Genomic DNA, 144,179 nt, shown 5'->3' with positions numbered 1-144,179 from the left:
TTTCATGGTTTACAGGAAGTGGGCCCTTATATTCATATATACTGTCAGAGGCATTTTCAATACTAGAGAGAAATTTTTTCAAGGAAGTAATTTTTTATTTATTTCTTTCAGGGAAGTATTTAATTTTTTCCAAGTATGTATGTATGTATATATGTATTTAATGTATTTAATGATCTGACAAGTGATTTGAACATTATACTATGTTCACCACAAGTATAGCAACCATCTGTCCCATTACATCCCTTTTACAATATTATTAACTCATTATTCCTTATGTTCTGCTTTTTATTCCCATGACTCATTCATTCCAAAAGTGGAGGCCAGCATTTCCTTACTCTTTTTATCCATTTTGCCCAAGTCTCTGGTCCCCTCTCCTCTGGCAACTATCAGTTTGTTCTCTGTATTTATAGTTCTGGTTCTGCCATTTATTTGTTTATTCATTTTTTAGATTCCATTTATGGGTGGAATTACACAATATTTGTCTTTCTCAGTCTGACTTATTTCAATTAGCATATTACCTTCTAGATCCTTCTATGTTGTCTCAAATGGCATAATGTCATCCCTTTTAATGGCTGTGTAGAATTCCACTGTGGGTAAACCACATTTTCCTTATTGATTTGTCTATCAATGGACACTTGGGTTGCTTTCATGTCTTGGCTATTATAAATAATGCTGAAATAACTCAGTACTATTTTCCACATGTAGCTGTCTAGTTTTGCCAGAACCATTCACTAAAAAGATTGCCTTTTCCCCATTGCCTCCTTTGTCATAGATGAATTGACTATATACATGTGTGTTTATTTCTGGGGTCTGTATTCTATTCTTTTGATCTATGTGTCTGTATTTGTGCCAGAACCATACTGTTTTGATTCCTATACTTTGTACTATATCTTGAAATCTAGTATTGTAATTCTAGCTTTTTTTTTTTTTTTTTTTTTTTTTTTTTGTAATTCTAGCTTTGTTCTTATTTCTCAAGACTGCTTTGGTTATTCACGATCTTCTGTGGTTCCATACAAATTTTAGTATTATTTTTCTAATTTTGTGAAAAATACTGTTGGTATGTTGACATGATTGCATAGAACCATCCTTGCATCCTGAGAATAAATCCCACCTGATCATGGTGAATGATCTTTTTAATGTATTGTTGTATGAGGTTAGCTAATATTTTGTTGAGGATGCATCTATGCTCATCAGGAATATTTGCCTATAATTTCTTTTGTTCTGGTGTCTTTATCTGGTTTAGATATCAGGGCTCATGGAATGTATATGGAAATTTTCCTTCCTCTACTATTTCTTTGGCAAATTTTGAGGAAAAGAGGTATTAGCCCTTATGTAAATGTCTGGTAGATTTTACGTGTGAATCCATCTGGTTCCTGAAGTTTTATTTATAGGTAGTATTTTTTATTACCAATTCAATTTCATTACTTGTAATCGATCTATTCAGTTTTTCTATTCTTCCTGATTCAGTTTTGGAAGATTGTGTGTTTCTAGGAATTTATCCATTTCTTCCAGGTTGTCCAGTTTGTTGGCATAAAATTTTTCATAGTATTCCCTTATAATTCTTAGCTTTTCTGTGGAGTCAGTTGTTACTTCTTATCTCTTGTTTCTGACTTTATTGGGGTCCTTTCTCTTTTTTTTTCTTGATAAGTCTGGTTAAGGATTTATCAATTTTGTTTTTATCTTTTTTTTTTTTAAGTTTTTATTTATTTATGATAGTCACAGAGAGAGAGAGAGGCAGAGACACAGGCAGAGGGAGAAGCAGGCTCCATGCACCGGGAGCCTGATGTGGGATTCGATCCCGGGTCTCCAGGATCGCGCCCTGGGCCAAAAGCAGGCGCCAAACCGCTGTGCCACCCAGGGATCCCTGTTTTTATCTTTTAAAAGAAGCAGCTCTTGATTTCATTAATTTTTTCTATTGTTTTTTAGTCTTTACATCATTTACTTCTGCTTTGATCTTTATTATTTCTCTTCTACTCACCTTAGGTTTTGTTTGTTCTCTTTCTAGTTCCTTTAGGCATAAGGTTAGATTGTTTGAGTTTTTTCCTTGAGGTAAGCTTGTATTGTTATCTATTTCCCTTGTAGAACTGCCTTTGCTGGGTCTCAGAGATTTTGGAGCATTTTGTTTTCATTTTCATTTGTCTCCATGTATTTTTAAATTTCTTGTTTGATTGTTTCATTGACCTGTTGGTTGTTTGGAATCACATTAATTAGTCTTCACTTGTTTGTGATTTTTCCAGTTTTTTTTTTTTTCCTTGGGATTTATTTCTAGTTTCATACCATTGTGGTTGGAAAAGACACATTTTTTTTTTAATCTTCTTAAAATTACTGAGGTTTGTTTTATGGCCTAATATGTAATTCAGTCTAGAGAATGTTCTATGTGTACTTGAAAATAATGTGTACTCTTTTGTTTTTGGATGGAATATTCTGCATATATCTGTTATGTATATCTGGTCCAATATGTCATTAAAAGATATTGTTTCCTTATTGATTTTCTGTCTAGATGATCTATCCATTGATGTAAGTGAAGTGCTAAAGTCCACTATTATTTTATTGCTATTAATTTCTCTCTTTATGTCCATTAAGGTGTGCTTTATGTATTTAGGTGCTCCAGTGTTGGGTTCATAGATATTTAAAATTGTTGTAGCCTCTTTTTGGATTGATCCTTTTATAGTTATGTAATGCCCTTCTTTGTCTCTAGCTACAGCCTTTGTTTTAAAGTCTATTTTGTCTGAAATAAATATTGTTACTCCAGTTTTTTTTTTCTTTTTTGCTTCTATGTGCATGGTAAATGGATTTTCATCCCTTCACTTTCAATATGCATGCATATTTAGATCTGAGGTAAGTCTCTTGTAGGTGGCATATTGATGATAGGTCTTATTTTTTTAATCCATTCTATCTCTGTGTCTTTTGATTGGAACATTTAGGCCATTTATATTTAAAGTAATTATTGCTAAGCATGTACTTACTGTCACTTTAAAATCTTATTTTCTGTGTGGTAGTTCTCCTTTGTTTTTTTCTTCTTGTTCTGTTTTTTTTTTTTTTTTTTTGGCAATTGATGAGTATCTGTAGTATTGTGTTTGGCTTTCTTTCTCTTTATTTTTTGGGTATCTATTATAGGTTTTGGGTTTGTGGTTACATGAGGTTCATATACAACATATTAAATAAATAGCAGTCCATATTAATTTAATGGTCGTTTAAATTCAAACACATTAAAAAACAGAAAAAGAAAAAATATTTTCCATCCTCTCTTTCTTTTTTACTTTCTTCTCCATAGTTCATGTAGATGTTGTCATATTTTACATCTTTTAATTCATATTTTTCTTATGTCTATTTATGACCATTGCTTTTCCACTTAAAGAAGTCCCTTTAACATTTCTTGTAAGCCTGGTTTAGTGGTGGTAAGCTTCTTTATCTTTGGTTTGTATAGGAAACTCTTTATCTGTCCTTCACATGTGAAGGATAACCTTACCAGGTAGAATATTCTTGGTTGTAGGTTTTTCCTTTCAGCACTTTGAGTATATCATTCCACTGTCTTATGGCTTACAAAGTTTTTGCTGAAAAACCAGCTGACAGCTTTATAGGTTTTTCCATTGTAGGTAATATTACCTGCTTTTAAGATTCTATCTTTAATTTTCAGCGTTTTAATTTATTATATGCTGTGGAGTGGATGTTTTGGGGTTCATCTTGTTTGTAACTCTTTGTATTTCTTGGACTTAGGTGTCTGTTTCCTTCTCTAGTTTAAGGAAGTTTTCAGCTATTACTTCCTCAAGTAAGTTTTCTACATCTTTCTTTCCTTTTGGGAAGTTCATAATGTGAATGTTTATTCACTTGATGTTGTCCAAGAATCTCTTAATCTATCCTAATTTTTAAAAATCATTTTCTCTTTTTGCTGTTCAGCCTGTGTGCTTTCCATTACTCTGTATTCTAGATCACTGATACATTCTTCTGGATCTTCTAATCTACTATTGATTCCCTCTAGTGTTTTTTTTTTTTTATTTCAATTATTGTATTCTTCAGCTCTAATTGTTTCTTTTTAATGTTTTCTATTTCTTTATTGAAGGTCTTAGTGAGTTCTTCCATTCTTTTCTCCAGTCCAGTAAGTATCTTTATGATCATTACTTTAAATTCTTAATTAGGCATATTGCTTATGTCTATTTCATTTAGTTCTTTTTCTGAGTTTTTTTTCCTTGTTCTTTCTTGTGGAACATATTCCTTTGTCTTTCCAATTCGATTTTTCTGTGTTTGTTTCTATGGATTCAGTGAAATATCTACTTCTAAAGTTGAAAGAATAATCTTGTGTATGTGTCCCCTATGCAGACTGTGTGTGCTTGGTAACTTTTGCTGGCTGGCTGGAACTGTGGCTGTTTATGCTAGTTAGTCTTTTAAACTGTGACTTTTTACAGAAAAAAATAAAGAATAGTAATAAAAAAGAGAAAAAAGATAGCAAGAGAACAAAACCAAAAGAAAAAATAAAAATAAAACAAGACACATTTTGAAAGTTAAAAAAATAATAATAAATCAAGTTTAAAAATAAGGAAAACAAAAACTCTCACAGAACTGCATCTTGTTTTCTGTGCCCCAGCGCCAGAGGGCAGCAGGCATGGACTTGTGGAGAGTGAAGAGCTCACTGAGATGACCAGCCCCACCCTTTATGGTTTTCAGAACGTTTTTCAATCTAAGCTTTCAAGATGAAGTGGGAACATAAACTGGAGTTCTTCAGTCCCTCTAACATAGAGAACTTTCCTGCAGCTCCTATACCACGTGGCAAAGTTTAGTGTTGTCCTTTTATATGTTCTTAGTTGCTCTTTTAAACTGTGACTTTTTCCCTGTGCACAAGGACAGAGGGCTCTGTTCTCAGTCCCTCAATATTATCCTTCCCCACTGGTGTTTGCAGCATTGGGAGTGGGGGTTGCCTTTGTTACTGTGTCTCCATCTGTCTTACTATTCTTTTGCCATTCTCTCTATCTTTAGTTGTTCAGTAGCTGTGTAGTCAGCCCTCAGTTCTTCGGGAGGACTTGTTCTATTCATAGGTTCCATTAATTTGGTGTGTTCTGTGGAGGAGATGAGATCAGAGCCTTCCTAGATCTTCATCTTGCACTCAAACTTGAGAGAGATCTTATTTCTAATTATAAATTGTTACTGTTTTCATACTGGCTTAAAAATCACTATTGATTTCTGTGGAATTTGAAAATAATTTGTGTTACTTGTAAATGAATTCTCATCTTGCTTTGTGCTTAATCTTGTTATATTGTCATTTAAGTTGAGGAAAATTTGATACAATGAATGCTCTCTTCCCAAGTCTTTCTCAAGTTTTCCCACACTAATATTTTCAAGAGCAAGTCTTTTTTTTTTTAATTTATTTTTTATTGGTGTTCAATTTACTAACATACAGAATAATCCCCAGTGCCCGTCACCCATTCACTCCCACCCCCCGCCCTCCTCCCCTTCCACCACCCCTAGTTCGTTTCCCAGAGTTAGCAGTCTTTACGTTCTGTCTCCCTTTCTGATATTTCCCACACATTTCTTCCCCCTTCCCTTATATTCCCTTTCACTATTATTTATATTCCCCAAATGAATGAGAACATATAATGTTTGTCCTTCTCCGACTGGCTTACTTCACTCAGCATAATACCCTCCAGTTCCATCCACGTTGAAGCAAATGGTGGGTATTTGTCATTTCTAATAGCTGAGTAATATTCCATTGTATACATAAACCACATCTTCTTTATCCATTCATCTTTCGATGGACACCGAGGCTCCTTCCACAGTTTGGCTATCGTGGCCATTGCTGCTATAAACATCGGGGTGCAGGTGTCCCGGCGTTTCATTGCATCTGTATCTTTGGGGTAAATCCCTAACAGTGCAATTGCTGGGTCGTAGGGCAGGTCTATTTTTAACTGATTGAGGAACCTCCACACAGTTTTCCAGAGTGGCTGCACCAGTTCACATTCCCACCAACAGTGTATGAGGGTTCCCTTTTCTCCACATCCTCTCCAACATTTGTTGTTTCCTGCCTTGTTAATTTTCCCCATTCTCACTGGTGTGAGGTGGTATCTCATTGTGGTTTTGATTTGTATTTCCCTGATGGCAAGTGATGCAGAGCATTTTCTCATGTGCATGTTGGCCATGTCTATGTCTTCCTCTGTGAGATTTCTCTTCATGTCTTTTGCCCATTTCATGATTGGATTGTTTGTTTCTTTGCTGTTGAGTTTAAGAAGTTCTTTATAGATCTTGGAAACTAGCCCTTTATCTGATATGTCATTTGCAAATATCTTCTCCCATTCTGTAGGTTGTCTTTGAGTTTTGTTGACTGTATCCTTTGCTGTGCAAAAGCTTCTTATCTTGATGAAGTCCCAATAGTTCATTTTTGCTTTTGTTTCTTTTGCCTTCGTGGATGTATCTTGCAAGAAGTTACTATGGCCGAGTTCAAAAAGGGTGTTGTCTGTGTTCTCCTCTAGGATTTTGATGGAATCTTGTCTCACATTTAGATCTTTCATCCATTTTGAGTTTATCTTTGTGTATGGTGCAAGAGAGTGGTCTAGTTTCATTCTTCTGCATGTGGATGTCCAATTTTCCCAGCACCATTTATTGAAGAGACTGTCTTTCTTCCAATGGACAGTCTTTCCTCCTTTATCGAATATAAGAGCAAGTCTTTTAAAGTAAATTCTGATTCAGGAACATGGTAAACTGAATATAAACTTCCTTATACATTTCGACTAATTCTAGAATGATTTGCTTTTCTTGAGACAAATGGCTGCTGTGGCCAGGGACTGCTGGTTTGATGAAATTTTAGAAGGATAAGAGAAGGAGCTACTTTTAGCTTGGCAGGGGCCTATGATCATCCTGGAAAAGGTCAGCTTTGACCTCTCATGAGTTTTTGGACTTTTATAATCTCACAAAGGCAAACATAGATTGAATTTGAAGGTTGGAACTTCCATGTCTATGTTTGGGATACTGTGAGAGGCAACAGAACAGTGTCTTCCTTCAAGTGGTTCAACCCTAATTTTAAAAGGATTTACTTAAATTGAAGCAAGTATAAACAAATTTATTTTTAAAAATCCATCATAATTAGGTTCATCCTAGTAGAATTTCTCAAATTCTCAGGTAAAAACAAATATCACAAACTTTTAAAACATGGTACTCAAAGTGTGGACATCATCCCTCAGCGGACATTTGACAATTTCTGGAGACATTTTTTATTGTTACAACTCAAGAAGAATGGATGGTGGTATTAATATCCAGTGGGCAGATGACATGGATGATGCTAAATATCCTACAATTCAAAGGACAGCTCCCACAATAAAAAATTATCCAACTCAATAAGTGAATCATGCTAAGGTTGAGAAACCCTGGGTTACACAAAAGAACAAGTTCCCATAAAGGAAAAAAAAATAGCGGCATTAGATTCTTCATTTGTAAGAGTAGAACCTACAAGAAATGGTATAAAATATATAATTTGGAAGCAAAAGAGTACAAAGGAAAAGCTATTTTTAACCTAGAATGTCACTCTTGTATTCAACTTCAGGAAAATACTAAAAAAAAATTTAAAAAAGGACATTAATATATAACAAATTGACCAAACAGAGACTTCAAGATGACTCTTCATTTGTTTTTCTATCAATCGATGACGTAGTTGAAATATAAAAAAAGAGATATTTTTTAACATAATAATTATTGAAACAGAAGTTTCATTTTTTCATAGGTATGCTGATGACTCCTGGCATTTTTAATCAAAACTCGGGAGAAGGAGGAAATAGTGATAAGGAAGAGATAGTGGCATTTCAGAGACCTCCTGAAAGGGAGGTGACAGCTTTGATTCTGTGTCTGTGCAAGTTTATTGAGATTTTTGACTTCTCAAAGATAAGCAGGCATTACTTTTGTTATTTAAAAAACTAAGAAAAATACAAAACCCGTGTAATCAGTCTAATTAGATAATTCAGGAAATATATTGATGCTTTCAGGAGCCATATGTTCTGACTTCCTTCTTGTCATCCTAGGAATTCAATTTCAGCTCAGATCATAATAAAGCAGCCGTTGTGACAGTAGTGGAGCTTACATAGTGGATCTCATCTTTCAGGAAGACTAGGTTTTAAAATCAACACTTCAAGGAAAAATTGCATATAGATAAAATTACCATTAAAGATCCCTGGGGAAAGGACCATATAGAAGAAGGTCTTATCAGTTTTTCTTGCAAAATTGCATCAAATCCCTGTGGTTCAGCTGAGTGATTGACTTTGTGTTTAGGGACCTCTGGGTGGCAAACTGATCCTAATTTAGGAGGCAGGGGAAGGATCAACTGGGGCATCAAGAGATTCTATATCCTGTCTCACGTTTACTGAAGACTGGCACTTCCTGAGCAGAGTGCTGTGCAGAATCACCGACATTCTTCCCTTTTGCTCTCTTTGACCAAGTATGCACGGTACAATCCTCAAACATTACATGCACATTTGCTTTAAGGCATTGTGTTCTTTTCAAAGTCTGAGCTCCATTAAGAAAAAAAAAAAAACCATTAAGAAAAATGTCAAGCATTAATTTGACAGTGTACTTGGCCCTGGTCTATTTTGATAAAAATGTGTTGAGCTGGCCTCTGCTAGTTGAGACCATGAATTTTTAAAGGGACATTGGGACCTTTTCTCAGAACAAGAAGTCATTTTTGGAATTCAAGACTGCAAACAAGCTGCATCATTCTTGCTAAGACATTTGGTATTAGGGATATTTATTATACTCTCAAACCTTTCATCTTGACCTCACAATTCATTTTTCTCTTGTGTAATGTAGCCTCTGACTTGAAGTGACTCAAATTAGGAGGAATTGCAGATGAATACCCATCAGAATATTTTAGGATCATGTGCACACAGTCAAGTTCATGCATGTGGTCTGCTTTTTTTTTTAATGGAGAATACATTGCAAAGTGTTTAATGAGGTGCCAGAACTGGAGACTTAATACAACCTTCTGTAATTTCACACCCATATCGCATGTATTTTGTATAGAGAAAATTAAAGTTTCCAGCTGCTGTTGCATGAGATGCAGAAGTCCCCAGTACACTTATAAATGATATTTCCCTCCACATGGAAAAGATTAGGACCACATCTGCTGCAGTTTAGTTGACAGACATGGGGTAGATGGTGTCAGGAATCACGCTGCACTGGAGTCTAGTAAGAGAACAGGAGGCCACCACCCACGGAGGGACAAGGTTCACAGGTTCTTATGGGACGCCATTTAGTTAGACTGGCTTAGTTCATTCAATAAGATGAAACACTACACATCACTCCCTGCAAACTTATTCATGATGTTTGTCTACACATAACACTCTACCCAGGAAGTATGCTAATTATAAATTTGATTAAAGTCATCAGTTGTGGTGTGTCTCCATGATAACAAAACATTATCAAAGATATAGGAGTTTTGCCACTGGTCACCGGTAGGCATGGAGACAGATTAACTCAAGGGAAAGAGACAGTTGGATTGTGTATATGTGAATTAGCAAGAGACGTCAACAGAGGGGAAGGGTGTTTTCCGAAGTCCAATTTAATACCAGCTCGAAACCCATCATACCAGTTACAAAGAGGTTGCTATTTTAAAGATGGCACACATATGACAACATTGTAGCTATCTTATTCAAGGACTATTAATGGAAACACAAGAGCAAAGGTATGAGCATGATTCTCATAAGTCATTTTGATCTAAATGGTATTTTGCACTTGCTTTTATAGAGCAGCCCTATGCAACTTTTTCAAACAGCAGTGATTCTAAGTGTTGTTAGTTTCTACCATTATTAGCTCTTGACATGGCGATTTCCTCTATGAGTTGGGGTTTTCTTTTTCAAATCCTTGGATACCCTTGAAACGTGTTTAGACTGTAGAATTTTTTATCTGGCATAAAGCTGAATTGATTGAGGTTTCCCATAATGAAAAGTCTGGTGTCATTTCAGGTTTCATCTTTTTGTTAAGGTCTTATCTTTGCTTTAATTGTAGTAACTTTGGACATTCCGTCACTCTTACAGCCTACTAGTCTGCCATTTGATGGCTCAAAGCTTCTGTGCTTCGTCTTTCTGGGATATCAAGTAGATAGCCCTGGAGTAGCCTGGACCCTCAAAGTGTCTTTCTTCTGAGTAATGATGGTTATCAGCAGTGATAAATTTACTTCAGGGTTATTAACTGGATCTCTATTTTCTCCTCTGAAATAGCTTTTGATTTTAAGTTTATAAGCAAAGATTGTGATGAGTTTTTCTGACTTTTTCTTTAAAAACCTCTAGGGTAACATTCGGCTCAAAACTCTTCTGCCTTAATTAGTTTGCTGAAACATTAATCCATGTATTCAGTGCTGGAGGACTCCACTTCCCTAATGGTTTATAGGCCTCTGAGTCATCTGCAGGACTGAGACTTAATGTAGAGTCTAGCCACTAGATTAATTTAAGGAATATAATGTGTAATGAGAAAGCACTCGATAAAATAGAAATTGTATTTTATGATTCAGAAAAGTAGCATTCTGTGTTACCTGAGCATGAGGTATATGTTGTACTTACCCATTTAGGCAGTTGCTATGAGCAGTTCTTTTATTCTTATTGTTTCTACCCCCAAATCTACTTACTCCATCTCCTTCTTGTTACCACTGCTGGTCCCAGGTATTTTACTTTTATATTATTGTGCCCTAGCTGAGGATTTTTCAAATATCTCAAGGGCAGGAGAGATATGGGAGGTTGTAGAGAACAATACAGGAGTGAATGGAAAGACAATGGAAATGAGGTCTTCTGTCTCATGGAAGTCCAGCCATCAGCCTGAACAGGTAAACTGGCCTGGCAGGGAGCCTCAGTGGTAGGACTGCATAGCCCTTCCCCTAGCCCCACTGATGTTGGCAACTGTGCTAAACATGCAGTGCCATGGTCCCAGCATGCAATGGAGAGTGCAGGCATGGAGGGTCACAGATTTATGTGTTTTCTTCTGCTCACCCTGCATCAGTTAATTCACTTGTGCTCTTGAGAGCCATGATCTTGACAGCTTTGTGGAGGTGGGAGTGGAGGGGAGTGCTGAGTATTTGCAAAGCTAATGAACAAAGTGTACTCATGATTTTCTTATTGGTAATATTTGCGTTTTCATTTTATATTGGTTTTAAAGTGATTTTTTTTGAAAGGATAAAAATCCCGTTATTCATGGACATGCTGAGTAGTTCCTCAGTAACATGTTTCTGAATGGGCAGTTTACAGATTATTCCAGGCAGCTGAGTTACAGAGCCTTTCTCTGTGACCTAGAACATCACATGGGGGAGAAGATGTTGACTGGAGTCTTGAAGAAGTTTCTCAACCTGTTCTTGCACTTTCTTTATTTTACTAAGCTACCATCCATCATTCATTTGCCACATCTCACCTCCAGAAAGCTAATGCTGGTTTTTCACTCTCCAGTACATTTTTACAATCTTTGATTCATGCTTCAGTTTCACACTGTTTACCAAGGACCCAGCACATGCAGGGGAAGGATCCCAGAACACATTCCTGTTGGGTAAATGTTTATTTTGACTTTGTGATCTCTTTGGCTGTGAGTTCTTTAAGTGTGGACTGTATTATGACATTGTCATGACAGACAACAAGTGTGACAAATGAAATAAGTATTTGGAATTGTAGTGTTCCGGAAATGCAGAGACCATGAGGGGCTGGCCCTGTGCTCCATGCATGTTTTCAGTTGCTCTCATTACAACGTGCTGATTCCTTAACCTGAAGATTCCTATCATATATTCCTTATGACCAGGGCTTTTCTGCTGATGAAAGTCAATAACCAGAGACCATTGTTTTCAGTGTCATAGATGCAGGTCTTTTAGGGAAGCGGTTTCTACTCTACACATAAAGCTTTTGTTTAAACTAAAATTCATTAAACTATCACTTGTGTAAATGGTAAGCACAAGATTTTGGCACTGTCCCTTTGTGTGTTTGATATCCAGATTTATTGTCTGATTTTGGATATACTTCAGTGAGATGAGACTGTTAATCGTAGAAGAAAATATATTTGTGAACCAGTATCACTGTGATAACAATTATTATGAAAACAGAAAGCACTACATAAGTGCCTTATACAATCATAATTGTAAGACTTAATTTGGAGTAACATTTCCTTATTTGCTCAATAAATTCCATTTAATTATGTGCTACAGCATTAAACTTTCAAGGGAAGCTATGCACAGTCTCCACCTGTTTTAAATACCGTGTGTCTCAATTACAAACCTGCTCTTGTGAAACATTAGAGTCTCACAATCCATGTTAAAGCTAATGTTTAACTGGAAAACACATCAGTTAAATTTATCTTTTATATTTTATGTAAAACCTGTGCGTGCTGGCACTTTGCATGTCATTAACGGAGACTGGAATTCTGTTCTTTTTAGAAATTTCATTTTCTTTTTCAGGACCATGAAATACCAAACTGAACTTGACCCTGAACAGGCTTTTGGTTTTAAACTGGATATGAAAACCACTAAAAAATTGTATGTGAGTCAATTTTATGGAAAAAGAAAAAAAAAACATTTAAAATTTCCAAGTCCTCTCTGAATTGCTTATATGCACATTTTGCATTTCACTGATGCAGCCCAGTCTCCACAAAGACTTGAGTGAACATAACTGTCTTTTATCAATACTGTAATTCCCTCTCTCAAGTGTTGACCCACATCATCACATTTACAACTGCATCTACTGCCAAATACAATGCAAAGTGGACAAATGGGTCACTGGCTCTCCACAGGTGTGTACATATTCCTAAGCCAGTCACAGCTCAGAAAGGAATAAAAAGTTTGGCTCAGGTTCTGGAACTAGCAGACCAAGCTATATGTTTGCAATTTAAACTATGTCTTAGTTACAATAAATGGGGAGGGGTACTTGAAAATAAGTACATGACCATGGAAAGCAGGGAGATGTTCTAGATGAGACTGCTATTTGAAGCATGACAGGGAAGGCTGTTGGCATCAGCACCTGTCTGAAGAGAGAATGGGAGCAAAGAGAAAGTCTTCTGTGACGCAAAACTAAGAATGGATCTTGTTTTGAGAAGGTCCTGTCTGCCAGTGCAGGAGTCACAAAATAATTAATTTTTATGAGTGCTGATTTATCTCAGGTTATTATATTCTGAAGTTGAAATGTAGGAGTATGATAATAAAAACCTACTTCTTCAGTTTTCATAAAAATAGAAGGAGGTTGCCTCATTTTAGGGACCTACTTTTTAATTCCAAGGCAAAAATATATAGAAATTCTGATAACAGATATAAGTACATTTTCCCACTTATTTTACTGATTACATGACCATATATTGAATATGTCTATGTGCCAGGCCTTCTGAGACTCACCAAAAATATGAGCTTGCATGAGACGGTCTTTGCCCTTGGGGGGGCCTGGATCAGTGTGAGCGAGGGACACTCACAATAATATTCCAGAAATTAACTAGAGGGTAAACACTATGATAAAAATTACTTTTATCTCTCTCTCTTTCTCTTTCTTTTTTTCTCTCTCTCTTCCTCTTTTTCCCAGTCTCTCCCCTCATTCAAATTTCTAGTAGTTTTAGAGGACACCATACATAGAAAGGTCACTGTATAGTGTAAAGACTTTGGAGTCCAACATACCTGGGCTTGTATGATCTTAGTTTCTTAATTCTGGGTAAATTATTTTATTTCTCTCAGTGCAGCTTCCACATCTGTGATAAGACTGTTGAGAGGATTTGATGAGATCATTTGGGTAAAATACCAAGGGCCTCAACTGACTTCATAAACACCCTGCCTTTCACATTCAGGCCTGAGACTTCCCTTCAGTGAGGGGTGAGAAAGATAGTCATGAGAAGGGGTAGTTCATAACTCCAGTGAGGATTCTTGAAAATGATCAGTTAAGGCACAAGTATATGTTTTATTAAATTTCCCTTTTTCTTATCTTTGTGAGACTTTGGTTAATTTAGTATTCCTGTGTATTGTTGTCTTCTTTAAAATAAGATAGTTTAAATGGATAGCTTTGGACTGCTTTTCTGCTATATTTCCTTCCTTTCTGCATACTCTGAAGCAAAAAAGGATATTAAACAGAAGAGGGAAAAGTTGATATTCCAATAGATTTAAAAATTCACACAGTGAAATAAAAATACCACTTTAGAAGAGATTAGCATTGACTACAACCACATCCATCTTCCTGTTCAAAGAACAAGGTAGATGACTTGACAAGTACAGGTGTACAAATGGGCCAATGGAGACCATATTAGAAATCAGGACTCTTCAGGAAAATCCAGGTGCAGTATTTCTTCTTACATCAGTGGATCTGTTAGGATGATAGTGGAAGGATATATTGAAATCAGCAGTTGGATTATTGCCAGTTGTCTAAAAATAAAATGAGGGCCAAGGTAAGCTTGCCAGGTTTTCTACTTTTGAATCAAATGGGCTATCAAGAATGGTCAACTTTAGTTCTCAAGGGGACAAAACTCTATGCAGAAGGTCTCTTTCCTATCTTTTGGAAAGATAAAATCACAACCAAGACAACAAAAATGAGTGAACTATCAAAGGTCTATAAGACATATCATTAAGAAGGATACTTGAGCTTGATTAACCACTTGCATGTACTGTTCTGGGGCAATACAACTTGGTATATAAATTGTTTTTATTGTCATGCGATAATATGGAATATACTAAAGAATATTTCAGTATCTAGAGCCACATTGGCACCAAAATAAAATGAAGTGAAGCAATTTTTTGGAGGACTACCATATAAACTTATAAATTTAAATGTCAAAGACAAATTCAGAGATCTTGGTTTTCTTCTTCATTGTATAAGTATTTCTGCCTTTGTTCATTCCATTACTACTTATTTCCTGTTCTATCCCAATACAGTTGTATCGCCTATAAGCACAAATAAACTCCAGAGAAATTTTATATTAAGTGTTCTTTACAGTATTTTACATAAAAATAAGTTTAGGAATAAGAAAAATATGTGTTATATTTAAAATTAAGTCATTTTGTAGAGCAAGAGAGACTTGGGTTTCTCAATCTCTCATTAAAATATTTCTCAATTCGTGATTAAAATATTAAGAGCTATAGTATTAGGAAAATTCCAGTGAAATATAGATACATCTATGCCAAGGTAGACAGAGAAATGGGTCAGGTATTTTTTAACTCATTGATTCCTATTATGAACTAGACATTGGAAGAGCAAGCAGACTATGGCAGAGATCTTGATCTTAAATAGCCACAATCTGTTGGGAAAAGCAGGTCAGTACTGATATGATAGTGATAACACAAGGCAGTATGGTGCATGCAGGAGGGACTCTCATTTTTATGGAAAGACAAGGAGGGTTTTCTGGAGGGCATATTGCTGAACTTTATCTTCTAGAATAAGGGGTTTATAGAGGTGAAGAGAAAGGCACAGTTGGCAGAGGAAGCAGAATATGAAAAGACACAGAGAAAGCACATGGGACATTTGGAGATCCATGAGTAGTCTGTTGGTCCAAAGGGAGTTGGAAGCTGGAGATTGGTAAGAGATAAGGCTTGAGTAAATAGGGTGACATCAGTATTTGACACTGATAAGTAACAGGGTCTGGATTTATGAAACATGAAACAGCTAAACAATTGGAAAAAAAAATACACGAAAGAGCAATTTTTAGACCTTGAACATTAGGTGACACACGGCAGTGTACCCAGAGAGGGGAAATAAGCAGGTGAGCCTACAATTGTTTTTGCTTCCTCTTGGGACGGTTTCCAGGCCACAGCAGAGCAGAGGGAATTTAGATAGAGTCCTACTTTTTTTGCCAAATTGAGATGATGAGTCTGGGAGTTGAGTGAGGTTAATGTGGTCATCTTGATATGTACCAAAAAAAAAAAAAAAAAAGGAAATATTTAAAACAATTCATTCATTCCAGTTAAAAACTCTCAGGACATCAGGAAGAGAGTGATAAAGGACATCTGTGAAAAATATACAGCTGCATTGTATTTAATGGTGAAAGACTTGAATTCTCTTCCTCAGTTTAGGAATAAGGCAAGTGTCTACACACTCATTTTCTCTACTGATAGTACACTGGTGGTTATAAACAGGACACTAAAGCAAGGGAAAGGAAAAAAATTCATCAAGAGTATAAAGAAAAGATTCAAGCTGCCATTATTCACAGATGACATGACTGTCTAGATAGAATATCCTACAGAACTTTGTTCATGGATCACAAGACACATTTAAGAAGTCCACACTCCCCCCAAATGATCTACAGCTTCTATGCAATCCCAGTCAAAATAGTAGTAGAATTTTGTAGAAATTAACAAGCTCATTCTGAAATTTAGATGGAAATTCAAAGGACCTCCAATAGCCAAAATATATTTGAATATGAAAAGTATAGTTGGAGGTCATGTACTCTCTAATGTGAAGGTTTATACATAGCTACTGTAATTAAAATACTATTGTGTTGGAATAGATTTTAGCAAATAAACCAGTGCAGATGTAGAGTCCAGAATAGAGCCCAGGTAGACCCACAAATACAAGGTCAATGGATTTTGGACAAAGGTGCAAGGTAATTCAATAAAAAATCATAATTTTTTCAGTAATGATGGTTGGATGATTTGATTAGTCTTATCAGTGACTTTGTGACTTTCAGTTTGGGAAAAATTTCTCAGCACACAGAAAACACAAAAAATAATAAAGAAAATTCAATAATTGAACTTTTCCAAAAATAAAATCTTTTACTCTTCAAACGACACTGTTACAAAAATAAAAAAATACATATGAGAAGCTATTTGTAAAACATAAATTTGACAAAGGATTAATATAAAAAACTCTTACAATTGATACAGACAACCAAATTTTCTAAATGGGAAAAAGTTTGAGTCAACACTTTGTCAAGGAAGATATATAGATGGCAAATAATCCCATGAAATAATGCCTAATATTATGTTATTAAAGAAATGCCAGTTAAAGCCATAATAAGAGATAACTTACATACCCCTCTGGAAATAAAATAAAAAATAAATAAAATAAAAAGAAGTGATCATATCAAGTGTTGTTGAGGATATGGAGCAACTAGAATGCTCATATTCTGTTCATACAAGTATTTTTTAAAAGATTTTATTTATTTAGTCATGAAACAGAGAGAGAGAGATAGAGAGGCAGAGACACAGACAGAGGGAGAGGCAGACTCCCCACAAGGAACCCAATGTGGGACTCCATCCTGGATCCTGGGATCATGCCCTGAGCTGAAGGCAGACACTCAACCACTGAGCCACCCAGGTGTCCCTCATACAAGTATTTTGGAAAACAATTCAATTTTGTCTTAAAAAATGAAGTATACATCTATTGTATGTGTTAGCCATTCTACTCCTAGGTATTTACTCAAGAGAAAAGAGGGCATATGTTCATTCAAAGTCTTGTACATGATTGCTCATAGTACTTTTTTTGCAAGAGCCCTAAAGTTGAAAACAAAATGTGTGTCTACCAGTGAATGGATATACAGATTAGAGTTTTTCTACTTAGTGGGTTCTTACTCAACAAGAAAGTAACAACTATTGATAGACCCAACTATATGAATACATCTCAAAATTATCATGCTTAATGAAAGAAGCCAGAAAAAATACATGCTTTATGATTTTTGTTTATATAAAATTGTAGAAACTACAAACTAATTTTTTTTGTAGTGTTACTATATTAATGGCTGCCTGGAGATGAGAGTAGAAACTCTGGGGTGATGGGCATCTGTAGTATTTTGGTTACATTGATAGCTTTGCAGGTGTACACATATGTTCATTATTACCAATTTGTATATCTCGTATATGTGTTGCTTATTATATGTTGATTATATTTCATTGAAGCTTAAAAAAAACAGGAAACATTTTACTTTTTCCATTAATGTTATGGTAGCTCATTGTAGGATTGTAGGCAGAAAATCAGTTTGTCAGACTTGCATCTGGTGTGGGTCTCTTTGGACACAAAAAGGAGAGGAATTAAAGTACACCAGCCACTAGGGGATTAGAATGTTCATTTAGGAATCCAGGCAGGAACTAATAGCTTGTAAGCTACAAGAAAAGCAGTAGAATGGAAAGATAGTGACTAGCATGCTATCCAGAGCTGGGAAAAAATCCTGATTGTCAGTTACCAAATCTGTGGCTCATGAAGTATAGTTTCCTTCTTTGGTAATGTTTCTTCACCAGTAAAAAAAAAAATGAAAAAAAAAAAAAAACAAGGCAATAATATCTGAGTACCTATAATGATATTATTGAATATTAATACCAGTTAATTCTGAGTATTAAATAAAATAACGTACATAGGTATAGGCATCCAGTGGTAATATGGATTGTGGTATATTTACTTTGAGTGTCTTACTACTCTGTCACTTTATTTAAGGCCTAGTTTTATTTTATTATATATTTAGGTAGAATTAAATGAATGTCAGTATTATTGTTTAGTGAGTATAGCGTTTCAATGTTTTAAGATGAAGAGTTCCAGAATTGGTTGCACAACAATTTCAATGGGATTAACACTACTGAACTTTATACTTAAAAATGGTTAGGATGGTAAATTTCATGTGTTATGTATTTTACTACAATTAAAAAAAATAAAGGATGCCAATATAGTACACAAAATTTCTTAATAATTGGCATAGTATCAGGGGCACTAGGGTGGCTCAGTCGGTTAAATGTCTTCCTTTGGCTCAGGTCCTGGGACTGAGCCCCTCATTGGGCTCCCTGCTCAGTGGAGAGTTTGCTTGTCCCTCTCCCTCTGCCCCTTCAGCTTATGTTCTACCTCTCTCAAATAAATAAATAAATACAATATTTTTTAAAAACCTGGCATAGTATTAGAAGTTCACATAATACTATGGAAAACCTGGTCATAGCCAAAACTGGTATGTGACTGAGTTTGTCTCCCAGTAAGGCTCATTACCTGCCAACTGTAAGCAAGATGGCTCCTACTAAACTGGCTTTTTCGCCCAAACATCCATATAGAAAACTCTTCACTGTATTCTTCTTTTTTATTAAATTAACTAGGCCAATAAATTGTTGAACTAAAGCAAGCTGTGGATACTATCCTATTTACTCTTGTAGCCAAAACTCAAGTTTAGTATTTTTTAAAGGGAAAGTTGAATCACACATGTCTTCCAGCACCAGAGAAAATAAATCCAGGAAAAGCAAGAGGAAAGCACAGATTGAACATCTGTGGGAAATTGGTGTAAAAAGTGATTGCCTAAATTGCCCACATCTCCACCTTCCCTGCTAGGCAAAGGCCACATACAGAGGGAAATGAGATTTGGTAGGGACTTAGAGTTTTACATACACTCAACCTTCTATCAGGAGGTAGATTACATTATTCACATTTTACAACTAAAGAAACTGAGATTAAAAATTTGCTCAAGACTACAGAAGTAGGAATTTGCAGAACACATATTCAACTCAGTCTTTTTTATTATAAAAAGACGTATATAAATTTTGATACATGTATAAGAAAAAAATGTACAACATGCAAGGATATACACAGAATAATCAAAGAATATAATTCTGTTGTTTATTTCATTTGTCTATAAAATTAAAATAAAATTCCAGGGGTAATATTTAACTAGGCCCTAATTCTGTCAACAGATATTGTTAAAAATGTTGGCGTGTGCTTTATTATAGCTTTATTCAAGTCTGATAAAAATTATTGAAATGTTTCATTCAATATTTATTATAGTTTCCATTTCCTAAGAACTGTGCCACTTGCTGAAAATAATAAACACATTGAATAGATTTTCCCTGTTTAAAATGTTTGTAATTCCCCATACAGTCCATATATATTTGTTTTTATTTTCATATAAAAGTGTTGTAAATTATATTTATTAAAAATATACTGTGGCAAGGGATTTAAAAAAATATGTTTTCACAAAAAGACTAAGACTGTAACTTCTATGTATTATATTCCAGGCTTTTTTATGCACGATACTTATTCATAAGCAAATCCAAACTAAATTACTATATACATTTTAGTCTCAAAGATACATTTGGAGTAAGTATCTTTACAAACTAAAGCGGTAGGATCTAAGGATCTGATTTAATGTGCTTAACTCTATTTAAAATTTAATGATTACCATAATAAAGACATCATTACAGAATGATAATCCAAACGGTAATTAACATTTCTATTTTGTTGCTTCAAGGTCAACATGGTAGCAGAGCAGCCTGTTTCTTCCTTTGCCTTGTGACATTCCATTACACTATGCTAAACACCGATTGCATAGATTGATATGGCTTTTGGCCTCTCTCTCTGAGCTGGATCTGAATCTTGGTGGTTAGAGGCAGGAAAATTAATGAGTCCACCACTCTGCCTCATTCTCTGCTTCCCTCTTTAAATGGTAATTATAGTGACACCATTCATGCTATTACGGTTAAGCATTTTCATGTAGAAAACCAGTCTTTCTTCTGAGATTAATACTTTACCTATCAAAACAGTCTAGAAATTAAATTCGAAAAACATATAAACGAAAAACACGGAAATAGTAAGCTTAAGAGCAAAATTGAGAAAAGAGAGTAAAAACAGGGCTGCTATGTAATGTAGTACAAGTTGTGCACTGAACAATTCTAGGAAATGCCATTCACATACAGCTGTGCACCCACACTTTTATGCTCCAAATTAGGTTAAGAAACTTAAGTAGGGGAGGAAAGAAACCACAGATGTAATAGGCTAAAAGTTAATCTGTGAATAAGTACTCTAGAAAAATTGCATTAAAATTATAGATGGCAAAGTCTTAGAGAAATTTTATCTAAGGTGTTGTGTACTGAGTTTGCAGAGCCAGATAGGATAGATGCTACTAAAGGTGAGATTATAAGAGCTGATGAGTAACCGAAACACATTGCATCATATGGGAAGGAGAATTCACACAAGGGCTCTTTTCCCCCCATGCTTCGGTTCCTATATTTGTAATGAAGAAGTAGCAATCTCCTTTTCAGCTGGACCTGGGCAGCTGGAAAGATTCAACAATCACTCCAAACTGTTGGAATGGACTAGATGTGTTTATTTAGAGATTAATTCTTCTACCATGACAGATGCTTCACTAAATATGGTGTAGTCTGTTTTTTAGAGCATACTTTCTGGGCTTCTAGCTTTTATTTAGGACACGGTACAAGGTGCTCTGAATTTCCACACTAGTAGTAGTAGCAAATTCATTTTAAGTTATTTTTTTCTTCTGTAATTGGAGGCAATTTCACTGAACCATAATTTAGAAGTCAGTATAAGGGAGATCTATCAAATGAAGAGAACATTTTGCAGACTCCTCTTCTCTTCTACTACATTGTTTTAAATTCTTATTTAGCCATTCTTTTAGGTTTATTTATCAAATTCCTCACTGACAATGTGAATATGTTTCCATTTGTTTTACAGAAAGTAGTTCAGCCTGTACAGGAGAAAAAAGAAGTTCTGGGGGCATTGGGAGCTATGTTGCAGTCCTAGGAAAACCAAGAGACTAGTTTCCTAGACAAGATACTGGGACATTCCAGCCCAATAGCAGTCCCAAGAGAGAACATCTGAGCTCCCATAGAAACTTATTACTCTCTGAAATGCCCGGGACCAACACACACTGATACAGGAATGACCAAGGAAAGAGGATGAAGTCATGACTTTTTTATATGTAAGACCTGGAGGTCCTGAAAGGAGGGCTGTCTCCCTGCTTTGTTCTACTGCACATCTAGGAATTTTTCTAGCATCTGGGGGGCTGCTCCAGGAATATTTCTAGAATGAATGAATAAATGATCATTTTTCCATACAGACTATCTCATTTGATTCTGATAATAGACTCCAGTGAAGTGCCAAGGAGACTGACAGATATGTTCAAGATAGTATTCCTGACATCAAGAGCTCAGAGTCTAGTAAGGATCTAAGAGCTGTCACTATATCAAAGCACATTAGCGTACGTGGGATCAGAAATGTCAATGCATCTAACTAATTCAGTGCGGACGTGAGATGGTCTGGGAAGGCCTGATTAATTCCTATGTGCCCCTGGAGTCTTGAAAGGTAAGCAAACATTCTTTAGACACTCAAATGAAGGGAGCCTTACTCAAGGAAAGGCTCTAGGTCAGTGCATGCCTGGAGATCTCATCAAAACATGGATTCTGATTCAACAGGTGAGGGGTAGGATCTGAGGTGGTTTGTTTTGTTTTGTTTTGTTTTTAAAGTAGGCTCCACAGGACACCTCAATGGCTCAGTCGGGTGAGCATCTTCCTTTGGCTCAGGTCATGATTTCAGGGTCCTGGGATGGAGTCCCACATTGGGCTCCCTGTTCAGTGCAGAGTCTGCTTCTCCCTCTCCCCACTCATGTACACACACACACACACACACACACACACACACTCTCTCTCTCTCTCTCTCTCTCTCTCAAAAAACAAAACAAATCAAAACAAAACAAAACAAAACAACAACAAAAAAAAAACTAGGCTTCACACCTAATGTGAGGATGAAACTCAAAACCTTGAGATCAAGACCTGAGCTATAGATCATGAGTCAGACACTTAACCAACTGGACCCAACCAGGTATCCTTAAGATTTTGCATTTCTCATATGTCTTAGGTGATGCTGGTGCTACTGCTGATCCAGGGATAGCCTTTTGAGTATCAAGGCTCTGGGGGAAAAAAGCCACATTTAAAGAAATATAGATAATCTCTTAGAACAAGAACACTGTCTCTAAAGTAGTGGGTTTTTGCATCAGGGGATATTCAGGATGGGAATGGGAAGGAAATACTCTCTTACTTTCATGTCAGCCTCTGTAATTTCTATTTTTGTTTATGTTTAATATACATGATGTATTAAAGCACTAATGTATGTACAAGACATATATAAATATGTATTTGTTTGAGGACAGGATCAACCGTGTACTCATGAGGTTATTGTTCAAAGAACAAAAAGATGGGTTAGACAAGAGAAGGTGAGGTGTAGACTTAACTCATTTTTTCAGCAAAGACACAGAAGCTCTGAAATGTCAAGTGATTTGTTCAGGTTTGCAAAGCAAAGGACCGAATGCAGACCTGAGTCCTGTGCTAGTGTTTCTCCCTTGCCTCTGAGCCTCAGGCGCTTAGCTTGAAGAACAGAGCCATAAAATAAGTTAGAGAACTAAGGAGAAACCTCACCTACAAATGCACTTTCCTTCTGACCTCTAATAAAACACGAGCTGAAAAGGAAAGTTGCAAGAGCCAGATTGTCTTACATAAGCATCTCATCTGAGATAAACCCTGCCTTGCTGGTGCCCTTAATCACCACCGTACCTCTTCCCTTCCCCTAGGAACCCCCGGTGACAGAGCAACTACAAGCTGTTTTGTGTCTGTACTGCAGCCATCTCAAGATCAATTAGTATTTCTCACAGAGCTGTCGGGTATAAATGAAACAGGGGATGTGGACAAAGTCAACTGCTGTGAAGCCAGAGCACATAGTTCAGTTGCCTACAAGCCTGTGGGGACACTGAAATGGCCCTCCCATCTAATGGTATCAGCCTGAGCTTTGAATATGGCCATTTGTGATTTTACTGTAGCAGCAGAATGAAACCATAACCAGGGGGTGTGGAAGGGGGAGGAGGAGGTGGACCGTCACCGTGGAAGTCCTTGTTTTGTTAGCTACCTTGCAAATGAATTGAATACCATTTTAACATTGCAAGCATTTTAGCAAGTCACCTCCTCCAGGGCTGTGGGGAAGATCTAGGAATCAGATCCTGCAGATGTCCCGGGCTTTCCTACTCAGTGTATGAAAAGTAAGTAGTACAGGCAACTTTGAGAAACAGTTAAGTCTATTCAGAATGTTCTTGGCTTTGTCCTTTGAACAACCCCTCCCCCAATCTGCACTGCAGCGGTTTGGACTCCTGCCAGGGCTGATGTGGCATTCCTAGCTTGGGGCGGGGTGAGGGGTGGGGGTGGGGGGGTGGGGGGTAGGTGTCAGAGGCTACAGAATCCCCCAGGCTCCTTATCATTTTGCATGTTGAAGTGTTCTTGAATACTTCATTGCCATGGTTGCAAACCAAATCTCAGGAACTTATTCTTGTGGGTTGATGGATTCCTTCCTTCCTTCCTTCCTTCCTTCCTTCCTTCCTTCCTTCCCTCGACTGTTCACTTATTACCTTTAGCAAGGAAGCCTTCTCAGTGCTCATCACTTTGAGAGATGTGGGAGAAAGAAAATAAACACTACCCCCACCCATCCAGAGCCACCAGTAGATGGGGGCAGCTTAATAAGCAGTCATGGTCTGATGGGGTGCATGCTGGCCTGGGGTGGAAGTAAGAATGCAGAACTGGTTTCTTGTTCCAGACCCTGTGTCTGTTGGCGGTGGGTGCTAGTACCTTGAAGGGCCTGGCCATCTCTGGACACACCAGCAAACACAATAATGGTGGGCAGGAGAGTGGCACTTACTGAGTATTGGGCTAGCTCTATTCATTATCTACCATCTATCTATCATCTATCTACCTATCATACCTTTGCATCGATATACATATATACACATAGACATATATATGTATATATAGTTATACACATAACTATAGGGATGTGTGTACCTGCACATAAATTATATATACACATATACATAAATATGTCTATATATACCTACATTTTAAAATTTTTCCTCAAAACTATCCTGAAATATTAATATTTCCAATTTATAGCAAATGAAAAAAAAATTAGAGATTGAAAAGAAAGAACCTGCCAGAATTACTCTGTGCCCACATGATTCTATCTCCAAACCCAACCTTATTTCCGAGAACCTGTCCTCATTCAGCAGATGCATCACTCAGATCCTCTTGCCTTACCATCAACATTTTAACTGAGTCCATGGAAAACAAGCATGGTTGCTGTTATTTCAAACTTTGGCTGCAGGAGCTACTCATTTTTTTCTATTTATGCTCAGATTCTTTCATATTCTCTGAATCACTGGAGGAACACACCGTTGCCCTAATTCGTTTCCCAAGGACTAATCTCTGAGTACTTCAGGAGAGGTTAGTCCTTGGGAAAGGAATCTACAAAAGGAATGTCCACCAGGTAACAGATGTTTCCGTGTTAATAACTCCCTTTTAGAGTGTTTGGGTATTAGACAACCCTCTTTCAACAGCTCAGAAATCGCATTTTAGAACTTCAAGGGGATATATCTTGTGTTATGCCCTGAAATACTCAGTAGCTGTGAATTTAATATCTTAAAAAATAATTTCATGGATAATAATAGAAACAAAGAGAAATTTCTGCCTAATCTTGGTAGACATTTTCTAGGTTTCACATATTAAATATATGCACTCTTAGGTCTGAAATTTAAGAAGCCTATTTACATGAGCGAGAAGGAAAGGGGGCATAGTGAGGCATCAATGCTCTTTCCCTTTTCCTCAGCCTAGGGAGAGTACAAGTTTTCCACATGTTGTAGAACATGAACTCACCTCAGGGCATCTTAAATTGGTTCAATCCAGCCTCTATGCTTCCCTCAGTTTGGTCAAAGTATAAATGTGGGTGAGTCGTCACCCCCCTACCAGACACCCACACTTGCTTAGTCTTGTAGTCGGCTTGGGCTGCCATAACAGATGATCACAAACTGAATGGCTTAAACAACAGAAAATATTTTCTTTTAAAATATCATTTACATTATTTCTTAGTGCGAACCTAACTCAAAAAGAACCTACATACTATATACCTTGACACCAGTTGATAAATTCGTAAAACCAAACCAAACCAAACCACATTTCTAAGAAAGGCCATTCAAATACATGACATCATTGTTTTTGCCTAGGAAGACCCCTATAAATAAAATTAAATATCTCTTCCTGTCTGTGGTCACTGTATCCATCACGTACTTCTGTTTCAACAGCTATCACGTTATTTTATGATACATATCTTCATGTGAGTTTCCCATTCTAATCTGCAAAATCTTTGAGGGTAAGGCTCTTGTAGTATTCATCATGGTGTATTTAGTGTTGCTCCAGATACCAGAGACATGACAGTGCTCTAAAAGAATTTATCTGTTAAGTAAGTAAGGAAATAAATAAATAAAAATAAATAAATAAATAAATAAATAAATAAATAAAGAGTTTATTTGTTGAGAAAAGGCCTTTTGAAGATCATGCAATCTTTGGTTCTTTTGAAGGTTATAGGGTATTTAATCTGTGTGCAGTAGGTAAAGATGTTGTTAACGTGACTTCCCAAATTGACCAGATTAGGAAATTCTTGACATTTTATCAACTCTTCAGCTTTGCCATTGCCAGTAGGTCCTAAATCCTCTTCTGAAAACAAGTGGATCATACAGGATGATGTCTTAGTTCATTTAAATTCATTCTTTCACATGCAACAATAGTATGAAGGTGCTGTAAGAAGTGGGGATATTTTAATACAAAGCTACACAAAACGGCTTTGAGAAACAGCAATTGTGGACAATTTTAAAAATTGCCATAACTCTGCAAGATGAATCCTTTTCTCTTATTCTCTTATTATTTTTTTTTAAGGAAGTTGCCTTAAAGGACACATACCAGCTGTGACAATGCAGAATGTTTTTGAAAGCAATACCCACATTGAGCAGACTCTAAGACTCAGTATGTTTTGTGAGACTCAGTGAAGTTTTCTGGCTGTTAGTTTGGGGAGAAGATACTGGAAAATTACTGTGAGCTGACAAAGGAGAAATATCAGAGTGGGTCTTTACTCAGGAAAGTACTACCAAATGGTAGAATTCATTGGATAAGGTTTAGGATGACTAGTTCTAAAAGTTGGGCTTGTTTTTTGAAAAAATAATCTGCAAGGACAATGATGTATGGGCTCATGGTTTGCATCTCAATTTTACATTTGCAGGCGCTTTCCTCATGTTAATGAGGCTTTTGCCACTGCATGGCCCCAGTGACAGTTGGATCCACAAACAGCAGTTCATCAATTGATTGCAGGTGTTTCCCCTTGGAAAATAAAAACTGCATGTACAGACCACAAGGTGAGGGAAAATCGATTTTCAACAGCCACACAATCTGGTAAATTCTGAAATACAGCTTTGGGAAACAAATTCTCTTGCTGCTGTTTTCCTATATACATATATTCCATTTATAAAATATAGGACCTATGTCCTTAATCGTAATAAGGATTCATAAATTAAAAATTAACTGCAATGTACTCAGGAAGGGACAGAACCTTTTTTCCCCTAATTGATAGAAAATAAACTCTCAAAACATTAAATGGCATTATCCAGTTATTCTTATGAAAGTCATTTGCATTTTATTATATTTGTAAGTTCCCATCGAAAGCATTTCTTAACATAAATAAAAGAACAATTTAACTAGAAACGTGCTCAATTTCAATTTAGGCAGCTACTAGGATTGTATATAGCTTTGTATCCCTCATGTTTGGGATTTCTTTTATGCTTATATTTTATTCAAACTCTCAAGTAAATGCTAGACCTAGTCATGTGTCATTGGACCCCCTTTTCCAAGTGAGATTTTCTTCTTTATAAACATCTAGACTTTTAGCAAAGAACCATGTTTTTCTCCTAATTGGCCTGTCTGCCTTTATCCTTTCTTACCACAGTTAGCTGTGGATGATTCCACTAGTCTCAACTTCTGGCAACATTTTTCACACCTTGGCCCGCCTGTCTTAGAATCTAAATCAGAATGCGATTATGCCCCCAAATATTGCAAAAGTTGAGATAATTTCTTTGAAAAATAACTACATGTGTTGGGCTGTTTGTAGATAATAGCTTGCATGTTCTATGATGCAAAAAATAGACACAAATAAATATGGATAAATGTCCAATTACATTCACATTCAAATCACTTTCACTCACCCAGAATCCTAGGGATGAGTTTCAACGTTTCCTAGTTTCAGTATATTCTATATAAGGACTATGTACATACAAACTATTCATTACAATATATTCATGTTCCCAAGTTTACTCATTACTTTTAGCTCTAGATCTAGGGCAGCATTTCTTAACCTCAGCATAACTGGAATTTGGGGCCTGATAAGTCTTTTTTGGTGGGTTGTCCTGTACATTGCAGGGCGGTGGTTCCTTACCTCTGCCAACTAGATGCCAATAGCATCTGCCCTTGGAGTCTTTCTTGCAAACATCCCCTGGGAGGCAAAATCATCCTAGTTGAGAACCACTGACCTGGAGCCTTTTTGGAGATAATATTTGATTTTCCTTTCTCTGTACATATATTGTAACAATTGACAATGGACAACGAAGAAACAGGAATTCTGGTGTTCAGTTCCACTTCTGTCAAATTTTTAGGGCCTAAACAATTTGGGAGAGAGTACTCTGAGTTAAGACAAGAGGTATCAATTGTACTTGTTTTTTCTCACTATTTCTGATTCTGGACAAGTTTCTTAAATTCTGGAGACTGGTCTCCTTATTTATTAATAGAGGTAGTGAGTGAATAGAGAGTCCTATGTTCTTTACAATGCAGCAATTCTATGCTACTACTTTACACATTTATTTTAAGGATGAATGATGGTACATTCAAGTAATATCAAAACTTTAAAGTTAAAATATCTGCAGAAATATAAGTACTACCTGTTCACGTCATTCTTCAGTCTGCTAATCCATTGCCTTCCTGTCCCCCGCTGTAAGCCCAATTTGAAACTCACTCTTTCCAGAAGCCCTTTCCTGATGAAGTTGACCCTAATTCCAAATTGTGTAAGTCTTCCTTTGGAATTTTCTTCAGAGCCAGTTTATGAGTCATTCAAGGAAATAAGTCTCATTACTTTATAATCACACCTCGTTTGGGAGCCCAAATAGAATTACATAGCCTGATCACTCACTTAATTCACTAGATTTGGCTCCAGAAGACTTTCACTGTTTCCAAAACAAAATCAGTCTTCAAAAGTTGAAGATTTGTCAACTTTGCGTGTACTGGAATGGTCCTGTTGCAGACACTGAAAACAATTACAAAAGAGAAGTTTCATAAGATCTGAGCCACAGAAATGTTTGGGTTGAAAAAGTGGAATCATTTCAGACGTGGGCTATTGTCATTTAAGTCTATTTTATGTTAGTTTAAAAAACTATCCCACAAATATTTACTCATCATATATGTTTCTACGAGCTTATTTATGCTTATGTGTCTATTTTACCATAATTATTTAGTTGCTCCTATCCTCCACTTTCTTGCCTGTTTCTGGCTGTACATGCTCTCTTGGCTTATCTACAACCTTAGTTAAATCTAACTGTTCTTAACTTGTGCTCTCTCCTGTGAATTATAATATGGCCAAAGTAAAAGATGTGTCATCTTGACTAGCCTCATTCTAAATCTCATGAGCCCCTAGTAAGTATTTAATTTTGCCTGACAATCTTACTATATTTCCCTAGTCCATGGATCCATCTTTCTACTGATCTAGTCTCTTCTTTCTTTCTTTTCTTTCTTTCTTTCTTTCTTTCTTTCTTTCTTTCTTTCTTTCTTTCTTTCTTTTCTTTCTTTCTTCTTTCTTTCAAGATTATTTATTTATTTATTCATGAGAGACACACACAGAGAGAGAGGCAGACACAGGCAGAGGGAGAAGCAGGCTCCATGCAGGGAGCCTGACGTGGGACTCCATCCCGGGTCTCCAGGATCACACCTTGGGGTGAAGGTGGCACTAAATCGCTGAGCCACCCAGGCTGCCCAAGAGACTCTTCTTTCTTGTCTTCTTTTTCTATTTAAACCTCTGCCACCTTCTCTTCTAAGCTCACTCTACCTGTCCTTGCCTACTCAATGGCAACACTTTAAGATCTTTTCCTTCTGTTAGCATCATTCTCTCTCTCTTTACTGGATTATTCCATTAACACCGAAATAGATCTTAAAAATATCAGTCCCTAGGCACTTCCTTTTTCAATTTCCTTCTCATTTCCCTGTCCTCCCCACTTCAGCAAATCTTCTTGAAATAGCACTCTATGCCGTGCCCATTTTCTCTGACATCCACTGCAGTCCAGCGCATGTCTTCACTATACCACCCAGAGAGCAGTTGACAAAGGCACAGATTGGCCTGCATGAGGCTGTATGCCTTAGAAATTCTCCAGTCTTTATGCCGGTCAGCCAACTGACAGCATTACTTCCTCCTCTTCCTCATGCTTTCTTCATCTGGCTGCCGGAGACCTGAGTCTTTGGATTTTCCACCTTTTTAATTTATTGCTCCCTCCTAGTCTCTTGTTTCTTCTTGTCTCCCTGTCCTTTTACTGTCATACTGCCCAGGGTTTGTACTTGGTCATCTCCTCTTCTATAGCTAGACTTACCCCCTTGATGATTTTGTCCAGTCTTTTGGCTTGTGATAGATTCTGTGTCCTGCTGATTCCCAAATGTATATCCCTAGCCCAGACCTCAGTTTGGAATTCTAGAATTGGATACTATGTTCTCCTTAGACTATCCCCACTCTAATGTATAACAGACATCACAAACCCAGTAAATCCAAAACTGAACTTCTGATCCGCCCTATTAAACCTCTTTCTCATGACTTCCTTATCATCTATGTTGATGGCAATATCATCGTTTTAATTATTCTGGCTGATATCCTTGACTCTTTGTTCTCACACTCTTCATTCAAGCCTCAGGGAAACTTGTTAAATTTATCTACATTGTATGTCCAGAATCTGAACCCCTTCTCACCACTCCTGCTTCCACCCTGGCTTAAACAACAGCACATTTCTTCTGGATTATTCCAACAACTGGGGACCTTGTGACTGGGCACCATAATTTTACTCTCATTCCCTTACTGTCTGTCATTGAGACAGTATTCACAGTGGTTAGGCATCTCTTAATATATCCTTGCTCTACTCAAACCGAGTTTTTGTTTTGTTTTTCTCAGTAAGTGCATTAGTCCTTGTTATGGTTTCCTAGGCTCTGTGTAATCTGGCCTCGCCTCTGTTTCATACCCACTTCATTTTCTATGTCCATCATTTACTCCTTGCAATTCAGAACACTGGCCTTTTTGCTGGTCATCAAACCTGCTCTTGGACACAGTCTCATCTGCTTACTCAGGTGGGAATCACATAGTTAACTTCCTCAGCAACTTCAGGTGTTCCTGAATGCCACCTGCTCACTGAGGGCTTCCCTCACACATGTATCTAAAACTGCACCCCAGACCCTTCCACTCCACAGCACCCCCTCCTGCCTGTTCTCCCAACTTGCTTGTCCTCTTTCTGCCCACTTTATCAAGCACTTACAATATTTAACATATCATTAAACCCAGATGGTATTATAATTCCATTACTTAGTTCTTATTGTCTGTTCTCATAGGACAATATGAAGGAAGAAAATTTTTACATTTTTTGTTTTATTCCCTGATCTATTTCAGGGGCCTAGACTTGTTCCTAACCCATAATAATAAGAGTTCAGTGAATTTTTTTTAAATAAACAACAATTAAATATCAATAAAAATTTGCCTCTTAGATATCAGTAATGTTATATCTCTCAGTGAATTCAAATTTGCTTGAGGTCAGGAATTGTACTCCCTTGCTCATAACCCTTATGGGACGATGAGAACATATTTATACATATAGAAGGGGCTCAATAAATGCTTCTCAGATGATGAACATTTACAAATATAATCTTTTCAAAACTCATCTCAGTGTGGAGTTAGTCTATAAATACACCATTTTCAGAACATTGAGTACAAATGAAATAGACATACACATGGCACAATGATCTCAGATAATGTAATGTTTCTCTGTTTCTTTTATTGACTAGCAATTATAACAATGGAAATGTCACTGTGACAATATGTACGATGGGTAGATAGAAACAATAGTGCAAAAACACTTGAAATTATAAACATTTTCCAGAGAATTATTTGACAACTTTCTCTGTGTAGACAGTGACAACCAAATTATAAACACAGGCTAGTAGTGAAAATTGGGGACTTGATGAAACAAAACTTGATTTTTCTTAGAAACATGTAGAAAAATGGGTCACGCTTGTGTCAAATTTGCATAATCCTAGAAATAAAAGAGGCAGCTGGGGCATGGAGGCTGCTTAGGAACCTTGATACTTGGTCACACCCTAGTCAGGTGCCTGGGGGAGGCATTGCTCGCTGAGATACCTGAGCAGATCAGGTACACAATTTCTTTTTTTTTTTTAAGATTTTATTTATTTATTCATGACACACACACACACACACACACACACACAGAGAGAGAGAGAGAGAGAGAGGCAGAGACACAGGCAGAGGGAGAAGCAGGCTACTTGCAGGGAGCCTGACGTGGGACTCAATCCTGGGACTCCAGGATCACGCCCTTGGCTGAAGGTGGCGCTAAACTGCTGAGCCACCAGGGCTGCCCCAGGTACACAATTTCTTAACCCCAGTGAGGATGAATAGAAACAGACATGGGAACAGTCCACTTTTGAAGATTTTTTTGCTTCTCACTAAAAAAAAAAAAATCATTAAAAAAATTACTCAGACAGTACATGAATACTCTTTTATCCTCTGTCCAATTCTTCTCCACATGCAGAGGTAACCACTTTTCATTATTGAGAGGACCCCTTGCAAATCCATTTTCCATACAGTTACACATAAATGTGTGTTCATAAGTATATATGCACATGCACAAATACACATAAACAGGTTTTATGTTTAGGTAAGTACAGCATATGGTACATATTAATTTGTGATTTATTATTTTCTCTAATGCTATCTCTCAGAGATGTGCATTTGTCATTACCTGTAAATCCATCTCTTTTCTTATTGAGGTGTAATTGACATATGACATTATATTAGTTTCAGCTGTATAACATAATGATTCAGTATTTATGCATATTGCAAAATGATCACCGCAGTAACTCTACTTAACATCCTTCACCATACGTATTGTTTATTCTTGTGATGAGAAATTTTAGGCTCTGGTTTCTAAGCAACTTTCAAATATGCAATAAGGTGTCATTAACTGTAGTTGCCATGCTGCACATTACATCCCAAGGGTTGTTTATTTTATAACTGGAAGTTTGTACCTTTTGACCCCCTTCACCCATTTTACTCACCTCCTTACCCCTTACCTCTGGTAACCACCAATCTCTTCTCTGTATCTGTGAACTTCTTTTGTATTTAGGTAACACATGTAAGTGAGAGCATATGGTATTTGTTTTCTCTATCTGATTTATTTCACATACCATAATGTCCTTGAGGTCCTTCCATATTGTTGCAAATAACTCATTCTTAATAATTGTTATATAATATTCTATAGAAGAAATATACTACAATTTATTTGATTTTTCCTATGTTGATATACAATTGTATTGCTTCCAGCTTTTTACATTTAGATACAAGGGTGATACAAAGTGAACACATGTGCATGTGAGCCAGTGCTTCTGAAAAACAGACTGTTCAGAAGCAGGATTGCTCAAAGAGAATGTGACCTTTGATGGATGGTGCTAAATTGTCTCCACAAAAGTTTCACCGATTTTTGTTCCCATCAATATTATTTGAATTTCCATTTCCCTATTTCCTCACCAATGCTAGAATTCTATTTTTTAAAAATGTTACTAACCTGATAGGTAGCAAGGGACAGCTTCTGGTTACTTTATATTCCAATTCTTTAAACTTAGATGAGTTTATAGGTTTTCTCTTTTTGTAGGCCTATTTGTCTATGCACACCTGACTTCAAGCTGTGTTTGGGGAAGAAAAGAGAGAACTTACAACAGAGAGATTGCATCAGCATTGAATAGCTTTGTCTCATTAGAATTGCTTAGGCCTTTTCGGTTTGTTTAGCAGTATATTAGCACTGATGTCTGGCCACACCCTAAATGTGCTAATTTAAGTGTTCTGGGGTGGAACCACAGAATTTTTTTTCTTCTTATTTCTCATGTAAGCTGGTGTTGAGAACTATATTTTGGAAATTCCATTTGTTCTGGTTTCTGCTCAGTTCCTCTCGTGATGGTCAATTTGTTAGGACATGGGATTATGTGGATCTACCGATAGGTTGGTGTCTTGTGGCCATTTTCAAGATATAGTTCAGAGTGCCTTACTTGGCATGATTACCTAGTCTTTGTCACAGATAGTTTACATTTACTTTTAAGCAGAAGAGAGAATGTAGGAACTTTATTTTGGAACTTCCTATCTCCCTCTCTCAATATATATATATATATATATATATATATATATATATATATATATTCAAATGAAATGTAAAAGCAAGTTCTCCAGGTCAGGTTCAGGGGTTCCAGGTTCCACTGCAGGACTATGGCTACTTAAAGCAGAATATATGACAAATGTGAGAAATTCCCTTGGCATTGGCGGCTGGGCGGTATTGGCTTTCTCTTGAGAACAACCGTTCAGTTCACTTGCTGGTCTTTGTCAGTGTTCTGATTATCTGCTACTGGGTAATGAATTATCCTGAAACTCATGTTTAAAAAGAAGCATTAATTTAAATTGCTTGCTAATGTGCATCTTTGTCAGGGTGAGCAAGGGAAAGCTCACCTGCATTCTACATGGTGTCAGCTAGGGCAGGTGGCTCCATGGGAAGGGGATGGACACCCAGGATGGCTCCTTCACAAGGCTGACAGAAGGGGTACCACTGCCAGGTGCTCTCCATGTGGGGCTTGCCTCAGGGTTCCCCTCACACATAGTGGTTGTTCTGTTCAAGAGCTGCCAATGTCTGAAAGCCTGGGCACAGAAGTCAGCACAGCATCACTTTTGTTGTATCCTATTGCTCACACAGACCCAGAGCCCAGGTTCAAAAGTAGGAAAGATTCACTCACATCTAGATCAGAAGGCATTCAGATAAACTTCGGGCCTTGTTTTTAAAATACACATATAACAAAATTCTTGTTTATAAAATCCACCATGCATTCAAATGAAATAAACTTTGGTGTGCTTTACAAAGCTTTTCATCCCAAATATGATTTTTGGGATGTAAAAATAATGCCAGATTCAGAATAAGGTACTGCCATGAACACAGCAGGCACAGAGATATTGGTATGGAAATTTATCTACACCTCCAAAAACCATCTTTACTCCCATTGATTGCTCATAGCACATTTGAGGAGGTGAAAATAAAATTCACTCTATGCATTTTTAAAAAAACATACCTTCACTACATGTGCTTAGTTATGATTTATTTCATGAGTGTTAACGATTTCAGAGCTGATGAAGTGAAATATTCCTGGTCAGGTGGTGACATCCTCTTAAAATAATGAGTGGAAGATTTTATTAGTTTACTTACACCTTAAATCTCTCTTATTTATTCAGTGTACATTAGGGAAATTTCACCAAGGGATTTTGTTGGCAAATTTATCAAACAAATGTGGACATTAAAGGGTATTGGTCTGAAAGCAGTTTATTCTACAAACCATGTATAATGGCATGCTTTTGGTCAAATTACAACGCCTCAGTTGGTTCTAATTTTTTTGACTTTTTTATTAGTTGGGCCTAATAAATATCATAAAGTACAAATATATTTGTGAGCTAATATCAAGACTCACTTCATTTTTCCCCAAGAAATTCATCTCAGGAGCTGCTATCTGCTTCTTGAATTGTTTTATTATAATAAAGCAAATGTCTTCTTCTTCTTCTTCTTCTTCTTCTTCTTCTTCTTCTTCTTCTTCTTCTTCTTCTTCTTCTTCTTCTTCTTCTTTTGTAGCATGGCTCACTTCAAAAGTATGCTGAGTAGCTGTGAAATGCAATGCTCAGAGGATGGGGGGATTGGAGATTATAAATGGCATTTTCCACAGCTTTCCATCTACTTTTGACTATTTTCTGACTACATTTTGCCTGAATTGTGAATTCAGGTAACTTGTTTTTAATAGTGTATCCACAGAATAGGTAGATCTTTTGTATAAGATAATGATGCCATAAATTCTTCTCCAATAAAACAAAATCTATTAACATTAAGGAGTCAAACCCCCACATAAAAAATTTATCACTTTGTTAATTTGACACCTTGACTTTCAGTAGAGCTAGAGCTCTTTCTCTGATTTTTGAAAAATGTCTTAGATTTCAGAAATTTTTTTTTCAAGTTTTGACTATACTGCTTCTTCTTCTTCCCTTTAATCTTTGTCATAGAACAATGCATGTAATCTTCATAAACAGGCAATTATTGAAAGTCAACTGATGGAGCAATAGAGCAATACTTTATTGTCTTAGATGATATTTGTGAATAGATATTTGCTTTTTCTTACAGTGATTGTTTTTGCTAAAATTCAGTATCCTGTTGCTATAAAGTCAGCAATAGCTGGACATGCAAAATAGCTCTGTAGCTCTCGGTACCAGAATATAACTCAGTAGCCTGTGGTGGTGGATAAACAAAGGTTCTGGAGTCAGATCCATTTCTATTTTAATCTACATTCTATTATTTATTAATTTATTGTGCCATCGAACAAGTTATGACATCCCACTTATGCTCTTCTGTAAAATGAAGCTAACAACATATTATAGTGAGGATAAAATGAGAGAGTCCTTGCAGAAGTAGCTGGCAAAACACCTGGTGCTGGATAAATAGATGTTTGTTCTCCTTCTTATTTTCCTAAAATAGCACATTTTTGTCTGGTCAGGGTTTTCCAGACAAGTAGAACCAAAAGCATGTGTGTTTATGTATACAAATTATATGTATTCATTATAAGGAATTGGCTTACCTAATTATGGAGACTGAGAAATCCAATGATGGGCTGTCTCTAAGCTGGAGACCTGGCAAAGCCTGTGGTACATAATTCAGTCCAAGTTTGAGGACAATAAATCCCAGCCCCGGGGTAGGAAGAGATGAGATGAGATGTCTAACTCAAACAGAGAGTCAGAGAAAAGGGTCAAATTCCTCCTTCCTCTGCCTTTTTTCCTATTCAGACTCTAAAAAGATTGGATGGGGCAGGCAATCTACTCAGTCTACAGATGCAAATGTTAATCTCATCCAGAAACAGCCTTAGGAACATACGGAGAAATAATGTTTAATCTGGGCACCCATGGCCTGTCAAGTTGACATAAAATTACCTACCACAATTCTTTTTTATATTGTCTCTGAAGTCCCAGGCAACTTTATTCATTCAATGTTTTTTCAGCAACAGCTTCTTTTTACCTTGTTGTGGAACTGCCTACAAATCCGTATCAGTAGCAATTCAAAAATAAGGCTACAGCTTTACAATTTGCTTAATTATAACTGGAGCGTAAAAAATCACACAGGAGGAAAGGTTATTTGCCTTGGTAAAATGTAGTATTGCCTCCCATTCAGCAGGCTGCCTTTTTGTTTTGTTGATGGGTTTTCTTCCTTCCCTCCATCCCTCCTCCCTCCCTCCCTCCCTCCCTCCCTCCCTCCCTCCCTCCCTCCCTCCTTTCCTTCCTTCCTTCCTTCCTTGCTTCCTTCCTTCCTTCCTTCCTTCCTTCCTTCCTTCCTTCCTCCCTTCCTTCTTTTTCTTTCTTTTCTTTTTCCTGTGCAGAAGCTTTTTAGTTAGATGTAGTCCCCATGTTTGGGTATTTTTAAAAACATGTCTGATTCAGTAAGAATATAAGTACAATTCGAAGAGTGTATGGTTTCTGTTTTACAGATATGAAAACCAATAGTTTCTAAAATCCAAATAGTATATAACTTCTGAATCTCGTATTTCTGGTTGTTAATTTCTTTTGCTTCCCAAGAACTTAGAAATGAGGAGAGACCACATCAATAACCAGGACAATTTAGTCCTTTCCTATAATAATTTTAATTATAATTAATTGAATTTATTTTTAATAACTATTTTTATGAATATAAAATATTCACACATTTTGTCATTTTTCTAACTTCTCCTCCCTTTTCCTCAGCAAATTGGAAGGAGACATTTCAGAGACACTCGACATTTCAAAGCTGAGTTTTGGCTGCTGCAATAAATGCGGGGGTCTGTTCCTTTTCCCCACAGTGAAGGATCCTGGCATGTTTCATAGTATAGTAACAGCCTACACTAGGTTAACATTTCACAGGGGTTTCTTTACAATAAGAGGCATATAGTAGTCTGTCAGAAGCAGCACAAGAAAAAAATGAGAAAGTACCAAGTCATAGGAACCACACCTTAACAAAGGCAAAGCAAAAAGCTTAAGAACCAAATAACATTTCTGATAGAAATTGTGGTGGTTGTCCTCACCAAAGATTTACTCCAAAGGTGAATTAACTACATCTCACGAATCAGGGTAAATGATTTCCCTAAGATTTCAGTGAAGCAACAGGAACACAGCCTTGAATAACCAGTCTGTGAGACTGACTCCTACCACATCTTCCACCATGTCTTCATTCATTCTCACTGAGCACCAACTCTGATGGTCATGGTATTGCATTATGTACTCAGGATTCAGTGATAAACAATGACTAAACAGGCCGAATGTCTGATGTTAAGGAGCTGCTAGGATAGAAGAAGATAGGAAATTAAAGTAAGCCCCCATTGAAATAAGTGTTTTAGGGATGCCTGGGTGGTTCAGTCAGTTAAGCATCTGCCTTAGCCTCATGTCATGATCCCAGATGGAGTCCCATGTCTGGCTCCCTCCTCCTCTGTCCCTCCTCCACTCATGCTTGTGCTCACTCTGTCTCTTAAATAAATAAAATCTTAAAAAAAAAAAAAAGAAAGAAAGAAGTGTTTTATAAGAGGAAATGAAACTGGAGAGGTTTGCCAGGGACAGATGGTGAAGGGCTTGTTTACCATCCCATGCCATTTAAACTTCTCCAGATGATGTAGGAGCACTAACAATACTGATGCCATCTTTGGCCTTCCATCTTGCTTAGATTCACTTGATGATGTCTCTTGGGGTCACATGTTCCAGGTTTCTTGGAGATTAATATACATACTTTAGAAATGCCTGCCAAGGCCAGGATTAGGGGGAGGTTTGTTTTGGCTTCCCACGAATCTGTTAGAGATAACATAGTCTTTCCCTTTCCTGACACACAGGTGGAGCTACAAGATCTAATTAGAGGTTGGAGGTCTTGTAGGTGCAAGAAAGCCCTGTGAGAAACATGTGAACTCTTTGTTCTCGCTACAATGCCCTTCTGCATGTCTCCTCTATAAAATCTGTGAAGGAAGATCTGGAATTTTCAGAGAACAATGGTGAAGCTGCTGTAGATCACCCTCCCCCTGATCACCACTCCCCTGGGGTCAATAAGTTGCTCTGTATAAAGCTGTGTGAACTGTATGGAATGGCCTCCTTCATTTTCTGGTCTGAAAGTGCCTGCTCAGTTTGAGGGATACTTTACTGTCCCTCCCTCCCCTTCTAACAGATGGTATGGCATCAGTATTGGGCTTTCACTCAAGAAATGAAATGAGGAGATTGGCACTTTGGAAATATCACTAGTTAGGCTGTGGTACTACTGTGTACTAGTGGTCAAGAGAGGCAGGTGTTGCATGCATTATAGTCAGCTGGGTGGTCTGAACTGGGAGGTGATGGAGGATGGGGAAAAAGGACAGATTCAAAAGATGTCATGGAGAGAGAATTTGGAAAAGTTGGTGATTGGGTAAGTGTTGCAGCTGAAAAAAGAGAAGGAAGAAAAGATTAACACCAGGCATATGAACTAAACTACTGGGTGAATAATGATACAATTGTTTTAAAGTAAGAAGAACATATTTTGAGGAAAGACCATTGTCTTTCTATTTATGGACATGGATAGGTATCTGTATTTTAGTCAGATGGATTGTCCTGTAGAAGTGGAATATAAGACTCTGATCTATAGGAAAAGCTGAGTTTGAGAGAAAGACTTAAGGTCTAAACACAATGATGAGATGAGACCAGATGACTTAACTCCAACTGCCTGGTATATAATTTCTTTCTTCTTTTTTCTTTCTTTCTTTCTTTCTTTCTTTCTTTCTTTCTTTCTTTCTTTCTTTCTTTCTTCTTTCTTTCTTTCCTTCTTTCTTTCATCTTTTTCTCTCTTTCAGTATTTCTTATTTTTCTTTTTTTAGAGAGTGCAAGCAAGTGGGCAGGGGGAGGGCCAGAGGGAGAAGGAGAGAGAGAATCTTCAGCAGGATCCACACTCAGTGCAGAGCCTGACGTGGGGCTCAATCTCATAACCCTGAGATTAAGACCTGAGTCGAAATCAAGAGTCGAACTCTTAACCAACTGAACCACCTAGACATCCTTGCCTGGTTGTATAATAATGGAGAGGAGGGAAGAGGAGAGGTCTTGAAGTTTGGGGATCTTTCTAGCTAATTCTTTTTGTTTTAGTGTTTCTCCAAAAGAGATGGGATTTCTGAAAGTACGTAAGTAGAATGAAGTGGGAATGTAAGAATGAATTTAGCCTGAAGTTAATTTAACTGACAATTATATGTGCAGTTGTGCTAATGATCAAAATCAAACAAAATAAAAGCAAGATATCTAAGTTTAAAGAAAGGCAAAAGTGTTGCCTACTAGATAGTGTGTCACAGAAAAAGGATTTCCAAATTGCCAAGTGCTGTTTTCCTCTGCTGCCTGCTGTCATTCTAACTTACCCCCTATGCATTGGAGATTTCCAGAAGGCATCCTCACTGATTTCTACATTGCTAATTGCAGAAAACACTGCATTTCTTTCTTCTCTTTAAGACATTATATCCTTCCCCTTCTTCAAATTAAAGATAAAATCTTGGTTCAAGTCAACATTTCTGACAGAATTTTAAATGCTCAAGGGGTATTAAAATGCAGTTGAGAAAAAAAGAAAGAAAAGAGATACATGTAAATTGCCTTGTCTATACTAGAATTGGAAGTATGCAATATGTTGTTGACTTTTGGGAAGCATGTTTATGCACTTGAATGATTTTTTCCCCCTGAATATTTACTGATTGATGTACATTCCAGCCAACTTAAGAGGTAAAGTTGGGAAATTAGGATCATTTACCGATTTGTGAGAATAACTAGCCAGCAGCTAGTATCCGATGACAATGATGATTTTCAGAGGTTTAACCAGGCACTTGGGCACATCAGTTCTCCCCCACAGAGTCCCTAGGATTCTATTTCTGTTCTCTCTGGAGCCTAGGATGACAATCATGATAAATTGTATCATACTGTGAGGTGGTTTGTGATGAAAACAAATTTCCACTAGGGACTGTAACACAACCTCCAAACTCATGCTCTGATAAAACACTTAGAAATGTACAGTTGTCTCCTCTATCTTCCTCCTTTCTTTCTCTTTTGTCTTTGTTGAAAATAAAAACAAAATTACAAACAGAGAATTAAAATGTGTCAGTAACAATCATCTTTTTTTTTTTTTTAGATGGAGATTAGGGTGTTGATGGTTTTTTGCTACCTGTATCTATCTCTGCTTTGATATATCCATCATATATCTCATCGAATTTTTAAAAAAATCCATTTTGAAGTGGAAAAAAAGTGGAAAATAAATGAACAGGGATTGGAAAATGATGGATAGGGCAAGTTGTGGAGTTAGGAAGGTTGCAGATTTCTATTAAAAATAGATAACGGCTTTCTCTTTGGAAGGGACAATTGTTCACGGATCTAGAGTTCTCCATTGATATAGCACTGTGGTAAGCATGTTGGTGGATTCCCTTTATCAGAAGGGCTAATTCATTTCATCACTTGAAGGCACAGTCATTTTGGGATTAAATGGGTCACTTCCCTGTTTGTGGACTAAACTTGTTATTTGGTCAAAGTGAACAAAAATTTGGTGTTCCTAAAGAAGAAATGCAGTGACCTGCCAATTCTCATGATTGAATTTCTTGCTTTCAATCATTTCAGCTGTGTGGTACTCTTGTCTTTCTTCTCCCCAGAGTCTACTCAAGACCTTGGCAGATTACTTCTGTGACATATCTTATATACCTCTAGATGTACACTCCTACAGCTCTGGAAACATCAGAAAAGCTCCAGATGTAGTTCAGGCTACTCTGTAGGTGAGTATGGGTCCCCAGGCCATTTCTCAAATTGAAGATATCCTAGTTAGGCATCTCTAAAGAGTTGTCAACAAGGTAACAGATTACTTTGTGGGCCTTGAAAAGATGCAGAATTATATTAGTCATTGCTTCCTGACTCCTGATCACTCATTCATGAATTCACTTATTCCTCCAGTAGGCATTTGCTATAAGTTTACAGTCCTACCTGTGCACTGTGAGATTTACAAAGAAATCCAGCACTTGGACTTCACTTCCCAGGAATTTCCAATCTTATTCTAGCATGTATTTCTATACAAGACTCAGGCTTGTTCTAAGAGACTGGGTGACTCCAAGTCACATACCTAGACTAGGGTCTTTCTGTATCAGATGAAGTTTAAAATGGGTCTGAATAATCAAATACAGATAAAAATGATAAATAATGAAAAAAATCTAATGGGTGAGGTGAAAATATTACATAAAAAAGATGTACATGAAGGCAAAGCCCATGTTATAGGCTGAATTATGTTCCTCACAAAATTCATGTGTTGAAGTCTGAATACCTAATACCTCACTATGCAATCATATTTGGAGACAAGATCTTTTATAAATGTAATTAAGTTAAAATGAGGTCATTAAGGTCATTAAGGATCCCAATCTAATATAACTGGTGTCCTTATTAAAAGAGGGGTGGATACTGAAACACACAAAGGGAAGATGTGAAGGCAGAGGGAGAAGACAACCATCTACAAGCCAAAGAGAGAGGTCTGAGGAGAAACTGACCCTGCCAACTCCTTCATCTGTCTTGGACTTCTAGCCTTCAGAATGGTGAGAAAATAAATTCTCTTGTTTAAGCCACCCAGTCTGTTCCTTATTACAGCAGCCCTAGCAAACTCATACAGCATGGGATTTGGAAAGTCAGCCAAAAGTAAGTATTGAGCAAATATTGTGTAGAGGCCATTATAGCAAATGTGTGGTAAACATTAATTTATGGCCTGAAGCTGCTTGAAATTCATTTCTCAGAAAAGTACATTTATGTGTGCTCACATGAGCCTACAGTCAAGTGGGAAATGGATGTTAAGATTGGTAGTTGGGAATAAATAATAAAATGTAGGAAAAGTCATAATAATTATAAAGATAATAATGACAATGGCAAGTGCTTACATTTAGTGACTTCTAAGGGCCAGGTAGGATATTATACACCATAACACCTCTCTTTATTAGAGACTTTTGTTTCTGTTTTGGTTGAGGATCTGAGGCTCAGAGAAATTAAGTCTTTTATTCACCCACGATCTCACAGACTGTATATTGACATAAATTTACCTGAGTCCTGACCTGAAGTTCTCATGGCTAAAGAGAGTGAATGTGCACTTGCCATTCCTTCGAAGGGTAGCAGATGTTTTCAGAGATCCCCCCCAGCCTGGAGAAAAGTTAAGTCTGCTCCTCAGGGCTCATTAATGGTACTGGATAGACACTGGGTTTTAATGATGACCAAGAGCTCTGAAATCCAGACTGGCCCCTCTAGGCTGTAGCTGTCCTGGGAGAGTTTTCTTGCACTGGTCTCTCCTAAGTATTTCAGATCTTTAGGAAGTTACCCAACCCTTCCTCCTCCCCAGACTGCCCCAGTCCCTTGAAGATGCTCATAATAGACCTCTCCTTTACCTAGTGCTCTAAAACATTAGGTAGGAATTGTTGCTAAGGTCTTTACAAGGTCACCACCACATATGTGCAATAGACAGGAGGACCACATATGAATTTGCATAAAAATATGCCTTGAATTTGCATTTAAATGCATTTTAATTTGCATAAAAGTCTATTATTATGCCTTTAGAATATAAATTTTATAATTGTTCTTTTTCTAAAGCTGTCATTTATTTTTTTATCCCTCCCCCTCTTTTCCAGTCCTTACCAAGATTTTTGTGTTCCGCGAGTGCCTGCTTTCATGACCCAATCACGATGTCATGGACGTGCTGGTGCTTTTACATAAAGAGCTAACAAGGAGAAATGCTGGCACCAGAAAACCCATTTGTGCACTTTTCTTCCCTTATCCTGCTAGTGTCTGCCATCCTCGGTGAATGTTAGAACCACCACTGTCAAAGAAAAAATTGCATCAGATGCAGTTAAACAAGAAAGGAAGACTTTGGTCCAGACCATTGCAACAGGAGAGAGACTGAGCTCCTTTCTGTTGACAAAAGGATCAGGAGTTGAGCTCTGTGGGAGCTAGTTTAAAAGCCCTGGAGGACATTAGCTGGGAGGTTGGATGGCTGTGATTAGGCATCTACATTTGCTAATTGGTGCTCTGACTCTCCCATAGAGACTGGGAGATAGAGGCACCATCTCTCCTTACTACATATCAAAGGGATGGCTCCCAGGTCCTTGAGAAAGACAGTCCAGGATTGTAAAACTGGCAAGAGAGAAGATTTGTATCTCAAAGGGCAGAGAAATAATTTACAGTTATGAGTTGTCTACAGTAAAGGCTCCATGAAAAGGAGATCAGGGCCCCATTGTCAGAAAGACACTTGTCTCATTGAGCTGAGGGGAATATGGACTGGGATGAAGTCAGCCAATAATTATATATGCAGCCATTAAGTCCCTTCCTCACTTCTGGACTTCCTTAGTCCTCTCATTAGCACCTCTGATATGTGTTACTTCTCAGCTTATTTTTATTAATGTGGAGGAAGAAAAAAGTCACAGCATGAAGCTTACATCTGGAGGCTCAGAACAAGTACATCTCAAAACTGTGATAAACAGGTAAACTTAACAAGAGTTCCTCACTTATCAGTTAAGAGCAATCAAGGAACTTTCTCATTTTAGGTATTTGGGAAGGATATTTGTCTTCTTTTTCTGAAGTCCTCCAGAGAAAATGTCTGGTGACCGTCATGATGATCAACCAGCACTGAACCACTATTCTGCAGAAATTAATAGGTTTGATGCTAATACATAATGTCCTTTACAAGGTTTCACTCATATTGTACAGAAGAGCAAATGGACTTGACCAAGTGAGATGACTTTTCTGGATGATATTTAGGGGATATGAAATATTTTACAGGGTAGCTCTGCCACTGCTGTCTCTATGACATTGGCCAAGTAACTCAGCTTCTCTGTGGCTGTTTTCCCTCAACTATACAACAGGGGTAATGATAACACAAAGTCAAAGGTGGATGGGGGAATTTGATGAGAAGTTAATTCACGTACAACCTGCAGAAGATCCCTGGGCATATAGGAAGTAATTGACAAGCTTTAGTAATTATGACTTGCTGACTAAATCTCTGTTCTGCCTGATTCTAAAATTCACGCTTTTTTTTTTTTTAAGTTGTGATGTCATCTAAGTTTCTATAACCTACATCATAAGTTATCTGAAATATTTGAACTAACTTTTGCTGTTAAACAAAATTCTACAGGTATAAAGGAATGTGTGATGGCCACGGACACCGCCATTTTTTTTCCTTATTCTATTCTTCAGATAGACATTATTTCTCTTAATATCAAATTCTTACAGAATCTAGATTATTCCAGTTGTCAAGGTATTAGACCAGTCTTTGAGACTACCTAATGACTGGCTTGATTGCTCTTTGTTTTATGTTGTTCATAAAAACAAGAAAAAATAAGCTTTTGTTAATTTTATTTATTTCTGCAGCCAAAATCATGACATTATATGTCCCACCTTTTTCATAATTGAATTCATAACCCTTTTGAACTACATTCTTACCCTCACCCAACTCATTGTTTCTCTTTTCTAAGTTTCCCTTAAGATTTTCCTTAAATTTAACTCATTTTCTGAATTTATAATGCAAATTCATTCCCACAGAGCATAAGGTTGACAAGATGTTTCTCCATCCTCAGTCATCTGGACATTGGAGGTATCTATTTCTAGCTGTGGAAGTTTCTAATCACAACTTGATTGTATTTCATGGATAATTTGAACAGTATATCAATTCTATTACTTCTCTCCCCCCAATATGTATCTGGTTTAGAGTGTAATCTTTCAGGAGAATAGAGTGACTAATATTTATTCTGATCTTGAGTTTGAAATATCTGAAAGAAAATAGGTTATACTTCAATTGCTGGGATAATTCTGAGGTGTTTTGTTTGTTTGTGAATATGTGATACTACTAATTCTTTTGGTGAAATGAAACACAAACTTTAAAGGGGTTATCAGAGGCTAACTGCTGTCACTCAGTGTCAGTGTTGATATTTTGGGCATTGTTCCAACAGATCATAATCTGAGAGATAATGACTCTGGTTCTGTTTTTCCCAGCTGTTCTTACTACTGGGAACAGCTGCCATTGTTACACTTGTAAACTCTATGCTTGGCAGAACTTGTGATGGGGTCTGAAAATGCATTTTTGTTTGTGGGTTTCTTTTCCTGCATGGCCAAGTTATGTTCAGATTTAAAACAAGAGCAATACAGCATGGTCTGGTTGACAATAACAACACCTAGGAGACATTGGAGGGAATCGATTGCACTTGCAGGCATAACCTTGGATTTTGCCTTTATTCCGGTTGAGTGAATCATTTGTGAAATACTTATTTGAATAATCTTTTTTCTTATGTTAAAAAAAAAAACCCTGAAGGACAAATGTAGGTGACTGGAGTCCACAGGCTATCATGTTGTGAGATGTGAGTTAACTAGGTTAGAAACTTCTGCGATTTTTGTGGATGGTGGTTCCTCATCAGAAATTCACCTTCTCCCACCAGGGTCCCTCTGTGCCCAGTATCATAGTTGGAGACAGCTGGACTTGATTAGAGGTGCATACGAAAAAGCTGTCCCCATGTGGGGCCTGTTGGCAGTACAGGGAGTGAACGAGGGACTTTGGCCTCATTAGCATGGTGTTCTACCAGCTGGCTTGAGGAAGAATTAATATTCAACATGAAATGATTTCTCTGAATGATCAAAAATAAAAGAAAAATGGATTTGAATCCAAGTGTCTTTTTTACCTGAGTAATACTGTATCCAAAGAACCTGCAAATTTCCTGCGACATAAATCATAAACTGGCACCAGACATCTCCCCAGATGTCAGATGCACAACTTCAGGATTACCATGTTGTACATAGACTGTACTTATCTGAACTATGGAGTTTTCTTTGTAATTATTATTATTATAAAAAGCTAGAGGTTTTGCCAGAGACTGTTACAGCATTTTAAGCCCTTTTTAGCTGTATTTGAAAAACACTTCAATCTTTCCTTTACCAGGGATGAGTTTCAAAAATCAGGGTCTTGAATGGAACTTCGATAAAAAGAAAAATATCTAAACTCCAATAAATGTGGACATGGTCCAGGATTCCTTCTGGGTTCCTTTCTCCTTTTGCTTTGTCTCTTAGACCTTCTGCCTCAAAAGCATACTCAAAATCCAGTTTTGGATTCTTTTCTACATGCTAATCTTTTATCTACTCCAGGGTGGAATTTTTAATATGCATAAATCCTTCATTTCGTCAAATTGCAGAGCATCTCCTATCAACTATATTATTTCTTAAAGTGGCTTTCCCTTTTGAATTTTGTTTCTACTGGTGCAGCTTCCTTTCCTCAACCACTCAAGTTGTAAATCTAGGTCATGATTGCTTGTCAGCTTCTTTCACTTGACTGTATGCGCCTTAAGTACCAGAATTGTCCTCCTTTATTCCCCATTGCCTCGCACTGTTTTTGCCACACTGTAGTTGTCGGAATAAACAGTTTTGATAAATGAAATATATATATCTCTTTAGCCTTTGCTTGCTCTGGAACTCTTCTTGTGATCAAAGAAATTGAATAGATAAAGAATTTGAATGCAAAATCAAAAGTTATAAAATATATAGTAGGGAAAGTCTCATGTTCTCATCCTCAATCTGCACAGTTTTTCCCCACCTCCTATCCCCTCCACACACACACATGGGGAGCCACGGCCACTAGTTTCTTATGCTTCCTTTCAAAGTTCCATTTTGCACAACCAAACATACGCGCATGTACATTCTCATTCTTTTTTGTGTACATACATAGATGTGAACCGCATGCCATATGTACTAGCACTGCTCCCTGTCTTCTTTACTTGAAGTATCTTGGAAATACTTCTACATTTGAATACGGTTTTTACCATTCTTCTGTGTTAAGCTGTGTCACATTTCATTATAAGGAGTTAATTGTTTGGGTGACCCCCTATTGCTGGATATTTGAGTTATTTCCAACCTTGTATTCCTATCAAGGGTGCTAAAGTGAATAGCCTGGTGTCATTTCATGAGTGCAGGTAAATTCCTAGGATGCAATGGCTGGGTTTCTGGGGGTCCAACTTCATAGTGATGACACGATGTTGCCCTCTGGAAACATGGCGCTAATATACCCCAGCAATGTAGGAAAGGGCCTGTTTCCCTGTAGCCTCATGACAGAGTGAATTATCAGAATACAACTTTTTTTCCTTAAATATCTGGAAAAAAAATCAGTATAACTTTAGTAGACCATTTCACATACGATATGTGAGGCTGACCATCTTTTCATGTGTTTAAGAATCCTTTAAGTATTCTTTTTGATGTGCTGTCTATGCATATTTTTCCAAGTGGGTTTCATGTTGGTTTGTTGTTATTGAAATGATCCAGGCTTGATTGTTGTGGTAAATTTGAATGCTGTTTCCTCTTACCCCTCACCCCTCCTGACTTTGTTTTGGGTCAACTTTCTCCATCAGGAGGTTTTGATTTTTAGGCAGTTAAATTGATCAAACTCTTCATTTATGGTTTCTGCGTTTTGAGTCTTAGTTAAAAAGACTTTTCCCATTTTAATATTAGAGAGGGATGCAGCCATGTTTTCTTCTAGTAGTTTCATGGCTTAATTTTTTCACATATAAATCTTTGGTAATTAAAAATTTATCCTGGTGTGTAGTGTGGGGTGTAGATCCAACTTTTTATTTTTTCCAAATGTCCCCCTAGTTATTCTTCTATGTTGAATAGCCTCTTTTTCCTTGTTGATTTTTATAGTTAGGAACAATCTTTATGTTATACTAAATTCATTTCTCTATTAAGTTTAAAAAATTTTATAGATCCTGAATTCTATTTGACAGTCTATTTATATACAATGCCACTTATTATGGATGCCTTATGATATATTTTAATATCTAGCAGGACCAATGATTTTCATTGGTCTATTCAATCCAATATTCCTTCACTGTGTTTATTTCTCCATATTAACTTTATAACCAACTGGTCTAGTTCTAAACAGCACAATTTTGGCATCTCATTAGGTACATGTCAAATGTGCAAATGAACTTATAGAGAATTAACATTTGTGCAACATTGAGTCCTCCTCTCAGAGGATATGATGTCTTTCCTTTTGTTCAATTTTTATTTTTTTCCAGTGATATTTTAAAGTTTTTTTTGTACAAGTCTGGCATAGGTCTTATTAAATATGTAGGTGTTTTATCATCTTAAATTTTTTTTGTAGGGCCTTTCCTTCAATTGTATCTTATAACTAGTTATTGCTTTTTATGTGTAACAGCAACTGATTTCTTTACATTGATTTTATGTTTTCTGAATTTTTTTGTTTGCAGTCATTTTTAATTAGGCTGGCATCATCATCACTGATTGTTTTACTTCTTTCTTTTGGGTTTTTAAAATTATGATTCTTTCTTTTCTATTTTATTTTTTTACCTAGCTCCTCATTTATACCATTACATGATAGCAGTTATATAGATATCCCTGTTTTGCTCCAGATTTTAGTTGGGTTAGTTTCAGTGTTTTCTGATTCAAGCATTTTGCTAGCTTTTGGGTCTATCTATTAATGTCCTTACATATCTATATCTATATCTATATCTATCTGTATTTATATCTATATTTATCACCTACATATATGTATATGAAGCATACGTGTGTGTGTGTGTGTGTATGATTTTTTTACCATCTACATAGTTCACTTCAATACTCCTGTCAGTTTGCCTCCTGGTACAAGTAGACACTCAAGATTAGACAAGCAAGAGAGTTACTGGGGAAAACACTTTAGAAGAACAAAGGGCAGGGCGCAGGAGGAGATTATCTCAGAACACAGGTCTGGCAGCTCTGAGATGAGAGAGGGAAAGAAGGGAGATTTGGTGTAAAGAGTCTCAGGAGCTGGTGGTAGAATTCTAAGAGAGGTTGATCATGATTATTGGGGGAGATTCCAGAACCAAAGTTTCCCATTTGAGGAGTCCCGTGAATCTGCAGATAGGACCTTTACCAGTGCCCTTTCTGTGCTCACTCTCACTAAAAGGAGCCTGAGGGGAGTGTGGCATAAGCGTTTCCTGTGGTGGATGATCCAGGTGAGTGCCAGCTGGGGCTGCCAGTTGGGTATGCACCCCTGGCAATCTCTCTTGAAGCAGAGCCGAGAAGCACATTTGTGTGGCTTTCAAAATATTATACTTCCAACTACTGGATCCTGTTTATCTTTTTTTGTAGAATATTTACATTTCTACTATTAGAGCATGTTGGAATTCTGAGTCAAGAGTGGAGCTCCATAGCCTTTCTTAGGCAACCCTCATGTTAATGTTTGACATAGAACTTGGTGGATGTGTTCCTATCTCACTCAGGTACACTTATATGCTTAGAGTGGCAATGTGTATAGCTAAAGATATTGAGTGCAGGAGGATTATCTATTCTGGCTTCTTTGGTAACTGAGGAGAGAAAAGAGGAAGAAAAAAGTGTAAAGATTTTTGAGCTTGGGAGTAGAAGAAACACAAAATCTTTCAAACTTGAGAAGTAGAACCTACACAAATTTTGGAGTCAGATATACCTGGATACAAAACCTGCTTCCTATCACGAATTATTTGATACTCAGAACCTAAAGAACATCTCTGAAGACACAGGTAGAAAACATTTTCCAGCGTGCTTTGTATTGGTCATGGGACTAAGATCTTTTCTCAAGAACCTGAGGGGAAATGATATGTGCTGCAACCAGGTCTGGCCACAGAAAACTTCAGTATGAGATTCTTCCTTTTTCTTAATTGGATTCAAATGATGATGAGTCAGTCGGGGATGGCAAAGCCACAAGATGTAAGGAGCTTCCCCTAAATATAAGTTAGAACACAAGCACCACTCTGTCATGAACATCCATCCAGGACTCTTCCTTTAGCAGGGAATAAGCATGTCATCTATTTTAGCTATTCAATTATTAACTCTATTATTTAGAACACTGATATATAACAAAGTGAGAATCCAATAACAATGCATAAATTATATTGAATTTATAGTAGATGCACAAAAATATTAATTCCTGCCCTCATCTGTGGCATTACCATGAGGCACTTGAAAATGTATAGTTTTAAAATAATAGAAATAAAATTTAATCTAAATCTAGCTATGTTTAAGGTGTACACAAATCATAATGAAACTCTCATTTATCTGCTATTTTGTAGCCTATTCCAACCTGCAGAACAATAGTAGTACACTATGCACTAGTACACAGAACTGCAGACCTGGAATGTTTTCCATAACTTAATTGCATGTAGAAGGATGAGTGTGGGACATTTACTCATTTATGTGTGATTTAAAAGAAACCCTAACCCAATGCTTATCATTCCTTTTACAGTACTATTGCAGAAATAATATTTTGTAGCTGATATTTTTGTGAGTTCTAAGGAAAAGCCATAACACTGTATTTTTAGCACCAGACAACATCCGTCTGGTAGCAACTTTAGCAATATTCCAAACAATGTTTTTTTTTTTTAATAACTTTTATGTGTTGGTCACCATTTAAAGTATGTAAATTTTATCTTATATGTCATTTGCAAAAGGCACATAGTAATTGCTTAACGTACTTATTAACAGGAGAAAACAAAGATTTCTTAATCTTCAATGGTAAAACTTAAACTTGATGCCATTTCTACTTGTAACTCTGTCAAGCCCTAGCCCTGACTGTAAGAGACAAGATTTATACATAACTACAAAACTGCAGAATAGCATTCTTGGAAGGGCTGCCGGAAAGCATTTTACACACATAATCCCCTTTGAGCCTAGCGCTAGCCCCTCGAAATGGGCATTTTCCACTATTCATAGATGGCATAACTGAAGTTCAGTGAAGGTAAATAAATAGAGGCAATAGGACCCAAGTAAAACGGTAAGCCTGGATTTGATTACAAGCTTGACTGTGCCTGAACCTGCATTCCCTCTGTTCCCTCCATCAGATAGTACTAATTTACCCAGGATTATCCATGTATGCTTGAGTGTATTCCTCACACAACAGAAACTTACTGTTGGAAAACCTAAACTTTTCATGATTAATTTGTAAGGAAATCTTTCTAAAAGCCAGCCTTTCTTAAGATAAATTGTTGTTTTGCATTATCGCTTGGGGTATGACACCAGCAGCACTATCATCAGAGGTATCTACTAATTGTGGGATTCTTCCTAAATTATGTTTTCTCTGATATTTATTTTCCACCTATGGCAAATGTGGGTACTAGTACCTGTCTCATTGTGTCAGTTTAATGAGATACATAAAAAAGTGCTTTGAAATCTAAAAATGGCTCCACAGATATTAACCTAGTATTTTTTTGATACCAAATATAAAGATGTCAGCACTAAAAATTCTTCAGATAGTCTGAACAGCAGCCTACATCATTTGGGCATCTACTCATCTATTCTCGAATGTCTCAAATTACCCCAGAGTATGCCTCCACTATTTGCCTTGATTGGACAGAAAGGGGTATATATTGCTGTTATGTGTGATTATGTGCTGTTGTATGCATGTGTATACAGTGTGTGTGTTATATGGCAAAAGCATCCTTATATTCTATTTTTCTTTAAATATTGGCTATTTGCAAGGTACTCTTTTGCCTTCTCTTTCAACACAATGAATACTTCTTTCTTTAAAAATAGTATCATCTATTTCTCCTCTGTGTGTTTAGGGGGTTGCATTGATCCCACATGTGACTTCCAGCTCTAAAAATCTCTGATCCCATCACTGTGGAACTGTCTCCGTATTTTTCCCGTGCTTTTGAAGTTTATGGTCACACTTCATTGAATCAAGCCACAGAAGTGATGAAGGCTGACCCAGGTTTATATGCTCTTTTCAAAGAGTTGATCATGGCTGTTTTATAAGAACAGTAAAACCTAAATTCTATATTGAAGTTAAATAATACTCTTTATTTAAAATTTAAACATTGTTTCAAAAATCTATAATCACCTGGGAACTTTAGCAATAGGTCTTTTGGGCATGCAGAAAATAATTATAGAATCCCTTTTCTTGAATACCACATGAAATATTAAAAAAAGAAGGCTTGGGGGAAATTTTTGAACACAAAAGCAATATGAATATTGTTATGGTCAAATGTTCATGTTTATGGACTTCTCCTGATGGCCAGGTGGATAAACTATTTGCTATAAATATATCACAAATCATGAGACAATAAAACAACAGCTGGTTAAGTTTTGTCTGAGATGTGTGTGCATGTGTGTGTGTGTGTGGTCACAAATGCATGTATGAACATATACATACACACATATATACACACACACATAAACAAATACATTAGAGACAAATGCATTCATCGTCTAAACAACATGAAAAATACCAATAAAGATATTATCTAGGCAGAGTTTTGTGTGCCAAGTGATGTTTTAGTCCCATTCTAACTTTCGAAGACCTCATTTGGGAACAACCTCTTCTTCTAGAAGTTCTGTTTCAGATGGAAAAGGCCTGGCTAGCTGGCTTTAGACTGTAAAGGGAAGCTCATCAGGCTCTTCACACCCATGTTCCTGCTGCTACAGCTTCTGTCACCCTAAAAACACTGCCCTGAGAGCCACTTGTGTTGGTGCCAAAGTACACTCCTGAGTTGTGGGTCGGAGGGCACATTCTGCTTATTTGTGTGCCAACATGAGAAAATCACAATATTAATGTCGCAGAGACTGAACCGAATCCAAAGTGGCCTCCTGGCAATCCAGAGAGCAAGATGGAGAGAGAAACAAATGATATGTAGGGAAGCTTTTTAAAAATAAGCTGTTTCTAATTATTACCCCTAATGAGAGGATAAGGAACTATTGTATACTGACAAAAAAAAACCAAAACCAAAACCAAAAACAAACAAACAAAAACCCTCCACACTCCCTGATTTACACAGGAATGGTTTACAATAACTCCAGAAATCACTTTGTTCAAGCAGCAAACTTAATGATTATTATTGCATCTCTAAGGACAGTGAGCCGAACCAAATTTCAACTGTGTTTCCCCTACTTTTTGCATTGTAAGCAGTAAACTACTGGTTTTGCATTAAAAATCTATTTTAAAAATGTGGATTTTAAAATCAAGTCATAGTTCTATCGAATTTTCAATAAAAGTAATTCTAATGGCATTTAAATATTAAAAATTATATTTTGTCCTGTAAATTAAAAAACAGAGGAAAAGATATATTTTTTAAAAAATATTTTACTTATTTATTCCTGAGACACAAGGAGAGAGGCAGAGACATAGGCAGAGGGAGAAGCAGGCTCCTTACAGGGAGCCAGATGGGGGACTCGATCCCAGGACGCTGGGATCATGTCCTGAGCCAAAGGCAGATGCTCAACTGTTGAGCCACCTATATATATAGGTGGAAAATATATATCTTAAGAAATAGTTAAATCCTGGAAAATATATATCTTAAGAAATAGTTAAATTGTAGCCCATGTTCAGGTATGCATGAAGATGATATTTAACATTACTGGAACCCAGACTTTTAATATGAATGGGGTATTTTCTCATTAAAAGAGCTTGAGTCCACAGTAGTGAATACTGTAAATGGTTACCAATTAGGTTCTAAATCATGAATGTTAAATATCAGGCCCTTATGAAAAGATAACTGCCTAAAGTGGATCTCTTATGTCTACTCATTGTTACTAGCCATTCATCTGAAGGATTTTTTTGCTTTCTGTTGGGTTGGGGAGAGCTTTGCTTTGTGTTTTTATTTGTTCCACACATGCATTTATTTATTTTTCTTTCTGTCTAGAAGGAAAGCTTAGTAGAGTTCAAGAGCTCTTTCCCTAACCTTTCCTGATGGTGATGTCTTCCAAATCCAAACAAAGCAGATTTGAAAGGTTTCTGTTTTCATCATTGCTCTTGCCAGCATCTAATTATAACAGGTGTACTATTTTAAAAGATCGCCATGTTTTATGCTATCCCTTGAGTGGTTTTGAGATCCTTTGAACTTGTAACATGTTTGTGAATTCTTAATTGTCAACCATTAATATATGCTGAGTATTCACAATACTAATTATCCACAAGAAGGGTAAATTATGAATAACACATATCACAGAACCTGTGGTGTTATATATTATAAACCCATCTGATTGCCTTTTTCATTTTGATTACTGGAAAATCAGTCATTTCCTGGCAGTTAATCAAATGCCACATAGATCCTCATCTTGGTTCCAGTTATCTTGCTTATTCCATTTATTTTTTGATTTATAAAAAATTATTACCATAACAATCTTTCAGATTTGATTACTGGTGAAGTTAACAAACTCATTTGCAGTCACAAACCTTTCCATTCCAAGCAGGCTGTTACCTACTGGTTGGTTAAAATGTTATTTCATTAATTAAGCATATTATAGGTTCATATAGCCTTCAATTTGTTGTCATTCAAGAAATTTTGCATATACTTCTCATTAAGCAACTGTGTGGGTTAATTGTGATATCAGAAAATTCAGAAGTCTAAACTTATCATCAACAAAAACATCAACATTCACCTCAAAAGAGTGATGTTGAATATTTGATTTTCATAATATTCAAATCAACAGGCATTCACTAAAATTATGTCTTTCCTTGGTTTTAAGGCTTCTTTTCTCTTCTACTCTTACTTTTATGACAAGCTTTAATCTCAGTCTTTTTAACTGACTTTCTATATGGCCACCTTTTATTTTAAATTTTTAAAAAATAATTATTTATTTATTTGAAGGGGGCCAGAGGGAGAGAGAGATTTAAGGAGACTCCATGGAGTGTGGAGCCCAACATGGAGATCATTCTCATGACCCTGAGATCATGACCTGAGCCAAAACCAAGAGCCAGAAGTTTAACTGGCTCTGTCATCCAGGTGCCCCTATATGACCACGTTTTAAATGTGTCTTTATGTGTGTGGTTTCACCTTCAATATTCTGGTTCCTTGATTCTGCACAGTCCTCTTGGCCACCTACTCTCATGGTGTCAATTGTATTTCTGTAGACTAGTCATAGAAACAAATATACAACTATCTCAAAATATACATCTATAAATATAAGATCTGTCCATCTATCTACATATTTACATACTAAACAACTTAAATACATGCCTTTCACGCTTCTTACCATCTCAAAAATAGGCTTCTAAAATGGATTTACTTGCCACCAGAGCAATTATCCTCTATAGGATCTTGAGTCAATGGTGCCATCATCTGTTAGCTGCTCAACAGAGAACACTTCAGCTGCCAGCAGTACCTCCAGCCGTGCCACATCTGATGGACAAAGCATTTAGGTGCTTCTTTTGTATCATAGTAGTACTTTCAGAAGGTAGAAGGTCAGAGCAACTTTTATAACTCATTTGATGACACTATGACAGGTGACTGTATAACAGGAGGCTTAGGACAGGTCATTTTCATATGGTTACTTATTGTTTTTAACCTTCCAGGCTAATTGATTTAATGTATCTGTTAGGCCAATATTTGATTCAGGACCCCTTGTGAAAATGTTGTAAATAAAGCATAAATTTAGGTGTTTGTAGTTTGGATGTAATGAAAAAAATGTCCAATATGGATGGATATTGAAGTTCTTAAAGTAGCAAATGCAAATATGTGTAGAAAGTATAAGACACAGTTACAGCAGAAAATTACCTCACTTAGATGGGATCCATGCATGTATCTCTCTTTCCCTTAATGTATCCCTTTATTATATTATGAGATACTTATGAGAAGAAACATGGGAAGGTATTTTAATATCAATAAAACATTTGCCAAAGAATGTATCTATGACTGAGTTGGATTAAGAACTAAGTTTATCTTCCAAGTTTCTTTAATAATATAAAGACAATAAACCTTCTTTAAAGGAGCTATTATTTCCAAAATGTCTCCAAAATCTATTAAGAGTCTCTTCTATTTTAATTCATCCTCCTTCATCTAGATTCCTGTAATTATCTTTGTAACTTACTTTTAGTTTCTTCTACTCCTGCTAAGCCATCTTGCTTTCCCCAAACAAAATTCTGGTGGTTTTTCTTCTTGATGTAGAATCTGTAAAGTTTGATTGCATTTCTCATATAACTAAATGAAAACTTTTTAGCATGATGTCCGACATAAAACTATGTGGCTCTTCCTGCCAAAGTGTTTAACCAACTTTCTTCTCACAAGCCAGACAATCCTTACCTCTTCTTCTTCATATAATGGGACAAAGTCTGCATATTTTTGCCTGTTTTCCCTTGCTTTTTCTTTATTTGGGCTTCCCTTACCATCTTCTTTACCTATTAAACTCCAACTCAGTCCTGTGAATCCAAATCAAAGGATACTTCTTTTTGAAGACATGTGGAGGTCCACTGTGAAGAGGTAGACACTCCCTTTGTTATGTGGCCATAGAATGTATATCCCTAATGTCACCTTCTGTCCATTCCATTGCACTTACATATTAATTTCTGAATTCCTTAGCAGATTGAGTGAAACCCTCAAAGTCAGGCCCTTATAAACATCTTGATTTATACCAGAATGTGGCATAGTATAAAGCATAAAACAGGGCAGCCCGGTGGCTCAGTGGTTTAGTGCCGCCTTCAGCCCAGGGCCTGATCCTGGAGACCCAGGATCAAGTCCCACGTCGGGCTCCCTGTGTGGAGCCTGTTTGTCCCTCTGCCTGTGTCTCTGCCTCTCTCTCTCTCTCTCTCTGCCTCTCTCTGTGTCTCTCATGAATGAATAAAATCTTTAAAAAAATAAAAATAAAGCATAAAACAGATGTCAGGAAACATCATGAACATACATAAACCAATGAATTACAGACTTTATAAATCAGTTATACTTACAAATAGGAAATTACAGGTTTGGGGCACCTGGGTGGCTTGGTAGGTTAAGTGTCTGTCTTCGGCTTGGGTCATGGTTCCAGGATCTGGGATCAAGCCCTACATAAGCTCCCTGCCCAGCGGAAAGCCTACTTCTCCCTCTCCCTCAGATGCTCTCCCTGCTTATACTCTCTCCTCCCTGTCAAATAAATAAAATCTGAAAAAAAGATAATTATAGGTTTCTGCAACTACCTGAAAGTAGAACAAGCCTATGAAATCTGTCATAAAGCCAAATGGCATAAAGTGAAGAGTATCTCCCTCCTTCTGAAAGTTTGAGTTACACCATTTTGCTTTTGTGAAAGAACTACAGTAGTACTTGCATCTACTAACCAAAAGAGATCTATAGACGATTTTTGATTTTATGAAAAAACCATTGTCATACTAATGTAAGTCTCATAAAAGTCAAGTAGCAGAACATAAACTTTTAGGAAGTTGGGGAACCCATATGTACGTCTGTAGACTGTAACTAGTAAAAGGTATATACTGTGCATCATTTAAGTATTGATGTAATCAGTATCTTTGATAATTAAAAATCTCCTTATTTGAATTGTCTGGAACTGACATGAAGGCTGAAAGACATTAAAACACTTTGAAACATAAAATAAAACTCTTCCTCTGGAAGCAAAGCATTTGTAAAATTTAAAACACTTTGAGATGGTTAATAATTAAAAATTCTAAGAGAGAAAGATGATTTTAGACTTAGTGTTAAAAAAGAGAGATTTTGGGAAAGGAACTCAGAAGCATAAACATAGAAATAGCAACAGAACTCACTGTATATTATTTTCAGGCTCATAGAAAAGCTCCCTGTTTTTGTGAAGCTCAGTTCTTTGAAATAGATTATTGAAATGGAGTTTGAAAGCAGCTTTATTTCATTAACAATATGATCTCACTTAGATCACAAATTTCCTACAGGGAACCTTTAAATATAGAGGAATACTGTTGGTGATTTGTAATGTTTGTGATTTTTGAAATGTATAAATCAAATTTATTTACAAGGCCAGATCATCTACATATTGATAAGATCCTCCAACTAAGGAATATCAGCATGAATTATTATACAGTGTGATGAAGAATTATATTATTTATTCATTACCCCTATTTAATTTTTCAGTAGGTATACTCCATGGAAATTGCTCTCCTAGAAATGGGTACTTCCATTATATTGACTCTTCACTAGAAGATATATTAGCAATCTCTTTTCCCAAAAACATATAGTGTATTAATGAAGAGATGCAAGTAAAAAGAAGATTTTTTTTGTGAACTCATGCATAGTAATTAAAATACAACAAAATTGATTTTTTCTGTATTATAATTTTTGTAAAATAGAAAAAAATGCATGAATATAAAAATATATTTTAAGATCATTCAAAATAAGATACATAGCCAGTCAGTATAAATTTAATCCAATATTATAACAAATATAACTATATAGTTATAGTTAATGTTCATACTGATGACATTTAACACTTCAGAATTCTGAAGTGACTTCAGGATTATATGGGTTTCAGTATTTATTATAATTCTGTAAGTTGTTAATTTTGTAATTATTTGGTATTCTGTGTTTACTTATATATTAATTTTTAGAAAACCAGTGTGTTCAATTCACCGGAATAAACTAAACTGATGAATTCTTGCAGTTTGCTTAGTATGTCTTGTGATTTAAAGTTTCTTTCAGAAGAATGAGAGAGAAATGATAAAAAAGTTCATTATTCTTAAAAAAGTGGAGCCAGACCTTTCAGAAAGATATTAAGAATAATGAATTCTAATCTAACTGCTGGGAATCTATATTTTAAGAGCAAATTTTATGAAGCAACTATGCTATTGATATGAAGTACAGTCTAGTGGAATTTCATTCTATAGATTCCTAATCATCCTAGTGTTTATATTTTAGCAATGGTAAACTAGAATTTTATTTCCTAGATTATATTTTTATTGGTTGAAAATTGTATTTACTTTTATTTTTATTTAATTTCTTCTGCTAATTTTTCTAAACATGTACATTTATGCTGGTATGTGAATAGAGATTGGAATTTTAATGACAGAAAACGAAAGATATTCACAAGCTGAAAATAAGAAAAGGTGACTTGTACCAATTTTATAGGATGATAAAGTTTTTTACGTATTCATTAAGACATAGAATAATTAGATGCATTGATCATGTAAAACTTTGGCTTTCTTAATATTTGCCTAATACAACTAAATAAGATCAGCAATAATATTATATTTAGGTATTTCTTAATTTTATTAATTTTGATAAAAATATATTTGTTAATGCAAATAGGAAAAGTTTGTTTTTCTAGTATTTATTTATTTATTTATTTATTTATTTATTTATTTATTTATAAGATATTTATTTATTTATTTGAGAGAGAGAGAGCCCTGCTTTACACTTGCTGGGGAAGGGGGTGTAGGGAAGGAGGGAGAGTGAGGGGGAGAGAGAACCTGGAGTTGAGAGTGCAGCATAACATAGGGCTCCATCCCAGGGACTCTGAGATCACAACCTGAGAGAAACAAAGAGTTCATGGTGCCTTAACTGACCGAACCAGCCAGCTTCCCCCTTCTAGTATTTTTTTTTTTAATGAAAAATAGTATGAAAAATAGTCTTTAACAACATAAGTTTGTTTTCCAAGAAGACATTAATTTCAGGATTTACTAGTTTATTCATTATATTTTCCATTCAAATGGAAAAAAAATCATCGGAATTACAGAATCTTAAGGAGCCAAGAAACGTTATATGTTTTAAGCTACAGAATTTTATAAAGCAACAGGGGAAGATTAGTTGAGGCAATATATTTTTGTGAGATTTCTCTAAGCAGAGAGTTAATTCATTTATAGAATCTGGCAGATAAACATTCATTCTGCCCCAACTAAAGCCATATTTATGATGGCAATTTCAAGATTCTGCATATAAGTAATTATTTAAGTGGTGATAGATATTTCAGAAAAAGCTACAGAAGTAATGATCACATGCAATAAACTTTAATCCAAAAATGTTATTTTTCCCCCCTATATAAAAGCTAGTTAAAAGGCAAATGTGTTGCTGTCATCAATATATTGGTGAGCAAACTCTGCAAAATGTCAGAATTCTTGAAGGACTGTGGAGCAATGAAAAACTCACTGAGCCACTGGGTGAAATTTCAGTAAAAGCTATATAAAAACTTGAAGGTATATATGCATTTCTTAATGTTTCAGAGATTCTCTGGTAGAAATATGTATTCTTCTGAGGTTGAAAACCCATTAGAAAGCTTTAAAAGTAGCAAGTGTAAGAAAGTTTTGTTAGGATATATAACTTCCACAAATGGTTAAGGATGAAGGAGACAGAAATTCCTTCATTTACAGTTAAGATAAATTTATATCTCTAAATGCCAATTAGCAGGCCCCCATTGACTCCTGGTGATTCATTCTTTAATGAAATCATAAATGTTTCTGTAGAACGATCCTGCACATCTCCCCAGAGGGCAGCAAAAGTATCCTGAGATGGATCTTGGACGCCTGCCATGTCCCACCTGCAGCAGTAGGGGTTCTGATTTCCTTGAGCAGCAGTGTCCAGGTGGAGGCACGAACACACAGGGCATCTGGCTTACACATCATGTAGTATGTACATCTGGAGCAATGTCAAAGCCATAATTAACACAAAGGCATATTCTTTCACTATATTGTGGAGCACCAAAATCCCGAAGGTAGGACACATCACCATTTTCTTCTGAAACTTATCTCTTGAATGCCCAAAATAATGCTGAGTTAAGGAAGAACTGTTAAAATTGTTTTCCCTCCTGACCTATAGAAATACAATAAAAAAGTATTTAAATTTAGATAGGATTTTTATATTATTCTAGCTTAAATAAAAATTCAGAGGACATTTTAAAGTTTTAAGAAAGTATTGCTAAAAGCAAGCTCAAGAAAACTAACTTTAGGTTTTAAAAACAAATTCAGTGAGACAGAAAAAATTAAGCAAATGAAACAAATTTCAGGGCAAAAAAAAAATCAAAGATATGTCCATTGTAACAAAAGCTACTAAACTAAAGAGAATTTTTCAAATCTGATTTTTCTTAATAATAATATTTTCATTATACAAATGCATAACAGTTATATTGCCTTTATTTTTAATGATGCTCTAAAATTGTAGCTAAGGGCTCTAATAATACAAATAGCTTATTTTTTCTGGCATTTTGCTATGATGATAAATCCAAAATATCTCATCCAAAAAAAAGTACTCCAGTTTCATGAATAACACACTGGTTTGTTTTATTTTCATTGTTGAATTTAAAAAGCATGAATCAGACATTATCTTTATGTATTAAGGATCTTGATATCAGTTATCAGTTCTTTTTTGGTTTAGAGTATTTAAAATAAAATAGCAATAATATTTCTCAATAGAAAAAAATTTTCAGATAAATTTTAGTAGGTGCTACAGGGAATAAAAGAAATTAGAAGGAAATGACTCAAATTATTTTCAGAGGAAATGTAGTGGAAATATATTCCTTTCATATGTTGAGTTTCTCAACCCTTTGGAAAATTAATGAAATATTTAATGTTCTTGCAGAGTTATTTGAAAATTTAAAAATTACTTTTCACATAAAAATGTTTCCAATTGAATAAAATATTAAATGTAGTATAAGAAAAAAATAAACACAGGTAATATTAAGCCAAAGAAAAGAAAACACTATTTTGATTTCAAAATAAAGTGAGGCTTATATATTTACGTATTTATTTATTTTTAAATCTTATTTTTTTTTTATTCATTAGAGACACACACACACAGAGGCAGAGACAGGCAGAGGGAGAAGCAGGCTCCATGCAGGGAGCCTGATGTGAGACTTAGTCCTGGAACTCTGGGATCACGCCCTGAGCCAAAGGCAGACGCTCAACTGCTGACCCACCCAGGCATTCCTAAAATGAGGCACATTTAGCTCATGGACTCTCATGACCCTACTAAAATCAACAACAACAACAAAAATAATGAAAAAATAAAAAGCAATTTTGGTCCTTTGTCTAAATAGTGGGGAAAACGTCAAAGAAGAGAAACATCGGCAAATGTTTTCTGAATTATTTACATAAGAAAACAAATTTTCAGAGAAACAAAAGATTTCCCCAAATTATTCTCCATTCTCTTAAAGAACTTTCTAAGAATTCCTCTTTAAAAAGTGAGAGAGAAGAGAGAAAAAGCAAATTGCAATAAATACAAGGGTTAGGTATGGGATTATTCAATAAGAAAATGAAATGACAGGTAAGCTGGTAGATCTCAGGAAAGAAACAAAAAAATATAGAAACAAAAAACATGAGAAACAACAACACAAAACCCCCCAGAATACACAAGCGCTATAGCAATTGCAGATGTGGTGGACAGGCTGTAGAAGAGGAGATTAGGAAATGGGATGGTAGACACAGAAGCCAACACCAGAGAACTAACAAATCAATTGTCCAACAGATCAATTGTGTATGTTACAAGGCAAATGAAAAACATTCAAAGCTGAAAAAGAAAAAAAATAAAACAAAAAACCCAAAGTGTAAGAAGAACTGAATCTGCAGTTGGAAACGACCCTACAAATCCCAGGAAAAACTGACCATACTCAGCTCTAAAATACAACCTGAGAAAAAGAATGAATTCAATGACTAGAAAAAGGAATCTACAACTATTTAGGGAGGAAATGTCACTAAACAGGGGAAACTATCAAGCTGTCCTTGGAATTCTCTACAGCAACATTCAAGGCCAGACCATAGGAAGGTTTGTCTAAAAAAGTTCTAGGGGAAGCCATGACCCCCAAACCTTATACTGAATCTTTGAATAATAAAGTCAAAATATAGATAGCTTCAAGATCCTTAAATCCGTAGGAGTGTATTACTCAGAAGATTAAAAGAAGTCAATGTATGCCAAATTTCAACTGACCCAGAGGTATATCAAGATAAAATCATAAACAAATGGAAAGGAACCATGTGGCACAGCTAATAGTGATCTTGGGATCCATCTAGATACAAAGTTGACTTTTATCCTCTAAGTTATAATTAATAAACTTAGTGTGTCTATTATTAGACTTGATATTGTAACACTATACTATGAGGAGCAAATATCAGGGAATGAGGTGAAGGTAATAATGTTAATTACTTAATTAAGTAATTAAATCCAATATTTAAGGGATACTTTCTAAATTTGAATTTCATATATATATAATAAGAAGAACTCTTTAAACTTATAAAAGTATGTTATATTCTTTTTTGTTGGATTTAATTTAGGAGCTATAATATCTCCTGGTGAAGGTGTTTATTTCTTCACCCTCTGTTCTAATTTCCATTTTATCCATTAATAAAAATTGACATTTTAATTCAATCACTTGAATTCATAAAATGTTATCTGTGGTATGATTGTTATTTCTGTGAAGTTTTTGTCAATGTTTATTTATTGATATGTCTATCTCTCTACCCTTCTCTCTATCATAAAGAGATATTTGAAATCATGTTAATCAAATATTAATAATGATTAACCATAGAATACTAGGCAATTTTTTAAAAAAAATGTCTGTATTATTTGATAGTTTTTAGATGCTATTGTTACAAAGCAGGTAATTATTCTTTATAAATAAATTGATTACTTTCTAACTAAAAAAATTTAAAATTAACACATACACACACACGTTTATTTTCCTGACATGTGTGCGTCTGTGTGTATTTCTGTGCATGTGTTTGTTATGGAAAGGAAAGTCAGTGTGTGATCCTGAAAGTTCTTCCTATTACTTGTGAATAGCTTTTTATGGCTCTTTAAGATATTTTTGTTTAGATACCTACCTATTCTTATCTTATTTCATTTAATTTTATGCATACACAATACATATTTACACAGGTATGAAAATACATAATTATTTTAGATATATTTATTATACATCATATTAAATATAAAATAAATATATAAATGTATTCAATATAAATGTACTTTGTTAAATTTAAAATAGATATAAAATTAAAATAAAAAACAGCAATAAAACTAAATGAAATAAATAAAATAATGATGGATCAGTAAGTAAATTAATAAAGCAACATAAGTTTTTAAAAGATTTTTAATTTATTTATTCATGGAAGACAGAGAGAGAGAGAGGCAGAGACATAGGCAGAGGGAGAAGCAGGCTCCATGCAAGGAGCCAGATGTGGAACTTATCCAGTGCCGCAGGATCAAGCGCTGAGCTGAAGGCAGATGCTCAACTAGGTGTCCTTAAAGCAACAGAAGTTTACCAAGAATCAGCTGATGAGGAAAAGGGAATAGCTTTATTATATAGACTTCTAGAAGTAGAGAACACACAAAGAAATTAAGATTCTGAGGGATCTCATGAGCTTCTTATTTCCAATTAATTCTTACTCAACCTGTCCCTCTTGATCCCTGAAATTGTTCTGAGAAAGAATTCATAGAATCCTAAGAATCTACACTAAGGCTCTCCAGTTAGAAATAAGCAGTCTGAGGGGCCAGTGGACCGTGGGCGGAGGAGGTAAGGAAAGCCTTGTGGTGTAAAAGCATCCATATATCACTCTGAGATTTGATCATAGGCAGCAAGGGGCTTTTCCTTCCTCCAGAGCACTGGTTCAGCTGGGTAAACAAACATTTTCCAATCCAGATGGTTGTAGCTGGGATCTACAACCATCTGCGATAAGGAGATCTCCCTCAGGAGATTTTAGGTCCTCTTAGAAGATTCCCCAGTATGCAGGACAGGATTCAGCCCACTGAGCCTGCTGTCCTGTCACACCAGCTCCTCGGGGATAGAAGAGATCAAACAACTCCTGACCTCCAATTGTAGTCAGGAGAGGAAACGACCACCTATCATATAGAAATATCTGGATAGAGCTGTTGTCATTAAATATAAGTAAAATAAGGAGACATAGGATAAAGATGATGCACAGTTCTACAGCAGAAACAAAAGAATTGGACAGAAAGGAAAATTGCTTATAAAACCTAGTCTGAAAGAAAACACAGCCCGAGAAAGAGAAGTTTGCACTTTTGTGCTGTGCATTATATAACATGAATTAAATAAAAGTAAAAATGCAGGGACATAAAGATGAAAAGACAAGAAGGAAAGACAAAGAGACAAATATAGAGGCAATAAATACAAAACCTAAGCTGTGGTATTCAACAGCTAATGCAAGAATTTGAAAAAGAATTTCAATCTGAAACACAACAAAAACAATTGAACTGTGGATTAACAACAGAACAAGTTAGAAGTCAGCAGAAATGACAGAATATAATGAAAAGACAGAACTGGGTATGACCATTGAAAGGACACACTAGGTATCGAGAAAATGCACATGCAAGAGATCAACATACAGACACATTCGTCGCAAGGTAGCGGGCTGCTGGAACAAGCAAGAATTCTCAGCAGCAGGAGAATAGAAGACAGCAGCCTGTCCTAGACGTCTCTAGAACTAGCAGACAAGACAACAGAGAAAGCCTGTATTATTCCAAGTGAAAGAGCAAAAGGAAGTGTGACTCCAAAATCTCATATACAGGCAAGCTGTTGTTCAAGCATCAAGTAAAAAGACATTTTCAAAAATAGTATTATTTACATGCCAATTAAATAAGCAACCCCACAATGAAATACAGCCACTCCATCAAGGACTCAAAATAAAGAAGTATGAAAAGAGCAGATGTGGTTAAATGAATGGGTTTGAGAATTAAACTCATCTAAATGAAGAAACTAAATTATACATCTGAGCAGGATGTAAATGCAATAAAATATGACAAGGAAAAAAATAATCCCAGCCATAAAAATAGGTCACTGGGGATGGAGGAGGTGGAAGGAAATAATAGAGAGCTACCAAACTTCTCTTTTTCAGAGCATGGAGTCAATCTCCTAGGGCTGAAAGTAGAACCGTGTGGGTTACAGAATACCACGAGGACTCCACCCTCAATGTCGATATCCTCATCTCTTCTTTCAATCTTAAAGAGGTTTTTAAAGAAATAATACATTCTGGAATGAAGAAACATTTACATGAAATGTCAGCATCCCTTCAGTATCAATTGAGTGTATTTCTTTTCTTAAATGCAATTAGGATTGAATTGAATGTTTTTTACGCGGTTTCGTGCAATTGTATTGTTATAAAATTATTTTTCTGGAACACTCAGTCTCTTCATTCATTCTCGGCTGATGGCCTGACCCACTCCACCGTGCCTATTTCTAGGGGCCTGGATGCCAGGTTGCCACTCAGGCTCTTGCTGGGTGGCAAGGTTTCAGTTTTTTTCTTTGTCTCCCTTTTTCTTAGCCTGACATTTTTAAAGAGGATGTTTTATTTTAATAAATCAACGTATTCTTTTTGAAAATCTATTAAAAAACAACCGAGTAGATGGATGAAGAAAATAAATACACAGATAATGGAGAAATGTGGTACTGCAAATACTTAATGAAAAAGATGGCTAGTGTGTGAGAGGTTTAAACTCACCCATAACAGGGATCCCTGGGTGGCACAGCGGTTTGGTGCCTGCCTTTGGCCCAGGGCGCGATCCTGGAGACCCGGGATCGAATCCCACATCAGGCTCCCGGTGCATGGAGCTTGCTTCTCCCTCTGCCTATGTCTCTGCCTCTCTCTCTCTCTCTCTCTCTGTGTGTGTGTGTGACTATCATAAATAAATAAAAAATTAAAAAAAAACTCACCCATAACAAAACAAACAAATAAAAATGTAAAAGGTTGAGGGAGTAAAGAGAACAAACTGTAGGCTGATGGACAGAAGTGGGTGGGGGATGGGCTAGGTGGAGGATGGGGATTTAGGAGGGCATTTGTTGTGATGAGCATTGGCTGTTATATGGACGTGATGAATGGCTGAATTCTACTTCTGAAACTAGTATTACATTGCTGTTAACTAAATGAAATTTAAATAAAAACTTGAAACAGAAAAGATAGAAGAAAAACACAATAGTAATAACCCCCCTCCCCAAGACAAAGTCACGTGGGTACTGGGAATGTAAACTATGTGAATTTTTAAGAATAGTCTGGAGATTTGAATCCCAAAAAATAGGATCAGTTTATGGCTTTTATCTATGGGATTCACTTCAGGAAGCAATATACAGAAATAACATGAAATGTAGACAAATAGTTGATGCTTATAAAGATTCATCCTTGCATTACTTATAATACAAAAAGTAGACGTAACCTATTATCTACCAAAGGAAGGATTTTAGATAAATATTATGCATTGATAATATTCTACCCTACCGAACTACTGTTTTGAAGAATTTTTGATTAGTTGAAAAATACTTGCAACAGATTAAATGTGTTTTCAAAATTGTTCAGTATAGTGGCAGAAAAATGCTTTTAATGTATGTGCTAAAATATATGTGTGGGTGTGCACCTATAATTTAGTATGCCAATATTTTGCGGTGGTTTATTCTGGATTGTTGGATTATGAAGAGTGATTTTTATTTTTTTATAATTATATATTGCTTTATGTATTATTTTGTTTTCCAAACTTTTTACCATAACTTTATTATTTATCAACGATAAAAAGTACAGCTGGAAAATATCTGATATATTTTAATATTTTTCATAGCATGTGGATGTTTATGCCATTTATTTTGAGCTGGAAAATTATGTGTAGTGAGGCAAAATGTCCTGTTTATTGGAATATTCTTTCACTTACATTTATTTTCATGGTCCATTGTGTACACAATGTAAGACCATACCTTTTTGGGGCTTGTTCATCTTCCTTGGCTGTGCCCAGTGATAACTCTTATAATGACAATTTAAATTTTCTTGCTCAATATGGTAACAGTTGAATTCTATAAGTAAAATATAGATGGATTTTAAAAATTAAGATGTTATTTAATGAGTTAAGTGATTTCAAAACAAAACTAATCTCAGTTAATAAAGTAGCAGTCCAGCATATATAACTACTACACTCAAAGTCAAAAGGTACCACTTGATTTTTCATTTATGTGAAACTGCAAAATTTCCCACTACTTTCATTTATAAAGTGGTTATTACTGTTCTTTTCACCTATCTACCTTGCAGGGATACTGTGAGGATTAATGTGATCATTCCTACAAAGAACTTGAGTTCCTTGGGGACTGGAGACATAGAATGTTATTATTATCCTGTCATTCATACATTAGCTTGCTCACTCTTTCAGGACCTCAAGGTAGAATCAAACAGAAACAAATTCTGATCCACAGTGAAAAATATTTAATGAGATTTTTAAAAACTTTTTTTCCCGTGTTTAATACCCGAGGTTCCTGGTACTAGATATATTAAATTCATTTCAAAGACCATTTTGCATACCATTTTGATGTCTTTTACATACAAACCTGGAAATTGCTTTAGGTTACTTTTTAAAGTGAAATCAGATGTGTATTATTTTCGTTTGTTTGAAATGAAGTCCACTGATTTGGTTGCATTAATGTATCTTCAAATTTAGAAAATTAAGATATGATGTTATGCTATTAAAAAGAAAGGTCCATATAGATGCCTATAGCTCAATCAAATTATGAGTTCACTTTTTTGTTTTCTGGCACAGTCATTACTTCTTTACTGAATTCCTTTTAATTTTATATGTTCAAATACTCTTACCAGCTGTTGAATAACCTGTCAGCTCTAAGAACTGAAATATGTCTTTCTTGTAAAGCCAAAAAAGTATTAAAACCTCTATTAGACATCATTTAGTAAAGCCAAACTATAATTTTTTCCAAGTGTTTATTACTACTCTACAGTTTCTAAGACTGTGTGTGTCTAAACTGTGGTACTATAGGCTGCTCATCAAAGTGCAAATACTCTCCCAAATTGTATTTCAGTTACCAGCTTGTCGGAAATTTTATTTAATTTTCTGTGATTGGTTATTTAATGTGTAACAGAAAATATAAAGTTTATTGAAACATTTTAGAAGAGATTTTGAGGATTTTTTTTACCTCTTGTAATCTTCTTAGGAGAGAGTTTCATATCGCACTAAAAGTATTATCAAAGTGGAATGAGGTTTTTTTTAAATTGCCTTAAATTTCAGACTTTCTGAATAACAATACACAGACTGCAATCTTTGCAAAAACTCAGCAAATTTCAATATTGGTATTTCTCAAGAGAATTTTTTTTAGTATATGTGATGTTGAAGTGAGCACTCTCAAGATAATTTTTGTCAAACAAAGTTTCACATATTATTTCAGATATTTTCTCCAGCTATTCTAGAGTAACAACTACAAAATATTTAAAACTTTTCTCAAACTGTTACATTTTGCTTTTTAAAATGTTATGTTAATGAGTGAAATCTTCATAGAAATTGAATAAAACTTTACTGTTTTCCAAAGACTTGATTTGGATTTTGAATTTCAGGAGATATTTTGTAACCAGTACAGTCATACATTATACATTATACATACTAGTTATGTAAACTAGTACAACCATAAATAAATACAGCAATAATTAAACTATGCTAATAATATTTTTAAGTCACTTCCAATAGTTCATGTCTTGATTTATACTGTTGAATATAGTGTTAACATTCTGATAGCATTTTATTATCTTTATTTTACTTACATGGTTTTTCTAGTTATTTTAAATACTTTTGGTTTTGAAAAACTTCAAGCCTCAAGAAGTATAGAAAAAATAGTAAAATTAACACATAATTCTTTTTTTTTTCAAAGATTTTATTTACTTATTCATGCGAGACAGAGAGAGAGAGAGAGAGAGAGAGAGGCAGAGATACAGGCAGAGGGAGAAGCAGGCTCCATGCAGGGATCCTGACGTGGGACTCGATCCAGGGTCTCCAGGATCAGGCCCTGGGCTGAAGGTGGTGCTAAACTGCTGAGCCACCCGGGCTGCCCCTAACACATAATTCTTAAACAGGTCATATTTTGTTAAACTTTTGCTACTTTTTTTCCCTCCCTCTCTGTCTTTTATAGACACACACAGACATTTTTCAACTGGTGCATCTCCTAAGACTTACTGACTCCTAAATGGCTAGAATATCATTATACCTAAGACTACCAACATTCATTTGAAGAGTCACATAATATGCAGTCTATATTCAAATGGCCCAAATTATCTCAAAAATACCTCTGGAAACTTTTTCCTCGCTGCACATTCAGTAAAGGTTTACATATTACAGTTGATTGCTTTGTCTCTTTATTCACTTTGGATTAAGAGTAGTCTGCTCACATTTTTCTCTTTTTCCTTACCCTGTGTTTTTTGAAAGTCTTAGTCAAGTTACTATAATCTGACCAGGTAAAATATCCTTCATAATGGGTTTCTTTCCTCATCACAGAAACATATTAAACCTTAATGGTAAAAAAAAAAAGTATAGGTGATATAGTTGTAGCATCATCCTAATGATGATATATATCAGTAATGCAAGTTTGATCATTTGGTTAAGTGGGTGGCCATGGATCTATCTCAAGACTGCAATTTCCCTTTTATTCCTTGTAGTCAGTGAGTTATGCATGAGGTGATAATTTGAGACCAGGCAAATATTCTTGGTTGCACAACTAATTTTCACCCAATGGCTTTAGCATCAGTGGATGATCCTTGTCTGGGTTTGCAACACAAAATAGTAATATTCTAATTGTATTTTTTCATATATTTATTAGCTGGCATTTTGTTTTCTCTCTTTTTGGAATGAATATTACTATATACTCATGGATTTGTTTTTAGTTTAATGTGATATAACTCAATATAATCAATACTATTTTATACTCAATTTGTCCCAATTTTAAGAGTTGAGAGCCTACAAATTAGCTTGCTTTGTTTTTGTCATGATTTGGGAGGAATAATTTTAATATTCCAAATGCTTTATTTTTATACAATTTATTTGTAATATTTACCATTTTTTCACATCGATTATTACCATTGGTTGAACTATGTGATTAACATACCTGATTGCAATTTTAAAAATATATATATTTTCATACATTTCATTTTTAATGTTACAACCTATGAACATAATTTTCAATCAACATTTCCATCAAGAGCAGTGAACTCATCTTTTGAATTATCAAGATTTCTATTCCAGAAAAAGAATTGTTTTGTTTTCAGCAGTGTAAAATTATTTTTGAGATTTTTTTGTTTTTTTGCCCAATATCAGATATTTGGCTTGTGATGTGTTTTTTAGGCAATTACATACATGCATACATACATTTATTTATTTATTTATTTATTTATTTATTTATTTATTTATATTTAAATTCAGTTAATTAACATATAGTGTATTATTGGTTTCCAAGGTAGAGTTCAGGGATTTATCAGTTGCATATAACACCCAGTGCTCATTGCATCATGTGCCCTCCGTAATGCCCATCATCCAATTCCCTCATACGCCCATCCCCCTGCTCCAGCAACCCTCAGTTTGGTTCCTATAGTTAAGAGTCTCTTATGATTTATGTCCCTCTCTGATTTCATCTAATTTTATTTTTCCCTCACTTCCCCCATGATCCTGTTTTGTTTCTTAAATTCTACATGAGTGAAATCATATGATAATTGTCCTTCTCTGATTGACTTATTTTACTCAGCATAATACCTTCTAGTTCCATCCACACCATTGCAAATGGTAAGATTTCATCTTTTTGATGGCTGAGTAATATTCCATTATATATATGGAATATATATATATATTTTGATGGCTGAGTAATATTCCATTATATATATATATGGTGTATATATATATATATATATATATATATATATATATATACCACATCTTCTTTATCCATTTATTTGTCAATGGACATATGAGCTCTTTCCATAGTTTGGCTATTGTGTACATTGCTGCTATAAACATTGGTGTGCAGGTGCCCCTTTGAATCACTGCGTTTGTATCCTTTGGGTAAATACCTAGTAGTGCAATTGCTAGGTAGTAGAGTAGTTTGTCTTTTTTGGAATTCATATGAATGTAACCATACACAAATACTTCTTTCAACACATTTCTTTTACTTTATATTAATAGGAATACCACTAGTTTATTTTTCTTTTATTGCCAAGTAGTATTCCAATGGAGGTAGAGACCTAAAATTGTTTATCCATGAATTATATTAATGTACATTTAAATTATCTCCTGTATTTGGCCACTATGAATAAGAATGCTTTTGATATTTATCTACCAATCATGGTGTAGATATACATTTTCATTTCTTTGGGGAAAATTACTAGATCTGGAATTACTGGATTGTATGTTAAGTGGGTGCTTAATTTTATAAGAAAAAGTTTTCTAGAGCACTTGTATAGTTTTACAGTCTTATGGGCAACGTAGGAGAGTTACAGCATTATTATCAGTACTTATAATTTTAGGCATTCAAATGGATATGGAAAGGTATCTCGCTGTGGTTTTTACTTGGCATTTGTACAATGACTAATAATCAGCATTTTTATGTTTTTATTAGCCGTTTACATAATCTTTTATATAATGTCCATTCAAATCTTTGGATTACATTTAATTGAGTTGTTTGCATTCTTATTACTGAGATATAGGGGTTTATTTTAATATATTTTGGATACCAATGCTTTGTTAAGAATGCAAATTGCAAAATTTTTCTAGTCTGTAGCTAGCCTTTTCATAAAGTGTTGAATGCTGTCTTTTGAAGGGCAGAAGTTTTTAATTTTGATGATGTCTAAGTGATCAATTTTTCTTTATGTTTTCTGCTTTTAATGCTCTATATGAAAAATCTTGGCCTTCATCAAGTTTGCAATGATTTTTTTCTAATTTTTTTTTGGAGGTTACATCATTTATGTCTAAGTCTATAATCTACTTCAAGTTAATTTTTCCATGTGATGTGAAACTAGGGCTGAGGTTTATTTTATTTAATGGATGAGATCAGTAAGCACTGGAATTATTGTCTTTGCTCTTCTGATGTGGAACCGTGACCTTAGGATGGTGATGTGATGAGGGTGATAGAGCTCCAATGTTCATGACCATCTGTACCTGGGATAGTGGGTGATACAGAGGAGATGCTGAACTGTTGGCCACAATCTTCTGGAATATAATCTCTGCAGGTCAGAGTCAGAGGGATGAAAAATGCTGATAGTCTACCTATCCCCAGGGAAATACTATGACTCTTCGCTGGAGCTTCAGAGAAAGCAAGGCATGTTTTTGGCCCTCACTGCACATAATAGAGCTTTAATCATGCTCAGCTTGGGGTTGCTAAGGAAGTAGACCCTGTCTCAAGTTCCAGAGAAGCTAGCTGTTCTTATTGAGATTTGATAAATTTGCCTGAATAATTTAAGAAATTTGTTTAAAAATTGGCCTTAGGACAATTTCCAGAAACGGAAATTAATTTTAAAAATCATTTTAACAATAATTAATAAAAGTTATGGTTGTTCACTGAGAAAGGGTTTCCACAGAACTCTTTCTCCTACAATTCCAGAGTTGTCCCTGCTGTATTTATTTTTTAAATTATTATTACTGATTTGGAGGCTTGTTGCTGCCTGAGTTGCAAATATTTTCCAATGAATGATTTATCTTTTACATCTTTTTTATGGTCCTCATTTTATTAAAAAAATTAAAATTGAGTTTTAATATACTTGACAAAATAGCATTTAAAAGATTATTCCTTACCTCAAAATCCTAAGCACGCCTTTTCTATTTATATACTTAATCCACATGGATTTCACAGTTATATTGTGTCAGAGATGAATTGAATTGTGTCTTTTTCTATAAGCATAAACAATTGCTCCATCAATATTCATTATATAATCTATCATTTTCCCTATAAATTTGCAACTGATGCTCTGTCATAAATCAAGTTTCTACATATATTTGACTAATTTCTAGGCTCTTTTATTCCATTCCATTCCATTATTTGTCTACCCCCAGTGCCACTTCCAAATCATCCAAACTGCTTTCATTTTCTAGTAAGTCTTGATGTTCAAAAGGATAAATCCCATCAAATTATTGTTTTTCTCTTACTCTTCTGTTTTGTTAGCTGTCAGGCTTGTATTTTAAAGAATCAGTATTTTATTTTATCAAATCTTATGCTGTTTTCTATTTCATTCACTATTTCACTTTTCAATTTTCATTCATTTCTGTCTTCATTTCTATTACTTTCCTAGTTTTCCCTTCTCTTCAGGTTAATTTTTAAAATATTTTTCTGACTTTATAATTTAGATGCATACCTTCATTAAGTCTGAGGCTTTCTTCTTTTTAAAACTAAGTTCTGAATCTCTCCTTAAGAACTATTTCAACTGCATTGTAAATTTTCTATGTGTTGTATCTCCACTATCTGTCCATTTTAAATACTTGTAAGTGTCCATTTTAATGTCCTCTTGACTCATGAGTGTCATTGATGCTTTTATTTTTTTACTTTCTAGTTTCCAAGTCTATACCACAGTTATGACCATATTTTCAGAAATGTTCCATGTGAGAGTCAACACAAGTGTTGACTAGTTCATAATCATTCATTCAGTGATTTCTGTCTCTTGATTGGACCTGACTAGTAAAATCGTGCTCTTCTAATTCATACTATTTTTTATTGGTCTATTTCTAATATTTTAGAGAGGTAAACTATAATTTTCTATTCTGATGGCAGATTTTATACCATATTCATAATTCTTTAATTCTTGCTAAATATGTTTTGAGGCAGTAATGCTAGATATGTGTACATTCAAATAATTTATATTTTTCTGATTAATGGATTTTTGAAAAGATCTTATTCATTTATTTGAGAAAGAGAGAGAGAGAGAAAGCACAAGCAGAGGGAGGAGCAGATTATGGGGCAGAGAGGGGAAGGGAGAAGAGGAGGGGGAAAATCTCCTGCAGACTCCAGCTGAGCACAGAGCCTGATGTAGGTCTCCATCCCAGGACCCTGAGATCATGACCTGAGCCAAAATCAAGAGTCAAATGTTTAACCAACTGAGCCACCCAGATGCCCCTGATTAATGGATTTTAAACCATCATGTAGATCCACCTTATCTTTACTATAATTTTACTCCAAAGTCTTAACTCATTGAGTATTAACACTGCTGCATCAGCTAATTGTTGATTACTATTAATAGATTTTTTTTTTTTTTACTCTTTTTCTTCAAACTTTTTCATGCTTTAATACTTTTTAGAGGATTTTGTTTGTTCTGTCTGGTCTAATTATCTTTTTTTCCCCTTCATTAGTTTGGAATGTTTACTAATAATCTCTAACTAGTGGTTCCCCTACCTATAATGATGTGTATGCATAATTTAATGTAATATGAAATAAATGAATAACTCTACCCTGTTTCAATATAATAAAAGGATCTTTGTTCTGATTTCAATGATTTTACTCCGATTATAAACTACTGTTGAATATTTTGTTTTATACTACTCTTTTTTAAAGATTGTATTTATTGATTCATGAAAGACACACAGAGAGAGGCAGAGACACAGGCAGAGGGAGAAGCAGGCTCCATGCAGGGAACCCGATGTGGGACTCGATCTCGGGACTCCAGGATCACGCCCTGAACCCAAAGCAGAGCTCAACGAGGTGTCCCTGTTTTTTTTTTTTTTTTTCCTAAAGATTTTATTTATTCATGAGAGACAGAGAGAGAGAGACAGAGACAGAGACACAGGCAGAGGGAGAAGCAGGCTCCACGCAGGGAGCCCGGTGTGGGACTCGATCCTGGGACTCCAGGATCACGCCCTGGGCCAAAGGTAGGCTCTAAACCACTGAGCCACCCAGGGATCCCTAAGTCTCTGTTTTACACTACAATGGTGTTGTATGTGCAAAATAGAAAATGTAAAAAAAAAAAAAAAAAAAAGAAAATGTTATTATTTTATATACAATTACTTTTTATTTATATTATTTGCATGTTTATAAATATCATCCACATAAATTCTTCTAGTTGTTTGTCTTTAAATTTATATTTAATCTTATAGTCACTGGGGACCACAGGGAATTTAAAAATAATTGACAAAATCAGATATTGTTCTTGAAGATGTACAGCATTGAGGTCACTCTGGGCATAAAAAGAGACCAAACTTTTAGTTACAAGATAAATACATGCTGGGAATGTACCATCCAGAGCATGACTATAGTTAACAGTACAGTATTGTATATTTGAAAGTTGTTAAGAATGTAGATCTGAAAAGTTGTCATCACCAGAATAAAAAACAAAACAAAACAAAATAAAACACCTAACTCTCTGTGGTGATATTCAAGTTAAAGCCCCTGTAATGATTATTTCACAATATACACACACATCAAACAATATGCTCTACACTGTAATCGAATACAGTGTTATACACGAATTACATCTCAATGAAAAAAAAAAAAAGGAGAGAGACCTGAGCACAGAAAAACCAATTTTCAGGATTGCTGGAGACTGGGGTAAAGAAATAGTAAGACTCTAAACTAATGGTGTGATAATAGGTTTAGATAGGCAGGGATGAAAGTGAGAGGTATATGGCAGTTAAAATGGTCCTTCAAAAGTGTGTCTGTGTAAGGGGTCATATTAGGTAGGCAGGGAAAAGAAAAGAAAGAATTGAGGATGATTTCCAAATTCCCGATGTACTTACCTGTATAGGAATTGGCATAGAGATTTTTCTTGAACCTTATAAACACTAGTTTGCTTCTGTGCCTGTGTTAGGGATGCCTCTGACATGTGCAATAGGGAGCTGGGAATGCAGTTTGGAGGGCAACGTGGGCTGGCATGGCAGATTGGGAATCTTTCCTAGCGAAGTGGACAAGACCACACCTGTGCAGTATGAAGCCTGGAAGGACTGACTCACTTGTGTGTGCAGGGCTCTACATCCTTCCTTCTGAAGAAGTGTAAGGACCTCAGAGAAGCCTGCCGTCGAGTAGGCATTTCTATTTTGACATTAAGGATGGTGTTACTATAGTCATTCTACTTTAAAGTTTTGAAATTTAAAGAAATATAGCTTTGGGGACATACATTTCTGTTAAAGTCTGCTTTTTTCTTATGCTCTCTTTTTTTGGTTTTGACCCTTAGTATATTACACATTGTAAAATGCAAGATTCTCTGTATATTTTATAGCACTTTTATAAAGAAATGGCCTCCTACATCAGTGAGCAAAATGTTTCTAAAGATTTAAAAAAAATAAATATAAAATGATAGTGATTTTAGACTCATTTAAGTTTCCAAGTGCTGTAAAGAAAACTGTAAAATTCAAAATGAAGAAATCAGATATTCAGATCTTCTGACTGTAGTAATTTCTCACCTTTCACTTACTCAGAAAGCTTCCTGTAATTTTAAGTTTTTGCCAAGTACATGTCTTTCAACTACAAACTTTCACACCTACAATATAATCCAGATGGAGGATTTATGCTTCTTGAATACTGAAGCAGATCTATACCATGTTACACAGTAAAGGCATTCAAGACAGCATTTAGTTTGATGTGAAGCTGAAAAGTTTAACAAAATCACTCCCTTACCCCCACCCTACTTTGGTTCTGAAACAAGACTGGCCAGGACCTGGGCTGATTTATTTGTTCTTTGTGGGAATTTTTAGAATCCTGTGCTTCCCAATACAGTTTGAAGGATATTTTCTCTAATATGTACCCTTTCATTAATGAAGACACTTAATGTGTACCAGTTACAAAAGTAAAATGATTTATAAAGTAGGCATATTCTAGAGTATAAACATGAATTGTTGCTTTCACAAGTGATACGTCTTTCTATAATTAAGAACAAAACTTGAATGTGCCCTTTTTTGTTCTCTTGCTCTGATAGCTTCACATCTAGGTAGATTTTTCAGCATTATAATTTATAAATCGAAACCATGGTTGCAAGTTACATTGTTTTTTTACGAAACTGATTCTGTATTAAGAAGGATACATTATTGTTAACCTTTCATTCTTAGTTTTTTTGTTTGTTTGTTTGTACAAACTTTTTTGTTGAAAGCACATTGTTTAGTTTTCTAATATATTTGGAAATGGATTGGAAAGATGAAATGAAGTTTAATCCAGGGCATTAAAAGAATCAGTCAGGGAGATGGATATGAGTCAATCTGAACAATGAGTTGGTTATGGTGGAATTAAAATGGTAATTTATGAAGACTACATTTGTGTGTAGGGTAGGTGAGTTGGATTGTATAATTTCAGGCTATTGCTTCCAAAAGATTACTTCACACCTCGGCAAGGCATTCTTACTTCATATGGAAGTTCTGGCCCTAGAAGGAACCCATAGGCCTGGCTCTCGGAAAGACTATACTCAAATCCCTAAAGACAAAGATGTGTGTTGAAACAGAATTAGTTATAGGTAGGTAATATGAAAAAATATATAAATAGAACACAATGATTTATTTCAGAAAAAGCAAAAGGACAAAGAAGTGGAAATGATGATAGAAAAAAAATTAAGAGCTATTATGGATAGCTCCAGTATAGTTAATTTCACTATCATAGAAATTCTAGAATTAGAAAAATAATAATGTAACAGAAAAGCCATATTAGATAAATAAATAAATAAATAAATAAATAAATAAATAAATAAATAGACGCCTGTGTGGCTCAGTGATTGAGCATCTGCCTTTGGCTCAGGGTGTGATCCTGGGATATGGGATCGAGTCCCACATTGGGCTCCCTGCATGGAGCCTGCTTCTCCCTCTGCCTATGTCTCTGCTTCTCTCTCTGTGTGTCTATCGTGAATAAATAAATAAAATTTAAAAAAAAGATAAATAAATAAAATGTTACTGAGCTTAATAAAGACTGGTATAAAAAAGGTTCAAAGAACAATTCAGGGACACCTGGGTGGCTCTGCAGTTAAGCATCTGCCTTCAGCCCTGGGCATGATCCTGGAGTCCCGGGATCAGGTCCCACATCAGACTCCCAGTATGGAGCTTGCTTCTCTCTCTGCCTGTGTCTCAACCTCTCTCTCTCTCTTTCTCTGTGTGTCTCTCATGAATAAGTACATAAAATCTTTTATATTTTTTATTTTTTTAAAAAGATTTTATTTATTTATTTATTTATTTATTTATTTATTTATTTGAGACACAGAGAGAGAGAGGCAGAGACACAGGCAGAAGGAGAAGCAGGCTCCATGTAGGGGCCTGTTGTGGGACTCGATCCCAGGTCTCCAGGACCACGCCCTGGGCCAAAGGCAGCACTAAATGGCTGAGCCACCCGGGCTGCCCATAAATAAAATCTTTTAAAAAAAGAAATATAGTTATAAAGAGATAGATAAATAGACAGATATTGAGTATCACAAAGAAAAGATTTTCTTTAAAAATTTAAAATACTCCTTGGTACCACTGTGAGTTTACTGTAGCATGCCCTGGGTGCACTGCTTGAGAACTATGACCTTATATGATTGTAGGCCAACCAGGATTTAATATCAAGGTTGTGAGTATATTATATAAAAAAATATAGCCAATGCTGTTTTACCACTTGTGGACAAGTTATATAATAACACATATGTGTGGGGCAAACAGGTGGCTCAGTTAAGCAGCCAACTCTTGATTTTGCCTCAGGTTGTGATCTCAGGTCCTAGGATTTAAGCCCCACAATGGCTCAGTGCTCAGGAGGGAGTCTGAGGATTCTCTCTCTCCTGTTGCCCCTTCCCACTGTGTGCTCTCTCTCTCTGAAATAAATAAATAAATAAATAAATAAATAAATAAATAAATAAATAAATCTTTAAAAAAAAGCCTATGTGTCATCTGATGCAGACACATTGCAACTATGCAATGACCCCTAATCTCCATTCACTCACTTTTATGATATCCTCAAGGTCTGTGTGTAAAAAATATACTGGGATGACCAGAGCATCTTCAATAATGAATATCTTCTTATGAATGTGTATGAGACAAAATATAAATAAATAAATAAATAAATAAATAAATAAATAAATATCAGAATGGAATCAATCCCCAAAGCCTAACAAGTTAAACATAAAAATCACCCTTTTAATAAGTCACATGGGTGAGGTAACTCTCAAACATCATTTTGTTACATGATAATTAAGTAAGCCTGCGGAAGTGTTTGGAATATTTGGAAGTTAATAGACACATGTGAATCCCAAATTTGCTTCCTTACAGAGGGAGGTGAGGATGTGTGTGGGGGGTAAATTCACACTAAAGCAGAGGTAAGTGAACTATGGCTACGGTTCCCTATAGGTGAACTATAAACTAGGAGTCAAATACAACCCACTGTCCACTTTGTAAATAAAGTTTTATTGGAACCTGGCTCTGCCCATCCATTTCATATTTTCTATCACTTTTTGGGGCTGCAATAGCAGACTTGAGTAGTTGCAACAGAACTAAATGGTTTGCAAAGCCCCAAATAATTACTGTATCGATCTTTACAGAAAAAAATTTTTCCCAACTCTGCACTAATCTATGAGCCTTTCAAAGCATCTGCATTAATGATGGCACTGGTGGGTGATACTAACATGAGTATGTCTCATACTCAGATAAAGGTATGTCCAATTTTCTGTAAAGTCACTTCAAACAAGATATGAAAACCCACAGTGAATATATTAGTGAGAGATAATTACACCTAAAGTTCTGCAGTACATCCCTATTTCCAGGACACATCTCTGAGCTCTGTCTCCTCCCATGAAGCTGGGAATGGACATGATTGCATTTCAGCTTCAGTCACAGCATAAACAGAGCAAACTTCTGTTTCTAGTTCCTCATTGCCACTGTACAGACTGTCTAGAATTTCAGGTGGAGTAGATATATATAAAGATTGTACCCCAGAAAAGGTGAAGCTAATTTCAGAAGATGTCAACAGGTTGATAGTTGATAGTAATTTTGGAGACTTGCTGTGATTGATATGAGTGCTTTTTTTTAAAAAAAAATTAAATTCAATTTGTTAACATGAAGTACATCATTAGTTTCAGATGTAGTTTTCAATAATCAACTGCGTAGAACAACCAGTGCTCATCCCATCATGTGCCCTTCTTAATGCCCATCACCCAGTTATTTCATTCCCCTCCTCCCCTCCAGCAACCCTCAGTTTGTTTCCCAGAGTAAAGAATCTCTCATGGTTTGTCTTCCTCTCTCATTTTTCTCTATTCAGTTCCCCTCCTTCCCTTATGGTCCTTTGCACTATTTCTTATATTCCTCATATGAATGAAACCATGATAATTGTCTTTCTCTGATTGTCTTATTTCACTCAGCATAACACCCTCCAGTTTCATCCACATCAATGTAAATGGTAGGAATTCATCTTTTCTCATGGCTGAGTAATATTCAATTGTGTATATAGACCATACCTTCTTTGATATGAGTGCTTTTAATATTAAAGTTCCCAATACCTAAAAGCTGTCCCTTGGGTGTCAGAGTAGTCAAATTGTGAAAAATATTCTTTAGAAAAGAATATTTTTATTCTTTTAAAAATATTCCCATTTAGAAAAATATTTAGAAAAATATTCCCATTGTGGCAGATGCAGGATGAATAGCTCCTTTCTGACCTAAGATTCTTATTATGGTTTCCAGTAGCAACTTCAATATAGTGAAAGAGTTCTGCTGAAGCCTTTGGGAGAACACCTTATCGGTTGAAATCCATATTTAGAACTCATATGAAGTGGGCATGAGTCTTAATACTCTAGGTCAGATCAACAAGAAACATCACTTAGTTTTTTCCTAACTCAAGTTAATTTCCAATTCATAGACCTATCCACTGACCTCTCTAGTATAGCATCTTACAAAGGCTTTTGAGGTGAAGGTTTCACCTTTTTGAAGAAACCTTTATTCCTCAGGGTTTTATATATATACATATACATAAACCAAACCATCACTTGTGGAAGAAACCTTATGGTTTCTAGTGACCTTCCTAAGACTGCACAGATAAAATGTCCTTTCTTACAAATAAAATGTCCTCTACTCTTTCCATTTGTTTCTTCATGCCCAATAGTTTTCTCCTGCTTACAGGCAATATTCTAAGAATCAGTAGAAATTCAGCACTTAAAAACAAACATTTCAATTAGTGTTTAATGGATATAGAATTTCAGTTGGGGAAGAAGTCTATAAACATGGCAGTGATGTGTTACGTAACAATGTGTATGTATGTAATACGATGGAGCTATTTACTTAAAAATGGTTAAAATGGTAAATTTTATGTTATGTACATTTTACTGCATTCAAAAAATGTACTCTTCAAAATAAAAGATTACATGTTTTTGCAGTAAGTTATTAAATGTATTTAAGGTACATAAAGTTCCTATCAGATAAGCTTTTACAGATTACTAAAAAGAGGGAAACTATTACAAGAGAGAATTGATATTCAAATTAGGTGAAGTTTTAAAAAAAATATAGGGTACTCTTTCTCATTGACATAGATGGAAAAAGCCGAAACAAATACTCAGCAATCCAAATCTGCTGGTATATGAAGCAAATAATCCTTCATAACAAATTAAGTTTGCTCCACAGCTTCAAGGATGGATTAGTATCAGAAAGTCAATGTATTCCACTGTGTTTATAAATTAAAGGATAAAAACATTTGATCAGGGCAATAGGTTCCATAGAATCTGTCACATAGTTATGATTCTAAAATAATCAAAACAAATCTTAACTAGGAATTGAAGGAACATTTCTTAAACTCATAACCAGTACCCACCCAGAACCTACAGGCAACAGGACTCTTCAAGTAGGAACATTGGAGTATTCTGATTAAAATTGGGATTAAGGCAAGGATTCCTGGTACTACCATTCCTCTTCAGTATTGTCCTCCAGATCTCAGCCGGAGCAAAAGAAACAATAAAGGGAGTAAATTTTGTTAGACTTGAAAAGAAAATGAAAAAAGTCCATATTCACAGATGACATAATTTTGACTTACAAAGTCTAATGAAATATTCAGGATGGATAATAAAGTTAACATAATAAATACATTGATCAAATTTGCTAGATATATGATGTATATAAAAGATTAACTTACTACCAAATCTCAAAAATGAAATTGATAAAATATAAATTTACATAAGGATGTTATTTTTAAGAAATCAACAAAATATGAAACCTAGGACCCACTTGATTTAGCGAGGTTGTGCAAAGTCACAAAGTAAAGAAAATTATAGTATTTCATTGGCGTTAAGAAAGACCTAATCTTAATTTTGTAAAGATGTCAGTTATCTTGAATTTAGGATGTAACCAATACAATTCCAATAGAAACTTGCTAGGTTTTTTTTAATGCAGAGAAAAATGGTAAGAATATCTTTCTCTCAAATACTCATTTTGTGTCTGTATTGCAGCTTAGAGAAACCTTTACAACCTACCCAAGGAGATACATAGACGAGTATTCTTAGAAGATATTTACAAATAAATAAATACATACATACATACATAAATATATAAATAAATAAATGAAACAGTGAAATACATAAATAAATAAATGAAACAGTGAACAGCTTCATGAAAATGAGCGTAAGAAAAGATATATTAGTACAAAGTTGTTTATGGCAATGACAGCAAACTGACTCAAACTACACACATGAATATGAATGAATCTTAGTAATAATATTTAGCAAGAGGGAGTTTGTAGACCTGTTATGTGATACCATGTATATATAATTTAAAGGCATAACATAATACTTCTGAAATTGCATATACAAGCATAAGTTGTAAAATTTAAAGATGTGCTTGGGAGTAATAATCACCAAAGTTAAGCGAAGAGAGGGTAGAGAATGGGATCAGACCAGGGGGGAGATTTCATGTTAATGACTGGAAATGCTCTATTTCATTAGCGAGTGCTGAGTACCAGTATATTTACTGGGTCACTATTTGTATGTTCAGTGAAGTAAAAATGAGCATATGACATAAATAAAATTAACTGAACAAACAAAAAGCAGGGTAGATGATTTCAAGGGATACAACCAGGAGGAGGACAGAGTGGATAAGCTTTCTGAGCCTACTTCTGTCAGCAAGACATTTAGACTCCTGGCTCCCATTTGACTGGAAAGGGCCTCAGGGGTTAGGTGGGGTGGGGAACTCCAGCAGATACCAATACAGAAAGGACAACAAGGGCAGGGAGATGAAGTGTCTCCAGGGGAGAGAGACAGACAGACATGGAAAATGTTGCTGTAAGATAGACGAGTGTCTCTTTCTTGGAGCAATAGGGGTAGATACTTCAAATGACATTTAAATCTACTTACGGAGTAGATATTAAGGCTGGTAATACACAGCTTTGTTCTCAAGGATAGTTCCTTGAGAAATAGGTATGAAAAAATGACAAAAAAATAGATTTCAGAAATCAGAAAACCGAATAGAGAACTCATAGAGAGAAGGTCAGTTTCCCAAGGTCGGAATCAGGCAAGAGGAGGAATACTTGAGCCCAGGATTTCTGAACATGGAATCATATTCTGCATCACTGCATTATATCAGCCTCTCTGTGAGAAATATGCCCCGCATAAGGCATTTCTTCATACTCTGCTTTAGTTGTTAGATTATTGTTTTATGTTTGCAAACTTCCTGTATCAATTAAAAAAATACGTTTCTTAATAACAGGTATCCTCAAGGAGCAAAAGCAATACTGAACTATGTAGTAGATTTTCAACATACACCTACTAGAGTGGATGAATATTCCCTAATACTGGTAATTTGTAATTTCATTTATTACTGAAGAAGCTAAAACATTATCCTGGTTATTTTAAGATAATTTGTCACTGGGAGAGAGTATCTAAGTTCTAGAAACTTTTTTTCAACTTTGAGAGATTAAAATCTTGGACCTTTAATCTTTTATTTGGAAGTCTGTCATTTTTGACAAGATGAAGAGCCTTACACCTTGATGAAGAGATACTTTTTCTTTTGTGACAGGACTGTGAAGGATACATGACATTTATTATCAGCTGGTGAAAGAAAAGGTCTGAGAAACAGCAGACAAAGTTCAGTGATAAATCTAAATATCTTTTCACCACATTTGGGGATTGTTTTTCTTTAGTTATTTTTGTTAGCCCTGCAGCTAGCAAAGCAAAATTATTTCTAACGCCATTAAAATGTTCTTCACACTTCAAGTGCAAATGCTTATTTGTTCTTAGTCTTTCTCTGAACAGAACAATTGTCTGAAAATAATGTCTGGCATGTCTTTTCAGAGAAAGGTTAACAGAATAGACTCAAAGTACAGACACAGAATTCTACTCACTGCATTCTTCACTTTGGAAAACAGTTGTAAGTAGTTGAATTACTTATGAAGAGTGGATAGCAACGACAGCCTCCATTTAAAGCATCTCATTTCTTGAAATTTGTTTAATCAGTTGTGGCACTACCAAGTTATGGTCTTCTTTTCCTTAAGGCACCAAAGAGAAGTATAATCCTCTAGAACAAACTATCAGACTTTTTTATTCTTCGATAATTGTCGTGCTCCTTGGTGAAGGCTACAAATATTTACTGTTGTTGTTGTTTTTTTCCTTTATAACACCTAAAAACTGTATTCACATTGTGCTACACTTGAAAATTTTAGGAAGTCTAGTTTAATTGTATTAGAGAATTATTGCATAATAAAGAGCCTTTCCAGTCTACGTGATGCCTAAAGATGCATTTAGAGACGTTCAATATTTATCATTTTGTTATCAATAGTCAGGGTCTGGGTGGACAAGATTATGAAGATGGAGAAGCTATAGCTTATAAATATTATTTTAAATGAATTTGAAATGATGCAACATGATATATACTTCCTAGAGCATTGCAACTAATTACTAGAAGTTTACATAACATGAGCAAATAAGTATGTCAAAAAGTCTTAGTTTTTAATGCTTTGTGAACCTTCCCTTAATTGAACAGTAATGATCAAAAACACTTTTAAATAGACCTAGACATATGTTTGGTACTTTCTTCTCATTTAAAAGTATCCCCATAGTGTGAAATATAAATTATGTCATTGGATATTCTGATGCCTTCAAAGCAAAATCCTTTATATATCTTGAAGAAGCCATCAATACTGGTCATTTTAACTTTTAAAATATATGAGTATTATATATAAATATGTGATATATAATATAAAATTATATTAAATATATTAAAATATATATTAGATGTAATTTACACTAGAGAAACACATTTCTGTAATTTATATATTCATTCCAAATTTACACATTTATTAAACATAAATATTTTTAAAAATATAAATATAAAATACATTAATATATACCATTATATAAAAATAGATATATATTAAATCAAATATATAATAGATATACAATATATAACACTGTATAACATATAGACATATAAATAATATATGCTAATAAATATTTATGTCTGAAATTTTTCATTTTTTAAAACATTTTATTTTTGTTTCACAACAAAAACTTGCCAGTTCTATGTTTGCCAGTTGTGCTTCTCATTTGAAATTGCTTTCAATTTATCAATCTTTTGAAGAATTTAGTCCTAATTTCTCATAATTTGTGCAGAAAATTGTTTCCAAACCCAAATATTTTCATTTTCTCTCTTCTATTCCTCATTGTCTTACTTCATGTCAAAGGCAGCCAATTGGGAGTAGAGGAAACATGAAAAATTAAATCATGTAATATGGTACAGAGAGGGGCACCTGGGTAGCTCAGTGGTTGAGTGTCTGCCTTTGGCTCAGGTCCTGATCCCGGGGTCCTGGGATGAAGTTCTGCATCAGGTTTCCCTCAGGGAGCCTGCTTCTCCTTCTGCCTATGTCTCTGCCTGTCTCTGTGTTTCTCTCATAAATAAATAAATAAATAAATAAAATCTTTAAAAAAAATGGTACAGAGAGAAAATGTTGTGGTTTGAGACCCATAGTTAAGATACTCTTATAAGGGTAAAATAGCTAATATGCATGCATTTCTGTGCCCTTTGCTATAATTGGATCACATATATTTCTCTAATTTGTAAAAACCCTAGGACAGTGGTCTTTTCTTACCCATGGAGCGGGGTACATTCCAAGCCCCCCAGTGGATGCTTGAAACTTAGCTCTAAACCCTATATATACTATGTTGCTCCTATACATACATATGCATGATAAAGTTTAATTCATGATTTAAGCACAGCAAGAGGTTAAAACAGTAACTAATAAAAAGATAGAGCAATTATAACAATATATCATATTAAAAAGTCATACGAATGTGGTCTCTCTGCCTTTCTGTCTTGTTACCTTATTTTGCTGTCCTCTCCCCTCTTCCTCTGATGATGTGAGATGATACAATGTCTACGTGATGAGAAGAAGTGACGGGAATGACATAGGCATCGTGCTGTAGCATTAGGCTACTATTGACCTTCTGATCACAGATGAGCCAGAGGATCACCTGCTTTCAGACCACTGAAACCAGAGAAAGCAATCCGTGGGTAAGGGGGGATTACTATAAATAAAATTGAATCTTATAAGGATTGACTACTTCTAATAGCATATAAAGTAGCATATTACCTAAGAAAACCAAAAGTCTGCCGCCTGCTTTTCAAAATTACTCATATTGGACATCTGGTGGCTCAGTGGTTGAGCGTCTGCCTTCAGCCAGGGCATGAATAAAGACACTGAGAAATATTTTGATTCTTGTATTTGTGTCTTCAGAAACAAAGGATTCATGCTGCCAGTTTTTATATCAAGTTACTTGAATTGAATTGCTGTCATGTTAATGATTTTATAAATATATTTCTGTTTGAATGTTGGTATGCTATGAAAGTCATTACAAAATGGTATAGGGATCCTCAAGCAAAATATCACAAATGAAAATAATCTAAGTTAGGAACTATTCTTGACATTCACTATACTGTGTCTGGCTGTACAAATACCAGACTTTGAATGAATGCCACTGATTGGATAGAATGGATTGAGGATGAATTATTCCAGAACTCAGATTTATTCATGGGAAAAGCAAATTTTTATGGAGTTAGAGGTGCAGTTGGTATATTTACCTACGTGAAGAAGAGAACAAGGATATTTTTCTTTTCTGTCATGCCTGACACATATCCAGGAACAGAATGGAAATGAAAATTGGAAACCTGGGTGCTCCATGGCCCCGTTGGGTTGTTTGTTTTGGTGATATACTTGAATTGTGTGACCAACCATACTGCAGTTTTATACTGTCTCCTGGGAGCACAGCTTAAATTTGAGGTACATGATGATTTCCCAGTCCCTTGATTTGACTGTGGTGATTTTTTTCAGAATATGTATTTTGAGATTGTTTGCCAGGGATGGATTTTTTTCTATTTTCTTTTCTTCTTTTTCTTTTCTTGAAATCTGAACCTTTCATGTGTTCTGCTACTAGGCAATGAAAAAATACATGCCATTCACTTCTTCCTCCTTATAGTGCATCTTCCATAAAAAGTCAAGTATGCTTTGATCCTAAAAACAAGGGTACTTGTTTTGTTACCAGAAGCGGATCTAGAGCTGGTTAGAGCCTAAGGAATAGTCGCAAATGAGGAAAATTGCCTATTTTCAAGATCAGCTGCATATATATTTGAACAAATGTTTCTGTGTGTGTTTTGCATAACTTGATTCGTATTTTTCATCATTAGTGTTTTCCCACTTATGACCTTTTTATTAGAGGCATTACCTGATTATTTTGTGCTTTCACTAAGACTAATCAATCTTTTATTTTATCTTGAATTGCATAATATGACAGCTACCAAGTTTTAATATCTGATACAAACAACTCCATGTACAGTCACAGGGACATGAGGACTTTGCAAGGTTCTGTTTGGCTAAGATGCTTCATAATCCATTGGTCGGGCCACTAGGGGATGAAGTATTTTCAGCTATGGGTTATAATGACCATCACTGAAGGGAAGCAACATTGCACACATTTTATATATTATATGAAAATGTCATTTGACAAAGCCTAATGCAATGAATTCTTTCAAAAACTGCCTAGAAAGATGATTTTGATAATTAAAAAAAAAACCCTGAACATAAGTGCATCAGTATATGAATTACACTTGTATGACTTGCAACAATGGGTCGTTCTAGACATTGATACGATCTAGACAAAATCCATTGATTGTGAGAGTGATCACTGAGATTTACTAAAGTCCCAGCAAAGGTTCAAACTCAGTAAGGGGAAATAAAGTAAAATACACATTATTTGATTTTGCTTTGCCTCCAAACCAATGACGTTTTAAAGCTCCAAGTAAGGAGGGTTTTCTGCTGGTAACTAACTCGCTAAAAATGGACATATTTTTTAAATTAAGGTATGATCATCACATACATAATTTTGTTAAAATTATTTATTAATTCAGACCAGCCTTTCTTACTTCCCTTTAGAAGAAACCTGTTAATCACAGGGTGAAGCATTTAATACCTAAAAAAATAATAAACCAAAAATGAGCATTTTACATGCTTCCATAGTATTTGTTAATGTGTGTGAATGTGTGTGTGTGTGTGTGTATGTGTGTGTATAGGGATGAACCAATGAGGAAGGATGGAATTTAGGAATAACTATATTTCTGCCATGATAGCTAAATAGAAGACAATGTATAAATGGAAGAGAAGTGTCAAGAAGCTGACCTTTGAAAAAAAATGCTATTCACAAGGAACTCCATTTGAGCATATCTACCTCAATCAGAGAAGGCAAGTGCAGTATAACTGAGCAATTGCTTTGTGTGGGAGATTGGGTTCCCTTTTGCAAGAAACTTTCAATGGGATCATTTATTTACATTAAAACACACAAGTAATAAGAAGGTGAATGCATATACAATATGATGTTAAAACATGTGGAATAAATGGTTAGTTTGCTAAGAGTTGAGGAGTAGGAGGGATCAGTATGCTGGATATTTTCAAATTTCAGGAAACTTGCATCATATTGCCACAATCTCTACTGGTTTTATGAAGTTATGAGTATCAATGTATAATCTCTTCATTTACTTTTCAATAATCTGTGTCATTTAAAATAGGTTCTGTCTTACAAGAACAAACCTGACACAGTAAGATTGAAGATAAGTAATGCATCTGTAGAACTCAGGTTAAAGTGGATGACATAAAATAGTTGATGTGGCCCCAGAAATGAACCTGCAAAGAAATGCATGTCATTGATTCCAGTTATTACACTTTGGTGTAGCATGGGTTAAACAGAGCTCTATGAGAGTCTGCTCTTGCATGGTGACAAGGAGAAAGGTCAATAGCATCAGCTGGGCTCTCATCCTCCTATTATATTTTAAAAGGAACTCTACTTTTAACAACACAAAATTAATAAAACTATACCAAGAAAATATTCCAAACCCTTCCACCATCTACCTTGGCTTTATAAATGTGGCATATGTCATCCTGCAGATTAGTCTGTGACTATGAGGTGAAGTGTACACTCTGTGAGGTATGAAGGGGATTTCTGCACTTCACATTTAAAAACAAATTTCACAAAAAAATGAGATGGAATCTTTCCAAGGTGACAAATTGTGAGATCCTTTTTTACCAAGTAGGAGCCATTTTCTTTTACTTCTGAGATTTTCCTGAAGTGCTTACACATCATTTTGTGGTTTGGGACAAATAATGTGCCAAATGTTTGAGAAATTCTGCTGTCACACACCCTTTATAGCTATTAATTCCTCTTTTCAAAGTTGGAGGTCTTGGGAACAGTCATATCTTTACAAATTCCTATCCTTATTCCTCTGGGTCAGTTTGAGCTCTGACCAGCACCATTTCCTTCAGTATTTCTACTGGGATTTAAGACATCATTAAAATAAATGTTTGTATGTGTGGATATGTGGATATGCCACAAACCTTCACAGAATGTCGAATCCTGTAAAGTATACAGAATTCAAGTTCCATCTTAAATGCAAACTGGTTTCCCAAAGAGTTAGGCTTTGGATTAGTTTGTGTTTTGTCACTGAGAGCCTCACAGTTCATGTGTAAAATACAAATATGTAGGGATGCTTTATCCACTAAGAAAAAAAATCTTACTATTTCATTATGTCAGATATCTAAAATCTTTCTTCTAATGTGAATGTTTTCATATTTACAGATATTTTAGGATTGTTGTTTTAACACTGCTCTGGTTCATAATAAGTAGCATGCTTGTAGGTCAGTTATATATGTCCACATACATATTAAACTCCACATTAGAGTTCTGGAAGTGTTTCCCTTTGAAATTTCTTTAAGCATTTGCATTACCATACTTTCCTTTTTTTTTTTTTTTTAAGATTTATTTATTTGGCAGAGGAAGAACACAAGCAGGGGGAGTGGCAGAGAGAGATGGAGAAACAGACTCACTGCTGAACAGGGAGCCCGATGTGGGACTCCATCCCAGGACTCCAGGGTCATGACCTGAGCCAAAGGCACACACTTAACTGACTGAGCCACCCAGGTGCCCCAACCATACTTTATTTTCTTAAAAAACAAGACAAAACAGCTATCAATGGGGCTTAGGGTTGTCACTGATATTAATTAAAAGTTTTTGAAAACTAAGGAGTTTTAGATATCTCTTAGTTCCTAAATCTAAACATTTTAAAGCCTCTATTTAAAACAAGCTGGGAAGCCCCGGTGGCTCAGCAGTTTAGCGCCGCCTTCAGCCCAGGGCCTGATCCTGGAGACCCGGGATCGAGTCCCACGTGATGGAGCCTGCTTCTCCCTCTGCTTGTGTTTCTGCCTCAATCTCTCTCTCTCTGTGTCTCAAATAAATAAATAAATAAATAAATAAATAAATAAATCTTTAAAACAAAGTTAATTTCGTTCAAAATTTTTTTCAACAATACAATAAAACAATAAAATGTTTGTCATTCTCTGCTTATAATTCTACCCCCAAAGTATTGATTTTTAGGATGAGTTAAATACCTCACTAAATCCTAAATACGGTATAGATCTGATCAAAGACAGTAGAAGTAAAGCCAATGATCTCTGTCTATAACCAACGGGCTCTGATATTGGATCCCTGAACAAATCTATGCCATGCTATTCCATGTATTTCTGCCCATGATTCCATGTGAATCCAATCTCCAGGTGCTTGCTGAAGGTAAAAATTGAATTTATTTATTTTAATGTAACATTTCTATCATGTTTTATGCCTGTAATTATACATAATTTTAATATCTTGTTTTTTAATTGTCAAGAAAATTTTAATCATGGAAATAGCATGGTTATTTATAAACAAAAGTTTCACAAGTCAAAGCATTAAGGCATCATATTAATATTGAAATTGAATGCTAGAGTTCTATGGAGATACAAAGTTAAGGGGCAAGTGTAATGTAAATTAGCAAGATAAGAATCAGAATCTTGCACTCTTCTTTGAGCAAATAAGAGTCATTGGTAGGTTGATAGGAGAAGGGGTGATGTAGGTATTAGATACCAATTTAAAAAACTACTAACTACATGGAGAGCACATCAGAGCCAACGTCCCCCTGTTGGCATTGGGCAGCTGACACTGTATCTCATTTCCAGCCTCCCCCACTGAGACAGATGAGGTAGTAAAGGGCAAACAGTTTAAATAGTGGTAGTTCTGAGAACTTATGGGAGAAAAATATCATTATAAACTTACCAGATTAGGGACCCCTGGATGGCTTAGTTTTTTGAGCATCAGACTCTTGATTTCTGCTCAGGTCATGGTCTCAGGATCATGAGATCGAAAGCATCTCATGATCAGCATCAGGATCTGTGCTGAGCATGGAGTCTGCTGAGCATCAGGATCTGTGCTCAGCATGGGGTCTGCTTAAAATTCTCTTTCCCTGTGCCCTTCCCATCCCTCTAATCCCCTGCTCGTATGCTCTGTCTCTCAAAAAATTAATTAAACTGGTAGATTAATTTCATGTGTATTTGCTGATATGAAGGTTCATGTTAATTAGCCCTGGAACTCCATTTAGACAATACCTGTTTGAGTTCAAGCACAAGCTCCTTCATAGAGCAAGCCATGACATATCACCAGGACACTTCTGGGGCCATTAGTAACAATAACCCTTTTAAAGGAGTTACAAAGCATCCATGATGGTCCCATTATTTAGAGTTCTTGAGAAAATCTTGCTGGAGAAGGTTTTGAAGGACACAGGTGCTGTAAGCGACCTTATTCATAAGGTCACTCTAATTAGGTGACTCTGAGGGAAAACGATGTTTGAATGTTTACAAGTGTTCACAAAACAGTAAAAAAAAAATTGCTCAGGGAAACATTAAACTGTCTCTTCAGCTTATGTTTCAAAAAAAAAAACAGATGTGAGAACGGAATACATAACATAAACAAGTGCTTATGAGCGTGATGCCGTAAATAAATATGATTGTTAAAGATGAAAACAAAACATGTATTGCTATAGAAGAAGGGGGGACTCTAGTTATCACCATGATATTGTCTACTTTGAGTTATTCTTATAAGTCTACATTATTTAAAAACAATTGTTGAAAAGATTTGAGTTTTTTTTTAATTTTTAAATATTTTATTTATTTTTTTGATAGAGCACAAGAAAGAGGAGCAGCAGACAGAGAGAGAAGCAGAAATAAGAAGCCAGATGCAGGGCTTGATCCCAGGGTCCTGGGATCATGACCTGAGCCAAAGGCAGACACACCAACTGAGCCACCCAGGTGCCCCAAAGGGATTTGAGTTTAAACATAAGTGTTGACCTCTAAAAGTCATTAACAAAATGATCTAATTTTCCATGTGAAAATTCTCAAAATAGCTCTGAGGTGCCTGGATTGAATTCACCTTTAAATAAATCACAAATAGCTGAAGCATTCAGAGACAACAGTGAAGGATACAGTGTTTTTCTAGCCTGAACCTTGAAAAAGAGATTCACAATCCTTCTTAGTGAGCCTAGGTGATTTGCCATATCCTCTCAACAATTTCTGAAGTCAGAAAGGGAGAGCATTTTATTTGGGGGAGTGTTTGGTAAAACCTGAAAAAGTTCAAAACCCTTGAATGAAATCAATGGCCATTGTCATTTAGTTAATAAGCATTTATTGTCCACTTCTTATGTGAGATATTTTGCAAGATCTAAAGATACGAAAGATGAGATACAACTCCCCAAAGGATGTACGTTATTGGAAAACACCTGAAAACAGAAATTACATTTAATAGTGGTTTGGAGGGTATGGCATTAACACTTATTATGCTAGCTGGTGGCTTTAGGTCACACCGTTCTCTAGATGCCCTGTAAATACTCCATTTCAACCCTCTTAACTGCTATGAAGCATATGCAGAGAACTTCATAACACTTAAGTTAGGTTCAAGGGCAAGATGTATCTGCACGGTCTCCTTGATTTAAATACAGTCAAGGAGCCCTGCATTAGAAAATGAAACTCAGGTCAGAGTTGAGATGGAGAGTCAGACTTATTGAATATTTTATTGCTGGGATCCAAAAGATAACCAACTGGAGAAAAAATTCATAGGATTCATGAGGTACAGAAAGATTTACCATATGGGATTATGTCTGGTATTATAAGCCAGACCCCAAAGTAGGTCTGAATATAGGAAGAAGTAATGTTTCTAGCAAGATCCTGTCCTGCTCTATCCCCAGCACACATGTGCACATGAGCACCTGCCCACTTGACATGTCTCTACACCCTGGGAAGCAGCAGGGTGTGGTAATAGGAAAGAATTGGGTTGTCACAGAACCACTCCTTGCACAAGGGAGGCATCTGGGAAAAACTTCATCAAAACATGCACAATGTGATTCTCAGGTGGAGGTGGAGAAGAGCACCATTGGGGCATGGTCCAGATCCTATTGGCAGCAGCCAGGACAACTTTTTACACCGTAATACAGAAGCACAATTCTTGTTCACTACTGCACCTCCAAGTCTCAGTGAACTCCTTAATTCAGTGTAAGCAGATGCTTAATACATCATTGTAGAATAAGTGGATAGATTCCCAGAGTTTGTTATAGGGTACATACCTCTGAAAGATGGCCTTAATAAAAAATATTCTTTTCCCCTTAGAATAGGTTTTGATTTCTTTCCTTTTTCTTACTTTAACAGTTCAACAATTCTATACATTTCTCCATGGTCATCACAGTAAGTATACTCTTAACCCCTTCACCTAGCTCACCCATCCCTCACCCCCACCTCTCCTCTGGCAACCACATTTGTTCTCTGTATTTAAGAATCTGGTTTTTTGTTTGTCTCTTTTTTCTTCGTGTATTCACTTGTTTTGTTTCTCATATTTGATTTCTTTGAGATTTTTGTTATAATTACACCTCAATGTTGAGTATTGCTTTCCTTCTATTAAATATAAGTCTTTTTTAGATCCATTAGCCTGGGGATTTAAAAAAAATATTTCATTAAAATCTGAAAATATGAATGATTTTCTATTAAAAATACAGAGAAAAAGTGTGCAAATATATATGATGTACATGATATACATTTATAAATTTCAATTTTTTATTGATTTCTACTATGATCTATTTGATTCTCATTCTTCTTCTTACTTTGGGCTTAATTTAATCCTTTTTTCATACCTTAAGGAGGAAGTTGAGGTCATTTGAGACATTTCATTTTTTCCCAATTTTGTTTTTTAGTATTGATAGATCCAGTATTGCTTTTTGATGACCTACAATAGGGTGGTTTTCCTGGTTTATCTGGGGAAGCTTAATCTAACCCTCTTTTAAGAGCTTCTTATGAGCTCTTAAAAGAAAAAGGAAGATGCAGAATAGGCCACCTCCAAGAAAACGTGAGATATACCTGACATACCGTTTCCTGGTTGGAAGATGGCTGGAGGGGCCAGGAACCAAGAAGTGGGAGCAGCTTCTAGAAGACAGAAAAGACAAGGAAACAGCTTCTGCTTAAAAACAACTAGAAGGAAAGCAGTTCTTCCAACAGCTGGATTTTAACCCAGAGGGGAGTATGTTGAATCTATAATGCACAAAGCTATGAGATAACAAACCAGTGAGTTCAGGAAGTCACTAAGTCTGTGGTAATTTGTTACAACAGCAATAGGAAGCTAACCAAAGCTAATCGAGTTTACTGATCTTTTCCTTTGTCATGTTTAATCTGCCATCACTCTCATCCATGGCATGTTTCCTCCCAGACATTGTCATTTCTAGCTCAGAAATTCAGTTTGGGTCTTTTTATATCTCCATGAGAGTATTAAAATGTTTATTCTTTCCTCTATCTTCTTGACCACATGAGATACAGTGGTAAAAGCTGTTTAATATTCTTGTCTACTAATTCTGTTATTTCTGTTTTTCCTGGATCTGTTTCAATGGGCTGACTCTTATCCTCATTACAGGTGATTTTTCCCTACCTTTTTATATACCTTGTAATTTTTGACTGCATGCTGAACAAGGGGAGCATAGTGTGGTTCTGCATGTATTTTTATGTTCCTAGTACTCTAGGGCTTGGTGCTAGATAGGGTTACATCACCTGGGGACGGCTTGGTTCTTTTATATCTTCCTTTAAGACTTTGTGACATAGAACCAGATCTTCTTTCCTTCTCCTGGGGTTAGACTCTTCTCAGGACACTCATCGATGGCTTCTAATGTTTATTACTCTGACTGTTGGGTATAGACACAATCCCTTGCTCTATTTGAGCTCCAGGAACACCTTCTCTGTCTTGTCCTGATCTCAGGTTGTTTCTTGACACACATGCACTGATCTATCAACAGTGGTCAAGTGTATTCTTTTGGGGGACCCTGTACAGAGCCCTGGAGCTTCTGCCCTGAGCAGCTTTTTCATCTGTCATGCTGTCCTGAGAATTCTATCTGCCTTGGCTCCACTGGACTCCAGGTATTGGCCCCTTGAATCCTGGCTCTGACCGCGCTCCTTTCCCTGCACTGTGTGCTAGAAACTTCCAACAAGTAGCAAGGGGGACCAGTCTCCCGCCTCACCTTGTCTACTTTCCCATTTCTTAGTTCTTAGAAATCACTGTCCTTCCTTGACTGGCATCAAAAGTCTTAAGGGATGTTTGTTTCATGTGTTTTGTTTTAATATTTAGTTGTTGCAAGTGGGAGGATAAATCTGTTCTGTTACTATATCCTGATCGGAAATAGCAATCTCCCTTGATATTCTGGTATGCATCTTTTCAAGCCTTTTACTACATATTTATTCTTATATGTCTTTGTTTTTCAGATTGCTCTTGACACATAAAATATAAAAAGCACATTGTCTTCTTTTTAAAAGTTCTTTATATATTCTACTTTTTGGAGAAGACAGTCTTTATTCATAAGACTGAATATTCACCACTATTTTTACATCTCTGATTATTCCATAGGATAAATTGTGACTGAGTTAATACTTTCAATGCGTTGGTACAAATGATCAAATTAGCCCCACCAACAAATATACATCTCTCCTTTTCTATGCCATTGTGAAAATCATTTTAAGAAAATCTACTGAGACAAAAAACTTTAGTTTTTCTTAGTCAATCTTTTCTTAATATGAGAATTTAAAAGCACCAAGTTCAATGGTACTGAGATACAACAGCAATGATCACAGCATATCTGTCCATTCAGACTTTAAGGAATTCCAAAATTGTTTATTAGACGTAGAAATGAAAAGATAGATATAATTAAAATACTACTAAAAATAAAGAGGAGTAAGAGTGCGCTTAACACAATGAACACCAAGAAATGTATGGAATTGTTGAATCATTATAATGTATACCTGAAACTAATATAATACTATGCTCAGTATACTTTAATAAAGAATAAAAAAAATTTGAAAAAACATTTTTTTAAAAGATTTTATATTTATTAATGAGAGGCACAGAGAGAGAGAGAGAGAGAGAGAGAGAGGCAGAGACACAAGCAGAGGGAGAAGCAGGCTCCGTGCAGGGAGCCCAATGCGGAACTCAATCCCGGGACTCCAGGATCATGCCCTGGGCCAAAGGCAGGCGCTAAACCTCTGAGCCACCCAGGGATCCCCTAAATTTTTGAAAAATTAAAGAAAAAATCTTTCCAATTATCTTGGTAATATATTTTTTCTGATCATATTTTTATCCATTATTCTAATTTTCAACATTTAAATTAATTTCAATTTCAATTTGAATTTTTAAAAATTTACTGAAATGAAATTTAAGAATATGTTCATGTGTAGTTCTTTGTGAATTGTCCATTTGTGTCCTCACTTGTTTCTGGTAGCTGTCTCATCCTTTTCTTAATGGTTTGTCAAATCTCTTTTTTATTTTAAGCATAATACCCAAATAATATTTGTTCAAATGATGTACCAAATTTGATTTTAATTTTTGAATTTTAAGCAACTATTTCTTTTTAAAAATATTGTTTGCTCTTTCAACTTTTTCTTTATGTTAAGGCCTTTGCTTAGAATACCATTTCACATTTTCCATCAGATAAATAGAATTTTTATTTTTATTTACTGTAATTTTACACTTATTGCTATAATTCAGTGACATTTTATTTCTTGACACATAGTGTAGGGTAATCATCTAATTTTATTTTTTTCTGTGTGGTTAATAAACTGTTCCCCTACATTTTAATATAATCAATTATACTTATGTGTATCTAATTTGAGTAACTAGGCATGCCTAGTTATAATTTACCAGAATTGCATATAATATCAATATCAAAGAGTACATTTTAATTAGGCAAAATAAAAGTAGTCTCTAGCACATGTAGATAAAAGCATTCAGACTTTTCCTCAATTCATGTGGATGAATTGTTATATTTATATATTACACGGACACATCACATAAGATCGATGCCATGCATGCAAGGATTTTGTATTGCTGTGTATAACTGGAAACAGTATGCCACAGTCTCCTTCCTTCCTTCCTTCCTTCCTTCCTTCCTTCCTTCCTTCCTTCCTTCCTTCCTTCCTTCCTCCCTCCCTCCCTCCCTCCCTTTCTTTCTTCTTTCTTTCTTCTTTCTTTCTTTCTTTCTTTCTTTCTTTCTTTCTTTCTTTCTTTCTTTCTTTCTTCTTTTTCTTTCTTTCTCGTTCTTTCTTGTTCTTTCTTTCTTTCTTCTTCTTTTTTTTTGTCAGTGTTTTCTTTACAGTCTCTTGAGATTAGTGCTTTTGCTATGTCTTGGACATAGCGGGCAACAAGAGATAAGTTTAGCGTGCAAGGTGAGAGTCTAAGATTCAATTGGCTAAAAGCAGGCCTGGAGATCAGTGGGCTTAGATGCGATCTAGCAAGATGCTTTAGATACTGTTATTACTCATTGTTTCAAGGAAAATTCCCTGAACAGATTTAATGATGTAGAAAAGCAAAATACTCATTTATAAACTTCATCTTCATTATTAATAAAATAGAAACTTTGACTCAAACAAGGTTGTTTTTACTTAAATAATTTCTACCTTGTATCAAAAGTAGACCTAGCTTGGGGTTAAAAACAGTATTGCAATGTAGTTGGCTTATGTTCCCATGTATGTTATTTTATGCATTAAAAAATAATATTCTGAAATGAGGTTCATAGAATTCACCAGGGAGCCAAAGAAATCTATGGCAAAATAATGATAATAAAGCTTAAATACAGATTATTTAAAAACTTCTCCATGGTATATTCTACTGATTAAATAAGTGAAAGATATGAATATTGTCCTCCATCTTTTTTTTTTTTTTTCTAATTCCTGCTCCCCACCCCTTTCCTTGATCCTTGCCTCCTCCTGGCTAATAATACAGGAATGAAGAGATCGGAGCGACACACTAACATTTCATGGGACTATCAGGTGTCAGTGATTGATTCACTCCTAGCCCTCTCTATAGTGTGTTTTTGGTATTTGTTTTTAAATTTCCTAATTTGTGTCAAATTCTTTGGAATTTCTGTATGGCTGCATATATGATTTTGCGTGCATGTGTTTGGTTTTTGACTGCCTGCTTGAAGATAGAGGTTGGACTATGTATTTTTCCCATTCCAAAAGCATTTCAAATATGACAATATGTAGCAAAATCACTGCAATGAATTGCGTAGTTACAACCTTTTATTTTTTTTTATTTTTTTTTATTTTTTTTTTTAAAGATTTTTTATTTATTTATTCATGAGAGGCACAGAGAGAGAGAGGCAGAGACATAGGCAGAGAGAGAAGCAGGCTCCATGCAGGGTGCCCGATGCGGGACTTGATCCCGGGCCTCCAGGATCACGCCCTGGGCTGAAGGCAGGCACTAAACCACTGAGCCATCCAGGGACAACCTTTTAAACACATATACTGTGTGTGACTGTTTCTTACCGTGGTAACAGAATATGACTCTTCAAGTAGACTATTCTTTTATCATCCTTTTACTTTCTTGTGAAATTTTCACTTTCTATTTTTAAATATTTCAATGGTTTAATTATTCACTTATTTTCTTCAACAAATATTTCTTGATTGCCTACTCTAAGCCAGATAGTCTATTAGGTGCTGGAAGTAAAATGACAACTAAGACACAGATCTTGACTTGGGAAGCATAATGTCTTGCCTGGGAGACAAACAAGGTAGATAAAGGATTATAGCACAGTGCTGCTTATGTTATGATATCAACTGGTACAGGGCTAATTGTTGGCTACTTGATATGGGTAATTTGTTCTTTCTCATGGGGTTATGAAAGCTTACTTAAAGAGATGACATCTAAGTTGATTTTTCAATGATGAGACAGTTGAATAGACACAGGTGGGGGGATGGACAAGTCATCCCAAATTGAGAAAGTGAGTCTGCATAAAGACAGACAGCTGACAGAACACAGTTCTCCATGGGTGGAGAAAAAGCAACCAATACCTGACTGAAAGGATGAGGAAGAGGAGTGATTATATTAGTTTCTTCAGCAGAGGACAACGCATGACACGCTTGAGAACCATTTAAGGAGCTCACTCTTTATTCTGATGGCAATGAATTTAAGAGTTGCTCAGCTCAAGAGGCCAATGTTGGTTTAAGTGAGCCAGGAAGTGAGTTGTGACACTAAAGGGGTAAGCCTGGCTAGTGGAGTGGCAGCGTAGATGGAGGGAGGCAGAGATCTTGGCAGTGCTAGGAGGGCTTGGCAGCTGGAAAACCTGTGAGTTCCTGTAAAAGAGCACAAGCAGGGGGAATGGCAGAGAGAGAGGGAGAGGGAGAAGTAGGCTCCTTGCTGAGCAGAGAGCCTGATGTGGGGCTCGATCCCAGGAACCTGAGATCATGAGCTGAGCCAAAGGCAGATGCTTAACTGACTGAGCCACCCAGGCACTCCAAATAAAAATTAAAAAAAAAAATAATGAACCAAGCATTAGCAGAGACTCTGGGGCTTCTCACCAGGGTCACTGTGTAGACAATACTGTGATTTATTGGAATAGGGGACACCAAAGGGATGGAAGATATGGAGATGAAGGGAGGATGATGATGAATTTGGATTCTTGAGCACACAGTTGAAAAACATTCATTTTCTTCTTGTAACATGTTTACCCACTTCAGACACATCAATTCCTTATTCAATATGATGTGAACAAAATTCCCAATTCAGAGTTTTCCCTACAGTTTGAAATTTTTAAAAGGCCCTTTCTATGAGAATTAACTTTTATCATCAAAATGTATTAAACAGGAAAAATTTAATAGCCTACATCGGTGCTTCTCCCCTTTGTAATAGAACAAATGAAATATGTAATTTCTTCTGCAGGGCAGCCCAACACTCCAGGAGAGCCTTAAAATGTTTATAATCATGGATGTTCGGGTCTGAACTGGACTCCAGAGATCATCTGGTCCAAATATTTACTTTATAGATGATGGGATCTGTGAGAAGAGCTGAAAGCTCAGGCATTGGATAGCTATAATTTTATTCACCTGTTCTCAATTCAATTTTAAATAATATGATGAACATATGTCACAATTGTTTTGTGTGCATGGTCCAAGTGTTTGCCATTTCCTGCAATCAGCTTTCTTCTTAACTTCAAGTCCCACTTCTTGCTCTGTGTTTTGGTCGGGATTTACTCCCTCCCTGTAAGATCTTTCTTCTTTTATTCCTCTAACTCATTCCTCTAACCTCTAAATCAGAGGTTAGGGGATTTTTTTCTGTAAAGGAAACATATTATGTGTATTTGCTTTGCAGGCCATATGGCCTCTGTCCCTAAACCTCAGCTGTGCCATGTGGTATGTAAGCAGCTATAGACAATACATAAATGCATGAATGTGGCTGTGTCCAGCAACACTTTATTTATGAAAACAGGAGCAGGGTGAATTTGGCTCATGCACTAAGTCAACAGATACCAAAAATATTGTATCACCTCCTTTACCTTTTCTTATACTTTAAATCCCACCCTGCCCTGTTCACACATATATCAGCCTGGGCTGGCTCGTTCCTTAGTGTTTGCTGTTTTTGAGAATCTCCCATCCCTTCTAAGGTTCTGCACACAAAAATCACATCCATTCTGTATTTCCTCAACCAGAGAGAAAATGCACCTTACCCCTGGCTTCTGTCTACTTTTCTCACCACACAACTTTTCTCTGGCTGAATAGTTACTTATTAAAGTTCTCTGTACGTGGGGTGAGCCTCATTGAAGATGTGGCAGGTCTTGGAGGGTGAAAATAGGTCCTTGTTATGTTGTCTTCATATGCAAAGTGCTGACTGATTGTGGCTCTGTGATCTTTATTTCACGGTGTGACACCACCTCTAACACTATAGCTCACCTCACAAGTGTGAGCAGCATTCTGAGCAGGTGGCAGCCCTTTCTGCTTTTGCTGAACTTATATATCTAATGGTGCTATTTCTTAGCCACCACGAGGTACCCTTATTTATTGGAGCTCCCCGTCAGAGAACATGTGCGTCTTTCCCTGCCATCTTGGCTCCTGATTCCACCTAGCTAGCTGTTCCAAAACTACATGAAATCTAAACACTATTCTCACCGTAGGAACTTCTTGGATCATGGTTCTCCCATTAAACTTTGTCTTCATCTTAAATATTGGTCTGATAAAAACTTTCATTTATATGCCCCTGTACAGTTGACAGCATTTTAAAATATATTAAAGATTTCTACAAACTCAGTGGTAGTGATTACTTCCCTCACTTTTTGGTTGATAAAACAGACAGAAAGGTCAGGTGACATGATCAAACTTACAGTGAGTTAATCATGTGGTTGCAGTGAAATTCAATTGTGTGGGTTTTTTTTTTTTTTAACTTTAATTTAAAATATAGTACCCTTCCAGGCCACATGCAGTCTTGCATAGGACTAAAGTATGTGTCTATAGAAAACCTGCATTAGTTCAACCCCTGGAAGGAAATAATAAGTGGAATGTGTAAGTGAAATTATTTGCAGAGACCTTTTTTAGAGAGCATATAATACAGTGGGGAAATATGAAGGTAAAAGCTAAGACTTAAAGTCTTAAAGACTTAAAGACTTAAAGACTTAAGGATGAACTGCTTAAATTAGTATAGCAGAGCTTCTGAAAATACAGTTGCAGATATTTCAACAGATGTCAATTAATTTGATCAGAATAAAAACTGAATGCTAAATGTCAAAGAGCTTTGTGCCCATTTTTATCAAGCATCTTTTATTTATTACTTTTTGGCTAATAAAATTGGCAGGGTTAACATAGGAGGTTAGAAAGAGATTTAAAAATTTAATGCAGGGATCCCTGGGTGGCGCAGCGGTTTGGCGCCTGACTTTGGCCCAGGGCGCGATCCTGGAGACCCGGGATCGATTCCCACGTCGGGCTCCCGGTGCATGGAGCCTGCTTCTCCCTCTGCCTTTGTCTCTGCCTCTGCCTCTCTCTCTCTCTCTGTGTGACTATCATAAAAAAAAAAAAAAAAAAAAATTTAAAAATTTAATGCAATTATCATCAGTGATTCACGCATTACAAAGAAAGGAGTCAGAAAACCTTAATAGTTTAAGAAACTTAAAAGATTGCAAGGTTTGACCCTAAGAAGCTTTTTTCTTGTTCTCCTTCTCATCATTCTGGGTATTCTCTCAGGAAGACCTCATTCACTAAAATAACTTTAGCTCTTGAATATTAATGATTTCAAAATCTCTCTCTGAACTCATATGCTCATTTAACTCTGACGCTTGCCCACTGGGCTCATTCACTACCACTTGCTGCAGGTACCTGAACTTTAACATGTTCAAAGTGGGAGATATTCTCCAATCCCAACTCAAACCTCCTCATTCACCTGTTAAGGGTGTCACCTTCTATTGTGAGTTGAATAGTGCCTACAATTCCCCTCATTCAGGTCCACCAGAACTTCAGATGTGAGCTTGTTTGGAACCTGAGTCGCTCAGATACAAGTACGTGAAAAGAGTCATACTGGATTGGGATGCGACCTGTATCCATTGACTGGTATCCTCTTAAGAAGGCCATGCAATGGAACACAGAAGGAACTCAGGTGAGGACAGAGGCAGAGATTGGAGGGCTGCATCCAAAACCAAGGAATGTCAAGGATTACCACAACCACTGGAAGTTGGGAGAGACATGGCACAGATTCTTCCTCAGAGTCTCAGAAGGAGTGAATCTTGTCAGCCTCTTTAAAATTGTTTATTTGAGAGAGAAGGAGAGGAGGGGCAAAGGAAGAGGGAGAGCGAGAATCTCAAGTAGGCTCCATGCCCAGCACAGAGCCTGATGCGAGACTTGATCTCACAATGTTGAGATCACGGCCTGAGCCTAAAACAAGAGTCTGATGATTAACCAACTGAGCCACCCAGGCACCCTGCCAACTTCTGATTTGATTTTGGACTTCTGGCCTCCAGTAACATGAGATAAATTTCTTTTGTTTTGAGCAACCCAGTTTGTAGTGATTTGTTAGCATAACCCTAGGAAATGGATGCATGATTTGGTCTGCTTCCCATGGCCTACTCTTCACCATCTCCTTTCATATGAGAACCATCACCTTACCCTTCTTCACATACTTTGGACAGACAAGCCTCTTAAATAAATTCTTATCTGCTCCTCTATTGCCACTGACTTGGCAATTTTCTGTTTCTTAAAGATCTCATTACTTATCCAGCCCATTATTTACCCTGCTGAAACCATCATGTTTCTCAAACAAAAAATGTAGTAAGTGAATTTCTTGCTTAAAAATATTTACATTTCATATATGAATTGTACTGAAGAGTTACTATGTTCCTGTTGCTGTTCTAGGTACTTCACAGGTATTAAAGCATTTAAAAATTACAGCAATGCTAAGAGCTATATGTTCTTAATATCACATTCACATTTTAAAGATGAGGAAAATCAGACGTTGGAAGATTAACCTGCCCAAAGTGACCCAGCTAGCAAATGCCTCAGACAAGAACAATGCACTGGCTTTCAGGCTGCAGAACCTACTCTCTTATCACCACAAGCTCTCCAGCTTCTCATCTGTATAATTTTCTTCCAGACCATGTTCCCTTGAAATTGACTATTAAAAAAAAAATCCAGATTAAATGTTGCTACCTTTCATGTCTATTTTGTTTACTGCTCTAACTTTGGCTTTTAACACAGTGATAGGCTCATTTTAGGGACTCACTATATATTATCTGAACAAATAATTGATGGTCATGGTGGGAAATCTTTCTCTGATGCATCAGACAAAGCTGGTATCTTCTTGTTCCTTTTGTTCCCAGATCACTTTGCTCTTACCTCCATAATGTATGTGTTTTACTATTACCCATCCTTCTCCATCAGACTGGTTTTGACAAAGGCAGGGATCATCTCTTATTCACCTCTATATTCAAGAACATAGCAAGTACTTAATATATCAATTAAGTGCATTCAGTTAATAAATGAAAATTTCATCAAAAAAAGCTTAGAAAGTATTATTGAAATATGAAAATATATAGGTGTATATTACTACCCACTTAAGTATATGCTTTTTTGTTATTGCATTATTGTATGTCTTTGACCATTAGAGTTATTATTTATTTCCTTTAATATATTTGTCTTCTCTATTAGACAGAATTTCCTGGGGGCAAGCTTCATGTCTTACTGTATGTCTAGAAGCTAACTTGTTAGTGCCTGACACATAGTCCAAACTTTGTATCTATTTACTGAAAAAAATAAACGCTTTATTTTGTATCTTCTAAATGCCTATCTTATTGACAGTCCTTCACATCAAAGATGTGGTAATTTAGCTGAGACACTATGCAAATGCAACAAGAAAAAAGAGTCATTAGATGTATTATATAAGCAAGTGTGGGAAACAAGTAGTGAGTAAAATAATCTCTTTATTGTAGAAAATTGGAGCTGAAAAAACCCAGAGACAACTGTGTAGTAGTAATTGCTCTGAGATGATTATATTAGTGTGGGACTTTGTAGAATAGATGAACTTCACTCACAGGAAGAGGAGGAAATAAGACATTACAAGAGAATTTAACTTCTTTATGTTCCAAGATTGTTGAGAAGTTTTTAATCATAAATATGCATTTAACTCATCAAATATTTCCTATGGATTTGAGATGACCATAGTTTTTCCCCTTTTTTATGTCAACCCAAATAAAATCACTTCATCATCATACATTTTCCTATAATACAGCATTAGATTTTCTTTGCAGTTATTATATTTAGGGTTTTCATCTCTGACTAAGGGAAAGCCTGTCCAGCAATTTTCTCTTTTTATAATAATCTTGACAAATTTTGATTAACAAGTTTATTCTCTTCCCATGAAATGAGTTGAAAGACTTCAATTTTTGTATTTTTCTCTATAAGCATTTATGTAGAGTTGAATTATTTTTTCCTTAAATGCAAAGATGAAATCCTCAGGAAAGCTGTTGGGCCTGAAATATTTTCTTTTTTTAAAGATTTTATTTATTTATTCATGAGAGACAGAGGGAGAGAGGCAGAGACACAGGCAGAGGGAGAAGCTGGTTCCATGCAGGGAGCCTGACGTAGGACTCAATCCCAGGTCTCCAGGATCATGCTCTTGGCCAAAGGTGGTGCTAAACCGCTGAGCCACCCGGGCTGCCCCTGAAATATTTTCATATGGAGTTTTAATTAAAGATAACATTTTAAGCAAATGTATGATTATTTACAGTTCATTTCTTATTATTTTCGTTTTTGTAAATTTTGTGAAAAACTTTTCTTCTTTTGTCTAAATAAGCAAATGTATTGGCATAAACTTGTTGATTATATTCTTTTTTTTTTAAAGAGAGACAGAGAGAGCCAAATGAGGAGGGCAAAGGGAGAAGGAGAGAGGGAATCTCAAGCCGACTCCCTGTTGAACGTGGAGCCTGAGGCGGGGTTCAATTTCAGGGCAGTGGGATCATGACCTGAGTCAGAACCAAGAGTCAGACACTTAACAGACTCAGCCACGAAGGCACCCTTATTATATTCTTTTTATATTTGTAATATTTTAAGTATCTATATGATTTTTCTTTTTCATTTGTATTATTGAAGTACTTTTTTCCCCTTAAACAATAATGCTATGATTTTATCAACTTTATTGTTTTTTAGAGAACCATAATTTGTCTTTTTAACATTTTTCTATTGAATATTTGTTTTCTTTTCTATTTCACAGATTTATATTCTTACTTTTAATGAGTATTTTATAAATCCAGTAAAATATTATACTTTAGGTATATAGGGAAAGCTTAAAAGGGTCGATGGATCAGTATATTCTTGATTGTCAAGTAATTATTATGCTAGATATAATTAAGTAAGCAAATTGGAAAGTTAGAATGTTTGGTTCAGGATTTTATGGCAGACATAGTGAAGTTATAGAGATGACAGATATCTGGTGTGGCTACATGACAATGGGTGAGAGGATCACCTAGAAGAGAGAGTCAAGCAAGATAAAGCCATGAGACTGATCATAATAGACTGTTGGTCAGGTTGTCCTTCTGAGTCTCATATCAAAGCAAACTCATTTGTAGACAATAGGTCATTTTCTTCTCCATACATTTTACAGAGCTTCTCACAGAGAAGATGCCTGATACATGCTCAAAAAAGAACAGTAAAAACATTTAGCACAATTCCTTCCTTACACTAAAGCCTAAGGAGGTTATGTGACTTTCCCAATTCATAAAGACCAGCACTGAAAGACCTGAGACTAGGTCTCTCTGAGACATAGTCTCCTGAGAGCTGCAGCATGCAGACATTGAATGCCAAGGAAGGAGATGTGGACCGTGAATTTAACAATGGCATTGAAATGTGAAGTCACGTTTTGGTAAATCAAGATTGTATACCATACATATTTTATTAATATATTTTTCTTTATCAAGGGAATAGGAAAAACTAGAAGGAAGCCATAGAACATAGAAATGCAACCCAATCATATTAGGATATTGTGCGCGCATGTGCTTGTGTGTGTGTGTATGTGTGTGCATGTAGTTGTGTATTGAACTTGTTGTTCCCAAATCTTGGGTTTCACAGTATTTGTCTACAAGGGTACTCAATTGCTTTAAAAGCAGTAACTGAGAGCCAGGCACTAATCTTCTTTTTAAGTACATAACTGAATGTTCATAGTTCTTTAAACAATGCCATGAAGTGACCTGTATAGAAGAACTCAGGAACCAGGGGACCAGAGGGAAAAGGTAAAGGGGAGCAAAGCCCTTTGTTGCTCTAAATTAAATGAAGTTCTTTGTGCCCTTGGCCGCTGACCCCACGCGCGGAGGTCTCTCAGGGACGAAGGGCACAGCTGCACCATGGATCACCGTCTGGGTGCCTCCCTCGCTTTTGTCTGCTTTTACGTGCAAACCGTATCTTTTAATGAGATCTAAGCTATTAGAAATCCTTTCAGGTTGTGGGAAGGTTTAAGTTCTTTTTAGGCATTTTCTTTTTTCCATTACTTTGGACTCTATTAGCATATTGAATTTTAGGTGTGACAAGGGAAACCTCACAGTTAACAGTGAATGATGATGCCCCTTTGCCTCCTGCATGAGTGAATTATGCAGGCTTCTGGAAAGAGAGCACCAAACAGTCCTTAGCAGACCATTTCATTTGGATTGGCAAGAGAAAGAAAGGTAGAGAATTAGAACTTTCAGGTAAATGAATAATGGAAATGGGAGAATGCTATGTTTTCAATCCCTTAGTAAAAAATATGAATTGACAAAATATTGCAACATTTACATTAATATGCACAACAATTTGATTTTTACACTTGTACAGTGTGGAGGTCTTAGAGCACATGGAGATATCCAAACTCATGGCCAAAGGGAGGGAACAAGGATATGAGTCTAAGTAGAAAGAGGAGACCCACACACACACACACACACACACACACACACACACACACAGAAGTGTGAGTTTATTTCTGTGCTTGTCCATTAATGAGAATGTGCTCTTGACATCAGTGCTGATTTTTAAGTGTTTGGATTATGGGTGTAAGGTGATTAGGTTAGGCATCAGGGTCTAATTTATTGTGAGGATAGATCATGTTTCATACTAGGGGCTTTATTCTATTGTACAAATTTCATAATGAATTTGATTTTATTAAAATGTCAAATAATACTCTTGGATAACCTGTCTTATGTGAGAATAAACAGCTACAAAAAATCCTCCTAGTGGGTATTTTATCATTCTTTTACTGTAAAAATTTTATCAGTCTTCCACAAATACCACACATGAGATATGTTCTGTTGGTGAATTTCTTTCTCTGTTGTCTGTCTCTGATGTATATAGCTTTTGAACTCGATATATTTGGTTTTATTGGGATCACATGCCCCATTTGGCATCTTTGTCAAATGGTCCATGATTTATTATATATCCTGGGGCTACACTTGCTGAGCACAGTCATCTGTCCCGGAAGGCTCTGGAAACTCTCTGAGCCTCAGCATTTTCTGGATGGGCAGATTTGAAGTTTAATACTAGCTTCAAGACTTTTTATGATTTAAGCATTTCTCAATAAATTTAACTATACCAGGCCTATTTATTCAAACCAACTCCATGACTTGAGTGAACAGGAAAACAAACAAACAAACAAACAAAAAAACAAGGTGCTAACCACACCATGACTAAACTCCACCAAGGCTTATAAGATCCCAAGCAACTACATTGGCTTCATGGTTGCCCAAGGTCAATCTTATTGATAATGCAACACAGCTTATCTCCAATAATGTTACAGAACATGGGCTGTTGAGGGAAAAAGGATTTTTGGTGCAATAATTTTTTGAGAAATGTCATAACCTACATCCACAACAGGTGCCTCCAGTGGCCATAGATGCCCTTGACCAGTACTAGTCAACTAGTGCTCTAGTACATTTGAAACCTGTTACGTCTTGTTTAAACTTCTTGAATCACAAAATTCCCCCTTTCACATATGATCAATCCATTTATATCTGGCTGAACTCTTACTGTTAACTCCTACTAGGACAGAATTTTGAAAATGTTGACATAAAACCATGCGAAGTTTGATATATCTGTTGTGCAATCCTCAATTTTGTTTCTTGCACTTGTTCTGTTATCTTAAGAATCATCTTAACTGGTGAAGTTGGTATCTTGTAGTCTGTGATCCCACAAGGCATTATTCAGTAATAGTCAAAGTGGAAAAGTGAATTAAGGTAGCTAGACAGATATGTTTTAGAAGCCTGGGAACTGGAATATAATGTTAGTGCGCTATCCAAATGAAAATATAACAAAGTCCGTAGAGCTGTGTTTGGTTTTAAAAGTCCTACAACGAGAAGCCTTGCACAAGCCAGCTGGGCCATGTTTTGCTTCATGAGCAATTTAATTAGTATAGTTCCTGAGCCATGTGTAAACTTAATGGCAAGACAGAGTCAACAAAAATTGGTTGTGAGAATGTAGCCCAGATGAAAGTATTGAATCAGTGCTTGCCTCTGTTGGTAATGAATAGAAAAGCTCTTTCTAGAAATCCCTATAAAGTGGCTGTAAGTAGCTATCCACAGGATGGGCAAAAGAAAAATGACTAAAGGCACATAATTCAGCAAAATTGTTGGCAGAACTTCTGGTAATAAGGCGGGCTGGAGGATGATGAGAAACTGTATACAGAAAAAAAGACAAATATTGCATTTTTAGAGACATTGTGATAACATTGTTTATTAGTAAGGAATGGAATTACATTATTTCTGGCAAGTATAAATGTCCGGGTCATGCAGGCCAGGGCTGTTAAGGCAGTGTGGTTGAATATGCTCTTAGGAATCTGGGATCCTATCCATCCGTCATCACTATGGTGCATCCCTCCAACTCATGGTCCAAGGTAGCGACTATCAGATTGCATTTCTGGCAGTGAAATGGAGGAAAAGATCATGAAGATACAGGTAAAAGGTTCATGCTAGTTATCTTTTAAGGAAGTTTTCTAGGAGCAGACACATAATACTTGTGCCTGCATCCTATCAGGCAAAGCTTAGTTATGTAGCCACATTGAGTTGCAAATAAGTCAAAGAAATGTAACCTTATTCTGGGAAGTCATGATTTAGGTAAAATTTTATCACTTGGAAAATGAGAAGCTGTCTCCTCCGCTTAACAATCCATTGGCCGTTCACCCTCCCTATCCTGAGATTGCATCCTGCTCAAATTCCAGAATACCAAGATAATGCACAGTGTTCTGTTAAGATGGTATATGGAGACTCATCTTCTGTAATGACCTATCAATGCAAAAACAAGTCATCTGTAATCACTACTTCTAATATACATTTATGGGTAGAAATGAAATAACCACAATTAAAAACTCCCATGTGGAAAAGTAGTCACTCTATCAACAAATCCTTTAGGGATGTATCAGTGAATACTTCATTTTTGGTAGTGGAATAAATTATTGATGACCTGGCTGCTTCTGTTTCTGGGCTATCGGAGGATATCCCACATTTGCTCCTTTGGAGCAGCCCTCTGGTTCTGCCTTCTGGAAGATTCTTTCCCTCCATTGTACTCCATGGCCAGTCATGTCTAACATGGGTAGGGGAACTTGCTCTTTTTGGAGCTAATCAGATTTCTCAGGGTGTGGGTTTGGAGATCCAAGGGTGTTTTGGATGAAAAAAAAAAAAAAAAGGAAATATTTGCATATCAGGCTTGTGGCTTCTTTAAAAATATGATTTCTTGGGCAGCCCGGGTGGCTCAGTGGTTTAGCACCACCTTCGGCCCAAGGCGTGATCCTGGAGACCCGGGATCGAGTCCCATGTCGGGCTCCCTGCATGGAGCCTGCTTCTCCCTCTGCCTGTGTCTCTGCTTCTCTCTCTTTGTGTCTTTCATGAATAAATAAATAAAATCTTTTAAGAAAATATAATTTCTTCACAAATTTAGTAGACTTCTCAGCCATTTGGTCCTGGACAACACCCTGAGCATGTAATCTCAGCTTTTAGCTTTTAAGCTACATATTTTACCAATTGATATCTGCATTTAATGGGCTCCCCATCCTTCTCTCTACTCCTCCTGTCCCACCAACCAAATGGAAGGAAAATGGCAGAGTTGTCTAAATTTTGGGAACCGCACAGTCCTCTTGTCATGAACTGCTGACCCACTTTGTCTTTGCTGTTATGCTGATTCCCCTTCTACATGTAAAGTAGCAGGTATACCTGCAACTGCTCTCCTGTCTCCCCTGTGGACTTCAGCTGTAGTCCTCAGGTTCCAGCCTGCTGATGGTTTTTCCTTCCTGGCTCCTTGTCCTGGGGACTTCAAGCTGGTTCATCCATCCCCCACAATTGCACAATTTCCTCTAATAAGTAAATAAATAAATATCTATATACCTGTGTATCTCTACCTTTACATGTCTCTACACCTACAAATACACAACCTCCTATTACTGCTTCTCTGCTTGAGGCTTTTTTGAGGACTTGAATGGGGAGGCAACACCTTTCATTTGAGTTTGCTCTTGGGTTGACTCCCATAATCTGGCACTGAACTTTTAAAGAAAGGTACTTGAAAAAGCTCTGGGCCTATCTCCTATGGAGGCTGCTATTAAAAAGCCATGGAAGATAAATGCCCTAGTTTTAGAAATGGAAGCATTTTGCTTTTTGAGATCCACAGGCCCTGGCTTACTAGACTCTCAATCTGTTTACGGTGCTGCCTATTGACAGAGAGTGCCTCACTTCTGCTCTCCACAGAGGTGCGCAGAATGGCTAGCATCGACAATGTTTGTCTCTCCTCAGGGCATTGCTACAAGTGACAAGAAGCAGCTAGCAAAAATCAATAATCTGAATTTTCTCAGTATTTCTTAGTATTTTCCCTAATGTTACTACATTAGTTGGCATGTGATCTGTCTTTTAAGAAACAGAAAGGGTACTTTTTACCAGTATTTTGTCTAGGTACAATAAATTTTCAGATAGCAATGACTCAGATCATGAATTATCCCACCCTATCAATTCCACTAAGCAAATTCTATGAGTTTAGGTCCTGTTACCTGTAGCCTTTTTCCAGATACCAATTGAGATTAGTTTTACCTATGAATACTAGTAATAGCTACAGCACTTAAGAGTAGCTTAAATAAGACCCATAGTTTTTACCTCTTATGCTCAAGATGCTCAAAGATAATCTGGGTTAAGGCTGATGTGTCTCACCACAGGGTCAAAGACTAGGCTCTATCTGTCCTCCTTTTCTGTGATTCTCCTTCCCAAAGTCATTTCATGTTCTAATATGGCTGCTCACTCCAGCCACTAAATCACATTCCAGCCAGCAGAATTAGCAAGGCCAAAGGAGAAAAACAGGTCTCTCTTTAAAGACACTTGTCAGAGTAGCATAATTATTTCCTCTTGCACAGTAGTGGAGCATTAACTCTTTCTGCCACTTAAGTGCTATGTGATCTGTGAAGTAATGAGACACAGAGATTCCACAAGCAGCTGTTACAGCTGCAAAAAAATATTGCCCTTCACAATCAGAAAGAGTTATTTTATAGCTTCACCCATTCAGCATGGATACCTGAAAATAACAGAAACACAAGATGTGTTACAAGTTTCTATAAACTCTAGGTAGTTTCTTTCATATTTGCATGGCGGCACTGGTGATGTTTAAGAAAACAAAGTTGTGATTGTTTTTCACTTTATATGTTGACATCATCATTACTTTTGTTGTTTAAGCTCATTTGAAGATTAAAAAAAAGAAATTCAGATTTCAACATTATTCTTCTCAGGCTCAGTGTTGAGGGGGAAAAAAAAGGTCATTTATACAAAACACTGTTTACATTTGACTTCCTATGGGAAAGCTCTGAGCAAAACAAGGTAATGATTAGACCAAATTGGAACTTAATGTTAATGCTCCTTGTTATAATGGAAAGTATCAGTTCAGGTTATCTGGATGCCACTGAGAATTCCTTCCACGTATGGCCAAACAGCCTTTACTAAAAGGACAAGTTACCTATATTGAATTGACACTTTCAAGCTTCCCTGGCAATGGTAAGTAAATACAAGCATAGTTTCATTTGGGGGATGGATATCAGCTAAGTGGCACTTGAGAATAGGCATGGAAATAGCCAAACTCAGGAGTCAAATGGGGAATTAAGTTTGCATTGCTCACTGAATTCCTGCTCCTACCCAATGTTTTTATTTGTGTTTTTGGAATATCATGAGTTATCAGAATATAAAATAGATTTAGAACATTCAATTTTTCAAAATATGGTGAATTCAATATCCATAAATTCCATCTAGTAAAATATCATAATATACTAGATAAAATATAAAAATGTAAGAAAAGACTGGAAATCTTAAAAGTCAAAAAATATAAGAAATTATTAATCCACAGAAGTAAAATAGAGTTAAAACTTATGGATGGTTTGGAGCAAATACTAATCCCTTGTGACCAGAATTTCCTTACTAATGAGTCTCATTCAGGGCACAGAGGACCAATGTAATTTGGCAAGTTTAATTGAGATCTCTAAAGAAAGCTTAAATGATTACACACTTGGTGAAAGTTTACAACACAAAGTAATACTGATACTTGCTTGTCTTGGTTTTGGACTAGAGTACAAAAAAGTAGCACTTCTTATGAATTTTTGGCCTTGGATGAGAGAAAAGCTCTAATGTGAGTAACCACCTATAAGATATAAAAACTATCAGGAGATCATTTTTTCAAAGTGGTCCCAATTAGGAACTATCCTTGCTGCTTGGGAAAGGGTAACACATATTCCCTTGGCAGATGTGCACTTTCTACCCACACTTTAAAGAATTCTCACTAATCAAAAGTTATAAAATATATAATCAGTATTAGAACACTCAAAAGAAATAACCAAAAGCTAAAGCAAATTCCAGAGTCAGACCTTCAAAGACTGGATATTGGAGCTATTTGGTACAAATATAAAATACATGATTTAATAATGCTTAAGTACATAAAAAATTCTGAAATATGCTACAGAAAAATGAAATGAAAACACAGTTATATTTGATACTAAGAACCACATAGAATTCTAGAAATGAAATATCTAGTAATCACATCTAAAAGCCCAATAATTAGTCAGAAATTTATGACCTAATGGAAGAATTGAGAAGAAGCTATAAATAAATTATTTAGAATATAGCACAGAAGTACAGAGAAGGAAAATATGAAGAAGTTATGCAGGTAGAAAAATAATATATATTTAATTAGAGTTGACAAGATTGTAGAAAGGTAATTTTTGGAGAGAATATTGATTGAAATTTTCCAAAATGGATAAAGGGCACCAATCTTCAGTTTCACAGATTCCAACCAATGTTAAGCAAGATAAATAAAAGGAAATCAACACCAAAACACAATGCAGTGAAAGGAAGGCAAAAACTAGATTCCTGGAAATGTTAAAGCAAACACAGAATAATCCACCCCTCCCCACAAAAAACCAACCAGGGAGATGGTAATAGCAATTCAAAGGAAAAAGAGAGTTCACCAACAATGGTACTTAGGCAAATAGACTGATTTTTCTATAGTAACCGTGAAGAAAAAAAAAAAAAAAAAAAGGAAGCATTTCTTCAAATGATATCATAAAATAATTGTTAATCAAAAATTCTATGCTCAGCAGCCTATCTTTAAAAAAACACCAGAATAAATCAAAGCATTTTTAGGCAACACAAAAGATATTCTTTACCATTAACAGATTTTAGCGAAGAAATTTCTAAGTATTACACTATAGGAAGAAGAAAAATTATATCTGGAAAAAACTGAGATGCAAAAAGGAATGATGAGTAAAGTAAACTGCAAATATATATGAAAATCTGATAAAATATGACTCTATATATCACAATAAAAAGTCTGATATACACCGTAAAAACAAGACAGAAAAGGACTCACAGTTAAAATATTTTAATGCCTTTGTTTGGTTAGGAGGAGGTTAAGATATGAATTAGCTTTTTACTCTGTGAAGTTAAGTATTCTTGAAAAACTAGTAAGGCAAATACTTCAAATAAATGTACCTTCCAAAGTGATGGAAAAGTAGAACTTTAATCACTTAATACAAATAAATTAAGAAATGAAAAAATTAGCATAAAATCTCATGCAAGACAATTATTAAAAAATAAGATGTTAAAAATAAATGTAAATGAAACCATAATCACAATACATATAAATGGACTAAATTCTGCTAAAGGTGATGTTTATCAGATTGGATTAAAAATCAATAGATTATTTATACTGTTAATAAGAAGTATGCAGAATATTTAACAATAAAGATATGAAATAATTTTTACTGAATTTTACAAAGCTTTTGTAGCTGTACTAATATCATATAAACTGGACTTTAGCCAAAAGTATTTATAAGATATAAAGATGGCAACTACCCAATGATTAAAATTTCAATTCACTAGGAAGAGACAATAGTTCTTATCTTAATTTGTATCAATAACAGCCTCAAAATACATAAATAACAAATTTGCAGAACTATAAGGAGAAATGAGAAAAATCTGGCATCATTGTAGGAGATTTTTACTATCTTTTTGTCAGTAATTTCTAAATGAGATGAATAAATAGGGTATAATAGATTTGAACAACACCATAGATGGCTCTATTTTGAAGTTGGCAATTTTCCACCGCAAGTATCCATGGAATATCATGAAAATTAGCCAAATTTTAATAACTATCTGAGAATCATTTTCAAACAACTCATTTTCCCAGTTAATTAAAAATGAGTTCTTAGAGTTTCAAATTAATAACTTCATGTATTTGGATGTTAGAATAAGACCAAACTAACAAAAAAATGTTAAATAAACATGAAGCAATTGAAGAATATAGAATATGTCCTTATTTATTATCAATTGAATGATATTAATTCAATTTACATATGTGGGTTACCTTGTAATGTTCATATCAACACTTTTTGAATCTACATCATTACTTGCCTGTTGAAGATAAATCAACAGAGGTTGTTCACTATTAAATCATTCACCCAAATTGATGTAATGGTAAACATTGAAAGAGGATTTAAACCTCTGGGTTTTCCATATTTTGTTCTCTATTTTAAGCCTTTCCCTTCCTCATTTCTATTCTCACATACTTAGAATCTTGTCCTGTATTCCTCTTTATTGATTTCAACCAGAATTTGCTTTTGCTAATCTAACCATTAAATTAGTCTGTTTGAAATATAGCCTCCTACTTCTATTTGCATTCCAACAGCTAGGCTTAGCAGGGAGAGTTTGGGTGTGGTGACAAAGTAAGTTCTAGTTCAGGCTCTGATAGCTCTCTGACCATGGGCAAATTACTTGCAAATGGTCTCTCAGTCTTATAAGAAAAAATGCTAACACTTCCTTTGCAAGATTTTTGGAGATTAAAATTTTGTATGTAAAGCACTGCATTCACAGTATGACCCCGTTAAATATTTTGTAATGAGGAAAGTTTACAATCACTAAGTGTACCTAATTTTAAATCTTAGTGCCATTCCTGATTAGGTATATCACGTCTGGCAATTATCTAAATTCCTAAAACCAAACGATCTTTATTTCTAAAATAAAAATATTACTCTCACTGCTGTGGTAAGGATCAAGGAGATACGGTATGTGACAAACTGTTGCTGGTATTGCTGTTGTTTTATTTTGTGTTATTTTTCTTAGTTAAAAACAAACTTAGCAACAAACATAACAACTTGTAATGATAGAATTTCAGAATTTGTAATGATTTACAAAAGGAATATATCTCTTTCTATTTAGGAAAATAATGGATTATAAAACCAGCTAATTTTGCATGGATTCATTGGAATACACTAATGGGAGAAAAATCTTTTCTTTTCAATGAACTTAAGCACGAGTAACTTGAAATGTTGCTCACTACCCCTTCTCTATACCTTCATTCAGTATGAATTGATAATTTGCAAACATGAGATAACGTTCTGGTAAAATATTTTTTTTTAAATGTGTCAGTGTCAGTGCTTTTAAACTGTTTCAGTTAAATTGATTTAGACACAGGGAAGCAACTCTAAATGACATTAGCATACTTGCAGATTTGATAGACTAGAATATCCTAGAATATTCCTTATCATCTTTCTGATCTATCCAAAGTTAATTTTATTTGGTTCAGGACTAATTTGGGTAGTGAATCTCTTTTAAAAATAATATTCTCAATGTTATTTTAGGATAAATGTTTGTAAATTATTTGTAAGGCCACAGGCCAAATATGGTTGTCTACCTGATTTTATACATGAAATTGTATTGAAACACTGGCACATCCTTTGTTTATATATTTCTATAGTTGTTTTTGTGCTAAAACAGCTGAATTCACTGTATGATCACAATATCTAATATGTTGTTGACTCTCTGATCCTTTACAGAAAGAGTTGCCCATTCTTGTTCTACAATTAAAATTAATAAGAAGATATATTGTTATAATGTTTAAGAAAAGCTTTTTCTTGACTCTGTATTCTCCCTGTTTTCTCTCCTATATTTAGAAAAACATTTTAAATGCTTTTGATTATATTATCATCCATTTGTATAATGTAATTTGCTATTTTTTAATAAGATTTTATTTTTAAGTGATCTCTATACCCACCGTGGGGCTTGAATTTACAACCCCGAGATTAAGAATCACATGCTCTAAAGGCTGGGCTAGCCAGGTTCCCCAGTTTATAATTTTTTAACTTTTGAAGAAGGCAATATTGCTTTTCTACTTTTCAAATAGAATTCTGCTCAGGGAAAAAAATCTTCATTTTAAAAAATATCATCAATGAAAATTGAGAGGCTGCCTACACCATTGTTCTTTAAATACAATCGATAGATACAACTATCATGCATTTTTTTTCAGCTTGTTTCCAGTGGTCAAGCATCTCTTACAGTAGTTAGCATCAGAGGGAGTTTGCATTGCAGGCTTTTAGTCACCTGAGATTTAAGAGTATATTTATAAAAACACATTTTATAGTTATGGTAGTAATTTGCCATTCATTTTTGCAGTTCTGAAATTTTGCTAATGCCAACTAAATGATGGTTAAAAATGCCCCTTCAGTATTGATTCGATTAGTATATTTTATACATCACTCACAAAAATGAAAGAGTACAAATTTGTTGCTTAATACATGTCCCCTTTGGGTATGCACTATAAATTTAAACACTATAGTCAATTATTTTCAGTTTTGCATTATTTTGTTAAGAATCTTGCTTATACCACTGCCATATACTAAATTTGAACATCAAAAAAAGTCAGGAAAAAGTAATAATTTTGCATTTTAACAAGTAATTTATTAAAACTGAAAAAAAATCCACCTTACGTAGACAATGAGTCTAAATTGTGAGAGTTAAATAATCACATTTCACGGCCCATGTATTAGGAAATGCAGGTTATAGTTTCACAGGTATTCTAGGCTATGTTACTAATGAAGCAATTTGCTCTGCGTCCATTCCCATTTCACTTGCTGTCATCAATGATTAAAGAATGCCATGGAAGGGTCACTCTGGATTAGCACCCTGTCTTTGCAGAGATCTCCACTTAAAGGAGAAGGATTTTCATTTGTGTTCTGGGAGATGCCACAGGTTAAAGTTGTTCAACAGAGTAGTATTTTCTAAATGTTTTCATTAGGCAGTTATCATTGAAGAAGACAAATGTGGAGACATCCCCAAGTGAAACAATCTATTTATATGGCTTAGAAACTTACTTAACACAGGACTGGGTATGCCTTGAAGCAATCTCCGGAGAAGAGGTAAGCAAATCCAACAAATAATAAGAAAACAATAAGAAGAAGCAAGCAAACCTGGGAGTTTTAGGGGAACAATTACTACTTAAAACTGTGGGGACACCTGGGTAGCTCAGTGGCTGAGCATCTGTCTTTAGCTCAGGTCGTGATCCCAGGGTCGTAGGATCGAATCCCGCATTAGGCTTCCTACAGGGAGCCTGCTTCTCCCTCTGCCTATGTCTCTGCCTCCTTCTGTGTCTCTCATGAATAAATAAATAAAATCTTTAGGAAAAGAAAAGAACTGTGGTTCATTCCATTTCCCTCATAGCTCCTACGACTAGAGCTCCTACTATGAAGCCCACAGCTTCACCAGAGAGTTCTTCTTGCAGACGAAAGCAATGACAAAGATCTCTTACATCTCTTCTCCTTTTGTAAATATAACTCACTCGATTTTATGTGTCTTTCTTGGAATAAGAGAGTAAAAAAGACAAGTCACACAATGCAGCACTCATCTTATAAAATGTGACATTACAAATAACTGTCAGGAGTATGGAGCTTTTATATTGAAAGCTCTGTAAAGTCATACAAGCAATTTACCTCCCCAAAATATATTTACTACTGTGTCAACTCTGTATAGTCTCACCCACAGAAGTGCATACATCCCACTGCTTTTAAGAATTAAAGAAAAACATGCTTGACTGTGTTATTGGTGGCTGAGAAATCACACACTATTTAAAATAATCCACATCTTAGAGTTTGTAGAATAGAATTTCTACTTGGATACAGAATCATGCCTCTAATAAAAATAAACCACTTAACATGTGTCAAACGTTGCTTATGAATTACGGCAGTTTAGCTTTATGTGTGTGTTTAAGGGTTCATGTTTGTGCGCATGTATGTATGCTTGTATCTATTTAGCAATTTTTAAACCAGATTTACCTACTATGAAATGATTTTTTTAAATGTGGAAGCAAGTTAGTTTTTAAAAATTATTATAATTTGAAATTTGTAATAAACCTTGACAGCACCTTTTGGAGGAAGAATATGTAAACCTTTTAAAAATGGAATTTGTTGAGTTGAATGGCCTGATTTCTTTGGGAAATGTCATATTAATCTTTGGGCCACAATACAAAAAAGCAGCAGTGATATTGACCCTGCTAAGTGAATGAGAAAATGATTTGCAGGAGGTTCATGAGACCATTTGGAAAGTTTCACTTCAATAGAATCCCAAGATAGAAGACATGAATGAAGCAACAGTGGCAAATAGAGGTTCATAAAATAGTAACTAATTTTAACTAATTACTAATATAGTAATATATTAGTGGAATATATGGAAGGTACTAACACTGAGGCCTTTATATAAATTATAATATTTGATCTTTAGAAAACTCTATGGTAGTCTCTATTTTTACTTCCAAATTTCAGGAAGGAAAAAGACTCAGACAAGTTTCAGACTTGGATTTGCATCTCAACTCATGTTTTTAACTGTATGAAGTGAATGTAGCAAACAGACTTGTTTTTTGGAACGAACATTTGTAGCTGACCTCTAATCTAGGAGGCAGATTTACAATCAATTTCATGTTCTTTGAAGACTAGCTGCAGCCACTAATCAAAGGGCATGTACCTACAACCTTCAGAGGGAAGTGAGTATTCCATTTGGTTTTAGCAGTAGGTGCACACATAAAAATTAGAATTAGCAGTTTCAATTATGAAAATTAAGAGCATTTATATGGTGATTTATTGTTCATTTCTATGTCTTCTTAAACTCAAAAACATGATTCTGTAGTTTATGTTATAAAACTTCAGCAACTGAACATTTCTTTAATATGTCCATAAATAGAAATATTTCTCTGCTATTTTTTTAAAAGATGTTATTTATATTTTTGATAGAGAGTGAGAGTGAGAGAGATCACAGAGGGAGGAGAAGGAGAAGCAGACTCGCCACTAAGCAGAGACTCCAAGGCTAGGCTTGATCCCAGGACCCTCAGATCACAACCCTAGCCAAAGGCAGATACTTACCCAACTGAGACACCCAGGAGCCCCAAAATATTTCTCTGTTCAAACATTCAATAAAGTCATTGAAAATAGATATAATGTCCTATTAAGGCTGGAAATATCTCCCAGAAAGTAATGTATATTTATAGGAGTAATAAAAGTATTTAACAACTAGTACAGTTTGGGCTCTGGCCAATCAGAATGGATGTTGGCTGTAAACAACATATTTGAATGTGTGAATTCGACAGATTTTTAAACAACTATAAATATGTGGGTTTAATGGACAGAGTTTTATCCCCTCATATTCATATGCTAATGCCCTAACTTCCAATGTAGCTATACCCAGAGATAGAGCTTTTAAGGAGTTAATGTAAGTAAAACAAAGTCCAGAAGGTGTGACCCTATTACAATATAACCAGGGTCCTTATAAGAAAGGGAAAAGACACCAGTAATGTATACACAGAGGGAAGATCATGTGAAGACCCAGTGAGAAAGTTGCCATCTACAAAAATAAAAGAGCTGGTTTCACCAGAAACCAATTCTGCTGGCGCTTTGGTCTTGGACTTCCAACCTCTAGAACTGTGAATAAGTACAATCCTTTTTAAACAACCCAATCTGTGGTATTCTGTTATGGGAGTCCTAGCACTTTATTATAGGGAGAGTAATTATTTATGTTCAAAAGTATTTTTTATTTTTATTTTTAAAAATCAAAGTTATACAAGAAAGTTGAAGTAGTGAAACATGTTTTATAATAACATTTTTAAAAAAGTCTTGGAGTGCTATTTCTTAAAAGGCAATACTTTTATGGCATTTTAACTGTTTGGGGCATATATCTTCATATTTATAAGTAAAATACTTTTAATTTCTTAATTATTTGCATATTAACTAACACATTAAAATCCAAAAGATATGAACTTAATTGTCTTCTCTCTGCACTGGAATCACACACACACACAGACACATATGTGCACACATTTCCCCCTTCCCCTGATCTTTTTGCAATAACTATATTAGAATTTTCAGTAAAATAAACACAAGTGTTTATATTATCAAGGCCATATTAATAATATTTTGTATTAAATTATCTTAGTATTTTATAATTATATATTTCTGCTTTAAAACTTTTACTTTCTCCAGGGTTAAGAATAGACCTATTTTTCCATTTGGTTAATTGTCTAGTAGACATCAAAAATCCATTCCCCAAATCTCTCACCAAAATATATATTCATTCTCAATACTTTCAAATTACTGTTTTTTCTTTCTTTCTCTGGATTTTAACCCTGTCTACTGACTCTCCATGTCTGCCCACTGGCTGATATCTCTGGATATCCCTTCTCTATTCTGATAATTCCCTTTATCTCTCTCCTAGTCTGGGTTTTATGTTTCTGAATTCTATATTACTCCCCCTCTAGTCTGGTTCTTCATTTCAATACATGGAATCTTATAGCAGTTTCTTGAGGAAAAAAATGCACGGAGGATAAATTTTTGAGACATTTAATGTCTGAACATGTCTTTATTATTAACATGCTCATTAGGTTCATAATTTGAGTATAAAATATCTTCCTTGGAAATATTTTATTTGATTTGAAAACACTTAACATGAGATTTACTCCCTGAAAAAAAGTTTAGACTCATAATGATTTAATGACTTAAATGTAAGACCTGAAACCATAAAAGTCCTAGAAGAAAATTAGTTAAGAATAAAAATTTCAGGGATCCCTGGGTGGCGCAGCGGTTTGGTGCCTGCCTTTGGCCCAGGGCGCGATCCTGGAGACCCGGGATCGAATCCCACGTCGGGCTCCCGGTGCATGGAGCCTGCTTCTCCCTCTGCCTATGTCTATGCCTCTCTCTCTCTCTCTCTCTGTGTGACTATCATAAATAAATAAAAATTTAAAAAAAAATAATAAAAAAAAGAATAAAAATTTCAATTGTATCCTTTTGTATTGTAGTTTTCCTGTTTTTCCAACACCATGTGTGAAAATGACTATTTGTACCTTTCCCTACAGTGTATTTTTGTTGATGATCAGTTGACCATGTATGTGTAGATTTATTTTGGACTTGCTATTCTATCTATATGTCTGTCTTCATGCCAGTGCCATACTATTTTGATTATGGTAGCTTTGTAATGTATTTTAAAATTAGGAAATATGATACCTCCAGCTTTGTTCTTCTTTTTTAAGATTGATTTCGTTATTTGTAGCTTTTGTGGTTCCATGTGAATTTTATGACTGTTTTTTCTATTTATTTAAAAAAAAGGTCATTAGGATTTTTGTTGTTGTTGTTGTTGGAAAAAAGCAGTTTTAATGGTATTCAAAAATACTTTTTAAAAAGCATTCTAGCACAAGTTTTCTTCGTAAACTAGATTATATTGTAAACTTTCTCCTAAATCTTTTAAGAGTGTTGGTTGCCATTAGGATTTTGATAGGTGTTGCATTAAGTATGTAAATGACTTTGGTTAATATGGACATTTTAATAAATTTAAATTTTTCAAGCCATGCATAAAAGATGTCTTTCCATTTGTGTCTTAATTTCTTTTTCTGATATCAAAGTTTTTTTAGTTCCTGAGTTTATTCCTAAGTATTTTATACTTTTTAGTGCTATTATAAATGGAATTACATTCCTAATTTTCTTTCCAGATTGTTCAGTTTATAGAAACTACACTATACACTATGTTGATCTTTATATTGATTTTGTATCCTGCAACTTTGGTGAATTTATTAGATCTAACAGTGTTTTTATGAAATCTTTAGGATTTTTCTCTATATAAGATCATGTTGTCTGCAAACAGGGATGACTTTATGTCCTCCTTTCTCATTTTGATGCTTTTTATTTCTTTTTTCTACCTAATTGCTCTGGCAAGGATTCCCAGTACTCTGTTGTTGTAGAAATGTCAAGAATGAGTCTTTTCTCTTGTGCCTGATCTTAGGGGAAAAAGCTTTAATTTTTTCATCATTGAGTGGAATTTTCCTGTATGTCTTTTATTGTTGAGGTAATTTCCTTTAATACTTAATGGGTTTTCTTCTTTAGCATGAAATGATGTTGAATTTTGTCAAACACTTTTTTTCCATCTATTTACATGATCATGTAATTTTTATTCCTCAGTTTGTTAGTTATGGTGTATTGCATTAACTGATTTCTATGTGTTGAACCACTCTTGCATCCCAAGGACAAATTAGCTTTGTTGTGGTGTAGGACACTTTGAAGGTGCTACTGAGTTTATTTTACAAGTATTTTTTGAAGATTTTTCATCTATATTTATCAAGGTATTAATCTGAGGTTTTCTTATGGTGCCTTTGTCTGGCTTTGGCATCAGGGGATTGTTGGCCTCAAAAAATAAGTTTGGAAGTACTTTTTTTTTCTTTAAGTTTTTGGAAAAGTTTGAGAAGGATAGATGTTAATTCTTCTTTAAGAGTCTGGTAGAATTTACCAGTGAAACCATCTGGTCCTAAGTTTTGTTGGAAAGTTTTTGATCACTGGTTCAATCTCCATGCTAGGTATATATCTCTTCAGACTTTCTGTCTTTATGATTTAATCTTGTTACATTGTATGTTTCTAGGAATTTATCCATTTCTTCTGTGTAATCCAGTTTGTTGGTATACAATTGTTCATGGTAATCCTTTTTTATTTCTGAGGTATCATTTGCAAGTTCTCTATAATATTTTTATTCATAATTTTAAAACATTTCTCTACATATTTTCCAGTTACTCATAAAATCAAAGATATTCTGAAATTTGATCATTTGTATGTAACTTTTTTGTTTTCTTGGTAATTTAAAAATATATGTTTTCAAGATTCTGAAATTCCATAAGGATAAAGCCTTATTGTGGTCATTTTTTATTTATTTTGTTAAACATTGTAGCATTTTCACCTGGAAAGCAATATCTTCAGTGGGACAATTCAAATATATGGTTATATTCTTCCTCTTTCCATCTCTTTATTTTTTATTCCCTTGTTTTCTCACTTCTTATTTTTTAGAATTCTTATTATTTTGTACGTTGGGCTTCCTGGGATAATCTTGACCTTTCTTAACTTTTTTCTCCTATGATGTTCTAGTTTATGGAAATTATCTCATTTTAATCATTTAAATAAATTATTTATTTATTTTTAAGTTTTATGTTTAACTTTCAAAATCCCATTTTTTCCCCCACACATAACCATCTAGAGTAGCCTAGTCTTATTTTGTGGATGCAATACACTTTCTTACGTTTTGAAGATAATGATTATAAATTTTTGAAGTTTATTGGGGACTCTCTTCATTTTCTATATTTCCTCTCTCTACCACTGTTTGTTTTTTTACTTGTATTTACATGTATCTGTCTTTCTGGTTAGAGATTTTCCTCAGATGTCTAGTGGTAGTAGTTATCTTTGTGTTTGTATTCAAAGTTATATTATAATCCTGGACAGAATGTTTAATGTCTTCTTCATTTCAGTGATTAGAGAAAGCCAATATTTGGAGGTCTCCAACTCTTGGTATCTGTACACTATATTTCTTAAACATGATAATAGCTCCAAAATGGAATTTCAATGTGTTGCCAACAATTAAGCAATTTCTTAGACTATTGGTTAAGACTACTGTTTCTATAAAATACGACACCTATGAAAAAAAAAAGACACCTATGAATACAATATCTGCAACAATATGGAAGTTGGTTTTCTTTCTTGAAAGGGACTCCATGTAAGCAAGTGGGACAAGGACAGCCCCTATTCCATAAGACCATCTTAATTCCTGACTAGAGGAAAGGAGAAAAGTAAGAGTGTAGACTAAGCAGCTCTCTCTTAAAAATGTGATATGCAAGTTGTACACATCATTCCCATCTGCATCCCATTGGTAAAAATGTAATCATATGGCCCTACCTAGCTGCAATGGAAACTTGAAGAGTAATGTCTGCTTGTGTACTCAGCTAAAACTAGGAAGAGTGAGGGTTTCCAATGAAAAAAGAGGGAAAAAAAGAAAATAGACACTGATAAAAATGTTCAATATCACACAGGAGCCACATGCTTGAAGTTGGCAATCTCATAATTCAGACTGTAGGTGTCCACTCAATTTCACACGTTAGTGCCATGTTTGCACCATGAGCTGTGCCTGATATCCTAGTCAAGAATCCCTCTTTTTCTTGCTTGTTTGCTTCTTAGTTGGCTTGTTTGAATTTAAAGCTCTGGTTTTCTTCCTTAGAGTAGGAGGGATAGTTGTTTAGCTTAGTACTTTGGGATAGAAAATTTTCTTTCTGCATTTTCAATTAACTCTTCTCTTTTCAGCCCTTTGAGAAACTTTACTTTGAAGCAATCTGATACCTCCAGTTCTTGAGCCTTTCTGGGATGCCATGTTGTGAATAGGCTTACTTTGGACTTCCCTCAGAAATTTCTAGCCAATGTCTTTGCAAAGCTTATGTTTAGGTTTCCATATTAGGTTTCCAAAATTTGTAGTTGTTGTTTTATCACCTATTCTCTTTGCCTTTGTAGATATATGCCTTTTAAAAACTATTAATTCTTTTATTCTTCCTTTTGCAGAGTTTTATGTGGTTACCTATCTTGGCAGCAGGTAGAGATAATAGAATATAATAAAGTGCAAAATAGATTCTTCTTTGGCTTCCTTTCCATTGAAATCAGATGAAATGGAATAGAGAAATTGAGACCTAAGGAAAATATATTCATTTCTGCACAGGAGAGATATTACAGTTTTAACCCTAAAAAACTCCCTTTTCATATCGCTGTGTCTATGTAATTTTGTAGCAAAAAATATGTAAACTTACAGGAATGCTAAATGAGTTGGAATGCTGATCTAAATAAAGTGGAAAGGAAGAAATATGTACTCTGACAATGCTTAATCCATCCACCAAATATCTGTGATATGTATGGTGGGGCAGGCCAAGGAAAACAAATGTAAGGAGGCTATATAGATTTAAGCAAAAAGCCTGATGGGAGTTTATAAGTGGAAAGGTGGCTACTGGAAATTAGACAATCAGCAGAGATTATGGCAAAAAATAAGGAGTCTTGGAGGGGCTTGCTGGTGAACTGAAGGAAGCTAATCTGAGAAAAGCTAGGGTATAGAATCAGGGGGTTCAGTAATGGCTAAAGATAGACTCTGTTAACCTTAAAAGTAAATCTACTTCTTATTTTACCAGCAAAAGGTGGGTTTATTTGGGAATAAAAGAGAATTGCAACCCAGGACAAATAAATGGCAGCAGAACCCTAGGTAAGTCCAGGGAACAAAGGGGAAGTCTGCTTTTTTTTTTTTTTTTTTTTTTAAGGAGAAAAGTGGTAAGTTGAGAAGGCTATTTATAAACTAAAAGTACATTGGCGGAAACTGGAGTTCAAAGTGTGGTGACTTCTCATTGGCTGAGCTGTTGCAAGGGAGTGAGAGGATACGGTAATGGTTTCTTCCTCCAGCTGAAGCAATAGAGTAGTATCCATTGCAAGGTCAAGTCTATGTAAGGTCAAGTGCATCTTTTCCTGTTGGGTTTGCAATTGACTCTGAGTGGTAGGATGTGAGAGCTCCCTCATGCTGAAACTTCCCACGTTATGTATGTATGTACGTATTTTTAAAGATTTTTATTTATTTATTCATGACATAGAGAGACAGAGACATAGGTAGAGGGAGAAGCAGGCTTCCTGCGGGGAGCCTGTTGGGAGACTCTATCCCAGGACTCTGGGATCACAACCTGAGCCAAAGGCAGATGCTCAACCACTGAACTACCTAGGTGCCCCCTTCCCACTTTGTTTTAATGAAATTCCCCATTATTGATTTTCACAATTCACATACCTTGGATCCATAACTAAGAGTTTATAGTTAAGAAAAACTGCTGATTTCAGCATGGACTGGAAGCAAATCCTAGCAACACAGTCATTTGGAAATGTAATACAAGAGAACTCTCATTCCCAAAAGGAATAAAAAGATAAGGCACTTTCCAATCCTGAATAAACTTGGATATGTGCAGATTGGCCGAAAGGGACTGACTGAGCTCATCAATTCTGGGATCCAGTCACTAGGGATGCAATAGAAAAATTAGACTTGAGAAAAGTAACACGGTAAATACCCAGTGACTAGACCAACACACGTGTTCATCTAGGGACTGGTGGTAAGGTCTAATTTGATAATCCATTAAGCTACTGCTCTGAGCTGCTGAAAAACAAACTTGGTCTTGAGCTTTAAGAGGCTGTTTGGAGAATAGATATTATATAGACTCAGGGGTGGAAATTACAGGAAAACTGAGGATTAGATTCAAGAAAATTATATATTTTTGATTTACTTTGAACCATTCCTCATTATTATCTGTCCCTCTAGCTATAATGTGTCATCTCAATCGTTATTACCTAAAGTCCCAGGAGGAAAAAAACTATATATTTGAGTTCTTAATTACATTGTTCTTTGTCCTTTTCTATAAAATGCAAGGTGGTAGAGCCTCCAGATCAGCAGGGGATGCCTTAAGTGTGGTGAGAGGGGACTCTCTCAGTCCTTAGAGAGCAAACAATTTTCAAAGCCATTAGAAACTTTATGAGAAGATCCAATAAACAAGGGACAAAGAAGGGTTTTACCCTAATATCCCTTTTTTAAATCCTAATATTCCTTTAAGAAGAATAAAACGGTCTTAGCACATTGTTCTCCTTTCTTTTATTTATCAAATTGGCCACCAAGTCTGTTTGTTCCTATCTTTAAATCATTCCTAATTACAGCCCTTCCTCCAGTTCTGTAGCTGCTTTCTTAGTAAACACTCTCATCATCTTTCTCACATGTTATTTCAAATGACTTCTGTCTTATCTCTTCATCTCTATTTCATACTCACTGTGGTATGAGAGTTATCTGTCTGAAAGTTAAATATAGCTATGTTGTTATTCCAATGCTAAAGATAAATTTCAGTGGCTTACTGCACAATAAATCTAAATTCCACTGCATGACATATGGAGTATTTTATAATCTGTTCTGTATCTACCTTTCTAAACTTCCTCAACAAACTCCAGCCCTATAATATCTCTTGAGTTCCATGAATATCCCTTGCTTTTGACAACCTTCAAGTCTTTGCTTCTTCTGGCTCTTCTGTTTTATGCTTTTCCATCACTTTCCGACCCAAAAATCAGAAAGCATGCATACTTTCCTCTAAAGGCAGAAGTCTGGCTTCTTAAAAAGTCTGAATTCTAAAAAGGAGGCCTTTTTACTCAATAACTCTTTAGTGAGAAGGAGTATTTGTTCTGCCTTTTGTTATTATTGTTGATTTTATGTTTGTTTTTTTGTTTGTGTGTGTGTTTGGTTTTTTTTATAGCAAAACTCTTGGAAGGGGAAAATGATTCCAAACTCTGGGCAAAATGTCTTTCTTTTAAATGTGTCTCCTTTTCAGTGAAGGAAGTCATGGAATGTTTTGGCCAGATACTTCCACTTAAAACTTTAAGATTTTTTTTTTTATCATGCCAGTTTAAAATAAAATCTTAGCTAAAATATGGCACATGTCAAATCTAGAACAGAATGTCTCCCAGTTTCTAAATTCTGTACAACCCAGCCAGATACATGGAATGTGAATTTTGGTGAAATAAAAAATTACTGCAGTGAATAAGCCCAAAGTAAAAAGAGTGACATAAAAGTATATTGAATTAATTAGTAATCTCTGAGGAAACAAGAGAGTTGTGTTGAAGAAAGGGATGAGAGATGAGCACTGGCAGATTGTTATGCAAATAATGCCCTTCAAATTGATCTACATGTGAAGATAGGCATAATATATTCTATACTTTATGTAGTATATAAAAGAAGTGGCTTAGGGAAGAGACACATTCAAAAGATTCTATCTATAAGACAGGCTTTTTAGTCCAGTTATTTGGATTGGCAAAATCTCATTAATTTCACTGATTGTGTGGCTCTTCTTTTGCCTGTGAAGACACAACTTTGTCCAGAGATGACAAATACAAGAGTCCCTTGGGGGATCCCTGGGTGGCTCAGCGGTTTAGCACCTGCCTTTGGCCCAGGGTGTGATCCAGGAGTCCCGGGATCAAGTCCCACATCGGGCTCCCTTCATGGAGCCTGCTTCTCCCTCTGCCTGTGTCTCTGCCTCTCTCTCTCTCTGTTTCTCTCATAAACAAACAAACAAACAAACAAACAAACAAATAAATAATAAATAAATATTTAAAAAAAATACAAGAGTCCTGGCATCACAACTGTGGCTATAAGAAGTGTGCACCCCTGAAAGATAGGTCTGTCCCTTGGTCAAATCAAAAAAGAAAATACATTAGTCTTTCTAAGTCCCATTCTGGGATCAGGAGACATGAAGAATGCTGCCTTACTTGCTTTTCCTAACCATCTTTGGGAACCAAGGAGTGCCTAGCTCACCACATCATGAAATGCCTTCATCACATTTGATTTCCAGAGGGATATCCCTCAAAGGGTATAGGATACATGACAACTCAACCAGAGCAAGATCCACTCAGGATAATCTTATTTGAAAGGAGACCTCATCATTGGCATTTTTCACTGGCATTTGGGATTTTGTCAAAGGCACATATTTTAAAATTGAATTTTAAAGTTGTTCATTAAAGTTCTTACCAATATGCTACCATGTTCACCTTTTACCCATCCTTAGTAATATATTTATACCTGAATAATTTGGATAATTGTATAATTAGTACATTATAATCCAAAAAATAAATATATTAATAAATTTTTTAAAAAAAATCATTGCTTTTTAAAATGTGATACATATCTGTAGCTTACTAGCAATGTCACTTGGGGAATATTAGATTATGTAAGTTTTTTTTAAGATTTATTTAGTTATTTTAGAGGGAATGAGAGAGCATAAGTGGCAGGGGTGAGTAGAAAATCTCCCAATACAGGGCTCCATCTCACAACTCTGAGATCATGACTGAGCCACCCAGGCACCCCACAGATTATGTAAACTTTTAAACTCTTTAAATGTAATAGAAAAACTTCTATTGGTTGTTATATGCAATAGAAACTGGATCCATTTAACTTAAGGGAAATGAGAATTTATTACTTGGATGAGAGGAATCTCTCCAGAAGGAACAGAAGACAGATGAGCAAGACTTGTAGCAAGCACCACTTAAACAACTCCAGACATTCTTGGAAATACACTTGAACCTTCTTGGAATGTACTTGGAAGGACACTGGGGCATTGTGTTGTGAGTTAATAAACTCCCCCAAGGAGACAGTCTGACTCTATTTTAGGTCAAAGACAGTGCCTTGATTCTATTGGATTAGTGAGAAGAAGGATCTGAAGAAAGGAAGTTCTAAGAGCCATCCTCCTTCTGTAGAGTATAGCAGACTACTGGATGTAGCCTCTTCCCAAGTGAGTGAGTGAGTGCCATTAACGTCCTGCTCAGACCTGCTAACCAACCCAGTACACTTACTCCTCAGCTGTTATGAGTTAGGTATTGTCAACTCATACCTGCCCCTTCTCTAGAGAATTCCCGTCAGATGATTGGGACCAACTTCTTAGGAGATTATGGCCAGCCCTGCTGTCTACTCTACCCCCTCTCACCCCTACCAATAGGGCGATTTGCAGACAAGGATGGAGGAGCTGATATGGGGTTCAAAAGACCCACTTCTTTTCTTCAAGATGGAGCTAATGTTGCACTGGGATTTACCCTTCAAATTCCCTATGAATTGGGCCCGTTCCTTCCATTCCCAATAAATCTTATCCTCTCAAGTCTGTCTCAGGCTCTCCTTCTAGGGGATCTAAGACACATTTACCTCCCAGTCTATGCATAGAAGGTGGGAAGTCATCAATGACATTTATTAAGGGGCACATTTATTCCCAACTTCTCATATTTTTGCTTTGGCGACAGTTGCAATTTAAAAGAAAAAAAAAAAAGCACAGGGATAACTAGGAGATTTGTAATGTGACTTGAAGGAGCAGATGGACATATATCAAGAGACTGGGATTCAGAAATATATCTATATCTACACGAAAGAACAGGAATAGACCTCAAAACATACCCTGCTGTCTAAAAGTTCTCAGGCAGGGTATTTAACCCATGAGAACATGTTTCGACTTAATATTATATCAGCAAGGATGGTCACAGCCTCCAAATAATTTAGGATAGCTCAGAAAGGAGTCAGGAATGAGTCCCCAGGGAACAGCCTAGAATCTACTGAGAGTACCTTTATAAGTGGCACATTAGCAATCAGTCTTTTTGAGGATTTGGGCAGTTGTAGTAAGAAATTGGTTAAAAAAATAAGTTATTCAGAGGGAATAGCAGGAAGATTAAAGATAATACTCTAAGTACTATCATATGAGTTTTAAGATAACCCTATTCTTATGGCTGGAGATGGGAGTGTCACCTGTTCCCCCAGAGAACATGCCTGCATGACGAATGGAATTAGGACTCCAGGAAGACACAAGGAACATAAGATACAGTTAAAATGATTCTGTTGCTTATATAGTAATTCAGCCAAAAAATGTTTAATTTGTAGCTAACCATGAGGAAACCAGCAGACAAAAATAAACAAAATCAATGTTATAAAAACTGAAAAAACTGCTAGATTAAAAGAGTAAAGAGATATGACAATTAAATGCAAAGCAGCATCCTTGATTTGATCCTGGGTTGACAAAAACGACAGCTCTAAATGACAACATTGGGACATTTGAGGAACACTGAATGTGATGGATGTTAGATAATAGTATAAAATTCATATTAGATGTCCTAAAGGTAGCCATTTTATTATAAATGTTCAGAAGTTCCTTTTTCCTAAAGGACAAATACTGAAGTATTTAAGTGGGAAGTGTCATTATGCCTGTGAATAATCCTCGAATGTGTCAGCAGAAAACAACAGGTACATACCTATAGAAAGAAAAGTAATGTAGCAAAATGCTAACAGCTGCTGAATCAAGGAGAAAAAAATATAGGTGTTCATTGTACCATTCTCACAATATTTTGTAAGATTCAAATTTATCAGCATTAAATATCATGAGAAGATACATTGATTGATTCAGAAAAAGAAATTTCTTGTCCTTTATTTCATAAAAAAAGAAAGCTTTTAGGAAAATAGAAGGTTAAGATTCATGCCTGGGCAGGAGGTGGTCTGATGGAAGAATAACTTCATAGTTCAGTTTCCGCATCCATATAGGGAAGGGAGAAAAGTTTGGTGTGAACCATGGACACTTTTGGCAGTCCCAGAACTTCATTTCATACATTTTACTATGAGAAACATCCAGGAATATGTTAGCCAAAGAAAAGTCGGGACCAGAAAGCAAAGATACAAATTCAGTACACAAATACAGCAAATGGTGTCAGCCCTCTGAGAGGTTCAGAAGGGAAAGAACAAATGAAAAAGCATGAATATAGCAGATCCTTACTTAAAGGAGCAGAGACCAATAGGAAGGCAATAGAAACAGAGGCCAGTCAGGACGCCTGGGTGGCTCAGTGGTTGAGCGCCTGCCTTCGGCTCAGGGCATGATCCTGGAGTCTGGGGATGAAGTCCAGCATCAGGCTCCCTGCATGGGGCTTGCTTTCCCTTTGCCTCTCTCTCTGTGTCTCTCATGAATAAATAAAATAAAATAAATAAAATAAAATAAAATAAAATAAAATAAAATAAAATAATAAAATAAAATAAAATAAAATAAAATAAAAAATAAAATAAAACAGATGCCAGTGTCACAGGAAAGGACGGGTCCTGCTTTTCTTCAGTTCTTGGATCTAAGATGGGTGATTCTTCAGTTACATCAACACAAGTATGGGGAAGGCAGGTACTTTGGCATTAGGAGGTGATGGCAGCCAGCCGCACATCACAGGAATGAAACGGTACCTCCTAGGAGGCCAGAGGGGAGGCTGCTCAGCTATATGTTTCTGATGGAGATGGAGTGACACCAGAAATTTAAGACAGATGATTGGACTTTGAAACTGGAACTTGAAACTTGCTTTGGAATGTAGTGAATCAGGGTCTTAAGAATTAAATTTGGGGAGCTTTGTTTCTTGTTTAGAATTTAGAATCATGTATATTTATTCCAACAATGCTTTCAGGCTTGACCACCCAACACATTATGTATACATGAGGTATATGGAAGCTTATTGACAGCTTTTTAACTGGGCCAGTCAAGGCAAATGGGTCACTTTTCCCATAACCAATCTCCCTGTTTATCATCCAGGAGGACACCTTATCTGGCACAAGCTATATGACTGTGCAGTTGAATCGTCCCTCAGGATGGACGTAGCATTGGTCTGATTCTTGTGGCTACCTCCACTTCAGACTGTCATGTTTATTGAATCGAGACTTTCTGAATGGGCAGCTGAGGCACTTCTTGCTCAGTTAAAAAAAAATCTGTGGTGCTTTAGATTGAAGGCAACCAGTGAGCAGTAAAATAAATGTCAGTAGCCTGTTCCTGCCTGATTATACAGAAGCCCTGGCTCATGGGGTTTTTCACCTGCAAGATTCTTATGATTGTTTGCTAGTGGATTCTTTGATATTTTGGGGCTACTTGGATTTGATGAATTTGCTGTGATCCTGGGGTGTTCAAGTACTTTTTCCAGCATGGGCCTCTGGCAGGTTACACTTCCATAGTCTTGAAATGACTATTAGCCCCCCTCTGGTTACACAGTCATGTTTTCCATAATATTTTGTAGAAAATGTGAAAGCAACAAAAACTTCCTGACTATTATTAAACCAGCCTCAGAACTTCCCCTGCATTTTTATGTTTTTATTTTGTTCTTGCTTGCAGTTTTCAAAATTTCACCAGATGATCTCTAGTGCTATGAAAATAGCTGAGTTGTAGTGGAAAAGAAAATAATGTGAGCCCTTAAAATCAGCACAGCAGAGACAGTACCACGCTGCCCTAGTGAGGGATTCATTTTTTATGGGAACGCCTCTTTATTCCATTTTTTTCTCCAAAATTAAAATTTTGATACTCTTATATCACAGTTAGATAATAGATTTTCATTCTGTCCAGAGTGAGAAAGTAGAGGCAATGGGAAAAACAACAGGATTCAGATTAATAGGAAATGACAACTTGACCAAACAGGAGGTGGCAGCCCTGCCAGCTCCATGGCTCAGTGGCTGTGACAGGCAATTAGTGATCACAGCAGACCAGATGTAATGGGAGGCAACAGCAATTCACTGAGTGTTTCCTGGCTCCTCTGCTGCTTCTATCATTCATAGTGTTTGCAGAGACAAATAAACATTAATGCATGCTTAAAAAAAATGGAGTTAGATTAGGAAGAAAGAGAGAGAGTCATGAGACCAAAGTAAAGCTCAATTTTAGTGGAAAAATGAGGACATTCTCTCCAACTCATGTTGTAATAGGGAAAATGGAGATTATCAAACAATTTAACCACAGATTTTAAATTTTTACATGATATCATAGAATTTGAAATCATTTCTGGAAGTCCTCTGGCATACCCAGTACAGAAAATATTGATTACTCTACTACACACCAGTAACTAGGCTCTTTTTTTTTCTCTTAAATTCTACCCTTCCTATTTCTTTCTTTTTTTTTTTTAATTATTTATTTATTTATGATAGTCACAGAGAGAGAGAGGCAGAGACACAGGCAGAGGGAGAAGCAGGCTCCATGCACCGGGAGCCCGATGTGGGACTCGATCCTGGGTCTCCGGGATAGCGCCCTGGGCCAAAGGCAGGCGCCCAACCGCTGCGCCACCCAGGGATCCCTACCCATCCTATTTCTACCTCAACATAAATAAATAGAAGTAGAAAGTATATATTAATAACAATAAATAGTTATTTACTAATATATCCATTTAATAAAAAATGTAATGTTTTTTTTTCTCTGCAGCTAAATAGACTGGATAGTACAGCTATCATTGTAATCTGCATACATTTAATTGTATAGAGAGTTAGTGTTAACTATTATACCATAGTTTGTTTTGGAATGTCTATTGAATGATATCCTCAGAGACATACTCACTCTCACAAAATAGAGAATTAAATTAATGATATAGTTAGCAGGCCATCCCCCAAATAATTTACAATTTTTCTTCTATACACATGGAAACGTCACACCCACATACCACATACTCTCAAATGCAAACTTAAATCAACCTCTTTAAATACCAAATGCTTGAATAGTCCTTATAAATTCAAATACTGTAGATGTATTAAAAATATGAATATAGGATAAAAATATAAACTGTCAGGTAAGATCAGTAACTGTGTTATCAATGTAACACAATGAACTTCAATATAAGAAGAAAATATCCAAGGACAGAATCATGTTTTCCATGCATGCAGTATGGAAGGCAGAAAATGTTAAGATGCTAAAGCATTGGAGATAGGCATTCAAAAGTGATCCATGAGCACGTGTTACCATTCCAAGTTTCCATGACTTTGAAGCAGATGTTTCTGAATACTCATTTATCTAGACATTTAGTATAATGAAATGAAAAGATAGAAACATTTACATGAATGCATCAATCTGCAAAAATGCAACTTTACTGTAAAGAGAGATTTAAGTAAATCTACCCAAATTTATTTTGCTAAAGGAGTATTATCATGAGATTATGAGACTTGGAATTTCAGTCAAAGTCAATTTTGGAATTATGACTTAAAAATTTCTTATTATTCCAAAGTCACACCTATTTTTTAATTAAAATGTATTTATGTAGTAATCTGATTGCTTCTGTTTTTCATCAAAATATGTTTCAAATTATTTTCAAGTCTTCCAACATATAAAATTTACTTTCAGAGAATGAATAGAACACGCTTTTGATGAGATTAAAAAGAATGTGCTACAGTCTTTAGAGGGATAGGAAGGACTCTGTAGCTGCTTTTGTCCTGATGCATTTGGCGTACCTTGATGAACTTGGCCATCAAAATTTTCAATATTCTATGAGTTATGGGTGACAGTGGTGTGAAAGCTTATGGTCCATCCATGGTGGACATTCCTTTGAAAAACATCATTCCATTAATCTAGGAATGCAAAGATGCATTACCAGGTGAGACTAAAAATACCAAAAGACCAAGGTGAGAGGGATGTTGTCTTGAGGCTGACTGGGCACCTCTTCCCCTGCCCCATCCAATTTCAAAGATTAACACAAATATTTTACCAAGGACAGTATATATGTATATATATTTTAAATAACTAAGAAGCCAAAGAAATAGCATTCCTATAAGTATGAACCAGTAAAACAAAATTAGATGTGTAAATACTTTATATTTGGAAATGTGTCATATGGAAATATGACACTAAGATTATAAAATATGTGTATCCTGTATAATGATAAAAGTCCAAGTTTTAAAACTTTTCAAGGAAAAGTAAATTATTTAAAAAAGGAAAATAAACAAAAGAAGTCAGCAGAATGAAAAAAGAGCCAAATAAATCATTCAATAATTAAAAGTAATTTATTTAAAACATAATTTTAAATAACTCAAATATTTAAATTAAAAGAATATCCAATCATTGATTTTAAAATCAAATTAGACACCACCAAAGAGAGAATTAGTAAGCTAGAAGCCAGGTCAAAAGGCATTGTCTAAAATATATCACGGAAACAAAAAAAGATGGAGTTTATGAAATATTAAAAGACAAGAGCAATAGAAATATAATGTCCAGCAAACAGTTAACTTGAGTTCTAGAAATATAGGAGGAGAATAAAAGTGGTAATATTTGATAAAAAAAAAAAAAGGCTGGGCATTTTCCTTACTGATTAAAAGTAGCAGGCTGAAAATTCAAGAAATTTGTTGAATCCCAAGATGTATGAAGAAATATGCAAATAAACCTAGATACACTTATAGAGAAACTTTATAAAGCTGTAGTCAAAGAAAAAAAGTATCTTCTAGTTATATAGGTTGTGTGGGGAGAATACTTCCAAAGGTGCTGCACTTTGAAAGATATGGACAACAGAGGTGTATGGAATGATATTGCTAATATGCTGAAAGGAAATAATGATTAACCTGGATTTTTATAGCTAAAACAATATACTTCGAGAATGAGAGTAAAGCAATTATTTCCAGGTAATTATAATCCTAAGTAACATTTGAACACATATACTACATGATGTATACACATTTATATTATATATGAATAAGTATATATAAATATATGTGATTATATATATAAATATTATATATCTCAAATACCTCAAATATATATATATCTCAAATACCTTCACAGTGATCCTATGGAGTAGCAACTTTAATTTTGGTCTTTTAAAAATGAGGAACTAGAACAAAAAAGGCTCACTAATTTGTCCAAGTCCACATGATTAGTACAAATCAGGATGGGATTTGAAAGTACTCTAGCTCCAGAGCCTCTTTGCTTAACCACTGTGACAATTGCCTCTACCCAAACAAAACTACCTGAAAAGATTATCATGGCAATGAGAATTCTAAGAAACTTATTTCAGTTAGAAAGAATTTGATCCAAATGAATTTAAGATGGAATTAAGAGTAGTGTTAATATGCTGATTTGCCCAAATAATTGAATAAATCAGCTCATAACACAATTTTTCTTAAAAAATTGAATTAAAGAATATCATAACATGAAGACATATGCTGGGAAAGGTAATTAGAGACAGGCATTCTAAGATCTTTGCATTGTATATTACATTAAAGGATTAGGAAATACAAGAAAAGCTTCTTGGGGATGAAGATAAATTTTAAGCAAAAGAACATGAATAGAAATCAGAGTGACAAAAATATTTTAAGTGTGCTTATTATGTGAGACACTATACAAGGCACCACACAAGCATTGTAATGGTTTGTCTTTATGACCAGTATATTAGTCTTTGAGACAGGGTGCCTAAAGGAATATGGCTAGTAAGTCATTCAGCTGTTCTAAAACTCTTTTTTTAAAACCTTAAAATTAATGTCACAAAAACCTTCTAGGCAGTGTGTAAAGATTAAATAAGATTACATGTATTTATATATTATGCCTAGCATGGTGCAAAATAGAGAGAATGTTCTTTGAACATTTTTTATTTTTGATATTGATTCCTTCATCCACAACACACCAGCAACTACTCAATTTGGACTGTCTCCATGCATGTCTGTGTGTGTCAAAAATAGTTGAATTTTGATTAGTTAGTTCATGGTAGAAGGAGAGTTTAAGTACATTACATGATGGCATCTCAGATCCCCATTATATAACCATTGACATTCCTAATGACTACTTATATATGTTACATCATTTCCTTATGAAGCAGACATTTCACTTGGTGAGAAAGAGAAGGACTCTCTAGCATATCTAGTTCCTTCTCTCTCCAACTGTCTGGGTTTTTTTTGTTTTGTTTTGTTTTTTGTTTTTTTGTTTGTTTTGTTTTGTTTTGTATTGTTTTATCACCACCCTGTGACTCCTTGAATCCATGCTATCTGGCTTCTGCCACTCTGTAGATAGTCATCAGTAGATTTACAGTGGCTCTTTGGTCTCCAAATCAAATGGACACTTCTCAGCTCTCATCTTGTTTACATTATCAGCAGCATTTGATTGCCAATCTTTTCTTTTATCACCTACTTTCTTTCTTTGGGCTCTATGAGGCCACACTCTCATCTAACTCCTCAGTCATTGCAGTTCTGTTTGTTATTCCTCCTTTTCTGAGAGTCTGATAAATCTAGTCTTATTCAGGACTTATCCTAGGCCCACTTCTTTTGAAAAACCCTCCTTATACAATCTCACCTTTTAAAAATGGCTTGAGGGGCGCCTGGGTGACTTAGTAAAGTATACAACTCTTGACTTCAGCTCAGGTCATGATCTCACTATCCTGAGATTGAGCCCCACATCAGGCTCCATGTTTAGTGTGGAGTCTTCTTGAGATTCTCTCTCTCCTCTCCCTCTGACCCTCCCTTACTTATAAATAGATAGATAGATAGATGACAGATAGATAGATAGATAATAGATAGATAGATAAAATCTTTTTAAAAAATGACTTGAAATAAGTATGTCTGGAGTATATACCACCAGAAGAGTAGCTTGGCAGTCATAAGCCAGGGTAATTCTTGGCCTTAAAATTCCTGGTTTATGGTTTCACCCATTTCCATTTCAAGAACTATACCTTCCAGAGTCATGTAACAAGAGAATGTGAATCAGTTATCATCTCTAGTGCATGTAGGCACTCATCAGAAAATCATGCATTTTGCATTAAGATGCACAATTGAACCACTCAACTTGTGATTCTTAGTTTAAAAATACTAGAAAATGAATACAATGGTATGCTGCATAGCAGAGTGGCAAACATGTGTTGTTTAATTAAAGTCCAAATTTTTATTCCGGTTTTCTGGAATTCAAATGATTATAAATAATTTTCTACTGAACATTTGTTCCTTAATATTTAGGGACAGACATGTTGATGTCAGCATCTTCAGAACTTGTTCTATTTGTTTCTATTTGCTTCCAAACCTGGTCTTCCTTCTGTATTCTCCATGTTATTCATTTGTCCATAATAAGAACCCAGGCCTTAGCATTTGTCTTTTCTCTCCAGTCATCATTCCCTTTTCCACTCAATGGCTGATCCAGTTGATTTTTCCTCTATGTAACTATTCATCGATTTGCTTATTTCTGCCTTAAAGTGCCATTTCTGTAACATGAAACTCCATACTATTTGCCAGACTTATAGCAATAGTCTCTGAACTCCTTCTCTGCTCCTCCACCCTTGTCCTTTCCTGTCTCCATCACTGTCAGGGAACTTTCTAAAGCCCAAAGCCAAGCATGTTGGGATTCTGCTCACATGTTTCCACAGATTCTCATTTGCCTTTAGGATTAAGGCTAAGATCCTTAAAATGTCTTGCATAGGTGTCCATGATCTCTGTGATCCTCTCCCTTCTGATCATTTGCATTTATCACAATATTTGCACTTAGTGCTCTTGTTTATGTGAGCTTCAGATCTGCTAACATCATGCTCTCTTGCCTCTGAGTGCAATCATGGTTTTCCTTGGCCAGAAACATCTTTCTATTACTCACTCTCCTCTCCTCTGCTCACCTAATATCTATTAATGATTTAGATTCTGTATTAGAATTCTCCAGAGAAATAAAATATTTTGTTTTTGTTTTGTTTTTTAAATAAAGAAAGTTATTATAAATGATCTGCCCATATGAGTATGGAGCCTAAGAAGTCTCAAGATCTGCAGTCAGCAAGCTGGAAACCAGGAGACCAGACAGTATAGTGGAGCTGTAGTCAAGTCCAAAGACCTGAAAACCATAAAAGCCAGTGATATATTTGATTGCCAGCAGGCTCAAGACCCAAAAAGAGGCCATTATTTCAGTTTGAATCCAAAGACAGGAAAAAAACAATGTCCTAATTGAAGGCAGTCAGGCAAGAAGAGTCCTGTGTTACTCAAGGAAAGGTCAGTCTTTTCACTGATTCAGGCCTTCTTTAATGGATTGGATGGGGCCCACCCACATCAAGGAGGGCAATCTACTTTTCTCAGTCTGTGGATTTGAATGGTAATCTCATTCAGAAACACCTTCAAAGATGCTTTTAGAATAATGTTTGATCAAATATCTTGGCACCCCGTAGACCAGTCAAATTAACACATAAAATGAACATGACAGGTCCTAAATTATAAATTCTTTCTTCCATTCTTTCTTCTTGACCTCTTGAAACCAACTTAGCTATCTCTCTGTATGTTTCTAAAGCATCCTTTTAATCTCTTTTATTAAATCACTTGAATTGTCTTTTTTTTTTTTTTTTCAGTAAATTCTGAGTATCATGAGTGTGCTCATTCTTGTATCCTGGACGCTCATCACAGTGTCTGGTACACAGAGTCACTAATAAATGCTTGTTGAATATATGAATGAATTAATGAGTATTTTATAATGCCTATAATTAAACTGAACTATTGAAATAGAGAGGACTTCTTTCTGTCAATGATTAGATTAATAGGTAATGTCATCTGTCTTCTTCCTATGTAAAGTTGAAAAATAAAATATTTATCATTCAAGCTGTAATAATTTAAGGACTGCATTGACCTTAAATGTTTGCTTAATTGACAATGTGTCTTATATCAATTAACAGTAGTACAGGGATAATATTAGGCTAAATTTATAAATGAACATTATATTGTCAATAAGATAAATTTTAATTCAAATAATACTTAGATTTTACTCTAAAAAAATGACAATGAAGCAGTCACCTAGGACTGCACTAATGAAGAAAATAGAATTGTTAAATAGGCAATTTAAAATAGCCATAAAATTCATAGCACATGCAATTGGATTAATTTTCTATGGCTGCCATAACAAATTACCATAAAGTAGGTGTCTTAGAATCACATAAAATTATTCTCCAGTAGTTCATGAAGTCAGATGTCTGAAATTGAGTTGCTGATAAGGCTGGTTCTTTCTGGAGTTTCTGAGGGAAAAGCTACCCCATGACTCTGTCTTGGCTTCTTGTGGTAACAGTCAATTCTTGGCATCCTTTGGCTTATAGATAACTTCACTCTTATCTCTGCCTTCATCTTCACATCTTTTCTATATTCCTTTGTTCTCACCTCTTATAAGGGCACTACTCATTAGGCTGAGGGCCTGCTCTAAATCCAGAATGATTTAATTTCAAGATTCATAACTAATTACATCTGCAAAGACTCTTTTTGCACATAAGGTCACAATCCAATGACCTAGGTCAGCATGAATTTTGGGGGCACAACTTTCAACAAACTATAGCAATAACTTTGATTGTTCATAATTTTGAATTTTCTATGTATAAGATTTATGAATGTCCTGAAATACCATTAGAAATAGTTATATGGGGCAACCCGGTGGCTCAGCGGTTTAGTGCTGCCTTCAGCCCAGGGCTAGCGATCCTGGAGACCCAGGATCGAGTCCCACGTCAGGTTCCCTACATGAAGTCTGCTTCTCCCTCTGCCTATGTCTCTGCCTCTCTCTCTCTCTGTGTCTCTCATGAATAAATAAATAAAATTTAAAAAATAATAATAATCTTAAAAAAAGAGATATATTTTCTAATAAAGTTCAAATAGTGTAAATTCCTCAATTGATATAATAGTAAACAGACTTTTTTCTAAAATAATGTAATTTTGTGAATAATTATGAATATTTTTATAACATGAATAAAACTATTGACCACATACAAAGTCCACATTTAGAAATATGCAATTAAATATAAATTTTCAATTATAGAAATAGTTTTACATTCAAGAAGAGTACGAGTCCTTTAATTCTAATATTATCAGGATTATTACTGACATAAAATTAGTGAACATTTATATTTACTAATAACAATCTTATCTATTGAATTGGTTATATGTGAACTTCACCTCTACTTTCAAAGGAATGAATAGCCAATCATCAGTTTTTAAAACTGTATCATAAGTGTGTATA

Source organism: Canis aureus, chromosome 17 (assembly GCF_053574225.1).
Source record: "Canis aureus isolate CA01 chromosome 17, VMU_Caureus_v.1.0, whole genome shotgun sequence".
In the NCBI taxonomy this organism is placed as follows: domain Eukaryota; kingdom Metazoa; phylum Chordata; class Mammalia; order Carnivora; family Canidae; genus Canis; species Canis aureus.
The sequence above is the reverse complement of the archived record's forward strand: the minus strand, read 5'-3'. Positions refer to the sequence as shown.